This window comes from Mytilus galloprovincialis, chromosome 3 (genome assembly GCF_965363235.1).
Source record: "Mytilus galloprovincialis chromosome 3, xbMytGall1.hap1.1, whole genome shotgun sequence".
NCBI classification, from domain to species: Eukaryota; Metazoa; Mollusca; class Bivalvia; order Mytilida; family Mytilidae; genus Mytilus; species Mytilus galloprovincialis.
This window is the reverse complement of record NC_134840.1, coordinates 95,428,813-95,572,991: the sequence shown is the minus strand read 5'-3', so window position 1 is coordinate 95,572,991 and position 144,179 is coordinate 95,428,813. Positions and strand designations below refer to the sequence as shown.

At 32.8% G+C, this 144,179-nt stretch overlaps 2 protein-coding genes across 2 annotated transcripts; one reads left to right on the top strand and one right to left on the bottom strand.

The window, feature by feature from the left end:
- The first annotated feature begins 49,676 nt into the window (after window positions 1-49,676).
- On the top strand, window positions 49,677-65,571 carry LOC143069456 (uncharacterized). Its single transcript, XM_076244098.1, has 5 exons — window positions 49,677-50,155; window positions 52,789-53,179; window positions 54,284-54,504; window positions 55,099-55,372; window positions 59,568-65,571. Exon 5 carries the CDS (start codon window positions 61,367-61,369, stop codon window positions 64,058-64,060), a length of 2,694 nt encoding a protein of 897 aa, XP_076100213.1. The 5' UTR covers window positions 49,677-50,155; window positions 52,789-53,179; window positions 54,284-54,504; window positions 55,099-55,372; window positions 59,568-61,366; the 3' UTR covers window positions 64,061-65,571.
- A 24,500-nt stretch (window positions 65,572-90,071) lies between these two features.
- Window positions 90,072-140,845, bottom strand: LOC143069455 (uncharacterized). Its single transcript, XM_076244097.1, has 12 exons — window positions 140,823-140,845; window positions 137,075-137,308; window positions 133,446-133,646; window positions 110,951-111,202; window positions 108,680-108,907; window positions 104,043-104,320; window positions 101,781-101,997; window positions 100,775-101,034; window positions 97,718-97,916; window positions 94,857-94,982; window positions 92,837-92,916; window positions 90,072-91,732 (listed from the first exon to the last, which is right to left on the bottom strand). The coding sequence occupies exons 3-11, from the start codon at window positions 133,528-133,530 to the stop codon at window positions 92,849-92,851; spliced, it is 1,713 nt and encodes a 570-aa protein (XP_076100212.1). The 5' UTR covers window positions 133,531-133,646; window positions 137,075-137,308; window positions 140,823-140,845; the 3' UTR covers window positions 90,072-91,732; window positions 92,837-92,848.
- Window positions 140,846-144,179: the final 3,334 nt, after the last annotated feature.

Sequence of the window (144,179 nt, the reverse complement as noted above, 5' to 3'; positions counted from 1 at the left end):
CAAAGTTGTCAGTATTCACCTTAAAAACTAACAAAACCTCTGAATAGACTTATTAAGAAGGGATATAGTTACGATACTATTGTCCGGTCATTAAAGATTGCATATTTTGGCATTAATATTGATTCACTTATAGGCCTAGGGTCTTTGCATCGGAACTAAACACATTTATTCAAAAACCAGTTTTTGGCATGACACGGGTTATGTTCTTCTCATATATGTTATGATGGTATGATACTAAACCCCTAACGGGAAGGATTGTGCCTGATGTTCATATGATGAAATCATAATCTTTCAGTCAGTTTAATTGAAGTCTGGAGCTGGCATGTCAGTTAACTGCTAGTAGTCTGTTGTTATTTATGTATTATTGTCATTTTGTTTATTTTCTTTGGCTACATCTTCTGACATCAGACTCGTACTTCTCTTGAACTGAATTTTAATGTGCGTATTGTTATGCGTTTACTTTTCTACATTGGCTAGAGGTATAGGGGGAGGGTTGAGATCTCACAAACATGTTTAACCCCGCCGCATGTTTGCACCTGTCCTAAGTCAGGAGCTTCTGGCCTTTGTTAGTCTTGTATTATTTTAATTTTAGTTTCTTGTGTACAATTTGGAAATTAGTATGGCGTTCATTATCACTGAACTAGTATATATTTATTTAGGGGCCAGTTGAAGGACGCCTCCCAGAGTGGGAATTTCTCGCTACATTGAAGACCTGTTGGTGACCTTCTGCTGTTGTTTTTTTATTTTATATGGTCAGGTTGTTGTCTCTGGCACATTCCCCATTTCCATTCTCAATTTAATAAAGTAACTGTGTATGGTACGGGATTAAGTTCAGTTTCTTAATAATGTCTAAAATTCTCAATGAATTCCTTAAAACTATCCCAGTTGTCCTTCTTTTGACATCATGACCATTAAATGTTCAGTTATGTGAAAATAACAGTTTTCTATAGTTCAGTTCCTTTTAAAAAATTTGTAACACTGTCTCTTTTCTAATACACACATTACAAATAAATACAAGGAATTAAGTTGTCTTCATTTGGGAATAATATGTTGAAATTTAAACTCAGATATGAATACAAGTCTGTACATCTAATGAGTTAATTATATTTTAATCACTTCCTTATATAATGTTTAAACACTAAACACTAAAATACAATTATTATAATTTCTTCATTATTTTAATTTCTCAAAACCAATTTTTGATTGAGAGTGATTTGTGATGGCAAACTTATCCATTTGGTTTTTTTTTGTGTTGAGCCTGCAACTTTTGTCACAAAAGGGAGACATAGCAATCCTAAAATTCCTTATTTTATATGTAACCATCTATGCAAAATAAATAATATTTTATCTAAGTAGATTGTATCAGTGCAGATAAATTAAATCCCCCTAACAATTAAGGTATAACATGTGGAAAGGTTTATAGGGTGTTGTACATGCACCACCAAATTATAAAATGTCACATCTCAATTCATAGAAAAAAGGGTCAAGAAAAAATATCCTCTTGAATTTGACAGTTGGAAAGCTAACTCTACGATTTAATGCAAAATAATATATATATATATATATATGTGAGTCAAAACATATATTTTGAGTGTTTCAAAGCACCATTATGTTTTTATTTGGTGTTTCTATCAAATATTTTTGAAGCTTGAACATGGTTTCTAAAGCTTCTAAACAGTTGGGAGAAAATAATGAACATTTGATTGGTTAACTTGCAGTATGCAATGAAATGTAATGTACAATTATGTCTGTGCAGTTCAAAATTGGATGGCAAATAACGACAAAGCTAAAAATATCATAACTAAACTTTGAATTGTTTTACATTGTCTTATCAGGGCCTTTCATAGCTGACTATGCGATATGGGCTTTATTGAAGGCCGTACGGTGACGTATCTATAGTTGTTAATGTCTGTTTCATTTTGGTCTTTTGTGGATAGTTTTCTCATTGGCAATCATACCACATCTTCTTTTTTTTTATATAAATCCATTTTTCATATTAAATTTATCAATAAGTTTGTAAGATGATTCATTTACAGAATAAGGAAAAAGAAAGAAACCATTTGTACTTTCTTGCCTTTGTTGGTGAAACTATGGACTTATACCTGTAATCTTAAGATATGATTCTGATACATGTATTTTTGCTATACTCACATAAATGATAAAAAAGAATTGAATTATCTCCCTTTGTATGATTTGGAATTCAACTCTGATATCAATACAAAGTCTGCACTGAGTTATATTGAATAACTTCCATTAATTTCTGAATTCTTTTAATTTCTCAAAACCAAATTTTGATTAAAATAAATGATATGCATGATATGTGTCAGAAAACTTATCCATTTGTTTTATTTTTATGACAGATCAAGCTAAATAATTTAAATTTATAACAAAAGTCAGAAATGACAATTGGTGCATTAACTAAGGGAATTGAAGTTTCTGTCTGCAAGTATGGTCTTGAGAAATGATGATAGTCCGTCGAAATGGGACGATGAATAGCTGACCTGTGCTAAGAGGGAGCACTATCTCTTGCACGTAAAACCCTTGTAGATTTCAAAAAAGAGCAGCCTAGTGCCGCTACAAGACAACACTCACACCTGCAAAGTGGAAAGGAATTGATATAAGTTGTAATAACTTGTTTCCCAATCCACTATAAATAAACCTGTTTAAACTAAATGGTGAAGACCCCAACCCAAAATATATTTTATTGACTAATAGTAATGTAACACCAGTTATCCAACAACCATTGACATAAAATTTGCTTGATTTTATTTGATATGGAGGGTCAGCTTGTGTACTCAAGATTATCTCTATTTTACAATATAAGACAAGGGGCAGTTCAAGGGTAGTGGTTTACATATTTTAACATATTTTTTTAAATTCAATATTATTCAGTGCAAACGAGGTAAAAAAATATATATATCCAGCTCCAGTACCCAAGCACCTGTCATTCAGATACCAATATGCCTTAAATAAACAAGGCTAATCCAGGCTACATTTGAGTATCTGTCCCAAGTCTTGAGCCAAGGAAGTAGTAGTACTATGTTATACCTACATTTTTGGATTATTTTCATTTGATATGTCATATTGTATGAACAACTTTTTGCTGTTGAAGATTGTAGTTGATTTTTTCCCACTTCAAATAATTTTCTGAACTCGTCAAAAATTGATTTAAAAGTAAACCATTTTTAAATGATTATATGTATCTAGATGAGCTGCAATTAACGAAAATCATATAAAAAGACCATGTTAACAAATTTCTTAAAAAGAAAAATTATATTAATTAGTATGTTAAGAACTTTATAATGAAGGTTTTGAGACCACAACTCAATAGGTGGAACAACAGAAAGTCTAACATCAAGTCACCTCCACTGATGATGAATCAACTCATGAATATTTATTTATTTCCACTTGTTGCAATAATCAAAATAAGGTTCTATGAAATGACCTATTGAAACAGCAGTACTTAAAGTATTTTGTTAACACTTGCAAGAATTTTGATGGAGATGAATTTTAAAGTGTATTTTATAGTTCCTTGGCCATAATTTTGATGGAGATGGATTGATGTAATTCTTTTTTTATATATATCCCAAAACCTACCAATTTTCCCTACGTGTTTTACCAAGATTTTTAGTGTAAGTCTGCAGTATTTAATTTTCGTCACTATTTTTCCAGAGTACTCTCCCTTTATACACCAATATACACCGACATGTACGAGGATATTTAAGTATTTAATATGTGGAAGTATATGAAGATGAACGCCGGAAGATTAGTTTTTATGTGGACATGTCCAAGGACTTATATATATTGTTTGAGAAATTTTTGCAAAAACTTTTCTTCTATGTTACTTTGTTAGCTACACATGAACATGTATTCTGTCATGATGTTAGCTAAACATGAACATGTATTCTGTCATGATGTTAGCTACACATGAACATGTATTCTGTCATGATGTTAGCTACACATGAACATGTATTCTGTCATGATGTTAGCTACACATGAACATGTATTCTGTCATGATGTTAGCTACACATGAACATGTATTCTGTCATGATGTTAGCTACACATGAACATGTATTCTGTCATGATGTTAGCTACACATGAACATGTATTCTGTCATGATGTTAGCTACACATGAACATGTATTCTGTCATGATGTTAGCTACACATGAACATGTATTCTGTCATGATGTTAGCTAAACATGAACATGTATTCTGTCATGATGTTAGCTACACATGAACATGTATTCTGTCATGATGTTAGCTACACATGAACATGTATTCTGTCATGATGTTAGCTACACATGAACATGTATTCTGTCATGATGTTAGCTAAACATGAACATGTATTCTGTCATGATGTTAGCTAAACATGAACATGTATTCTGTTTAATTTCTGTCATGATGTTAGCTACACATGAACATGTATTCTGTCATGATGTTTATACTAAACTGATTCTAAATTAATATTTTTTTAAGTGTTTAATTAATAGAAAAAAAATATGAAAATTGTTTTCATTATATGTACAAAATGTTCTTTTAAATTGTTACAAAAACTCTCACTTTTTCAAAAAATGTTAAGTACTTCAAGTACATATATTAGTCATATCAAATTTATGTTAATAAATAACAAAATTAAACTGTTGAATCAATTATTTAAAATTAAAAAAAACAATTCTATTAAAGTGTCACAGATATTGGTCATTTTATAATTTCCCTGTGTACATCCCTTCCTGTCAAATGTTCATGGTAAGAACTTTCAATTAATTCAATTGCTCGTTTATTTTTATTACTAAAAATTCAAATTTTTTGGAAATCCTGGAAGGGTTTTAAGGGGAAAGGGTTGTGACTGGGCCAATAATTTCTTTGGATAAAATACATATCTTTTAACAAAAACTATATTTTTGTATGGTTGGCAAAATTTTACACAAGGATCAAAATGGAGCTGTGTTATATATATATACATGTATGTATATTTATGTCAATGACACATCATCCCAATAACACAAAAACACCAGATTTCATTTTTGTTTTCTGGGCATGGCATCATAGGCGGATCCAGGGGGCCTGGGGGGGCCCAGGGCCCCCCCTTTCGTGGGAAAAATTTGGTTGATTATATAGGGAATCATTGAAGCATGACTGGAGCGGGCCCCCCTTAGGTCAGTCAGCGGGCCCCCCCTTAAGAAAAGTATTGGATCCGCCACTGGGCATGATATCTTTGATAAAAATTTCTATCTAAATTATTATTTAAAAAGTTAGGGTCTTTCCAAAAAAACTTAATTTAAATAGTTTGGGGGACCCCCTCAAAATTGCTGCAAGTTTTGTTTAATTGACATCGATTTTATATATGTCGTGTACAAGTTGCAATTTTGTACAGGTTATAACATGTACAAAAATATTGTACACGTTAGAAATTGTACAATGCTAAAATACAAGTTATAACATTTACAAAAGTACCCCATACTTACATATATTTTAACATGTACAAATTACAGCTTAAAAATGGTTTTAACCTGTACAAAATTTTAGAAATAATAATAAAGCAGAATATACATGCACTATTGAAATTTAATAAATAATAAAGATCAATAATCGATTGCACAGAAGGTGCATTATTTACAGCATACATAAAATACTACATTTTCATACATTTTAGAAACATTTTTTTTATACTTATTGCTAAAAGAGAAACGGAAGGGTAAGCAGATCCTGCTACACATGTGGCACCTGTCATGTTGCTCATGTTTTAACAAATCCGGTAAATAGTCTAATTCGGTAGGTCACATTCATGAAAGGGAAGGGGGATTGTAGCTACGACGTAAGGAACATATCCGATATCATTTGTGAAACAGTTATTCCATAACGGTCAACCAACTCGTGATGACTTCCGTAAAAATTTACGAAGTGATGATTTCAACTTCACCATTTGGTAACTCTTGGTTTAATAGGTTCCTTGTGAGCAGCAACCCTCTATCAAGAAAATCATGATAAGAAATGCAAGCACGGGAATATCTTATCAATTGGGAGATATATACCCTGTATGCAGGTGCTGCTGGGATGTTGCTACTTAAAAATGGAAATTTCGCCATTGAAAAGCTGAAATCATACATTTTAAAAACATTTGTATGAGGCAGACTTAAATGTATCTGTTGTATCCTTTATCTCTAGTTCTATGAGATAGATGCGTTCAACATAGTCACCAAATTTTGAATTATTTAGTGAAAGAACATCATCTATATAGTGGAAAGTAGAGTTAAAGGATATTGATAACTTTAATTAACTTTCTTCTTAAGAAGTTCCTGTATGAAGTCAGCCTCATGATAAAAACAAGTGAGCAAGAAGAGGGGTACAATTGGTTCCCATTGGAATGCCAACAGTCTGTTGAAAAACACATCCTCCGAATTTAACAAAGTTGCATTTGCAAAAAATTAACCTAGTTCTCTTTATTTGTCCAACTTAAGTTCCGATATTAAAGCTGCCATATTCATTCACGTTCTTTATGGTCTTTCCCTGGAAAGGTGGAATGACCTAATAACTAGATTTCCTTTAGAAAACCCATTTTAAAATTAGTTTGAAGTGAAGTGGTTCAACATTTTCAGCAGATATCTTCCTTTCTTTTAATGCTAAAACATTTGACTATATATATATATATAAGCATGTCCCAGTTGTAGAAGTTTAAATTAGATATTTGGTGTATGATATATTGAATAGTTTATACCCTTTTGAAACAATGCATCACTTTTCCTTGTAAGATTTTTCTTCCCAAACAATGTTTTTACTTGTTATCTCTACTCCTTCCCAACCAAAAAGAAACTCATTTTTTCAAATTCCTCGTTATATCCCCAATTTAGGTGTCCCAAAAAAAATTGACAGAAGTGATCCAGAGTCTCCATATGAGAGTTATTTCCCTGTTATGTATTTGATATAATTGAAATATACTTGTAACTGGTAAACAATAAGGAATAGACACCTAGTCTTTTGATATGAGGTTCAGGGTACACCAAAGAAAATAAGGTCAAGGTCAACGTCATGTTTTAAATTTTGATTTTGGCTAATGATTGCTTCTCCTCAAAAACCATATATACTGTAAACAAACTAATTTTGGGGAGTGATTTATTTTCATGAGTAGAAAAATAAAGCAAATATAAATACAATGTAGTCCCGAATATTTAAAACTTGAATTTTTTCGTATTTACCTTCTCCAAGTAAATTTTAGATTTGCGTTATTTAATTGCCACAAAATGGGTTAGAAAGGGCAGAACGCGAAATAAAGCATCTGCGAACATTACTTGGAATTTACAGTATGAGAGTGACAAAATATTTTCACCAAATTTTTAGCTATGACATGTGGTAACATATATATGTAGGACTCTAAAGTGCGATGGTACTCTAAAGTGCGATGATCACGCTAAAGTGCGATGGTCTACGCTAAAGTACGATGGTGTCTCACGCTAAAGTGCGATGGCTGTTTGTTTGCTAAAGTACGATGGTATATCGCGCTAACGTGCGATGGACCAATATGATAAGGTCGACGGTTTAAAACATTTAAATACATGGATTTAAAAAAAAAAAATTAGTCTATTTGCAAAAGCTAGAATGCTAAGGTATAACATATGTGATAGGCTTTATGATTTATCGGTAAGCTTATATAGTGATAGTTTCTAAATTTATAAGACCGACAACATTGTCTGAATACATTAAGTAACATTTATTTGTACAAGGTGTTTAGCTTTATTCTTAAATGCGAGAAAACGCGATATTCGTCGAGCTTTCTCTTTTCCATAAAAAAAACATGTTATATTTTCCTGCACTGTACAAACTATGTTTTAGCAGACAATTTATAATTTCCGCTGAAAAACATGAACCTTTATTTTCCTGACGTTACTTTTCAATAAAATCGAGAATATTTTAACGGGGACCGCAATGTAAACTGAATTGTAAACAATAATTTTAGTGCATCCGTTCGCTGCCAATAGAAGCAGGATCTACGATACCTATGCGTATACTATTTTCAACCTATTTAGCATCTATAAAGTAAAATGGTCGACTGCAGGACACAAGTCCTTCTTCCAGCATCCGAAATAAATCTTCAGCCGACGAAGCACGGTTAGGTCTGAAATTAAATCATGGACATTTGGTTTAAAAGTTGTGAATCAAATGTTCTTAATTTATGTTCCGGCATATACATTTTTGGTTTGTATAAACGACTGTTAACGTCATAATCCAAGTACAATTCTCTCGCCTATACTATCGCGGACCATCGCACTTTAGCGTATAGAGGAATCGTACTTTAGCGTAGACCATCGCACTTTAGCGTGACCATCGTACTTTAGCGTCCCCATCGCACTTTAGAGTCCTACATATATATTGGTTAAATGGATGTGTGGACATTAAATAGGAGTTTCTTCCCCTCTTATTTTTTTTTTAATTACCTGTATTTGTTTATAAGTCATTAGCTATATATACAGAAGAGACTTAGGGTCATTTGATTTGAGGTACTTGCTTGATGACATTGTAAGTTGAGCTAAATTTGACTTTCTAGATCTTGACCTTTGCTATAAATACAAATTCATACCTGATAAAACTATGGGGTCCTTTGCATTGTTTGGTATATATATGACTTTAAATAGGTCACCTGGAAGTGAACTTTTGTCAACCGGGTGTTGCCATTATCATTGTACTATAGTATACATATTTTTTAGGGGTCAGTTGAAGGACACCTACTGGTGCGGGAATTCTCGCTACATTGAAGACCCATTGATGGCCTTTGGCTGTTGTCTGCTCTATGGTCAGGTTGTTGTCGTTTTGACACATTCCCCATTTCCATTCTCAAATTTATGTCCTGCACTGATTTCATTCCAAAGGACATAGAACCATATATTTTTGGAATGAGAGTGAAGAAACCTATCAGATGGTACTGGAAGTGAAATTTCAAAACCTGAAGCGATTTATCTCCCTTATTTCAAGCAAAAGTACATGTATATAGAAACCATATATTTTTGGAATCAGTGTGACTAAAGCTATCATATGAGACCAAAAGTGACATTTTCTAAACTGGAAATAGCAAATTAGCTACCTTTTTTTAGACAAAATACACATAACAACCATATATTTTTTGAATCAGTATAAAAAAACCTATGATTTAATTGACACCAAGATTTAGTTTGAGTAAACTGCAGGTAGCTTTAATGTTGAAAGACCTTCAATTGTTCTATGAATAATTTCATTTTAATTCATAACTGAATTGTGAATATGTAGCATGTAGTACTGTGTGACGGTGAGTGAGGGGTATATTTGTCATTACATATCAGGATATAAGGTTTCCATTTATAATACATACTAGAACACACCCGTATATCGTGGGTCCGTGACTGAATTAAAGTATATAACTATGCGCAAGCCTTATTTTAGTATTAGTATTGTCATCTGATAGTTAAAGTCATGCTGATTATAAGATACACAGTTTTCTCTGTTTTCAAATCTTTCTGTTTGAACCCGTCGAACTGGAACTTATCAATTATTGATCATATTAATTATTTGGAAAACAAAAGGTCCTGGAATGGAGTATTTTTTAATTCAACAGCATTGTCCTATATTAGTTATAAATATTGAATTCTTTGATTTGCTGTTTTACGTCATGCCCGCTAACAAATTGAAAACTGTACCTATACGCCTTATTTAAGTCCAGATTTTTAGTATTCGTATTGTTATCTTAGAAAGTCTAACTGATTAAAATACTACAATAGGTAACAATTTGACAATTAAGTAGTGTCAACCCTGTGATTATGACGTGTGTAATACTATATAGCATATTAATCCTGAATACACAATTTGGTGGTGCGCCTGTCAGATGCGGAACGTACAGATAAGGTAATCGGTAACAGGTGAATATACTATTGGTATCGGTATCGGACTCGACGCGGAACTTCTTAATTATTGGCAATATTAATATAGGTATCGGACTCGACCTGGAACTTCTTAATTATTGGCAATTTTAATTACGTGGAAAACAAAAGGGCCTGGAGTGGTGTAATTTTTAACCTACACCTTTGTACAATATTAGTTATATATAAAGTTGAATTTTTTTATTCGTCGTTTTTACGTGATGACGGCTGACAAATTGGACCTCGTAATTTTAGTATTATAGATTACTTTCTACAGAAGTATTTGGGGCAAACTGTTTTATATATAACCATATAATTCATGTCAGATATTTTTTTTAACATTATTTCAGACATAAAAAGGAAAAAGTAATGGCCTCATCAGTCAAGCAACTTTGTACAATTTGCCATGATGATGGAATCTCCAACTCAGCAGTCACATGGTGCACAGAATGTGAAGTTTTCTTTTGTGGAGATGGTGAAAAACCTCACAGAAAGTCAAGACTGTCTAAGAACCATAAAACCATGTCAGCTGAAGATTACAAAATGTTACCTACATTCATGCAAGAAATAAGTAGTCAGTGCAGAGACCACAAGAAGAAGTTTGAACTTTACTGTTCGTTCCATGCCTGTCCCTGCTGTGTCCAGTGCATCACTGATAAACACAAGAAATGTCAAGACATGAAACCCTTATCTGATATCATACAGCAAGTCAAATCATCTGCCTCAGTGCAACTTTTTGAAAAAGATTTGATGAATGTGAGGGAAAACTTAGATACAGCCATAAAGTATCTGAAAACCAGGGTCAGTACCATCAATACTCAGAAAACAAAAGCTGTTGAGGATATTAGAAATGTGAGAAAGTATCAATGATTACTTAAACAAATTAGAGCAGGACATACTGAATGATTTAGAGTCTAAACATTCAAAGCTAAAATCAAACATGGCCACTCTCGTGCATCAAATGGATCAGCAAGCCAGTCAAATAGACCAAATGCATAGTCTGATTACCAAAATGACGCAATATGCTACAGCACTACAAATGTATGTTAGTCTGAGAGAAATTGAGAAAACTACATTACAAACAGCAAAATATGTAGAAGATTTAGAAAATGGAGACCACTTCAGTGAAAAGAATCTAGAGGTTAATAACATTTTATCAGCTCTACAATCAATTTTACAAGATGTCAAATCATTTGGAGATATTAATATTAATACCATATGCATCTCTTCTACACTTCGACTAAAGACCAGCAGAAAAGATCAAGCCCAGTACTTGGTTCCAAAAGTTCCTGTAATTGAACAAATAAAGCCATCCTTACTGACAAGACTAACAAGCACAAATGAAGTTGAATATATGGGCCTAGCTGTCTTATCTTACCTGATGGTAAATCTATAACACTTGATCGCAATAAAAAAACAACTACTGCTGTTCAGTAATGATGGCATATTTATCAGAAAAATAATTACATTCACAAAGTATCCATGGGATGCTTGCTTTGTCAGAAATTATACAGTGGCTGTCACATTAAGATCAGCAAACCAGATAGCTTTGGCGGATATAGAAAAGGATAAAATTATTCAAACAATTAAACTTTCTCATGATTGTTTTGGAGTAGCAAGTGATGGTCAAACTTTGGTCATCACCAGTGGTGGTGATCAATGTACTACAGTGAATCTGAGTGACATGTCTCGTACCATCTTAGAAGGAATGGGAGTTGGACCTATTGCATTATTCCAAAGAAATATATATGGTATCAATTTCCATGAAAACAAAGTACGCTGTTATAAAATTACTGGAGAACCTAAAAAATGTGGACATATCAAAACCCAGACATTGCCAAACCAAGAGTACTTTCATTAGACAAGAATGGCTTTGTTTATATAGCTTCCAATGGAAACAACAGTATCATGTCATGATGGTAGTATCACCAGATGGTAAAACCTGTAAGACAATACTATCAGAGGCTGATGGAATCAAAGATCCATGGCAAATAGATATCAACAGAGAAACAGGAATGATGATAGTGTCAAGTAGAATGAGTGATGATGACAGTGTTAGACTATGAAACAGCTTTTGTGTATACAATTTAAAATGGTATTTTTTTTTAAATAAAAATATATCTGTGCATAGTGTTAAATGATATTAAAGGCATTATATCTTCCTTATTAAGGTGTCCACATAATTTATTATCTAAATACATGTTTGTTTACTTTTCATAATTATTTTTTTTACCTTTTTTTCAATCAAATAGCATAAAGTATTAAAAAGAAAGCAGTAATTAAAAAATGAAAATAACATGCATCGGAAGCAATTTTAGTTTTCACCTTCATTAGAACCAAACAATTTGAATGTCAAAGATATAAATCAACACTTAGCTATATGACCAAAGGACCCATAAAAGGCATAGCCAAATAAACCTCAAGTCAACTGTGCATTGAGTGGCGAAACTTATAAAGTTTCTTAATAATTCATCAGTTAATCAATGAAAACCTTAACAAGATCGAGGCTCCTGAAATATCCTACATTGTCACCGGGATTTTTTTGTCTACACCTCACATAGATGAATATTTTGCGTATATATATACATTTGTAATTTGTAAATTTATCAGATCAGTTCTGTCAAATATTATTTGATTATGAAATTTAACATTTTAAATTGAATCTTGTATAATGTCAGAATTTGGCACATTAGGCCACACCAATTTAATTCCTTGTTCTAGGCCCCACCCACACCTATTTCTTTTAAAACAGAATTTTTTTATTTTGTATATATTCCCGCTTCCCGCATCCGGAAATGTAATCATGTCCATTTCCCGCACTGATTTTTTGTAAATATTATAAAAAAATATTTGCACTTGTTTTTATAATCACAGTCTAATCTGTATTTATAACGATTTTAAACATATAGCACCCAAGTACACTGTGTCAATGTCTGTGATAATATTTGATTCAGCATGAAACCCATTTATCCCAAATGGGAGTGCTCCGATATAAATATATAACAGAGGAAAATACCTGTACAGAACAAAACATTGGTTTCCTTCACCCTTACTTATATTCCCTATCAAAATATGTTCTTTGTTAGTAATAAACTTCAAAGAACTTCGGAAAGAAATGCCTTCAACTGCAATTATATTGTATGCTGGTGATACAAAACTATCCATACCCTCTACATGTTTATGCACCTATCCTGATTGATTCAGGGACCTGTCGTTCAGCAGTTAGATATCGTTTGTTGATGTTCATAAATATCATTTTGTATTTTCCCGTTTGTATATATGAATTAGATCGTTGGTTTTCCTGTTCGAATTGTGTACACTTATAATTTTGGGGTCCCTTATAGCTTGCTGTTTGGTCTGGGTCAAAGCCCTGTCGTACGTACTATGACCTGTATTTGTTATTATAAGGTTGGGAACAGTATATCTAACTATATACAAAAAATGTATATATATATATGTTCCTGCTCAGACAGGGCACATATGGGGTCATTTTACTGTTGTAAAAAAGAAAAAAAAGAAATACCAAGGATTTGCATAGTGTTACTATACAAATCCTTTGAAAAACTTTACTTAAAAAGAGGAGAAATACATCATATTTTAAACAACATTACTATTCTTAAAGAGGGGACTGAGGGGTCCACTTATTTTGAATAATATTAAAGTAAATGTGTTAACATGGCCAAGTCCATGTTTTGACCATTTAATTCCAGATAGGTATTAAGTTCTTTGGGAAAATATAAGCTCTTTTGTACTAAAAATTTTTATTTACAAAAAAATATATTGTAACTTATATTGACCCGGCCCTCATAAAAAGGATATTTATAAAATTGAGGGGTTGTTCCCAACCTGATTATGACTTGGATGGAGAATTGTCTCATTAATTGGCACACATACATCTACCAAATCTAATTATTCAATTATTTATTGGTGAACAGGGAAAAATACTTAACCACCAACCTTTGCATTAAGTGAATTTTAAGGATATTTGGTAAAATTCAAACACTTTTCATATTCTAATACAAAGGGAGCTAAGTCAATTCATCATGATCATACAAGGAAAAGTTGATTTTGTTTTAGCAATCCTGTGACATTTTATAATGATGCTTGCCACGTTTCAATTTAATCTAATATGTGGCATAATAAGAATCTGAATGGAGATAACTGTGCCTATAGTTGCTAGGTAACAGTAAAATCCTTGTAAGAAAGGCTTAGAGCTTCTGAAATACTAATTTTTAACCTGTTTTAGCTGAACCAAATAACTATTTTTTTTTGAAATTCATGACCCAATTTTTTTTCCAGTTTAAATTCTATTAATTTGCTATTTGAGGCATCAAACATGAAGAAATAAATTTGAAAGGGGTATAAAAAAAAATGGCACATATATATATGCAGCACACTGCACACTGTCAACACAATTTTTTTTTTATGAATGAGTTGCACCAGTTTACTGCACTTCAGATGACAACCTCAAACAATATGTTAACACTGTGAAATTAAATAACACAAGCATACTGACAAGGGGAATTTATGAAAAAAATGCACCATATATATACATGATATCTATAGATATCATATAATATGTATGAAAACTTAGTCCAAATAATGATGATGTCTTTCAAAGCCACAGTGTTACTACAAATGTATACAAATCCTTTGAAAAACTTTACTTAAAAAGAGGAGAAATACATCATATTTTAAACAACATTACTATTCTTAAAGAGGGGTCCACTTATTTCGAATAATATTAAAGTAAATGTGTTAACATGGCCCAAGTCCAGGAATATTACAAAATTCTTGGGCATGTTTTGACCATTTAATTCCAGATAGATATTAAGTATATATATTTGTTTAGGGGCCAGCTGAAGGATGCCCCCGGGTGCGGGAATTTCTCGCTACATTGAAGACCTGTTGGTGACCTTCTGCTGTTGTTTTTTTCTATGGTCGGGTTGTTGTTTCTTTGGCACATTCCCCATTTCCATTCTCAATTTTATGGTAATATAAAAGGTCTTATTTTCGTGTTATATATGTATTAACTGATTAATGGAATGTACAAAATGTATATACACATTCCAAAAAAAATTATAAGGAACTGTTGTAATGTTCCAACTAAATTTGCGATCAAGATTTAACAAAATAATGATACTTATAAATATAATTCACGTAGAATGATTGTTTGACAGTACAAGTAAATATATAACATGTACATGTATAATATTTTTTTAATTTTTTTTATATATTCTATGTTTTCTATTCTATAAGTTTTACACTCCTACCTAGGAGTCTACTCCCGTATTCGGAAGAAGAAGAAGAAGATAAGATAGGCATCCGACCTACCTGTAATTTTAAAATTGAAGTGAAGTAGTCTTGTCCCAGTATAATATTTCAAAACCTAATAAGAAACTTTTGTAAAAAAAATTTTTTGCATTTTATAGACTTTAATGATTTGCAATTTGCTAAAAAAAAGTCGATCTCCTTTTCGGTCCATTTCGGTTCTTTTTTGGATTTTTCGGTTCTTTTCTGTAAATCGTCACTCTTTTCTGTAAGTCGTCAAACCCCTTACAAAGCTATTTAAATTTGGGAAGGCGTCACATAAAAGAATTAATATAGCCTTGCAAGTCGTCATAAATTATTTGGTCTTGGACTAACATTACTAATGCACTAAATTACTAATGGACTATAAAAAAAAATAGCTAACTATAACATTTCCCGCATTTTTTTAAACTGCCTACTAGTAACCCCTTTTTCGTTTGTTTATTGTTATTAAAAGTCCGACTCTCCGAGTCTCTGATGAACTTAACTTTTAGTACCATTTTTGTGTTAAGAGAAATTTTATTTCCCGATAGAATACCGGATAAAAAAAATTAATTCAATAAATAAACGATTTTCTGACGGTAACTGGTCGACCAGTAATGTTTGCGGCTATGAAAATAAACTTTTGAATTTCAATTGATGCTTTTCCATTTTATACACTGCCATGATTTGTGTTTACTTTATCGCAACTTTTTAACATGAAAATAAAGTTTTACCTGTTGATGAAATTTCTCACCTGCAATTTTTCTCCTTTCTAGCCTTCTCGACAGAAGAGTGGGCTATACTAAAACTCTGTTCAAAAAACGGTTTTCAGTTCCGGTCGATTCTGCAAAACAGAACTTTCCTTAGAAATATTTTTTTAAAGGGAAGGATATGAATTGTTTCTTTGGATAAGCTTTTGTCAGTTCACACATTGCTTCCATTTTTAATTTCTTTGGTGCATGTCCTTCATTTGATCCAACAGATCATGAATATCGTGACCCTTCTGAAAATGGTTGGGTTGTTTAACTCCGGCTAGATCATCCTACTGTGCTAAATGAAGGACAATCTTACAACTCATTAATACATTATTTTACAAATGCTGAAAAATGGGAATAAATAAAAGCATTAATGATACCCTTGTACCCTGAGTTTTTATATTATGTAGGTAAAATTGGCATGCCATGAAATATTCAAGTTTTTTCTTCACCTACATAATTTATGATCCAGACGAAAGTTTCCATTCTGGGTTTATTTTGTAGATTAATCCTTATATATAGTTCCACCAATTTAATTTAGAATCCATATTTAACCATAGAAAAACGGGTTTGAATCGACCTCGAAACGATGATTCTGTAATGAGGAGTACTCAGTCAAATTGCACATACATGCTTAAATTCACATCCCGTTCATTGTCCGTTTATAAATACGTACATTTTATAATTATTAAGGTTTCAACTCTCGTAAGATTTTTATGATAGGGCATTACGTTTACCATTGTCCGTCCGTCCGTATGTCACAAAGTTGGTTTCCGTTCTATGTATACGTTACTCTAGAGCTAGCTCAGAGTACGTTGATTTTGTTGAACGAGGAATACTGCTTTCTCAAAAGTTGCTATTAAAGACAGGGCTATGAATCAATCAAATTAAGGTTATCACTCAAGAAATGTTACGGTCGCCATCATGAGCTTATTGCCATTATCACAAAAGTGTGTCAGAAATCATTTCTGGTATTCTTCCTCAGTTATAATAACCTTCCGTCATTACCGAACTGAACAAAGAATTAACACGACGGGTGCCGTATACGGTGCAGAAAATGCTTACCCTTCCGGAGCACCTGATTTCACTCCCGGTTTTTAGTGGAGTTCGTGTTGTTTCTTATTTATTATTTGTAACTGTTGATGTAAATGTCTTTTGGTTTTATGAGTCTTTGTTTACTCCTTTGTTTTGATTGTTATTGTCTATAACTTAAGTTAGCCGCAACCAAATGTTATAAAACTTGTACAAAATACTTATTACCACAAAACACAGATCAAGTTTGATTTCTATACGACCCCAAAAAAATTTGGGATCGTATAATGGTATGATGTTGTCGTCTGCGTCGTCTGCGTCGTCGTCGTCCGAATTAAAGACACATTGGTTTCCGGATAATAACTTTAGTTTAAGTTAATTGTTCTTCATGAAATTTTTTCAGAAGGTTCAATACCACAGAAGGAAGGTTGGGATTGATTTTGGGATGATGGTCCCAACCGATTAGGAATTAGGGCCCGAAAGGTGCCCAAAACAAGCATTTTTCTAGTTTCAGGATAATTTAACTTGTGTAGAAGTATTTCATTTGCTCTGAAATCATACTGCAATGTTTAAAACCACAAGAAGAAGGTTTTGATTCATTTTAGGGGTTATGGGGTCAAAGTTCAGGAATTAAGGGCCAAAAAGGGGTCAAAACAAGCATTTTTCTAGTTTCAAGACAATAACTTATGTGTAATTGTATGGATATCTCTGAAATTGTACCACAATGTACCATATAACAAAGGAGAGGCTGGGATTAAGTTTTGGGTTAATTGCCCAAAATATGTAGGAATTAGGGGCCAAAAAAGGGCTAAAAAGAAGCATGTTTCTAGTTTGCAAACAATCATGACAATAACTTGTGTTTAAGTGTATGGATCTCTCTGAAATCGTACTACAAAGTTCAATACTGCAATGGAAAGCATGGGATTGAATTTAAGGGTTATTGCTCCAAGGGGGTTTCAAAAAGTTTGGGAGGGATTTTTTGTTTACCATTTTTTGAATTTTTCAAATTTCGAATTTTGAAAAGTTTCAAGAGGAAATCTCCAATTGCACAGTATTGTGCAATAGATTTGTTAGATCTTTGAACACATTAATTTTGTGACAAAAACCTATATTATGTCAAAAATTTTATCACAATCCAAATTCAGACAGAATCAAGCTTGAATATTGTGACCAAATTTGCTCCAACTGTTCAGGGATCAACCACTGAGGTCGTATAAAGCTGCGCCCTGCGGAGCACCTGGTTGCATGATGGCGTCACTCTTACCGTTCTAGAGTTATACTCTTTTACAAATAGAAAACTAAACATGCCAAGAAATCTTAGCTAAAAATTCCGGCAGACCTCCTACGGCACTCATTAGTATTTAAAGATTTGATTCCATTCAACAAATTAATTTATGACCTTTATGTACGTGTCGCTTAGAACACGGCCATATACCAAATGGTCAGTATTAATCAGCATCCATGTAATTTGCTCTATGGGATATTTGCAGTATTTTTAAATGGAGACAATTTCTTGGCATGTTGTTGAATTTTTCGTGTCTGTTCGCTTCTTTAAGTTTGCCTCAACCAAATATTATAAAACTTGTATGCAATGCTTATTACCACAAAACACAGATCAAGTTTGAATTTTGGTGGCGTCATTCTAACCGTTCTGGAGTTATGCCCCGTTACAAATCGAAACTTGCTGATTTTTTCGTTTCTGTTTTCTAGCTTAAGTTTGCCTCAACCAACTGTCATAAAACTTATACACATACTTATTAAAACAACATACTGATCATATTTGAATTTTGGTGGTGTCACTTTATCTGTTCCGGCATACTTTTGTTCCTTCACAAAAGGAAAAAAATGCTGGATTTTCCGTTTCTGTTCTCTAATATTTAAGTTTGCCTCAACAAAATGTTATGCAAAATATACACCGTGAACAAGACTTATTATTACAAAACTCCTATCAAATACAAATTTGGGCAGGGTCACTTTTATCGATCGTCAGTTATGTCCCTTTATAAATTTAAATGATATCATACAAGCGGGGACATCATTTCTGTCCCATGGACACATTCGACATTTATTTTTCTCTCATTTTTATCCATTAAATTTATTTTGTATATCTGTTATCTACCTTTAATATTAAAAACGTATTAATTTAAGCGTTTCATGTAGTCGAAATATGCATATACTGTTGCGATTTCAATCAATACTAAAATGTATTTTTATCTTATACAGATTATGTAAGACACAAACCAGTCAACTTCCTCTTTAAAAGGGGGTATAATAGTGATACATTTTGTTGAAAATAAATAATTTGATTCTAAATATTTAAAAAAAAAAATATTTATTCTAAAAATATTTAGTATTGAAAGTAGTAAAAACTAAAATCTTTTTAAGATTTTATTTTGTTCATGTATGAATTTTCCATACATTTTATGGACACCATTACGAATTGATAGATTTATACAATGTGTCTGTGTCTAAACTAGCTAAGAAAAGTTTTACAACGTCTTAGAATATGTTTAACCATTTACCTTGTCTGGGTTTTTATAAAGTACCGAACATAACCTATTCCAGAATATCACTCATTTGCTGAGTGTGAATTCCCATTGTTATAAGACGTGTCAATAAACTCATCATAGATACCAGGACTAAATTTTGTGAATACGCCAGACGCGCGTTTCGTCTACAAAAGACTCATCAGTGACGCTCGAATCCAAAAAAGTTAAAAAGGCCAAATAAAGTGCGAAGTTGAAGAGCATTATAGGACCAAAATTCCTAAAAGTTTTGCCAAATCCAGCTAAGGTAATCTATGCCTCGAGGTAGAAAAGCCTTAGTATTTCAAAAAGTGATTTGTTGATCCAACATTCATGTATTTAGTTATGATATTGTTTTTGTAATTCTGATTGGATATTGTTAAATGTCTTATCGTTTGTAGTTATTGTAATTCTCCTTTTTTATTTTCTATTCGTATGTAAAAGTAAAGATAATTAATCACCCAGTTCATTAATAAGAGTTTAGTTTAAAGAACAATATGTACACGATTTATTTGTTATACATTTTTGATTTAGAAGAAATACCGAAATAGCTAGATGATACAATTAATTATCTATGGTAACTACTAACACATTTCTACATTAATATTCTTGTAATTGTTATAAAATACATCAAATAACTTAATTACAAACTATTCTGGATTTATATCCAATTTTTAGAAATTTACATGTGACGTCACTTTTGTGGCGTTGATCCAGTCGTGTGACGGTTCTGTTGTGCTGTTTTTATGTGTAGTTCGAGGTTTTTTTATGTGTTCGTTATTTTTTTCTGTGGTTAACATGTCGAAAAGTAACAATTCTATTGTTTATTTGTGTATTTCTCTGTTCTGAATGTTCTTGCATTTATTTGTACATGTAATGTTGTCATTTTAGTGTTATATTTAACATTTCCATAAAAGCGCAAGGTTTGGCTATCTACAAAGCCAGGTTCAACCTACCATCTTTTCTTAAAATGTTCTGTACCAAGTCAGGAAAATGGCAATTGTTATCTTATAGTTCGTTTATGTGTGTGTTGCATTGTCATTTTATTTGTTGCACTTCTGTGTTTCTGTTGTTTCGTTGTTTTCAACTTATAGTTGATGTATTCCCTAGGTTTTAGTTTGAAACCCGGATTTGTTTTCTCCAAATCGATTTATGACTTTCGAAAAGCAGTATATACTACTGTTGCCTTTATTCAAATTAAAGTTGAATTTGTTTCTGGTCTCTAGATAAAACATTTGCCACTATAACAATAAATGGTATGAGCCGCTTATCCTACCAATTTTCAAAATCTTTGTATCTTAATTTCAACTTCAGATAATCTTGCAAACACTTCACTGTTCAAGCAGTAATGCTAGAAGGCACATACTATCTAATAAGATGAGGGAAAGAGAGTCTTTAAAACAATATGTTTACCTGAATTATCGGATTTTTTCTAATGCTTAGCTCGTTTCCGCGTGTGTTACATTTTAATGTTGTGTCGTTGTTCTCCTCTTATACTTAATGCGTTTCCCTGAGTTTCAGTTTGTAACCCGGATTTGTTTTTTTCTATCGATTTATGCGGTATACTTCTGTTGCCTTTATTTATTTGCCCTTAACATATGTCAATTCCTTCAAAGTTATCTAAAGGAGGAGCGAAAGGTGCCAAAGGGACAGTCAAACTTATAAATCGACAATGCCATGGCTAAAAATAAAAAGATAAACAGACAAATATTAATTTTATGTGCTTTTTATACAAATCTTCAACTATTATGAAAGAATTCAATCAGTAAAGTTTCGGATAAGAAAAGAGATAAATGCAATATTTTTTTCGACTTTCTGTTGGGTTTCAGCAAGCCAAGGATGTATGCAAAATTTAAGCAAACTCTGTGATATAGCCCATTTACTGTTCCTTGAACTTAAATTTTATAAACAAAAGCTGTTTCATAGTCTTTAACACTGTCATCATCACTCTTTCTACTTGACACTATCATCATTCCTGTTTCTCTGTTGATATCTATTTGCCATGGATCTTTGATTCCATCAGATCCTGAAAATATTCTCTTACATGTTCTGCCATCTGGTGATACTACCATGATACTGTTGTTTCCATTGGAAGCTATATAAACAAAGCCGTTCTTGTCTAATGAAAGTCCTCTTGGTTTGGCAAGGTCTGGGTTCTGATATGTCCACAAATGTTCTCCTGTAATTCTATAACAACTGACTTTGTTTTCATGATAATTGATACCATAGATATTTCCTTGGAATAATGCAATAGGTCCCACTCCTTGCATACCTTCTAAGATTGTATGAGACATGTCATTCAAATTCACTGAAGTACACTGACTGCCACCACTGGTGATGACCAAAGTTTTACCATCACTTGATACTCCATAACATTCATGAGAAAGTTTAATTGTTTGAATAATTTTATTCTTTTCAACATCAACCAAAGCTATCTGGTTTGCTGCTCTTAGTGTGACAGCCACTGTATAATTTCTAACAAAGCAAACATCACAAGGATTCTTTGTAAATGTAACTACATTTCTAATGAAGATGCCATCGTTACTGAATAGCACTAGTTGTTTTTTGTTGTTATCAAGTATCACAATTCTGCTATCAGGTAATATATGACAGGCCCATATATTTAACTTCATATCTTTTGGACTTGTTAGTCTTGTCAACAAGGATGGCTTTATTTGTTCAATTCCAGGAACTTCTGTAACCCAATGCTGGGCTTGATCTTTTCTTTCGGTCTTAAGTCGAAGTGTAGAAGATGTGGTATTGATATGAATATCTCCAAATGATTTGACATCTTGTAAAAATGATTGAAGGGCAGACGAAATGTTGACCTCTAGATTCTTTTCAATGAAGTGTTCTGTTCTCTCTAAATCTCCTATATATTTTGCAGTTTTCTCAATTTCCTTTAGACCAATATACATCTGTAGCTCTGTTGCATGTTGTACCAGATTTGTAAACTGACTCTGCATTTGGTCTATCTGACTGGATCCCTGTTCCATTTGTTGCAGGATAGTGGCCATGTTTGATTGTAGCTTTGAATGTTTAGACTCTAAGTCATTAAGTATGTTTTGCTCTAATTTGTTTAAGTTGTCATTGATTGACTTCCTCATATAACTGATTTCCTCAATGGCTTTGGTTTTCTGAATATTGATGGTGCTGATTCTGGTTTTCAGGTACATAATGGTTGTATCTAAGTTTTCCTTTACATTTTTCAAATCTTTTTCAAAAAGTTGAACAGAGGCAGATGATTTTACTTGGTGTAGGGTATCAGACAAGGGTTTCATGTCTTGGCATTTTTTATGTTTATCAGTGACACACTGAACACAACAGGGACACGCATGGAAAGAACAGTAAAATTCAATCATTGTATTGTGGTCTCTGCACTGATTTCTTATTTCTTGCATGAATGTAGGTAATCTTTTGTAATTGTCAGCTGACATGGTTTTATGATGTTTAGACAGTCCTGACTTGCTGTGAGTTTTTTCACAGTCTCCACAAAAGAAAACTTCACATTCTGTGCACCAAGTGACTGCTGTATTAGAGATTCCATCATATTCACAAATTGTACAAAAGTGCTTGACTGATGAGGCCATTACTTTTTCTCTTAAAATCTGAAATAAAAAAAAAAAATATCAGAAATAAATTATTCAGTTATATATATAAAACTGTATATAACTATAGAACGTAGTGTGTACATAAATGGAAGACTTTTGGCCTGATATGTTATGATAAGTATACCACTAGTACAACATGATACATATTACCATTGTTATTTCCACTGATCTGGCGGAGCTTATGTTTAAATTTGCATCAGGACAGTCTATTTATCATTGATATTGTCATTTTAATCATTTCCCTTTTTACAAAACTTTTTAATTTTAAAATACTAAGGCTTTTCTACCTCAGGAATAGAATAAATTAGCTGTATTTGGCAAAACTTTTAGGAATTTTGGTCCTCAATGCTCTTCATCTTCGGTCTTTATTTGGCCTTCTTAACTTTTTTGGATTCGAGTGTAACTGATGAGTCTTTTGTAGACGAAACGCACGTCTAGCAAAATTTAATCCTGGTATCGTTAATGATTAATTCATAACCACTGGGTCGATGCCACTGCTGTTGGAGTTTAATAGGTGTTACTGCTTTTGAATTGTTAAGTATCGGCTATTGTATTATTCTATTTCTAAATATTTTTTTTTGTCATTTTGTGACCTTTTATATACCTGACTATGCAGTATGGGATTTGCTCACTGTTGAAGGCCGTACGGTGACAATAGGTGTTAACTTCTATGTCGTTTGGTTGAGAGTTGTCTTATTTAAGAAATCATTCCTTCATGTCATGCTCTATGCTCATTTTAAGATGGATAGGCAGTATATGTGTCGATGTTTTACATTGAGCGTTAGCGAGGTGTAAAATATGACCAATTATAAAGACTTCCCATATTAAAATGAGCATAGAGCAAGATATGAAGGAATAGGTCGAAACGTACAAAAATACCATTGGAATAATTAGCTATTCCCGCTTCCTCCCCATGAATTATTCACATTACATTTCTATATCTAATAAGTTTAGAAACTAGGAACAAGGTAAAACTATGATGTGTTAAGAACAATATATAATAATATTTCATATATGCAGCTTACATATATATATAGTTTATTAAGATACACATAGAAATCAATTGAATGCAAACAGTAAATTCTCCCACAACCACCTCCCTAATAATAAAAATCATTCGGAAAAAAAGGAAGAAAAATATCCGAAACTTTATAGAATTATGACATGTGTTTGTTTTGCACCTGTCGTCGTCACATTTGTTCGTTCATATCCACAATTTCAAAAATGTGACACTCATTGCATGTTGTCGTCCATGTACTTTTACAAAAAAATCCTTTTATTAAAACATTTAGGGGGGGGGGGGGCTAGGTATAAACAATTTTGTCCTACATATTTTATTTTTTATTTTCCACCAGATTCGGTCATGTCTGATCTTTTTTCACTTTAATTGTTATTCTCCTTTTTTTGGCAAGTTGCTTATCCTGCATTTTCTTTTTTACTCATAAATCCTGTCCTATATTGTCCGTAGTCATGTGATATCAGTACTTTAAGGTTACAACCAAAATCTGTCAAGTGTTGACAAAATACTTAAGTAACATCAGTCTAACTAGAAATTTTCACCTTAATTTGAATATTGCTACATATGGAAATACATATTCATGAATTGATACAGTATCGGCTGAGGTCACCTTACACCTGATGAGATGTGGTACCACCACCTTCTTTATACAGTTACTGTACTTGATAGAATATAATTTACATTTTAGAGAAATTTGCTACCTTAGAATTGAGAAAGAAAATGTGGAATGTGTCAAATCGACAACTACCCGACCATAGAGTAGACAACAGCCTAATTGGATGTTTTTTATACTATTAAAATAAATATGATAAAATAGTTTTATTTATGATTTCATGAAATGCACCTCAGCTAGTTAAAAATGGTACATTTTTAATTCAATATATTTTAAGAAACAAGTTTTGATGAGTTCAGAAAATTATTAAGTCTGTGTGAAATACAGCTTCAATCTGCGACAATTAAAGGTGCTAATACAATATGTCAGTCGAAATAATCAAAAGCTTTAGGTAGGGCATTGCCATAGGACAACTATTGACATGGTTCCCGACTTGGGACAGGCACACAAATGTAACCCTTTTAGGATATATTTATCTGAATTCAATCCAATCACAGGTGCTTGTGTTTTCGAATTGAATATTTTATGCCACCACCATTGCAGGGAGAGCATTACGTTTAACCTTTGTCTGTGTGTAAGTCCGTACTTCCGAAAAATGATTTCCGTTATCTAACTTTAGTTTAATTATGCAAAATCGTTGTTACCACAAAACACAGACGATCAAACTTGAACTTCTGTGGCGTTACTAACTTTTACTATTCCATTATTTTGCCCCTTTACAAATTGAAAAAATGCTGAACGTTTGTTTCTATTCTCTTACTTTAGTTTGCCTCAAATAAACATTATGCATTTTATACACGATGCTTATTACCACAATACACAGATCTAGTTAAGATATTGGAGGCGTCGTCTTTTATCGTTCAAGAGATAGGCCCCTTCACAAATAACAAAATCGCTGAACTTTCCTTTCCGTTCTTTTACTTAAGTTTGCAACCACCAAATGTTATAAAACTTATATATACTGCTTATAATCACAAAACTCAGATCAAGTACAAATTGAGTAGCGTTACTTTCTTGAGTTATATCCCTTTCTAATGTTATATGCATGCATCATCATCTATGTTCCCTGGACATTTGTTATCTGTTGTTTGCACTGAATTATATTCAATTTTCTGTTTATAACCATTAATTGTCTACGTTTGTCTTAAACTGTCAGACAATCCCTTATTTGTTCTACTTATTCTCAAAAACAAAATTGAGAATGGAAATGGGGAATGTGCCAAAGAGACAACAACCCAACCATAGAAAAAAACAACAGCAGAAGGTCATCAATAGGTCTTCAATGTAGCGAGAAATTCCCGCACCCGGAGGCGTCCTTCAGCTGGCCCCTAAACAAATATATACTAGTTCAGTGATAATGAACGCCATACTAATTTCCAAATTGTACACAAGAAACTAAAATTAAAATAATACAAGACTAACCAAGGCCAGAGGCTCCTGACTTGGGACAGGCGCAAAAATGCGAAGGGGTTAAACATGTTTGTGAGATCTCAACCCTCCCCCTATACCTCTAGCCAATGTAGAAAAGTAAACGCATAACAATACGCACATTAAAATTCAGTTCAAGAGAAGTAAAAAACAATGTTTATTAAGTACGGATGGTTTTTGACTATAAAAGGGATATATGCGCGATTGCACATAAATAAATGGAATGTAGAAAGGAAGATCTGAATATCCATGATGGTTATCAATCAGATCTTTTTATGATTATACAACCCCTTATACCTTTGAGGAAGACAGTTAATACAATAGAAATGAAAAGTTTATAAATTATATGAGATGATTTAAAGGATAGAAAAGCCTTTAATGGAAAGGGCAGTGAAAAGTAACAAGAAAAACCTTAAATCCCTTAAATCATAAATTGAAATATGTGACATTTAATTTAATTTTAATTTAACATGTTACTTACATTTTTGTTGTTTATGCTGTGTATTTAGAAAACAGATTTCCAATAAAATTCAATTATACAAGTAAGACTATTTGAATCAAGTCAGATGTAAATACTGTGCCCCTTCCTGTCCTGGAAAAGGGACAGCATGATCAACTTCTTTGAATTAAACATTTGTTATGAAAGAATTTAGTATGCCAATTTATATCATACATATTTGAGTATGCTGCTTTCTTGTGATCAATTCTGATTGGATTACCAATACATGTAGCATCAACTGTGCTGTGCTTGAAGGATTTGTTTGCTTTGATTGAAGGGTTTTTGTCACTCTGTGTTTATTTTTCGTAGTACATTTGTCATTGTTTATCTTGATTGATGTCATGGTGATGTGTTGCCTTCTTTGAATTATTATTTTGAATCCGTCTTCCGATATTCTAACTAAAATTCGAACAGATAAATAGTTATTAACCTTAGGTTGTACGACATGCAGTAAGGCTCCAAACTCTTTCTCTGCAATGACTTGAGAAATGTCAATCAATCTTCCCCATTACAAAAGATAAGTCAAATTAGATTTATTTCTTTTCAAAATTGACCATGCCTTGATGTTCAGGAGTCCTTGAATGATAGATCAATAATCACCAGTAATGTCTTTTATGTGTAAAAATATTAACAGTTTAACCAGTCCTTTTACAAATTATGAACATAGGTAAAGGTTTTACATCATAGATTTAAGATGATTTTCACTTTAGTAATTCATATAAAGTTATTGTATTTTTTTTAAGACAAAGGAGTAGGTACAGTAAGACCTCTTTTTGGCCCCAACATCTAGCAGTTTTACAAAATTGTTAAAACGTAATCTTTTAGTTATCTATTGGAAAGTAGAATACTTCTGCTCCATAAGTATGGACTGTAAATGCACCTATATCGGGTACTAGCATCATTAAGTCCTGTAAAATTACTGAAATCTTCACAATTTTAGCTTTTTAGTTAAATTTTAGACGGTTTCCGTCTTAAACATGACTAATGAATGTGGCCGCATTCGTGTTCATTCTTAATATTGAAATGTAAGTTGTATTTTAGGATAATACATAACAAGCCGGCCACTTTCATTTTTGACAAAAACCATCTGAAAAGTGAGGTTTTTTGGCATATTTGATAGATTTTTCATATTTAAGCTTAAATCGGAGCGTTTTAATGACTAAATCAGTTAAAATCTTTCATATAAACTACTTGAATCAACTGAAATAGACACTAAAGTGTCCAAAATCTTTCGTCGGATGGACCTGAAATTTGAGGCCAAAATCGGCCCTTATATTTAACCGGACTTACTCCTTTAGAACATGTGTATTAACTTAAAACATTGAAAAACCTTTTTCAGTTAGATTTAAATGCAGAAGTCCCAACTTTACACTATTTTTTTTGTCCCCATGACTCCTTTTTTTTTTATTAAATGTCAGTCATATGTTTGGGGCTGATAAATTTCTTTGTAGGCGGCTCGGTTGGTTTTGTAAAGTCTTCAGTGATCCATAACACTGTGTCAGGTAACAATTGACAGTTTCTGTCTCATTAAGAGAGATTTATTAAGTATTCTAGTGTGCAGGTTGAACTTGTTTTAAATAATTCTTTGATGTCAAAATCCATGTCTTCATCTTGAAATTGATGGCTCTGGATTTGAAAGATACAAAGACTTTCCTAATCAATATTTTCTACCAAATGCTATTTAAATATTAATCATAAAAGGAAAAGTGATGGGCATTAAAAGAACTAGCACGACAGTTTCTCTCTCTAATTTTTATCCATTTATAATTATTCTTTTTATTTATTATTTCCCATTAATATGGAAAAAAGTATTAGGTGTTTCATGCAGTTAAAATATACATAAATATTGAGATTTCAAATAAATAATACAGATGAAGTAAAAGATAAACAATTCTCTCATATGTCCTTTCGTCTTTCTGTCCTTCTGTCTTTTTGTTCAACCTTCCCAGTTTTGTCTCGCCTGTGGCGGCATTAACTGTTTGTTCAAAGATTAATATTTCAGAAGAATGGAAATCTAAATAAACTGTATGCAGATACCTTTTGTTACGAAGTTTCGGCCTGTCATATGTCCAATGTCCTTAACCTCATTTTCAAAGTTCAGCGACTGCTGAAATTTTTTTTTTGTCATGTGAATTTTTCCCTTGTTATGAGTAACAGGATAAACATATTTGGTATATGTAGTTCTTTGAAACATTTATCTGTTTGTCAGACAATGTTCACCCGACCTCTATCTAATTTCATGGATTAGTGATCAAGGTTAAGGTTATGTGATTAGGTCTGTTTCTCAAAAACTGTTGTATGGAATGACTGTAAGGGGTACTTGACAGTCTGGTAGGATATTATCTGACTTTGACCTCATTTTCATGGTTCATTGGTCAATGTTAAGTTTTTGTGTTCTTGTCTGTTTTTCAACTTTCAACAATTTTAAGCAAGTACTGATTGTAAGGTGTACATGTCTATCAGGCTAGGTTCATTTAATCTTGGCCTCATTTTCATGGTTCATGTATCATTGTTAATTTTTCCTGATTAAGTTTGTTTCTTAGATGTGCAATAGTCCAACTATATCTTACGTAGGCATATTTAGTGTATGAAATGAATGTAAGGTGTATGTTTATTTCCAGTTTGGTTTATCTGACCTTGACTTCATTTTCCTGGATCATGTTAAGTTTATGCGATAGTTGAAGTAAAGCTTTATATTTAGGACTACCAACATAATAATAATGGTAAGTAAAGTTTATATATTTTGTGTATAAAAAAATGTAATATGTAAGGTGTATATGTCTGTCAGACGGCATTTATCGGATCTGAGTTTCTGTGATGTTTTTATTTTAACCTTCATCTTTGAGACTTTCAACATAATCTATGGCCAGTTATGCAGCCGAGACATTTCAGTGTGTGCACTGTTTTTATTGCAAAGCTCAGCAGGGGTCTCTTTTAGTTCTAATTCAGTTAATTATTGATATTCGACTTTTTAACAGACAAAAGATCTTATTGTAGAATATGAATAAACAACAATAGCAGTAGTGCCTGTAATTATGTGGTATTATTTTTTTCAGTTTACAACCAAAAATATCAAAGTGTTAATTGTTAAATTACTTAAATATTGTATGTTCATTTACAAATGTTCATACGAGTTCATTTTGAATAATGCTTAATTTGGAAATAAATTTGTGTGAGCAGTTGGGGTGACTTTATGATAGATTTTCTATAGTTCCACTTGATGAGATGTGATTTCAACTCTTTCTTTATACAGAACTTGACAAAATACAATTTTCTTTCGAGAAATGTGTTAAGTGTGTGTGTTTAATGCTTTATTGTCCACTGTGTAACGCATTATGTAGAACATGGAAATACGGGGCGTCTGTCCGGTCTTGTAAGCCCTTCCACAGGTACACTTATCGCCAGATTTTTATAAAACTTATATTATAGGTTGATATCAGCAATATCTCGCACAAGTTATATAATAGTGGCCGATCGACTTTTTCAAAGAGTTATGCACCTTTGAAATATTAAATTTATGAAACCTGGCATTGTTAGCGCTCTCACAGGTACAATTCTTATAGAACTTTCCATAGATCAATATCAGCAATATATAGGACAATTCTATAATGGTGAAGGATTGATTTTTTTTAAAGAGTTATGATCTTTGGAAATATAAAATTTATCGTTGGTACATATTTTTTTTTATAAAACTTATAGTTTGAGGTCTGTTTGAAATACTAAGTATACAATAAGAAAAACTGTTTTGTCCTCGGCACACCCTTTTCATTTGTGATTTGTTTAAAGAACAACAAACAATGCTATTTTTTTTATTGACCATGGATAGATTGAATATATGCATATATATAGTGTTGACAAATAAATTTACCAGGATTGATGATCAAATTTCCATCTCGTCTGCATTAATCATAGGAAAATAACACAAAATATGACTCTACGATGTAAAACATCACTAATGTACCCCTTTGTCTTCATTGTAAGGTCCCGGTTGATCCATTTATACCTCTCATTTCCTTTAAATTAGGCTAATTAATCAGAATTTTGTTGCAACTATGACACATTTATGTAAGAAATGTGTAATTAAATGAGAATTGATTTTTTCTTCAAGCTGAATGAACTATATATGGTTTCAGTCAGTCGTGATGTAAAACTTCAATTTGCACTATGTTCCTGAGAGGGACATACAATGGTTCCAAATTAATAAATAGTTTGATGTTTTTACATTAATACTTTTCATTTATGTAATACATAAAATTGAGAATGGAAATGGGGAATGTGTCAAAGAGACAACAACCCGACCATAGTGTTATGATATTGTAATTATTGTATTTATTTATGTTGGCCTGATTTGTGTTGTTTGGCCTGATAGTTGTTTACAGAATAATCTTAGAACTGTGCAGTTTAGAAATCACTGGAACAATTACAGAATGATTGGAACTTTCTAGAATGATCCTTATAAAAGATGCGTAATTTAAACTTCTACGTTATTCCAGAAACTTCCGTTGTAACTTTCCAGGATTTTCCACAATGTTCCATTATAGAGTGTTCTAGAATTTTCCATGACAACACTATATATACAGACACTAAAGTTAAACTCTTTCACTTGGACTTAGACATCGATAGACATTAATATTCATAGCATTTGGATTGACACTTTTATTCTACAAACAACATCATACTGGATTGTGACATTAGTAGTGAACGTAATATTCAAATTGGATTCCGAAAGATATCCGGATACAGATAAAGATAAAAGATTGGACTCATATTTTGACAGTTAAGTTAACAGTAATATTTGTGTAATACTTCTTGTAAACTTTTGTATAATAAATATTGTTAAATTTTACTATTGATTTGTGTCTTTTGTTGGCTACAATTTAAAGGCGATTTCTGGCCGTAACAATAGACAAAACAACAGCAGAAGGTCACCAACAGGTCTTCAATGTAGCGAGAAATTCCCGCACCCGGAGGCGTCCTTCAGCTGGCCCCTAAATAGTTATCAAAAGTACCAGGATTATAATTTTATACGCCAGACGCGCGTTTCGTCTACATAAGACTCACCAGTGACGCTCAGATCAAAATAGTTAAAAAGCCAAACAAATACAAAGTTGAAGCTAAACAAATATATACTAGTTCAGTGATAATGAACGCCATACTAAACTCCAAATTGTACACAAGAATATTTCTTAAATAATACTGAGCAAAAGTTTTCTTTTAATAGCCAATTGTAGGACATAAGGATAAAGTCAATAAAGCTTTCAAAACACATGAGTCTGGTTGGTCTACATACTTATATTCAAGGTATAGCCCTAATTAAAGGACAAAGTATGATTTTTAGACTCAATATACTCAGAATATTTCACGTTTGCAATCTTTTAGTTAAATAGCATGAACTGTTTATAAATGGAAGTGAATACAAGTTCAATGGTGAATGTGCAGATTCCTATTTAGGAGTTATACCACCATTGTGCTGTTTATATTTTTCCATTTGTGCCTTTTTATATTGTACTTGCTTTTATGTTTCTATTGTGTCGTTGTCCTCATCTTATATTTGATGCGTTACCCTCAGTTTTAGTTTGTAACTCGGATTTGTTTTTTCTCTCAATCGCTTTATCAGTTTCGAACAGCGGTATACTACTGTTGCCTTTATTTAAGGTATTTATTGAGAAATATAGATACCATTAAGAAACAAAAAACATGCTCAGTTGATTTAAAGTTGATTTGACTATTATTTCTTTGAGTCAGTCGGTCATAAAGCTTAAGTTTTGTGCTAATGATATATCGTTACCTTTAAAATTGTTTGGCTGTAATGATGGTTGAAACTGAAATGCTTCCAACACACGCTATTTTACTTTTTTTACTTTTTTGTTTCTTTTTTACATTTGAATTTGATTTTTATATGAAACGTAAATAAACATGTATTTTAATGATAAAGGATGTACTACTAGATGCCTTTATGAGCAAGCTATATTGCCCTTGATTATCACTATGCACAGATATCCTTCAATTAAAAATAAAATGAAATAATATAATATTTAAATTTTATATACAAAAGCGGTATATTTGTTATCATCACTTGTTTTACTTGACACTATCATCATTCCTGTTTCTCTATTGATGTATATTGCCCATGGATCTTTGATTCCATCAGCCTCTGATAGTATTGTCTTACAAGTTGTTCTATCTGGTGATATTACCACGATACTGTTGTTTCTATTGGAAGCTATATAAACAATGCCATTTTTGTCCAAAGAAAGGTCCTTTGGTTCGGTAATGTCTTGGCTCTGATATATCCAGAGAGGTTCTCCGGAACTTTTATAGCAGCAGACAATGTTTTCAGAGTAATATAAGCCATAGATATTTCCTTGAAAAAATGCAATAGGTCCCAGTCCTCCCATTTCTCCTAAGACGGTATGAGACATGTCATTCAGATTGACTCTAGTACTCTGGCGTTGACCACCATTGATGACCAAAGTTTTACCATCATTTGTCACTCCATTACAACAATGAGAAAGTTTAAATGTTTGAAGAATTTTATTCTCTTTTACCTCAACCATTACTGTCTGGTATTCGAATTCTAGTGTGGCAGCCACTGTATTTTTTCTGAAAATCCATTGGATATCCTGTGAATGTAACTACCTTTCTTATGAAGATGCCATCACTTTTGAACAGCACTAGTTGTTTTTGAAATAGTCAAGTATTATAAAAGTACCACCTGGTAGAATTAGACATGCAAATATTTATAAATGCTTAATATCTTCTGGAAGTGTAATTATTGTCAACAAGTTTGGCTTTATTTGTTCATTACCAGGAACTTTTGGAACCAAGTGCTGAGCTTGATCTTTTCTTCCAGCATTTATTTTTAGTGTAGAAGAGGTGGTATTGATATTAATATCTCCAAATGATTTGACATTTTGAAATATTGATTGAAGAGCAAATGAAATGTTCACTTCTAGATTCTTTTCTTCAGCACTTTCGAAATTATCAAAATATTTTGTCGCTTGTAATGTAATTTTTTCAATTTCTCTCAGACCAACTACATCTGTAGCTCGGTAGCATATTGCGTCATTTTGGTAAACTGGCTCTGCATTTGATTTATCCGACTGGCTTGGTGTTCCATTTGTAGATCAAGAGTGTCCATGTTTGATTTAAGCTTTGAATGTTTAGACTCTTAGTCATAAAGTATGTCTTGTTCCAATTTGTTTAAATAATCATTGATTAACTTCCTCATGCTATACTGAAATGGTTAAAATGCTGTTGAATTACAAAGCAGACTATTTAAAATGTAACAATAAAGGACAGTCTCTTCTAAGGTATGGTAGTAAATATGGTCGTACAGAAATAGTAAGAATCTTATAAGATAAAGGGGTAGACTATAATAACTGCGACAAAATAGGTATGTCACTTCTAATGTATGCATGTGAACATTGTCAAACAGATGTAGTAAAGATACTGTTAGATATCAGCAGACTTGAATAAATATAATGATGGTTTGTCACTTCTCATGAGGGCTTGTAAGCATGGTCATTTTAATTTAGTAAAGATGTTGTTAGAAAAAGAAGCAGACTTGAATAAAGGTTATCCAAATGGTTCTTCACTTATAATGAATGCTTGTGAAAACAATCATACAGACATAGTAAATATATTGGTATACAAAGGGGCAGACTTAAATGAATGAGACTGTGTTGGGCGGTCTCTGCTATTGAATGCTTGTGAAGAAAATAACATTGAAACAACAAGTTTGTTATTAGAAAAAGGGGCGGACTTAAAACAATGTGACAGATCGGGTCAGTCAACTATCATGAAAACTTATGAAAATGGTCATAAAACAGTGGTACGTTTGTTGTTAGACAAAGGAGCAGATTTTGATAAATTTGATAGAAATGGTCAGTCATCCGTTATGAAAGCTTGTGAACATGGACACACAGAAATTGTTAGAATACTAATAGAAAAAGGAGCAGACTTTAATAAATTGGACAGATCGGGACAATCACCTATCATGAAGACTTGTGAGCATGGTCATGAACAAGTTGTAAGTTTTTTGTTAGATAAAGGAGCAGAATATGATGGATTTGACAGGTCCGGTCAATCTTCATTAATGAAGGCTTGTAAACAAAATCATGACAAAATTGTAAAACAATTGATAGCCAGGGGAGCAGACTATGACAGATGTGATATAATGGTCAGTCCTCTGTCATGGTAGTTTGTTAAGATGGTCACACAAATATAGTAAGGACATTATTAGAGAAAGGAACAGACTTTAAAAAATGTGATAGATCAGGTCAGTCACCTGTTATGAAGGCGTGTGAAAATGGTTATCCAGATATAGTATGGATGTTGATAGATAGAGGAGCGAACTGTAATGAATTTAATGATAATGGAAGCTCACCTTTAACGACAGCTTGTGAAATGGGACATACACAAATAGTAAATTTGCTGCTAGACAAAGGTGCAGACTTAAATAAATGTGATTTTGATGTAATATCACCAGTAATGATAGCTTGTCAACTTGGTTCTACAGGAATAGACTATTGTTAGTAGATAAAGGAGCAGAATATGTCGAATGTAACATTTTTGGTCAGTCACCTGTTATGAATGTTGTTGTAGTGGTGAAATAGAGGCCATGAAGCTGTTATTAGATAGAAGGGCAGACCGTAATTTTAGTGACAATAAAAGTGCATCACTTTTACTTAGTGTATGTGAAAATGGACTAAGCGATATTGTAAAGTTGTTGTAAGAAAGAGGTGCAGACAATAATAAATTGGATGAAAATGATCAGTCACCGATTATGGCAGCATGTGCATATGGTCATACAGAAATTGTAAATATACTGTTACACAGCGGAGCAGACTTTAATAAAGTGGACTGTAATGGTCAGTCACCTTTAATAAAGGCTTGTGAACATGGTCATACAAAAATAGTGAATTTACTATCAGAAAAAAGAGCAGTCTGTAAGACATTGGACAGTAATGATAAGTCAGCTCTTATGAGGGCATGTGAACATGGTCATACAGAAATAGTAAGTATTATGTTAGACAGAGGTGCAGACTGTAATAAAATGGACTGGAGGGATCGGTCACCATTAATGATGGCTTGTAAACATGGTCATGAGAAATAGTTAGAATGCTGATAGAAAGAGGAGCAGACTGTGACAAATGTGACTATGAGGACAAATCACCTGTTATTTTGGCTTGTAAAGATAGGCATATTGAAATAGTTAAGATGTTGTTAGACAGAGGAGTAGATATCAACCGTTGTCATTATATTGGACAGGCACCTGTTATAAAGGCTTGTAGAAATGGTCATACAAAAGTAGTCAGAATGCTGCTTGATAAGGGAGAACACTTAGATAAATGTGATTTATATGTTCACACACCTTTAATGATGGCTTGTATACATATTCATAAAACAATAATTAAAATGTTGCTAGATACATTTTGTAGAGGAGTAGATTATAATACATGTGACAATAATGGCAGGTCACCCTTGCAAATTGCCTCACTGAATTGTCATTATGATATAGTTAGTGTGATTAATAAACATGCTTTAAAGGAGAATAAAAAATAACTTCACTTCACAGGTCTGTATGGACTTGGACACAAAAGAACAAACATACTTCATTTTTTTACATAAATAAGGCCGTTAGTTTTCTCGTTTGAATTGTTTTACATTGTCTTATCGGGGCCTTTTATAGCTCACTATGCGGTATGGGCTTTGCTCATTGTTGAAGGCCGTACGGTGACCTATAGTTGTTAATGTCTGTGTCATTTTGGTCTTTTGTGGATAGTTGTCTCATTGGCAATCATACCACATCTTCTTTTTTATAAAGTCTTTCATCAGATTTGTTTTATTTCTTAAATGGTAAGTTATATAGACTTGATATTTAAAAGCTGTTACAATATATAATACTGTTAAAAATGCTTTTTTTTTAAAGTTTTATGCGGACACTATTCAATGGTACACTTTTGGCAGTTTTGCTTTAACTCTATAACAATGTAACATTCTTGTTATGAAACATACATGTACTGTAAAATCACTGCATGGCGTTTTTTACACATATATATTTATTAAATGATGATTTTTATACTTTGCAAACGTTAATGTGGGTCGAGAGGTATTGTGTTTTTGATCCGCCCGTTTGTCCATCTTTTTGTCCAATGTTCCATCATAGTTTTGAATTTTCCTCGGAGTTCAGTATTTTCGTGATTTAACTTTTTATATAGTCTACCATGAAGGTTTGGTAAAATCGGCCAGAAAGTTACTCTATATCTTTATTATTAGGTGCAGTTAGTGAATTATATGCCTTATTACACTGAATTTACTGTTTATTGAATATTATCTTAGAACAGTGCAGCGGACCATGGTGTCTTATGGACATACGGTTCTTCCTGATGCCACATCAAATATCATTATGACTAGTTAGATATTTGCTGATAAATGTGACAATTGTGTAATGATAGTAATACTTATGAAAACAGATCTTAGTATTAGATTAAAGAACACACTTCTAACATTGTGCTTTTGTAAAGAGGCTAATAATGTAATTTAATATACATTGGAAATAGTTTGGTAAGCAGTGGTATTGTAACTTTTTTATATGTTCCTCACAGACGGGACGTATTGGGATTTACCAATGCCCGTCCGTCCGTCCGTTTGTCCCATTGTCTGTCATTTTGTCCTGTTCTTCGTCCATCAACATTTCGTACGATTTCCTTTGACAAATTCTCAAGTTATTTTTAACAAAACAATAGAATTGACGGAGGAAAACTCATATCACACAATTACTTCAAGCCTGGGTTGATTTTATCAAAACTTTGTTTTATTTAAGGGTTTGATAAAACCAAGATCTCTAATGATTTACAACTTTTCCGTGTTACCGTTCAAGGGTTACGGGACTTTAAATATCAGAGTTTAGTACAGGGTTTCACATGTTATGCCATGTTTTGAGTAACGTTGGATTGATTTACTAACAATATAATTGCTGGCATGGATATCATGTTACACCGTTCGAGTAAACATTAAACAAAAATCAAATATGTCATTTATGCCTATATGCATGGAGATATGCTATATTAAACATAACACCAATATAACAAATTGAAATTAATGACGTTAATCAGAAAGGTTTAATAATTTCATCAGCTTTCACTGTCAGTAATGTATTTTGGACAGATTTGCATTTTTCTAGCTTATGAAAATCTGGCTTTTTATCATTTGATGATTAATTATTTACGAGTAAGAAACTGACTTATTGTGTTATAGATGAAAAATGATATAAACTAAATTATTTTTGTAGTTTCTAAATTTTGTACGTCAATTATGGGGTTTATGGACAACAACAGCTCAGAAGTTAGTTCGCTTTCTTATCGTATTGACTTATAACATTCTAGGCTAAATTTCGAAATTATTAAGAAAGAATGATTAGAACGCCCTCAGAAAAAGCTGACCTGTTACATTTGTTGTTTTTAATAAATATAAAAAGATGTGGTATGAGTGCCAATCAGACAACTCTTCATCCAAGTCACAATTTGTTAAAGTAAACCATTATAGGTCAAAGCACGACCTTCAATACGGAGCCTTGGCTCACAATGAACAGCGAGCTATAAAGGGAAAAACAATACTAGTGTAAAACCATTGAAACAGGAAAACCAACAGAATAATTTATATAAAATCGAGGAATGAGCTCAACCTAAGCCCACAAAAACGACAACCGCTGAACATCTGGTTTCTGACTTATGACACGGGCAAACAAATGCAGCGGGTTTAAATAAAGGCAACAGTAGTATACCACTGTTCAAAAGTCATTAAATGATTGAGAGAAAACAAATCCGGGTTACAAGCCAAATCCGAGAGAAACACAGCAACTATGAAAGGAAAACAACGAAACAACAGAAACACTAACGCGCAACAAAAAAACAAAACAAACAAACAAACGGCAATGAAACACACACAGAAACGAATTTTAAGATAACAACTGTCATTTTCCTGACATGGGACAAGACATTTTAAGACCAAAAATGGTGAGTTGAGCCTGGTTGTGTGCATAGCCAAACCTCGCACGTTTATGGCAATGTTAAATATAACATTAAAAGAAACACATAACCTGACAGGACTACAGTACAAATAAATGCAAGATGTTTTAGGACAGAGAAAAACACAAATAAACAGACAGTAGTTGTCATTTGTTTATGTAATTTATACGTGTTTCTCGTTTCTCGTTTTTTTAAATTTTTTTACATAGATTAGACTGTTGGTTTCCCAATTTGAATGGTTTTACACTAGTAATTTTGACGGCCGAACATTGACCTATAATGGTTTACTTTTTTAAAATTGTTATTTGGATAGAGAGTTGTCTCATTGGCACTCACAACACATCTTCCAAGACGCGCGTTTTATCTACATAAGACTCACCAGTGTCGCCCAAACTGAAACAGTTAGAAAGCCAAACAGGTATAAAGTTGATGAGCATTGATGACCTAAAATTCCAAATAGCTGGGCCAATTACAGCTAAGGTTATTGATGCCTGGGATAAGAAAATCCCTAGAATTTAGAATAATTAATACTTAATTGTGCATATTGTTAATTTCTAAAACAAATGATCATACGATTGATATTCATGTCAACACCGAATTCTTGACTTACCACGGCATAAAAACTAACACGTAAAACAACCTAGGGCAAGGTATTATTAATAGAGAATTTTAAGTTTCCAACGAAACTTACGTACCTTAACGCACAGACCATTCAATTTTCGGGGGAGGGGCTTGTGAATTTAAAATGAAGATATTCCTGGCCCTGATTTTGACTGAATGAAATAGATTTCACAGTTGGCCAGCACCTTGAGTTAAAAAAAGGTCTACATTGTACCCATTTGATAATTTTTAAAAACAAATACTCCGCATCAACCCCCCCCCCCCCCCAATAAGACTCAATTGAAATTTTGCTAAAAAAGTTAGAAACAAATTTATCCGTGCACCCCCTTCCCTAATAATCCGTCTTCCGTCTTCTCGGGACTGAGGGAATTTATCGACCTCACTATACCAGAATAAAGGCAAATAGATCAGCATGGTCGGCGTTCTATCGAACTGATAGAAAGGAGTTCAACTACCTGACTATACTATACTTCTTAAGGTCGGGTCAAGTAAGATAACTGTAGTTCCATTGGAAAACGGAGGAGTAAATCAGTTTAACTTAAGAAGTAAATCGGTTTATTTGTACATATTATATTAAGTTGACAGAGTACCAGGTTGACACTAGAAAGGTTTACAGATTGGCAGCAGAAAGGTCTACAACGTTGACAAGTGTTAAGGTCGACAGGTTGACAAGAGTAAAGTTTAACAGGTTGGCAGGTCGACATGTTAAAAAGGCGATAAACGCATAGGTCGACAGGTTTACAAGTGTATAGATTAACTCTCATGTATAGTTGAGTTATCTGTTGGACTTTCAAAGAGAAGGACTGAATTTAAAAATGATCTGTAATTGCTTTACAAAACCATTTCGGGGCCTTTTATAGCTGATTGTGCGGTATTGGCCTTGCTCGTTGTTGAAAACCGTACAGTGACCAATAGTTGTTAGTTGTTAGTTTCTGTGTCATTTTGGTCTATTATGGATAGTTATCTCATTGACAATTATACCATATCTTCTTTTTTTTTAATATTGATTAAGTACAGTTCCAGAATAAGGCGATGCAAGATACATTTTTTTCCTCGTTCTTATAAGATAAAATTATCAAGATTTAAAAACCTTTTCAGTCCATTTTCCAGTCCTTGCGGTCAATTAAGATTGGATGAGTTCTTTTCATTTTATCATACCAAGTCGTGTTGGTGATTGAGACTTTTAAAAACAAACTCAACTGATATACATTACAGCAAGGACTGTGATCTGAAAATTTTACTGTAAAAACTGAAAAATCAAAACATTTTTTCTCAGTCATTTAAAATTAACTTTTTAGTTCGATTTGGCCGTTTCAGTCTGATTATTGATAACTAGTGACAAGTGTTACGTCGTCACTACGAAAACATTTTTCTCATCAAGTTTAATTTAAAAAAAAAATTAAATAACCTAAACGTTTGTCTCATGATTATATGATTTGAAACACAATAATTTTCAAATATATCGAGTAAAAGAGATACACTGAACAATAATGCTATATTATTTATTAAAAAACACAGAGGACTCGGAAAATAAAATGAACTTTATACAAACAAATTAAAATTTATGTCAAATGTCAGGTCATCATTTATTGAATTCTGCGCATCAATTTCAGTTGATCACATGCAAGTCCAGTATCGTTGCAATTGGTAATATTCGATGTTTCCCTGCAGACCATGCAAGCTTACCATGTACTACAGTGAAAAGTTACAAATAATTTACTCAGTAGTTGTACCAGGGGTGGGGTCTGTGATTGGATCCTACCTTTTTTTTCTCGGAAAATTAGAAAATTACGTGAATATTACGGAACAGGAGACAACAATTGTTTTTTTTCTTTTATTCTAGAACCACTCTCTTTGAAATGTCTTGATCCGCCCCTGTTACTACTCTACCACTTTAGAACCACGGGTTTGCTATATATGCGAGTTTGTTGTAGTCTTGATTATCATGAAGCAGATATAGTCTGGTAACTACCCGAATTAAACAATATAAATTGAATTCTCACTATAGGAAACGTTAGAAATTTATGTCGTAAATGGATAAATCTTTTTAAAAGTTATTTTACATACTTTAAATATTGATTTCTTGCTATTGATGTATTACTCTTGATTTAAAAATACTATCATATGTTTTCCTTTGATTGATAGAAATACAAATGCATTTGTCAGAAATCAATACAAAAAGTAATTTCAGAGATTGGTATACATAAGTCTTTACTATAGGACCTCCTTTGAGCATATACACGAATTTTAAACAAATCAAATATGCTGCTTTATCAGCTTTGATTGTCGCTTATGCCAAATTTGGCTGCAATATTTAAGGCAATGCAACAGGGAAAAAAAAAGCATTATTTTCCGAAAAACCCTAGTCGGCATGGCTCACCTGTTATGGTAATGTTTTGGTTTGATTGACAGCTTATCTACATTTTTTAGAACAACATAGCCATGTGACAGTCAATTTCTAAAATTAATACGCTGATCGTGGTACAAGTGTCCAATAATCTTAGAATCAAATCATGTTTCGTTGACATCAATGGTTAAGATATTATTTCCCATTCTGCGTACCGTATCTCGCCTTGGATAACTTACATGTCGCCTTGGAGTTTTTTGTCGACATGCCGAAATTTTTTCTCCCCGTGACAGCATTTTTTTCAGAGTAATTACCTTTCCCCAGCGATGATTCGAAGGGTAATAGTAACACAATAGTACCGTCAATCCCTTTGCCTGTCCGTCGGACCGTCCGTTCGTATAAGACCTCTGTTGACACTCTTGAATCTGCATCAAGGGATTCTATACATGGAAAATTTATCAAACCGCGATATCTTTTTTTTCACTTGCCATAATGAATTTTCCAGATAAAAGTTTTCAAACTGCTTTTCTTGATAGATCATTGAACACACGACACGGATCACTCATTTAAAAAAAAGAAAAGTTGAGTTATCAATAAGATATGGTAATCTGACATATATTAACAAAAGGCCTTACTTATGTTAAAGCCAATAAAATAAAAGAACTCCTAAATAATCTAGGTATTTTGATATGCCTAAATATTAGAAAAACATTAAAACCTTCATGTATATATTTACCTAGATTACTAAACTTGTACAAGGTCCTTAATCTTCGATGGACTTTACCCTATTAGATTTTATATAGATTTCAAAAACTCATTATCCCGTATACTCTTTGAACTCGGCACGCATATTTACATATTAGTTTAAAAGAAACTCTTTTTGTATGAAAATAGGAAAAATGTTAACTGTACATGGATATAATTCAAAATATATCTGTGTTCATTGCGAACAATATTTGCCTTTTCGTATGTTCAGATATAAGACAAGTGTAAACTCTCGCTCTTGGAATACGCTATTTCAAATAGATTTGAACTAAATGGAGAAAGGGAGACAAACACAATTTCACAACGACCAAGTTAAGGTGTACTTCATACGTTAAAATATACGATTTGTTTTTAATTCACAAGTTAAATGGTCAACGGGAGATAACAATGACCATTTTTTGTTGAAATGTTAAGGTGTGTTACGTCTAAGTACGTCAAAAACCTAAAATATTACAACATAGAAAGATACACTATAACATATCTATTTAAGACCGTTTTGGTGGTACACGACGAAAGTACTAAAATACTCATTATACAACGTTAGCTTTGCAATCATTTGGTTTGAGTGTTCTTGATGAAGGTTAATGTAGAAAATCGCCCCACTTGCACCAGATTGTTATTTGTTTTGCATATTTGAGATTTATATGTGATTTAAATAGGTAATAAAATAGGTTTTATCTAAGTCATTTAATAGCAAGATCCAAAGAAAGGGTTCCCATTTTTGTTAAAGATATCTTTTGGTCTACATATAGTTTTCAACAACCGACACATGTATATTTAATGCTCCAAACTCCAAATCGGTCTTCGTTCGAAAAAATTTTCGAGAAATTAAAAGGTGAATATTAACAAATTTAAATTTGTAGCTGAAATAAAATATGAGTTCATTGAATCATTAATATATTATTTTATATTGCATAATTTTAATCCTCGTGAAATATAGTAATATTAGAAAAGAGATTTGTTTTTGACACTTTAAAAAACTTGGTTTGAACGAGTGTTGTATGCAGTAATATATACACATGACTTCATTTAATCCAAAAAAAGTAAGCAACATTCGACGCATAGTTTTGATGAATAAAACTCATTTACTGAAAGGAAATACCCTGATTCCTGTGGCCTCAAACAACAATTGTGTTAAAATAAATTGTGTGAAGTTGTTGTCGATGACGTTGCATCAAAAGAAATTGAGAAATCGTAGGATAAATCATAAGATGTGCTAATTAGTTTCCAAAAAAGAAATCTGCCATAAATCTGGAACCAACAATAGATGATAGTCAGACGGACAAATATACTAGGTCTTAGAAACTTGTTCACCACACTCACGTTTCATCTACAAAAAACTCATCATTGACGCTCGAATCAAAAGCCAAAAAGTTAAGAGACAATATATTGTATGAAGTTAAATAGCACTGAGCAACCAAATTCCGAAAGATTCTGCCAAATGCAGCTACATGAAAGGAAGTCTATTCTTAGGGTAGAAAATATGCAGTTTTTAGAATTATTTAAAATGTTGTAAACAATTATTTCACAAGTATGACCATATCAATACTAATTCATTTCAACACCAATAGTGCCGACTACTGGGCTGCTGACCACTTACCAGTGCCACCTAATTTCAAAAAATTATGAAAAACGTAGTTATTTTGATGTAGAATTTGTTAATAAGGGTTTGGATAACGTTAATATATGCAATTGTTTCCCAATAAAAGTCTTCAGAAAACAATATCGGAATAATTGAAAATGAAAGACAAAGCTACATTTGTCATTTCATATAAATTTGAGAATGGAAATGCAGCGAGAAACTCCCACACCTACATCTAACCAATTGTTGCATATTTTTAAAAGTGCAAGAGGGTATAAAGAGACCTTAACCACAGGGAATGTAAAATACAAACCTCCTGATTAATCATGTGCTACTGCAATTATAGTCCTGTTGGTCGTGTTATAACTGGAGACCTTGAAATCGTAAACAATGAAAAACTTAGAGAGTTGTAAGTCAAAGGGCCGATGCTATTAAAGGCGCAATAAAAGTGCAACACACTCAAGTTTATTTTACCCTTTCAAGAAGTCCCAGATTATGGATGAATATTTCTTATAGAACTTTTTACTAAAGATCTACGGAGTAAACCCCGGAAATCTTCAGGAAACAATTTTCTTTAAGAAATAAATGAGCCCTTTTTTCCTTTAAAGCGGTATTAACTGAGAAACTCAGGTTCATCGATTTGATTCAAATTCTTCTATTTGATTTCTATCATACTGAAATGTTTTTCCAAATTACAGTTAAGTCTAAAAATCCATGGACTCAATAATATACATTTGGTGTATATTAATGTGTAGACATCACATGTCCAAATATAGTGATCCATGCATACGGATTCACATTAAGTGTTTTTAAACTTAAATTGAAATTATATGGATTATAACGAGGGAAAAACTAGAATCTGTGTAGTACTCAACTATAAATCCATATTTTAATGAAAACAATCAAGAAAGACAGTTTTATGCAGAAGATACACACAGTCCTACATTTTAAATATATCAAGGACCTAATAAGCAATCTTGAATGAACTGTAAACTCACGTCGAAATTTTATACATCATTATATCCAGTGAACAGCAGAACATGTTTGAAATAAAATCAAATGATAGCTGATATAGTTAGGTCTTATCTTATTAACCATCGAGATGACATCCGAAGACTGCCGACGACCACATAATCAACTAACTAAACATCGAGATGACATCCGAAGACAGCCGATGATCATATAATCAGATATAAACATAAACATAACTATGAATATATAGCGACATCATGCAATTAAAATAACCTAGGTCTGTTTGATTTTATGTTACAGGTTACAAACTAAAGTTGTATGTCCTTTTCTATAACACACACAGAAACGAAATATAATATAACAATGGCCATTTCCTGTGTTGGTACAGGACATTTTAAAGAAAAAAAAAATACTACTAAAGTAGAAGTTCTGATTTAAATCTTTATTTTTACTCTTCTGTGAATTTATAAATATTCATTGGATACCAATTTTCGTGGGTTTTGTGCTTACAGGTAGTCAACGGTTTCAAATGTTCAACGAAATTTCCATAGGCTATGTATGCGGAGATTGACAAAACCATGAAATCAAATATTCACAAAAATGCAAAATTTCCTCAATCCACGAAAATTGATACACACGAAAATAAATGAAACCACAGTATATTGACATAGATGGACGACTTCAAACTAGAAACGATGACAAACGTGATGAATTCGACTTTCTTACTCTCTATTTCTTAGCAGAAACAAACCCTCGGCTCCTTCGTATGGCGGTTTATACAACTCGTCTAAACACCAACTCAACAATGTTAGATCTGTATATTTGCTTTCGCAATTTGTTTTGTTCTTCCCTCGCCGGGATTCGAACCCATGCTACTAAGATATCGTGACACCAAATCGCCTGCACAGTATCAGGTCCGCTACACCACACGACCACCTTGGCTTCACAATAACAAAGCTTTCGGTGGCAGGGTGTTACCTTTCCTCGTCAGTTTTAATCTAGCGTCGTAATACAGTTCATGATATATAAGGCATGGAGATGTTATTGTTACAGATCAGCTCAATTATCTATAGTAAAGGATCCTACAAATTTATGCATGATATAGTCACAGAAAATAATCATATTTATAAGTACGTCTGAGTCAGTGACAACTCTACAACAGATTTCTCCATCGGATCACTAGCAATGATCGTGATACATGGTTGTGTACAATATGTATAAACTGGTCTAAACATCAACCCAACAATGTTAGATCTGAAAATTTGCTTTCGCATATCAGTAAGTACGTTACGCTTGTGAATGTTCACATTTTACGGACTTCATAAACAGGGTTGTTCTTCTTACACAACGACTACTCAAACAAAGATATAAGGAAAAAAGATTGAAACCGACACTACATCAGACTTATACATTTGTTGACCGTTTGATAAATCAGTGTCCCAACTCACTACGGAATGTTTTCGCTGTCTTAGATCTATAGACAATAACGTAGTTGTAGAATGTGTACTTTTATCGGTTGTGTCCTATTCCCGATAGGGACAGTTATCAAGAAAGTAACTATGAATATAGAGGAAGCTTAAAACATTCTGTCAACGAAGCCCTCCTCTCGCGATTAGATTGTTTGCTCAACATCGAGTCTGATAAAAATGGCTTTCTGATTAGAAGTTTGCTGATTATATATTATTACTTTTATTATTATTATAGGCGAATGGAAACCTTGGATATTTATTTTAATAAAGCCATACATTTAGTTTTTATCCTATTCATCCATCTGATCTGATTATCAATAGAACAATAAAAAAGAAGAAATTTATCCGGAAATCAAACGGAAAAACTGAAATGTTAAAAAATCGATGCCAGCTTTCCAAGTATACTTTTTGTTTTATCTTATCACGATAAACATGCTGTTCTATGTATTATTGGTTAATAATGAAATTATTTTTGTATATAGTATTTAATATATCAATTTCTTTTTTGTCGTTGTAGTATATTTGGAGTAAATAATTTATGAAAACACTTTGCAATTGTTAGATTTTAATGAGACAAGCTGGAAGGAGTGACTTATTTTAAAGGAGCAAGAAATTACGGAAGCTTTAATGGTAGAGAGGTCGACTTGCAGTTATTCACTATGACACATATCAATCTGCCACAAAATTACGGCGAACTTGTTTTACATGTATTTTTATAATAACCTCACAGCATTCACAAAACATTCACGAAATCAATATACATTTCCCTCAAATTTATATCTATAAAGCATACGATTATTCCGCAATTTTGTTTACCTGTGAATCGATTTGAATTGGAACTCTAATATAAAAGGTCACAGTTTATTTCTTAAATCCATGTTTCTATTTTAAGAAAATTTTTAATGTTTATGTACGGTATGTAAACCTATGTGTATCTTTTCAAAAGTGTACATTTTACAATCCACAGTCTGCACATGTTATGTCTAATGTGCATTATTTAGTCTTGAAAGCCTGTTGCAAGAAACTACGATCCAAAATGTCCTGCAACTCAAAGCTTAAAGGTGATATTGAATCTCTAGCACAAACTCTAGATCAGGGATTGGGGTTGGGGGGGGGGGGGGGGGGCAAAGTAGTTCATGTTAAAAAAATGGTTGTAAATCAGGGAAAAAATTAACCGGAACCGACTGTATCATGTTTACAACTCAAAAATTTGAAATGTATACAGGTAAATAAACTCATAGATACCAGGTTTAAAATTTAGAACGCAATCAGAATCATCACGTAATAGACAATAGACAATAGACAATATTTTATTCGCACAAACACATTTACATTAAATGGTTATGGCATACAAAATTAAAACAATAAACTGACAATAGTTAAATTGATTATAACTATATTAGAGTGACAGTGGTATTCACAGCGAAGAAGAAAAAGGCTATAAATATCAACAGTTTACACATTGTTAATGTTCATGAACAATTATAAAAAAGAACACAAACAAAAATTAGGTTGCATATTAAACAAAGTTACACAGATGTTCTTAATAAAAGACAATCATTAATATACTTTATGGTGATTTTTATAATGACTGGTAGACTGCTATTTAAAAGTACAGTCAAATGATTTAATGTTATAGTGGACTGCAATTTAATAAAATTGAAATTAAGATTTTTATTAATATTTTGTATATAGGTATCCCTTAATGATTTATAGCATGGACAGATTAAGAAGAAATGGTATTCATCCTCAATTTCTTGTCTGTTACAGGATAAGCAAATGCGTTTATTTCTTTCAATGTTGGTATAACGCCCTCTTTCAATTGCTAGGGAATGCGCACTTAGTTTAAATTTACTGAAAACTGATCGGTCGGTTTTGAATTTACATATATCAATATATGGGGGCCTTTTTCTAATTCTTTTAGTATGACAAAAGAAATTTAATTTTTCACATTTATTGATAGAACAATTCATAATTTGATAAGCCTGGTCATAGATTCTTTGTTGGATACTATTTATGTGATATTTTAAATTAAAAGTATTAAAAGTGAGATGACCAAAACCTAATTTATTTAACCAGTCTTTTACAATGTTAACCCATTTACTTGTTTTCTCTACATTATTATATATTTTATGGACTAAAGTGTTAGGAGAGTTTACAATGTGGTTTAGAAATTTTATAGCTGAAAGGTGAATTTTAAAGTACAAAGGGATTCTGTTTGTCTCAGTTAAACAGGCTACATTTGTTGTTTTGCACTGTACTCCTAAAATTTCTTTAATAAATTTAATATGTAAATGTTCAAATGGATCTGAATCTTTGAACACTTGGCTTACACCCCAAACTTCACTTCCATAAAGAGTTATTGGAACAACTAAAGTATCAAATAATTTTTCAAGCATACTGCAGGAATTATCTAAAGAGACTGTTTTTTTAATTTTAAACCAAGCTTTTCTTCCTTTTTCCATAAGATTTTTTTTTGAATGATTTAAACTTCCTGAACAATTTATAGTTATTCCAAGGTAACAAATAGATTTAACAGTCTCAAGATGTTCTTTTTCTACTTTAAAATAATTACAATGAGATTTTCCATTAGAATTGAATATTATAATTTTTGATTTTTGTTTGTTAACATCAAGTTTCCATAGGGAACAAGATTTAGTTAACTCATTTAGTGCATTTTGTAGCCCTTCTTGGGTTTCAGACAATAAAATAATGTCATCTGCATATAATAATGATGTTAGTTTAACATCTCCTATAATAATTGGTTGAGTGTTTGCATGATCAAGGTCATTTACAAGGCCATTTATATAAATATTAAACAAAGTGGGGCTAAGTACATCCCCTTGTTTTACTCCGCAATTTGATATAAATTCATGGCTAATACCATTTTGAAATTTAATTCTGCATTTGTTGTCATTATACATTGATTGGATGACGTTAAAAAGTTTGCCTGGAAGTCTGTATTGGAGTAGAATGTAGAATAAACCCTCCCTCCAGACAGTATCAAAGGCTTTTCGCAGATCTATAAATGCTGCAAAAATTTTCTTTTTTTTAGTTTTATATTTGTCTACAATAGACTTTAATGAGAATATATGTAATATCAACTCACCATATACAGTAAACAAGTTTCAACAATACAATCGAACTCTAATGTAAATTCAAAAAGTAAATAATATCTGACATAATTAAACGCACTGTTGTTGTACTATGATTAACAATGGAAACCATAAATTCTTCAGTGCTGGTTGATATTCTATTTCTGGATTAATGTTTTTTCTGAAATAGTGGTGTAAGCTGAAAACAATTATATTCATAAACCGGAGTTATTATCAATGTAACATGTGTAACAGATAGTGTTCCATCCAAGGAGAAATTTATATGCATATAGATACACAAACAATATTTAGGGCGACAATTTAAGTCGGACATATTTCCGTCACAGTAAATACACATATTACAGAACTAAGTCATATATATAATATTTAACTTTCCTATTGATTTTAGTATGTACCAACATTCACTTGGTAAAGCGTGTGTACTCCAACTATTGGGGGAATATATAGAGGAAAGAAGATACTTACATAGGAAAACCTGATGTGTGAAAAGGAAATGTGTTACAAGTGTCTGAACAGGAACCTATAGATTTTAATCAGTTCTAAGTCAAACAAAACTTGCAATCATGAATATAATGATGAAGGATACAGAAATATGTGGTAAGAGAAGAATATCCCCTTTAAAGTTTGATATCGTTATATTAATTTTCGAAATGTAAAGCTTTCAATTTTGATTAACCATTTTTCCGATTCATATTTTTTATACACCATTTTATTAGCTCACCTGGCCCACTTGGCAAAGGGAGCATTTCTAATCACTTAGCGTCCCTCGTCCGTCGTCTGTTAAATTTTACATAAATCTTTTCCTTTGAAACCACTGTGCTAAATCTAACCCAACTTGGCCACGATCATCATTTAGGTATCTAGTTTAGAAAATGTGTACGATACGGCCATTCAACCATGATGTCCGCGATGGCTAAAAATAGAACATAGAAAAAAAAAGTAGATTTATGCTCGTATCTCTGAAAAAAAGCATTTAGTGATCAGTTTATTTTAAATCTATGAGTTTGACAGTCCCTCTGGTATCTTTCGTCCCTCTTTTTAGGAGGTTTTTGGTTATTATGTTGAATATTATCATAGATAGAGATAAACTGTAAACAACAATAATGTTCAACAAAGTAAGATCTATGAATAAGAAATCATGATCAAAATGGTCAATTGACCCCACAAGGAGTTAAGTCCTTTAAAGATAAATTTTATAAAAATTTCGTCAGTTTTTTTAATCTTACACAAATTTTCTCCTTTTTACTTTAGATTGAACCAAACTTGGCAAAATCAGCATTAGGGTATCTAATAAATGTGTCCAATGAACATGTCTGCCAACCAAAATGGCATACATGGCTAAAAATAGAACATAGGGAATACTCAGTTTTTGACGTATATCTCTGAAACAAAAGCAAACGTATATCGGTTGCATTATTTCATACATCGATTGTAAATAAAAATATCAGGTGAGCGACACAGTCTCCTTGGAACCTCTTGTTTATTTCTTCCACGTACCAGCATGGCATGTTTTAAACGAGTTATCAAACTAGGAATTCATATCAATACATTTAGTATGTTAGAGTAGAGGTGGAGAAATGAAAGTAAATAAAATAAAAGATGTGGTATGACTACCAATGAGCCAACTCTCCACAAGAGACAAAATGTCACATAAATTAACAACTATTGCTTATCGAACGGCCTTCAACTTAATCTATGTTCCTGCAGTGCTTACGTACAAACATGTACTCCTTGCTTCATTTAAACATAATTACTTGACCAGAGTTTAACCAAATTAATAAAAAAAACATATACAGTAACAAATAGTTTAAGAAATAACAGATACAGCATATTGTTTTTTACGGTCGATGATCTTTTTTTGAGAAAGAGAAATATAAAATTGTCAAAGTTCAATTATATCAAATTGTTTGAAATAGGGGTTGAAGAGATCAGAGGAACATTCAAACGCATAACTGACAACGTCATGGCTCAAATATAAACAGACAAACATAAATAATAGTACACACGACATAACATAGAAAACTAAAAACTAGGCAACACGACCCACCAAGAATAATTTCAGGTGCTCCGAAATGGTAGGCAGATCCTACTCCACATGTGGCACCCGTCGTGTGGCTTATGTTATTACAAACCCGGTCAATAGTCTAATTCGGCAGGACACATTCGTGAAAAAGGGAACTGGATTGTAGTTACTATATATGAAACATATCTGATATCATCTGTGAAACGGATATTCCATAACGGTCAACCAACTCGTGATTGCATCTGTAAAATTAACAAAAGGAGGATTTCAACTTCAGCATTTAGAACTATTGGTTTAATAGCTTTCTAGTAAGCAGCAACCCTCTATCAAGGAAATCATGATAGGAAATACAAGCCCGGAAATATCGTACAATTGTGAGATATATACTACGTATGCACGCTCTGCAGGAATGTTGCTACATAGAAATGTCACAATAGGGAAGCTGAAATCATCTCTTTTGCTATCTTAAAGTGTTTTTTTTTTCTTCAATCGAACCTCATTTTCAATTTCTAGATGTAAATCAAGATATGAGGCAGACTTAACTATGTCTTTAAAAAGTTTTAAAAATATTGTGAGTTGTTCCACGAAAAAATCATATGGATTTTTTTATTTATAATAAATAGATTGCACTTTATTTCAATATTTGTATATACACATAATGATTCTTAATAGTTATAACATATCATAAATGTTTTTCATAATAATCATAAAAACTGTACACATTTATAAGTTAAACCGGAAAAATTTTCATCAAAATCGGAACTTAATAAAAGTTTGACAATGTTTAAAAACAATGTGATTTAATTTGAAATATATTAAGAGGAATTTCCGAGATAGAAAACACTTATAACTATTTATATATATTTATTAAAATTTTGTCCCGAATATATGCTGAAATCAATTAGATGAGTATAATAAACACTTTTAAATAAATGTTCATGTCGTACAAAATAACCCATAGGAACTATCAGGTTCACCCACCATTTTCTACAGAAGAAAACGCCTATACTTAGTCAAGATTATAACAGAAGGCATCACTTCGTTTGATGTGTTTGAGCTTTTGATTTTTGCAATTTCAATTTAGAATTGTCCTCGTAGATTGGTATTTTTTTTTTACATTTAACAATTTTATAATTTTATTAAAATGAAGCTTAATTGTACCTTGTTCCTTCATTGTCATAAAAATATATGTGTTACTCTTTTCCAGGAAATAATGGACATTTGATTTGAGATATCAACGTCAGATTTTATTCATATCAACAATAATAAAAAAGAAGGCAAGCTATAACCATCTACAACGTTGTTTTATGACGGTCCTTTGTCATTTCTGTGTAATACAAACAGTCTGAACTTTTGTTTAAAGAATTAACTATTCAAAAAGATGGCTTCTCTTTCTCCAGAGGAAGAAAACTATGTTAGAATGAGTTTATTGCTGACAGGGATTTCGCCACGTGCAGCTAGAGCCTTGTTTGATCGTGAATTCCACCCATCATGTTTGGACTCTACTTTGAAAAAGTCATACAACAAACTGTTTGATTTGAAAAAGAAACATGTTATAAATGCGACTCAGTGGAACCTTCTGTTCACGTGTTCACCTGGTAAGTTCAATGCCTTGTTATTGATTGGGCAGTCAAATCTCAATCTGTAGCCACCAAGTCATGAGTAAACTTAAGTTTTTGTAAACTAAAATCTTCATACAAAATGGAATTAGTTTTTTTTACAGGTTTCACTGTATGCCATGCTAGTCACAATTATCTTTTCTTTCTGACCTACAGTGCACAAAGGGTCATGTTAGCTGTTGTACTCACTTTGTGTCTGTCAACCGTTTGGTTGTACCTTATTTGTTTATCATCTGTCTGTTGTCCGTTAATTTATTCAAAATTTTCTTTCAAACTGATTTAACTAATTTGAACCAAAATGTGTCTCTGCTTCATCTCATGTCTACTATAAAAGAGAGGGGAACAATATCCAAACGGAAATTCAAACTAAAGCGTAAAATGGCATAAATTGAAAAATAACAACAGACAAACAACAGCGTTAACGTTCTGATTTTCAGTTCATCAACCAACAAACCAACATAGATATCGATTCTAAATTATCCAACAGCAGTCAAACAGTCGTTTTTGATAATATCTTACAGTTATAGTAAGAAAAGAAAACTTAGAAGCCTAAAAGTAGTCATCATGCCAAGCTCCATATACCTTGTAAATTTCAGTAAAACCTGTTGACCTGTTTTACAGTTATCGCTTTGGTTAATGATTTTGTTTTCTTTTAAAGGTGTATAAATGATATAATTGGTTCATACTTTGCAAAAGTGTAGTAAATAAAGGGATATGTGCAATACATAACATATGATATCTTGTGTAGATAGAGTTCCACGCTTTCTGCACGTTACGAACTCTCGAAAAAAAGTGGTTTTAGGGGTATGTTTGGTGGCATCTTTCAAAGCTTATCATTTTGGTATCTAAAATACATCAATTGGCTGTCCAAAGTGCTCGCTCTTTATCCAGATCAATATTATTACAGAATATACCTATTGTTCTTATCCTGCATATGTATGAGATATAAATCACCGAATGGAAAGTAAATATAAAAATCAATCTCTCATTGTTTCTTGCTTGTGTTTCTATAGTTTTAGAATTTTTATTCTTTATATTTACCATTTGCAAGCTTATCATGTTTAATTTTTGTAAATCTTCCAGATTCCAAAACATTTGATGTCATTTTAATGATAACATTACTGAGAAATCTGACAACAGTTTCGCCTCCTGCTCGTGGATTTGACGATTTACCATATGTCACGGAAACAACGCCAGGTGCAGATTTAGCCCGAATCAAACACTACAGGAATTATATGGCTCACCAGGGCCATGGAAAAATAGACACTCCATTTTTCAATACTGCTTGGAATGATATAACTAGTGTATGTACTAGTGCTATTTGATAATAATTTTAGACACCTTAAGGTTTTGTTTTATCTCTATTTATTTATAAAACACAGGGTATATGGACTAATTTTCCAACTAAATACTGCTTCATTTTCATGCTAGAACTTGATTTATATGTTGAGTGATACTACAACAGATACTTGATTTTTGCAATCATATCCTGTCAGGTTTGTTTTTTGGGAATTTTGAATTTTGAATGTCCATATTCAAAAATGGTTTATTCTATCATCTTAGGTTTGTCCTTACATAAAAACCTTTTTCTTTTGAAAGCCGCACGGTGACCTATAGTTGTTATTTCTGTGTTATTTGGTCTCTTGTGGAGAGTTGTCTCATTGGCAATCATACCATATCTTATTTTTTCATATTTCATATTTTTACCAAATACTTCTAACTTATGAAAAGGTAAAAGTCTGCAAAAAGACAGTTTGTCCTTCCAGGCCACATTACAGACATCTATCCCATCCGTTATTGCTTGTATCATAGTTTAAGATTAAAATAAGCAGTATACAACGCTTGCCTTTATTTGCTCTTAATCAGCAAATACCTAATTTTCAACCAATATTTTACAGGCCATTGATAGATTGGGTGGACAGCAGATGCAGCAAGAGTGTGATCATCTGAAAATCAGACCTTTAGATCAGACAAACCAAGAAATAATGTTAGAAATCAAACGGTCTAATGATGAAATCAGGGATCTAAAAGCATCATTTGAAAGACTAGAAATGTCACATACTGAAATAAAGAAATCCCACGAAGTATTACAAGAAGATCATGCTGATGTTTCAAGAAAACTTCAAAAGCTAGAAACGTCTCAGAAGGACACAGTACCATGGAATGTTAGAGGTAATCATTAGTACGCTTTTTTTTAACATATATAGTAATTAGTATCGGTTACGAATTATTCTTCTATTAACTAGAAGTTACGCGAAATTGTCAGATTTTATCATAGACTATGATTTGTATATAAAAAAAAAACACTTCTGTGGGAAAAGATAGAAAACTAAAGGTAAAATTTACAAAGTATAACTAAAGACCGAACTCCAAAGGAATTTAAAGATTTGATCCGCCATATCTACATTGGAAAATGTCTTTATCAATTCAGAAATATTACAGCTGTTATCCATTCGTTGGTTGTGTTTGATTTTTTGACTTTGCAATCTGAATAGGAACTTTCCGTTTTGAATTTTCCTGGAGTTTAGTATTTTGGTGATTTTACTTTATATTCTACACCGAAGAAGTTGTCTTCAGATGCCAAATCAAATACTACATACTACTGTGATAAATATGGTCACAGATGATTTTAGGAGATTCATGTTGATAATAAGGTCCCTAGTTCCGAGACCAAGGTTATAGTTACTAAAACAAAATAATTGTTGAACATATAACAAATAAAACCAAATTTTCAACTAAACAAGTTTTTTTAAAGATGGAGGTATAGTTTACCATCACCAGTGTCCTTTTATTTGAATACAATTATTTTGATTTACTAAATTTAGTAATTCAGCCAAGGAACTTTCATTTTATAAAACAAATGTTGTGATAATTAATTTTGGCTATAGCGAATTTCACAGTTTAAAAATTTAAAAATCCAATAAAAAAAAATAATTCTAGCATAACTGAGGGGAAAAATGTCCAGCAAGTGATGGTTTAATCCTAAGAATTCTCTGAAGAATTTCATAAAATTGGACAACCTATCAAAGAAGTAATGCTCATTCGATGTCAATTGTTAGGAAATTTACTTTCTTCAAAACTATCGAAGAATGAGAGAATCTTAAACATATATCAATTACAAGAACGATAAGAACTAAAATAAGTTAAGATGGCCAAACTCACAAATTGACCACACCTAAAATCAGGAAGTGTGTTTTTTGTAATATTGTTAATTTGAATGTCATTTAAAGACAAATTATCTATAAAAAAAAATTAAAATAAAAAAAATTGTCAACATTAAAAATGTGAATCAAAAGCAGATCTACAAAAAGTGTCAATTGATCACTTATCTTTGACTGTTTTCTGCCCTAAGTCAGATTGTTGTCTCTTTAACAAATCATTTCGATTCTCAATTTTATTTAAGCAAGCTACGATCTATAGGTAAGTTATCACGGCAGAAATTGTCAAGCGGAATCTTTTTAAAGATATTTGCCGAGATAAAAACCCGCGTATTATTGAGTCACCAGTAACAGAGAGAAATTAATAACACGAAAAATCAAAATACTAATGAAATCAAAATCGTTAATTTTTAGTTTTTTTCTTACATTCAAGCTTCATGAGCTTGGTCGTTAATCTGTTCATGTTCTCTCATGTTGTGAGTAATACGATTTCAAGTAAACAATAGCGAAAACTATTGTGAATTAATTCTGTTTGTTTTCGTAATAAATGAGTCAAGGGCTAATTCAGCAGACGATTAAATAGAAAATAAATGAGTTTTCTAAGAAAATTTATCTAAAATAAATAAGGCAGATACAACAATCAGTAATAAGCCGACTTTACATATTCGTTGTTTATATATATTTATATATTTTTTTTAACTTAGAATATTCTTTAAAACGAAAGGGAATACAAATGCTACCTATAAATAACATTTTGATGTTAACATTGGGAATGACATTACATTATTTAAATATGTTGTTTACAGGATATTTAAGTATTAAAGAAAGTTTTGCAGACTTTAATAAAGCACAAACCATTCGATTAAAGCTTTTCAAATAATATGTAGGTATTTATGACAAAATGGAGGTCAAGTTTAATATTTTCAATTTTCAATTTCTGGTCCTTTATCTATTGAAGAAAATACAAGTTAACGCTGTTTCCTTTCACTTACTTATGATCTGTTCAATCTATATCTTTTATGTATTTTGTTTCTGATGCCAGATGCAGGTCATGTCTATAATCACAACTTACATTTTCGTTTTCAGGTACTTGATAAATTGAAATATAGGCATCGATGGTGACAGATAAAACAAACATGAAATTCTTTAAAAATACAAAAAACTCTTTTTAATGGCAGTTTAACAACTTGTTTCTTGTTGATTTTCCGACAAAATAAGTAGATTAAAATAAACTGTAAAAATGCAGAAAAATAAAGCAAAGATCTACAAATCACAAAAAACTCTGTTTACTGGCAGTTTAGCAACTTATTTCTTGTTGATTTCCGACTAAATAAGGTAGATTAAAATAAAATGTAAAAAAGCAGAAAAATATAGCAAAGATCTACAAATCAGTAAAAAAGCCAGAGTCCTAAATTGAAAAAAGAATATATAAAGACAAAAAAAACCTACACTACTTTATCATGTTTATAAATGTCTGAAGCCGAATATTTCCAAGCAAATCATGTGACAAACCAAAACAGCTAATAAGCTATATGACAAAAACAAAGACGTAAAAATGTTAGCCAAATCCATTTCAAGTCAACTTTGCATAAGGAAGATTTGATTCTTAATAATGTATAAATTTATAAACAAACAATATAGAAAGGTTTGTTATAAATTTTATCAGTACGACGTACTACTGAGCTGATGAAATCCCTGGGTACTGAAAGTCAACCAGCAGTAATTATATATATTTGGTAGGCATGGGGTATTGCAAATTTGTACTACCATGCATTACATTTTTCCAAGTAATTGCATGCAATGTGAAATGCAGCAATTTCTTTCATTAAATGATATTGTAATATAATGCATTACTTTAACAAAAAGTTGTGTAATTCAATGCATTACTTTTTTCACATACTACATCTTTAAAATATTGTTGGAGATTTAACTATAGCAGAATTTCAGATTTTTTGAATAACTTAGACTATATTAATCATTTGAATATGTTCTTTATTTCATTTCATTTCATACATTTACCTTGTCTTGATTAAATAAAAGATTATAATATATTGTTATAAAACACAAACTAGTTTGTTTTACAATCAATATTTTCACCATTTTAACAATTGTTCATTAGTTAAGCTCAATGTTAATTATATAATTGGGAAAGAATTTCTCAGTAATAAATTTATTGATCGAAATTAAAAAAAACAAAAAGTACATTTATAGAAAAAAAAGCTTACATTAAGTTTAAATAATAAAAAAAGAATTAAATTATCTGTTTTTAAAATGTTTGACTTTTCTATTCACCTAATAAAATTCACGAATGTAATATGTAATTAAATGCATTACTTTACAAAAGTAATTTTATTGTAATGCATTATTTCGATGAATGAATGTAGAAAGTAATTATAATATAATGCATTACATTGCAATTTAATTCGCCCCATACCTGATATATGGCATATACCTATTGCTTTAAAAAAAAATGTAAATACTACTTTATCAATATGCGTCCGAAACGCCTTTCTGGTTTTAACGATCAAGTGTATTCATAGCCGAATATTTTCAAGCCGAGAATGTATAAGAACAAAAACTGTTGAAGATCTGTATAACTTAAAAGAACCTTATAATTAATAGCCAAATCCTTGTTAGGCAAACTTTGCCCGAAAGAGTTTAAAACTCAGTAATGTAGAAGTGCTTGAATAGCAAAGACGTAAAATCTAGGGTTCATCTGAGCTTATTTTCAAGGTTTATGAATAAAATTGATTGTTTTTAGTTAAGACGTTTCTCAGATACTATCACCATTTGTGAACTATATTTGATGTATGGAATGAATGCGTAGTATACCTATCGTATGGATTAGTTCATATGACCTTTGCTTCATTTTCATGGTTCATTGGTCAATGTTAATTATAAATGACTAGGACTGATATTATATTGTTACAAGTAATAGGCTACCTATATTTGGAGTATATAATGATTGTAAGGTGTACATGTATGTCTGTTACAGTTTATCGGACTATGACCTCATTAACATGGACAATTAATTGATTTAAAGTTATGTAAACTTGTAGTAAAACCTCCATATTACCGAAAATGAAATCAATGTATGACATTCTTTCTGTATACACTTTTGCTTAAATATATAATGCTGCTACAATTTCGAACTAACCACAAGTTGAAGAAAGACAATCGACAATAATTTACATTTTTTTTTATTTCAGAACAAATTAACAAAATACTTGTAGACTGGGGGAACGATGTAAAGATGTTTATAAAAACAAGGGCTGCCCAGCAAGTACTAAAATGTTTACAGGAGAATAGTTGTGTTACTATAACTGCAGGTTCTGGTGCAGGGAAGACAGCAACTCTACAATATGTTGCTTTACAAATGTCAATTGAAGAATATGATGTTATTATTGTGTCTGATCCAGTTGACATTATTAAGTTTCACAATCCGAATAATAAAGCATTGTTTGTTATTGATGATTTGTGTGGAAACTTTTCCATTGACCAAAGTGATATCAAAAAGTGGAATCCACTAATTGAGCGTATAAAAAAAATTCTGGAAAACAAACGAACAAAAATAATTGCAGCATGTCGATTACAAGTTTTTCAGGATGATAAATTCAATATTTTATCAATTTTTAAGTCATGTGTATGTAACATGTTATCAAACGAAATATGTTTGTCAAAAGCTGAAAAACAATCAATAGCAGAGCTGTATTTAAAAGCAAAAACCTCAGAGATTGCCGACCTTTATGATTTATACGATTGTTTTCCTCTTCTTTGTAAAATGTGGCATGATAATCCTACCTTTGATGTTGTAGATTTATTTCAGAAACCATTTTCAGTTTATGAATCAGAAATTGACAAGCTTTTTCAGATGGGACATTATACTAAATACTGTGCTTTAGCTTTATGTGTCATATTTAACAATGAATTGAAGGAGGAAATATTGACAGAAGATATTGATCCCGCAACCAAAATTGTTATTGAGAACACATGTCAGGCATGTAAACTGAACCGAGGCGTATCCTTACTTGTTATAAAGGATGAACTTGACTCACTTACAAATACATATGTTTGTAAGAAGTTAAAGAACTTTTGTGGAAACGAATATTTTTACACAACTTTACATGATAAAATATTTGACTTTTTAGCCTTCTACTTTGGACAAAAAATAACAAATTGCTTGATAAAGAATGCAGATAGCTGTCTGATCAATAAGCGATTCTTATTAGAAAAAGCGGAGGACATGGATCAATTTATTACCGTTGTTCCTCAAAAATATCACCAAAATTATATACAGAGATTAATTGATGAATGGTCAAAGGGAAATGTTAACAATATTTTTGATAATATTAATATGAGGAAACCTCAGTTCAGATTAAAACTATTGGTACATTTGAAAAAACTTGATAAATCATGTCAAAAACAACTGGCACAGACCTTCGATAACGAAACCAATCAAATGGATTTTCATTATTCTTGGCCTTGTAAGGATATAAGATATTGTACAGCCTTGTTACATTTTTGTTCAATTGGAGATATCTCTTTGATCGATTGGTGTTTACACAATGAAATAGATATTAACCAGTGTACACATGGTAATCAGTCATCTGTTATGATTGCTTCTGAACATGGTCATAAAGAAATTGTAAGGATGTTGTTGGACAGAGGAGCAGACTTAAAAACAATTGACAGATATGGTCGGTCACCTTTAATGAAGGCTTGTACACACGGTCATATAGGAATAGTTAAGATATTGTTAGACAGAGGAGCAGACTGTAATAAATGTGACAGTTCTGGTCAGTCACCTGTAATGATTGCATGTTAACATGGCTATACAGAAATAGTTAAGTTCCTTTTAGACAAAAGAGCAGACTTTAATGATTTCGACAATCGTAGTCAGTCCTCTATATTAAAGGCTTGTGAACATGGTCATATAGGAATAGTTAAGATATTGTTAGACAGAGGAGCAGACTGTAATAAATGTGACAGTTCTGGTCAGTCACCTGTAATGATTGCATGTGAACATGGCTATACAGAAATAGTTAAGTTCCTTTTAGACAAAAGAGCAGACTTTAATGATTTCGACAATCGTAGTCAGTCCTCTATATTAAAGGCTTGTGAACATGGTCATATAGGAATAGTTAAGATATTGTTAGACAGAGGAGCAGACTGTAATAAATGTGACAGTTCTGGTCAGTCACCTGTAATGATTGCATGTGAACATGGCTATACAGAAATAGTTAAGTTCCTTTTAGACAAAAGAGCAGACTTTAATGATTTCGACAATCGTAGTCAGTCCTCTATATTAAAGGCTTGTGAACATGGTCATACAGAAATAGTTAAAATACTGATAGATAGAGGTGCAAATTTGAATAAATCTGATAATGTTGGTACGTCACCTCTACTTATGGCTTGTAAACAAGGTAAAACAGAAATAGTACGAATGTTATTAGACAGAAAGATATATCATAATAAATCTAATGATAATGGTTTAACACCTTTACTTACGGCTTGTGAACATGGTTACACAGAAATTGTAGAGATGTTGTTGGATAGAGGGGCAGACTTTGATCAATCTGATAATAAAGGGTGGACACCTATTATGTTTTCTTGTAGATATAATCGTTTAAAAATATTGAAGATGTTGGTAGGAAGAGGGGCACTTAGTGAAAAATGTGACAGCTGGGGTCAGTCACCTGTTATGAGGGCATGTGCACATGGTAAAACAAAGATAGTGCGATGGTTATTATACAGAGATCTTAACTATAATACATGTGACGAACTTGGTATGTCACCGATAATGAAGGCAAGTAACGGAGATAACCTATGGGACCGGTCACATGTAATAAATGAGTGTGATAATACAGAAATGGTTGGAAATTGGAAAGACAAGAGGGTAAACTATGATAAAGTTGACATTGATGGTCAGTCAGCATTAATGTATGCTTGTGAATTTGGACATAAAGGAATAGTACAGTTGTTATTAAACAAAGGGGTAGACTTGGAAAAATGTGACAATGTTGGTAAATCAGCTTTAATGTATGCTTGTGAATTTGGACATAAAGGAATAGTACAGTTGTTATTAAAAAAAGGGGTAGACTTGGATAAATGTGACAATGTTGGTAAATCAGCTTTAATGTATTCTTGTGAAATGGGTTTTATCGAAATAGTCAATATGCTGTTAGACAGAGGCGTAGATTATAATAAATGTGACAAATCCAATCGATCACCACTTTTGGTTGTTTGTCGAAATGGTTTTTCCGATATTTTTCAAACACTATCAGACAAAGGAGCAGACTGTAATACATTTGATAATCGTTACAATACGCCATTAATACAGGCTTGTAGATTTGGACATACAGTCATTGTACAAAAGTTGATAGAAAAGGGAGTAGACTCCAATAAATCTGACATTAACGGTTGGACATCTATTGCATTTGCTTGTAGTAAAGGTCATACAGAAATAGTAAAGATGTTGTTGGATAAAAAGGTAGACTGTTATAAGTTGAACACATTGGGTCAGTCACCCATAATGCATGGTGTTGTGTATGGAGACATTGAAATAGTAAAGCTGTTGTTCAACAGAGGAGTAGACTGTAACCAATGTGACAGAAAAGGAAGGTCACTTTTTATGGCGGTTTGTGCAAGAGGGCTAACAGAATTTGCCAAAATATTGTTAGATAAAAATGTTGACTATAATAAGTGTAATAAAAAGGGCTGGTCACCATTAATGTGTGCTTGTAGAAATGGACATGAAGAAATAGTAAAGATGTTGTTAGAACGGAGAGTTGACTTAAATAAGTGTAACAAATGGCGATGGTCAGCTACACTGTATTCTTGTAAACATGGCCATCAAGAGGTCTTAAGGATGTTGATATTCAGCGGAGCAAACATTGATCAATGTGATAACAATGGTTGTTCACCTATTATGATCGCTTGTAAACGTGGCCATACAGAAATCGTTGAGATGTTGTTAAATACTAATGCAGACGTTATAAAATGCAATAATAACGGACAATCACTTCTTATGTATGCTTGTAAATATAGCCAAACAGAAATAGTTAGGATCTTGGTAGATAAAGGGATAGACTATAGTAACTGCGACAAAAAAGGAAGGTCACCTCTAATGTATGCATGTAAATATGGTAACACTGATGCAGTAAGGATTTTGTTGGAAAATAAAGGAGACTTTAATTCCAATTATGCTGATGGTTCTCTCCTCTTAATGCATGCTTTAAAAAATAGTCATAGAGAAATTGTAAATATACTAGTGCATAAAGGAATAGGGTTAAATGAATGTGACAGCAGCGGTCGATCTCTTCTTATGAAGGCTTGTGAACATAATGATATTGAAATAACCTGTTTGTTATTAGACAGAGGAGCTGAGTTGAATAAGTGTGACATATTTGGAGAGACACCTCTCATGAAGGCTTGCGAACATGATGATGAACAAATTGTAAGTTTGTTGTTAGCAAAAGGAGCAGATTATGATGGATTTGATATAACTGGTCAGTCACCTATAATGAAGGCTTGCGAACATGGATCCACAGAAATCGTTAGAATACTGTTAGATAAAGGAGCAGACTTTAAAAAAATGGACAAATCCGGTCAATCACCTGTTATGAAAGCTTGTAAACAAGGTCATGAAAAGGTTGCAAGTTTGTTGTTTGATAAAGGAGCAGAATTTGACAATTTTACATAATTGGTCAGTCACCAATCATGACAGCTTGTGAATATGGTCACACAGAAATAGTAAGGACATTGTTGGATAAAGGAGCAGACTTTAATAAATGTGACAGCTCAGGTCAGTCATCTATTATGAAGGCTTGTGAAAATGGTCACCCAGAAATTGTATGGATCTTGTTAGATAGAGAAGCAAACTGTAATAAATCTGATGATAAGGGAAGCACACCTTTAACAATTGCTTGTAGAATTGGCCATACAGAAATAGTTAAATTACTGTTAGACAGAGGAGCAGACTATGATTACCGTGATTTTGATGATAAATCACCAGTAATGATAGCTTGTGAACATAATTATACAGAAATAGTAAAGGTTTTATTAGACAGAAGAGCAGAATACATTAAAGTCAATATGTCTGATAAGTCACCTGTCATGGTAGCTCATTGCAGTGGTAAAATAGAAGCAATCGAAATATTTTACGATAGAAGTACATACTATAATACAAAATGACAGTGAAGGCGTGTCAAATGGAAATACAAAAGTAGTTAAACTGTTACTACACGGAGTCATGTATTCAAAGCATGTGAACAGGAGTATACAGATCTATAAATAGTAAATAGCAAATAAAAAGGAGGAGACTTTGATAAAATTGACTGGACTGATCATACACCTTAAATGACAGCTTGTGAAAATGGTCATACAGAAAAAGTGAATTTGTTATTAGAAAAAAGACTGAAATGATCAGTCAGCTCTTATGAAAGTTTGTGAACATGGTCAAACATAAATACTAAAGTTTTAGACGGAGAAAAGACTGTAATAAAATCATTTAAAATTGAACAGGTTTGATCGATCATCATTAATGATGGCCCATTAGCATGGATAATCATTAATGATGGCCTGTAAATATGGTCATACACAAGTAGTAAGTATGTTGATAGAAAGAGAACAGAAAGGGATAAATGTTACTCCGAGAATCAGTCACCTGTATTGACTTTTGAACGTGGGCACGCAGAAATATTGAAAATCAACCGATGTGATTATATTGACCAGGCATCTGTTATTAAAGCCTGTGATCATGTTCATAGAAAAAAAAGTTGAAATGCTAACACATGTAGAAAGTTGAGCAGACTTTGATAAATGGGATTTGAACGGTCACACACTTTAAATGATGGCTTGTATGAATGTTCATTAAATATGTAAAAATGTGAAACTCATACCACATATTCCTATATCTAGATATAAAAGCAAACAATAATGTATGTTGTAATAATAGTAGTTTCACACTACAAATTGCTTGTCTGAATTGTCAGTATGATATAGTAACTATGATTAATAAACATGCAATAACATATAAAAAAGTCAATGTTGCACTTTTCAGAAAGGACTAAGACAACAAGAGCAAATGTATTTTAAAGTATTTAGCTATATCTTTGTTAATTGTTTATTTTAGAGATTTCTTCACAGGGAATTGATATTGATTTTATATTTCAATTGATATTGATACATATTGTATTATTGTAAAAATATGATCTTCTATTTTGGTAACGTTTTTTGCTAAATACATATACGAAGATGTGGTGTGAGTGCCAATGAGACAACTCTGACAAATTATCTACAATCTCTAACATGAACCTATTTTTTGACAGTTTTGCTTTAAAAAAAATGTAAAATAGCTACTCTATAAAAAATAAGTATGAATTATGAATCACCTAACAGCCTTAAACAATGAGCAAAACTCACATTATTAGGTTAGGCATTAAACATGGCAAAGGAGGGGCGAAATTTACCAGTTTGACAGTCAAACTCAAAGATCGAAACTGACAACGCAATGGCTGAAAAAAAACAAAGGGATAAATAATAGTACACAAGACGCATCATAGAAAACTGAAATAACATTAACGGTACCAATTTTCCTGCACCAGATGCGCATTTCGACAATACATGTCTCTTCAGTGATGCTCGTGGCCAAAATATTTGAAATCCAAAGCTATGACATGTATATCAATAATGTGGTCATTTTTATAAATTTCCTGTTTTACAAAATTTAGAATTTTAAAAAAAATAAGGATTTTCTGATTCCAGGCATAGATTACCTTAGACGTATTTGGCATAACTTTTTGGAATTTTGGATCCTCAATGCTCTTCAACTTTGTACTTGTTTGGCTTATACATATTTTGATATGAGCGTCACTGATGAGTCTTATGTAGACGAAACGCGCGTCTGGCGTACTAAATTACAATCCTGGTACCTATGATAACTATTTACACCACTGGGTCGATGCCACTGCTGGTGGACGTTTCGTCCCCGAGGGTATCACAAACCCAGTAGTCAACACTTCGGTGTTGAAATGAATATCAATAATGTGGTCATTTTTATAAATTTCCTGTTTTACAAAATTTAGAATTTAAAAAAAAATAAGGATTTTCCGATCCCAGGCATAGATTACCTTAGACGTATTTGGCATAACTTTTTGGAATTTTGGATCCTCAATGCTCTTCAACTTTGTACTTGTTTGGCTTATAAATATTTTGATATGAGCGTCACTGATGGGTCTTATGTAGACAAAACGCGCGTCTGGCGTACTAAATTACAATCCTGGTACCTTTGATAACTATTTACACCACTGGGTCGATGCCACTGCTGGTGGACGTTTCGTCCCCGAGGGTATCACCAGCCCAGTAGTCAACACTTCGGTGTTCACATGAATATCAATAATGTGGTCATTTTTATAAATTTCCTGTTTTACAAAATTTAGAATTTAAAAAAAAAAATAAGGATTTTCTGATCCTAGGCATATATTACCTTAGACGTATTTGGCATAACTTTTTGGAATTTTGGATCCTCAATGCTCTGCAACTTTGTACTTGTTTGGCTTATAAATATTTTGATATGAGCGTCAATGATGAGTCTTATGTAGACAAAACGCGCGTCTGGCGTACTAAATTACAATCCTGGTACCTTTGATAACTATTTACACCACTGGGTCGATGCCACTGCTGGTGGACGTTTCGTCCCCGAGGGTATCACCAGCTCAGTAGTCAACACTTCGGTGTTGACATGAATATCAATAATGTGGTCATTTTTATAAATTTCCTGTTTAACAAAATTTAGAATTTTAAAAAAAAATAAGGATTTTCTGATCCCAGGCATAGATTACTTTAGACGTATTTGGCATAACTTTTTGGAATTTGGATCCTCAATGCTCTTCAACTTTGTACTTGTTTGGCTTATAAATATTTTGATATGAGCGTCACTGATGAGTCTTATGTAGACGAAACGCGCGTCTGGCGTACTAAATTACAATCCTGGTACCTTTGATAACTATTTACACCACTGGGTCGATGCCACTGCTGGTAGACGTTTCGTCCCCGAGGGTATCACCAGCCCAGTAGTCAACACTTCGGTGTTGACATGAATATCAATAATGTGGTCATTTTTATAAATTTCCTGTTTTACAAAATTTAGAATTTAAAAAAAAATAAGGATTTTCCGATCCCAGGCATAGATTACCTTAGACGTATTTGGCATAACTTTTTGGAATTTGGATCCTCAATGCTCTTCAACTTTGTACTTGTTTGGCCTATAAATATTTTGATATGAGCGTCACTGATGAGTCTTATGTAGACGAAACGCGCGTCTGGCGTACTAAATTACAATCCTGGTACCTTTGATAACTATTTACACCACTGGGTCGATGCCACTGCTGGTGGACGTTTCGTCCCCAAGGGTATCACCAGCTCAGTAGTCAACACTTCGGTGTTGACATGAATATCAATAATGGGGTCATTTTTATAAATTTCCTGTTTAACAAAATTTAGAATTTTCAAAAAAATAAGGCTTTTCTGATCCCAGGCATATATTACCTTAGACGTATTTGGCATAACTTTTTGGAATTTGGATCCTCAATGCTCTTCAACTTTGTACTTGTTTGGCCTATAAATATTTTGATATGAGCGTCACTGATGAGTCTTATGTAGACGAAACGCGCGTCTGGCGTACTAAATTACAATCCTGGTACCTTTGATAACTATTTACACCACTGGGTCGATGCCACTGCTGGTAGACGTTTCGTCCCCGAGGGTATCACCAGCCCAGTAGTCAACACTTCGGTGTTGACATGAATATCAATAATGTGGTCATTTTTATAAATTTCCTGTTTAACAAAATTTAGAATTTTAAAAAAAAAATAAGGATTTTCTGATCCCAGGCATAGATTACCTTAGACGTATTTGGCATAACTTTTTGGAATTTTGGATCCTCAATGCTCTGCAACTTTGTACTTGTTTAGCTTATAAATATTTTGATATGAGCGTCACTGATGAGTCTTATGTAGACGAAACGCGCGTCTGGCGTATACTAAATTACAATCCTGGTACCTTTGATAACTATTTACACCACTGGGTCGATGCCACTGCTGGTGGACGTTTCATCCCCGAGGGTATCACCAACACAGTAGTCAACACTTCGGTGTTGACATGAATATCAATAATGTGATCATTTTTATAAATTTCCTGTTTTATAGATTTAGAATTTTAAAAAAAATAAGGATTTTCTGATCCCAGGCATAGATTACCTTAGACGTATTTGGCATAACTTTTTGGAATTTTGGATCCTCAATGCTCTTCAACTTTGTACTTGTTTACCTTTGATAACTAATTATAAAAACGATGAAGAGCTATAATCCAAAGGTCCAGAAAGTATAGCCAAATCCGTGAAAGGAATCAGAGCTTTGCTTGAGGGAGATACATTCCTTAATTTATAATTATTTCTAACATTTTGTAATAGCAAATTTTAATAACACAAAAAAAATCCGTATTTTCAACTAGACAACCTTTACCCCAAATTGAGAAACAAATGTCAGATTTATGACAAAAAAAAACAACCAAAACAAATACTACAGCTAATAGCTAATAGCTATCACTTGTTCTGGACGTCTGACAGGAAACTACTGTGGAGGTTAAAATTGTTGTGAATGATGAACCCTCTACTTACATTGGACAGTGATGGAACAGAAAAATATAATACGAAACTAAACATTAGTAAAAGAATGCATATTCAGAATGTTAATTTCTAACTATATATGCTATGCTATCTCCTTTCAAAACAGACAGACATAACTAGCCACATTGTTATCTTGCTTACTATGAATGAAAAACAAAAAATGAGACAAAGGTATTACTATACGTCTTTAGGGCAACAACGTAAACTATTTATTTGATTTGTAGCTTAAGTAGCACAGTGTAGACGATCTGGATGTTTCATACCTAAGTCGAAAAGTTCTGTCTGTCATGCCCATTGTCCTTGTTCTCTTTTTGGTGGTTCTGCGAGTGCTTTTTTGCCATAAAAACTCACTCACCAGTTAAAGGATGACTATTTTTTATATTGGATCCTTGCAAGTTCTACAGTGTCCACCGGACAGTGTTCACTTAGCTCGACTTCATTTCATGGATCAGCCATCAAGGTTAATTTTATGTGCTTTTTTCTATTTCTCAGATACTATAAGTAATGGGGACACTTTATTTGGTGTATGAAATGATTGTAAGCTGTACATGACTGTTTGTATATAAAAAATAGATGTGGTATTGTTTGGCAGGTTTCATGACGTACATATATTTACAAGGGTTCAGTTTCCATGAACTTCTTTTTTATGTGTCAGTGGTCAATGTTCAATTTTAAATTAGATCTGTTACGCAGTTACTTTCAACATTAGGCTGACTATATTTAGTTTTCATGTGTGTCTGGCATGTTTCATATGGCCTAGTTTTCATGTACATGAAACTTTTATAATTTTAAGATTCTATACAAAGCACAAAAATGTCAGCAACTCATACTAAACGGGAAGGATTGTGTTTGATTTTCATATGATGAAGACATAATCTTTCAATCAGTATAATTGATTGAGGTCTGGAGCCGTCATGTAATTATAAATTACTAATAGTTCTTTGTTATTTTAAGTAGCATTTTCGTTTTGCTTTGTTTCTTTTGTTACATATTCTTACATCGGATTCGGGCTTTTTTTTAACTGCGTTTTACTTTGCGTATTGCTGTGTGTTTGTTTTTACTACATTTGCTAGATGTATAGGGGACGATTGAGATCTCACAAAACATGTTTAACACCGCGCATTTTTGTTCCTATCCCATGTCAGGGGCCTCTGGCCTTTGTTTGTCATGTCTAATTTTTTAATTTTAGTTCTTTATTTAATATGTTTTTGAGTTGACTAAACTAGTACGCATTTTAGGGACTAGCTGAAGCTCACCTCTGGGTGATGGATTTTTCTCTCTAGGTTAAATACCTTTTGGTGAACTTCGAGTGTATTTTGCCCTTTGTTGGGATTGTCTTTGTAAAACATTACCCATCTTTATTCCCAATTAAGAGCCATCAGCAGCAAATACAAATCTTAAAGCCTAGTTTGATTAGGTCATGAATTAAACAAATTCTCTTTTACACTAGAGAAAGGAATACTACGGGGCGATTGTATTTTATAAGAAACTGTAATGATTTAATTTTTTATTTTCCTGTTTGGTATAATAGTAATTATATACACTTGATATGATAATTAAGGCAAGAAGCTTTTAACATTAGAATAAAATAGCACATATTATGTAAACAAAAATAATCATAATGTGACCGTAGAACGTAGTACTAGTAGTATATAAAGTGGTAACAATAAATAAAAATGGTAGAAGGTTAAGTCGGAATATTGTGCTTAATAATCCTACGGCGTATCTTAGTTGGCATATTCTTTTATCTACATATCATATGTAAGAAATATTTTATTGATATACTTTGATTTTAACTATAAGAAATAGTAGATGTGGTATGTTTTCCAATAAGACAAATGACAGAGAAATTAACTATAGGTGACCAAACGGCCCTCAACAATGAGCAAAGCCCATGCGGCGTAGTCAGCTATAAAAGGCTTCGAAATGACAATGCAAAACAATTCAAACGAGAAAAACTACGGGCCTAATTTATGTACCAAAAAAATGAACTAAAAACAAATATGTAACACATAAACAAGAGAGAACCACAGAATTACAGACTCCTAACTAGGGACAGGCACATACAAACAGAATGTGGCGGGGTTATCCACATTAGCGGTATCCCAACCCTCCCCATAACCTGAGATAGTGGTGCGACAGTGCAACATAAGAACTGAGTTGAAAAATAAGTTGAAAAAGGGAAAACTCATCAGATAAATACCAAACAAATATATAGATTGGACGTGACAGGGTACTTCGATGTATCTCCCAACAACAAAAATGCAGATCTGAGAGTACTCGCATTTTCTAACAGCTAGTACAAAGCCACTAACAACTAATAAAAAAATGCATGCATCTAAGACTAAGTTATCAATCAGTACACATTGAACATCCAATGGATCTAGTATACAAAATTTAGTGTATGTTTATTTGAGTTCAAACAAAAAAGTATAAAACAATCAGATGTTTAATTATTCATTAAACAAATTAAGTCTTTTTAATTTTCAAACAAGAAATTGTGATACTTTTTCACTCTATTTGAAATCAAAGCAAGTGCCATTTCGAATAGAGTGTTGTCCAATAAACAATTACAATATTTGAATAAAAGTGCAATTTCTGTATAAAAATGCCAAAATAAAATGATTCGTATACAGTTTCCAATTAAGTAAGTTTTTAAAAAATGTCCTGTTCAGGTACCATGTTAATTGATCTTTCTTGAATATCACTATGTCTAAGTATTCACTGGTCAATATGATCACACAGTAGTTCAAGTAAATTTCTTTTAGTGTCTATCACTTAGTGCCAATGTTATGTGTTTTGAATTCACCAATATAGACAATTGAAGAGGTTTGAAGCAGCATGTTTTGTTCAATTTTTAAGATGAACATTGGCAGAACCAATGTTTAAGTTTGTACTATAAAATTGAGAATGGAAATGGGAATGTGTCAAAGAGACAACAACCCGCCCAAATAAAAAACAACAGCAGAGGGTCACCAACAGGTCTTCAATGTAGCGAGAAATTCCCGCACCCGGAGGCGTCCTTCAGCTGGCCCCTAAACAAATATATACTAGTCCAGTGATAATGAACGCCATACTAATTTCCAAATTGTACACAAGTAACTAAAATTAAAATAATACAAGACTAACAAAGGCCAGAGGCTCCTGACTTGGGACAGGCGCAAAAATGCGGCGGGGTTAAACATGTTTGTGAGATCTCAACCCTCCCCCTATACCTCTAACCAATGTAGTAAAGTAAACGCATAACAATACGCACAATAAAATTCAGTTCAAGAGAAATCCGAGTCTGATGTCAGAAGATGTAACCAAAGAAAATAAACAAAATGACAATAATACATAAATAACAACAGACTACTAGCAGTTAACTGACATGCCAGCTCCAGACTTCAACTAAACTGACTGAAAGATTATGATTTCATCATATGAACATCAGGCACAATCCTTCCCGTTAGGGGTTTAGTATCATACCATCATAACATATATGAGAAGAACATAACCCGTGTCATGCCAACAACTGTTTTTAGAATAAATGTGTTTAGTTCCGATGCAAAGACCTTATCAATGACTCAATATTAACGCCAAAATATGCAATCTTTAATGACTTGACAACAGTATCGTAATTATATCCCTTCTTAATAAGTCTATTCAAAGGTTTTGTAAGTTTCTGAGGTGAATACTGACACCTTTGTGCTTTATAAAGAATATTACCATAAAAAATTGGATGTGAAATACCTGAACGTATTAAAAGTCTGCATGTTGAGCTATATTTACGAATAATGTCTATATACCGATGATAAAATTTAGTAAATGTTTTGACTAGTTTGTGATATCGAAAACCCTGGTGTAATAATTTTTCAGTAATACATAAATTTCTCTCGTTAAAATCTAAAACATTGTTACATACACGAGCGAATCGTACAAGTTGAGATATATAAACACCGTAAGATGGTGACAAGGGAACGTCACCATCTAAAAACGGATAATTAACGATAGGAAATGAAAAATCATCCCTTTTATCATAAATTTTAGTATTCAGCTTTCCATTAGTGATATAGATATCAAGATCGAGAAAAGGGCAGTGGTCATTGTTAGTATTAGCTTTATTTAAAGTAAGTTCAAAGTGTGCTGGTAAGAAGAATATACAATTTAGTAGTTGAACAATGGCTTGAAGACGAAATAAATCTATATTTGTAAGGGGTTTTGTGTAGCTTCGGAAGCCAATACATAGTTGGGACTTTCATTGTATTTGGCTCTGCTTGTAAAGCGGTGCCTAAAAGTTTATGTTTGTTACAGATTTCGTTTTCTGAAAATGGAGTCAGTTGGAATGTTGGTGAATTGGTGATTTCCTTTTTCAGAACCTCAATGTAAAATTTACGTCAAACAATAATAATATTATTAGCAGCTTTATCTGCCGGGACAAAAACAAATTCCTTGGCTAGTTCTTTTAGTTTATGTTTGATACGAGAAATAGGTTTATTGTTGTAAGGGTTTATAGTAAAATGTTCTTTAAAATGTTGAATACGTATATCAACTATCTTCATTACTGAATTAAAAAAAGAGTCCAAAGATTTTTTGTCAGCTTTTTCCCGTTTTATCCATTTCATACAGTAAGTATGGAGTGAGTCGTGGATGATATTACGACACTCATTCCAATTAATAATTGACGGGGGACGATATTTAGGTCCTTTACTGAGGAATGATTTTAACTCTCGGTCTTGAACGATGTTAAGATCTCCTGTTATAACATGGGAAATGGGGCCATAAATATATTCGGAATTACTGCAATTACATGAAGTAGGTGTATTTTCACTGATATTAACATCTTTACACAATTGACTATAATTAAACACAAATTTCCGGGTAGATTTCTTGTAAATATAACAAATAAGAGGTAGCTCAGTATTGTCAAAATATCCAGGAATTTGTTCTTTAACAGAATGGTCGTTAAATATACCGGCAATATTTACAAAATCAAAGCCTTTATTGACATACTTAATTTTAATAAAATGTTTTTTATGATCTTCAGGGCGATCAATTTTGGGAAACTATACTCATTGAACATTGAATTATTCCTATACATTAATCTGACACATTTTATTTTCAAAAGCTTCCTTAAATTCCGTACAAACAACGGTATATTGCCGGCACATCTTCATCTTCCTCTAAAGAATTGTCCATTAGATTGACTAAAAGTCTGTCCGCAGTGAAAGATTCTTCAGAAATACTGTGAAACTGTTTACTCGCGTAGTGGTATTAGCCATATGTGGATTCTTAAAAATTCTAAAGAACTTCTAGATAATTTTAAATTTTGTTTTTTTCTGAAATCAGTTCTATCAAAACTTTAGATTTTTCAACCTTGTACACCACAATTCCCCATTTGAAATTGAAAAATCTCCGGAAGGAAATAATCCCCAATGCCTTCCAACATTAAAATGGTAGCATACTCTATAAATTTATTACTTTGAGATATCATAAGGTATATTTTGTTAATAGTGAGAAACAAAAGAGTAAAATTCGGTATAATTAAGTACATGTACAGTGTATACATATGGCATATTACAAACAATATAAACAATATGCATAATAAACAATAGGTGACGTCAGAAGTTTCATCAATACAAAATATCTTTTATTACAATAATTTGTTTCTTAATTTAAAAGAGAAATGTATATACTTTCCCACGTTACAAAGCTGTTTTGTGTTTTACCAGACAATAATTCTATTAATTAAAAAGTTTATGGCCTAGACCAGTAATATTTTTTTTATATATTTTTGTCGCAAAACAGTATATCCTCTACATTGAAGGATAAAATGAAATTTATCCTGTATTACTCCTAAATCACAAAATACAATTTCTTTTATTTCTATTAGTACCAACATAACGCCCAGTTTCAATACAATTTGAAAGGTTATGTGAAGACAAATGAATCCTTGTCATACATTTACGAAAAAGTACAGGAATGCATTTCTGTAAATAAAATTGCAAAACTACATTTGATACCACATACTTATATAATCTATACTTTGAAAAAGAATCTAATAAAAATTGTAACTCTTAATTAGCTTGATCAATCAAACGCATAAATATGAGCTGTCAACATTTAACAACCACAGATTATCCCACAAATTATTCATACCAAGACTTTATATCAATCTTTTTACATATGTTACCAAATTCATACATTTTAAACAATTTAACACAAGTTCTTTATAACAAGAAATTAATATACAATTGTCACTTGTCTAATTAAAATTTTGAACCAAAATTTAAGTATTCTATAATAACGCTCATACTGCAATCTACCTAATTGAAAATAGACCATTACATTTGAGGTCGTTTTTTTTACACTTAATAACATTTTGCAATAGTCCAAATGGACCTTTTCTATCATAGGAGATTTGTTTACTCCCCAGATTTCACACCCGTACATTAATATGCTACTAATATAAGTATCAAAAAGACTTAGCATTGTAAATACATTTAAACATAATGATAATGTAGTTCTTCTCATACTGAACATAGATTTTCTACCTTGTTCTGCACAATGTTTCTGTGTATTAAGAAATTTTCAATTATACGGTATTTTATCTAAATAACAAAATTGTTTTACAATATCCATTGTTTGACCGTTATAGACCCATGTCTCATTAGAGATGACCAGGATATTGCCGAACGAACCTATCTCGACGAACGAACGTAAACCTGGCAAAATTTCTTTTACTTTAGGGGTCCCAACCCATAAAGAGCTCTACTAAACTATTCTTAACCTCAAACCTTACCCTAACCCATACCTAAACCTAACACTAGCCTTACCCTAACCTAAAACATCCCCGTACCTAATCATAACCATGAATGCTCCATAACTCTAAAGTATAGGGACCCTTAAAGTAAAAGAAGGCAAATAGTAACAAACCCCTCTGCATCATTTGGGCAATAAAATTATAAAAGAAAAATACGTGCAAATAATTGAGAAAGAGGAAATTTTGTAAACATAAGAGAAATAATCCTAACCCTGCCTTGCAGCTACAGTGTGCATCTTCTAGTTTACGTGTTGTTTCATTCACGTCCAGGTTAATAGTATGTGGATCTTCACTCTTCCTCTGGCTGCGGTAAACATTGGATTTTATCGCAATACGTTCATTTCCTGCTCTAAATATTGACACCGATTTAACATAACTGTCCTTTACAAAAGCAGTTGCCCTTTGTTTTTGTCGAAGGGTTGGCAAATAAACAAGAAATGATGCTGAAAAGTCGTCTGGGACATCCTGTAGTTGCAAGATGTCGGCCATACTTGTTTACAAAGTTGACGGGCATACGCTTCTTGACTACCGTTGTTAAGCAGTAGGCGTGGCTAACCGATATTCGGCGAACCGGCAATTGTATGTTTAGGGAGCTACCATTTGATTTTTATGGGGGGGGCTAGGATGAAATTTGAAAAAAAAGGCAGGACAGGATTTTGAGTAAAAAAAAAGGCAGGATGAGTAACTTGGCAAAAAAAAAGGCAGGATGACAATTGTTGTAAAAAAAGTCAGGATAAGCTAAGAAAAAAAAAGGCAGGACCGAATAGACTGAAAAATAAAAAGGCAAGACAGAGATTACAAATAAAAAAAAAGGCAGGACACAATTTTTCATCCTAGCCCCCCATAAAAATCAAATGGTAGTTCCCTTACAAACGTATTTAAAACCAAAACTTAAAGGTGTTGTTATGTAATGGTTAATATGTATGAATTGTATTCGGATGCAATCACGATAATAGAGAGAAACGTATTAAATATAAAATTGAGAATGGAAATGGGGCATGTGTCAAAGAGACAACAACCCGACCAAATAAAAAACAACAGCAGAGGGTCACCAACAGGTCTTCAATGTAGCGAGAAATTCCCGCACCCGGAGGCGTCCTTCAGCTGGCCCCTAAACAAATATATACTAGTCCAGTGATAATGAACGCCATACTAATTTCCAAATTGTACACAATATACCAATTTTAAATGGTTTTCATGATTTATCGATAAAAGACGTATAAAAGTGTTACGTATGTTACGATATCATATAGTTGTTTATTATTGTTGAATATTCGAGTGCACCGACAACTTTTACTTTACTCATACAGTTATGAATGCATAATTTAGATGCTCTGAAACAATATGTAAATGTTATGTTGTGGGATCGTTTCTTTATGTCTTTTTAATTGGGTATTCAAGTTTATATGTAATCTCATCGGTCAGTTAAAAAAATATAGTTATATCGTTTTTTTAAAAGGAGGAGGGACTTGTATGTTAAATGTTGTCCTGCATTTTTTTAAGTGTAATCTCTGTCCTTTTTATTTTTCACTCTATTCGGTCCTACCTTTTTATATAAGTTTGTCCTGACTTTTTTTTTACATAAATTGTCATCCGCCTCTCTTTACTCCACACTCTAGTCCTGCCTTTTTCAAATTTCATCCTACCCCCTCTAAACATCATATGGTACTCTTTTATCATACCTGTCAACCACTGACAAAGCAATCTGTTTAGTGTTAAACTGGTCTTCAGCTTTCATACAAGGCTTACTTGGTCCATTAACAATGCAAATGACGACATTAAAGATCACTTCCAAACCTCACAACAAATTTATTAGACAAATGCAGATACTAATATATATAAAATGACCAATAGCGTTTGTGAGGTAGAACCCCCCACCCCCCTCCTTTGTTCTTTTCATTGATTTTTTTTGTAATTCTTATTGATTTAAATATCAGATTTTCCAAGGTTTTTACAAATTACCTATCACTACTTCGTATGTTACGCTTAACTACTAGTGCTAAAGAAAAGGACATCAGACTTGACAAGGGAGGCGTACATGCAGTATGTAGATAGCATTGAAAGATCTAAGAAGCTAGAAGAAAAGCTTGATCGCTGTGTGGACAACGGGTTTTGTCAGATTAAAAAAAAATGTACAAAAAAATGAAATACCCATAGAAACTGTATTTTAGTTTTTCTTTCACAAGTACAAATAAAGTAAGTCCGTTAGCGCTACAATATTTAAAAATGTCCTTTAAAATGTGTGCTTGTTTAAAGTGCACACCAGCCGATGTCACCACTGGGCGTCTTTCGTCTGTAAGTTTGTTCGTTGGTGTCTGTCTGTTAATTTTTCACATTTTAATCAAATCCTATGAAGCAATTTAGTCAATCGAGTTCAAACGTTGGTGGAATGGTTCTTGAGGTTTTCCTATAAATTTTCCAAATGTTGAATGACCCTGGTCTAGATCTTATATTACAGTCGATTGCATTGAGATAATATGTTTGGTTAGCTTGCTTGCTAGCTGAACTGTCAAGTCATTACTAGGTTAGGTAAACTCCAAAGTAGACCAGTCCGACAGATAACAAATCTATATGTCTGTAGGACTAGGCTACTTCGAAAAAAGGGTAGTATACCTTACATAATAATGACTTCATTGTTTAGCTAACAAGCAAGCTAACCAAAGATTCTACATTTACCTACACACTCAATGCAATCGGCTGTAATTATGTTAAATTATCACAAAATAACAATACAAGAAATAATCAAAATGATCCCTTGAAATTGCAAGCCTTATTGTGATTTCCTTACATATTCTCTTTTCACCATTAGGCAACAACCTGGATCGCTGTTACAAAATAACAGCAAACATTATTTCTAAATAAAATTCAGATTGGAAATGGTGAATTTGTCAAAAAGACAACAACCCGACCAAAGAGCAGATAGGTCACCAAAGGTCTTCAACTCCGCGAAAAATCCCGCATTCGGAGATGGGCATCAGCTGGCCTCTCAATAAAATCATGACTAGTTCAGTGAAAATGGACGTCATACTAGACTCCAACACATTTATATAAATGAACCAAATTAAAAAAATACATACAATACTAACAAAGGCCTGTGACTTGGGACAGGCGCAAACATGTGGCTAGGTTAAACATGTTTTGTGAGATCTCAACCCTACCTTATACCTCTAGCCAAAGTTTTGTTGAAATGGTCCTCGTGGAAGGAAATTTCTTTTAAGAATTTTAGTTATGATCCTTGACACCAATGGTAGAACTAACGGAAATACAATAAACGATTCAAAATCAGAAAGTGCAGTTGAGGCATGGAGTTCAAGTGTATGTCATTCGTAAATTGTAAACCCCTCCCGCCGTGCAAACGAAGTTTTGTGTGTATATAGGATAGAAATCGCCCCGCCCCGTATGTTTGTCGGTTTGTGTATTTGTTTGACCCTTCCAACTGCCTGTGTATTTTGTCTAAACTTTATACAGCTCCTGACAATGATGTGAAACTTCAATGTAGATATGATGCTCCGGTTCATTGAGCTCTCTTAGAGTCCCTTTCTTTGGAATTAAAATAAATGAATGTATATATTATGCACCTTGTCACAGATACTCCAAAGTTCCAAAGACCAGTAACTTTGGGAAAATATTTTATAAGTGCTAGTGCACTTCGGAATTTTACTCTTCCCAATATAAACCTTAGCATCGCAACTCCTTAAAATTGATTTCAGATGTACACGTGAAAGTTGGTGGGTCGGTAGATCCTCGTTTACACACCTACACGAAGGAATTATATTGCAGTCCATCAATTTTCCCAAAGTAACTGGTCTTCACTTTGGAGTTTTGGCGAGAAAACAATGTATTTTGGTTCTTCCCAATAATAAGCCTTTCAAGTCCATAGGTCATTATTTTTGACGTTTAAAATGTTGAAGGATTTCGTTTAGTAATATACCCATTGATTTAGTGTAGAAAAATAGGTACAATATAACTTAATTTCCGGTAATTACATATCAACTATAATAATAAAAAAAATTGTGCTTTGTCCTAAATTGCCGATTTTCACATAAAGCCATAGCAGTTGGACGAATGTCACAAAATGAAATTGTCTCAGGAATGTCTAAACCAACATTTCAAAATGATGTTTTATTTATATTGTCTGATTTTTTGATTTTTTGATGCCAGAATATGGTACTCAGCCAGTTGAAACGTACTTTAGGTCCATTTATTAAATGAGCGTAAAATGTAATAACCATAAGAGATGCAACTGCAATTTGATTATCAAAAGTATCAATACACTAGTAATAAACTTCAATATCTAGTTTTGTAGCATTCCCTTTTTACGACATACAAAATATTAGAAAAAAAAGAAATATTTAGGAACTTATTTCTTTAATTTTATCAGGGTTTCTTGTAATCAGCCAAATCTGTCTTGTCTGGGGGCATAAGCCAACGAAGATAGATAAATTTCGGAAAGGAAAACAAGATTTAAAATTGAAAATGAATTATATCAATGAGTCCTCAATATGGTAAACTTTGATATCTATGCTTTCACCCTTTTATACCCCAAAACACTTTTGGGACCTCAAATTTTAAAACAAAGTCTTGAATATCGAGTGCACCTTTTTCATTGTAGCAAACATTAAATTATTAATGCTTGGAGTAGGCTAATAAACAGGTAATATTTCTTTAAACTACATGCAGAACCATATAATTTCTTTCACTTCGACGATTTTATGTTAAAAATTGTTCATTAAAATGTATAAACTGCCGCTCCCGCTTCGTACGATTCGTCAAGTTACGATTTCGTACGTTCGTTCGTCAATATCCTGGTCATCTCTATTAGGCCGTACAATTCCACCCTTCCTGAAAACAACAATTTTTTTTTGTATTAACAGACAAGCCCTATTTTTCTGTGTAAATTGACAAAGTATTCAACCTTCTACTGTTTCAGACATCACAATCATGTCATCAGCATACATTAACATAAATAATGTTATATCTTGAAACTCTAAGGCACAATTGCCATTAGCAATAAATTCATTTTCAAAATCATTCACATAGAAAGAAAATAAAATTGAAGAAAGAAATTCCCCTTGCATTAAACCAAAGTTGTTACAAAAGTAATCACAGTTTAGCCCATTGAATCGAATACATGTTCATATGGTGAAATCATAATATTTCAGTCAGTTTAATTGAAGTCTGGAGCTGGCATGTCAGTTAACTGCTCAGTAGTCTGTTGTTATTTATGTATTATTGTCATTTTGTTTATTTTCTTTGGTTACATCTTCTGACATCAGACTCCGACTTCTCTTGAACTGAATTTTAATGTGCGTATTGGTATGCGTTTACTTTTCTACATTGGCTAGAGGTATAGGGGGAGGATTGAGATCTCACAAACATGTTTAACCCCGCCGCATTTTTGCGCCTGTCCCAAGTCAGGAGCCTCTGGCCTTTGTTAGTCTTGTATTATTTTAATTTTAGTTTCTTGTGTACAATTTGGAAATTAGTATGGCGTTCATTATCACTGAACTAGTATATATTTGTTTAGGGGCCAGTTGAAGGACGCCTCCGGGTGCGGGAATTTCTCGCTACATTGAAGACCTGTTGGTGACCTTCTGCTGTTGTTTTTTTTTCTATGGTCGGGTTGTTGTCTCTTTGGCACATTCCCCATTTCCATTCTCAATTTTATCTAACATTATCATACATAGATTTTAAAACAATTTTGTATCATAAACATAAGCGATCAATTGAATCAAAAGCTTCCAAGTAGTCTACAAAGCAACAATATAATCTTTTATTTTTACAGAGTATTTTGAATAACAGAGTATAAACAAAAAACAGAATCAACTGTACTATAACTGTTTCGAAAACCAAACTGTGCATCAGATTATATATCATTAACAGTTGCCCAATTTAACAATTTTTTATTGAGTATTGTGGTGAAAAGTTTACCTAGGTTGCTGACCAGGCTGATGCCACGATAGTTTGTTGCATCATTAGCATCACCAGATTTGAAAATTGGTACCAGGATGGCAGCTGACCATGATGACGAGAAATATCAACTATTCAATACAGCGTTAAAAAAAGTACATAAATGTGGTATAATAAAATCCTTGTATTCAATGAAAAATTCATTCAGCAAACAGTCTGTACCATGGCTTTTGTCCGTTTTAAGTTCATAAATTGCCTTTATAATCTCATCAGCAGTAATATCTGCATCTAGTTCATCAAAAACACATTCATTATGAATCACTTCGGGTCTCTTATTGCTATTCGTAACACTTGATACAATTTCTTTGAAATATTAAAAAAAGTCAGTAATGTTTAAATCGCATTTCCTCTGATTTTTTTCCTAAATAACAAGACAGACAATTTAAAACAGACATTAGAACTGTTAAATATGTCCTATCCTTACACTGATAGTAAGATGTTGAAGACATACTTCAAAGAATTATCTCAACGTAAAGTCATTCTTCCTGTTATACGACAGACTTCATATTCGGGTAAGTTCTTATATAATATGCTTGTTTAATTGAGGCATTTAATTTGATAGTTAAGATAGCTACTTCACAAATTTTTAACTGCACCTTGAAATATATAATAAATCTATTAAATGATATATTCACTAGAAAAATGTTTATTATATAAGACTAACATATAATTTATTTTGATTTTGCAAATGATTACAAATAATTTGCATTACTACATGTAGTTTAAGTTCTTCCAATTGCAGCATAACTGCTAAAAATGCTCTACATTATGAGATCTGATCATTTTATTTTATACGAGCAGAGGCGAATCTAAGGTTTTTCCCGGGGCCAGGCTCCCCTTTTTATGTTGATACTTAATAAAAGGAAATAATTACAAGCATATATGCATTGAAGAGTTAATGCCCCCCTCCCCTCCCCTTTGTCAAAATTTGTTGATTCCCATGGCCGCCACTGATCCGTAACAAAAAGAGAAATTTTGCTACCAGATGTGTTACTGAAAGAAGCTACAAAATGTATTTTTGATAAAGTAACTTTTTGGTATATTATTATATTAGATTATTAAGTCCAAATTGCTTATACTAGTTTTTTTATCAATATATATATACATTTGTTTCTAACATTCTAAATAGCTATTTTAGCTCAACTTAATCAATTTAATCATGATTATGACATCAAAGTGACACGTATGCATCACAAAATATATCAAATGGTAGCTCCCTAATGCAATTAATGTCTCTTCCTTGCCCGTCTTGAACATAAAAACTAAATAATAAATAAACAACACTCCTAATGCTCAGATTGTTTGTCATCGTGCAACACAACTAATAACACCATATAGGAAAAACATAGAACTCCTTTTGTCATAAGACACTGTCAAACATCGAAACATACTATCCACACTCATATGTGTCCACACTTGTTTCCTAAATAATGAATAAAATTTTCTTGGATTGTCTTTCTTTACACAACATATAGCCTTCCTGCCGTTTGTAACTACGTTTGAGCTTACACTCATACTTCTTGTACGCTTTCTTGGCACTGTTCAAATCTATATGACTATTAAATGTTTTTTGACCATTAAAGGTATGTATTTTTTTTTACAATAATCGGCATATAGCTCTTTACACTCTAGTCAAACCATGGTTTATCAGTATTTACTCTCTGATTTTGGGATTTTCGCTTTAATTTTGTTTTTACTTTTGGCATTTGTTTGATTTTCTTGATAGAGGGTTGTTGCTCACAAGGAAGCTATTAAATCAAGAGTTCCAAATGGTGAAGTTGAAATCATCTCTTCGTAAATTTTACGGACGCCATCACGAGTTGGTTGACCGTTATGGAATAACCGTTTCATTAATGATATCGGATATGTTCCTTACGTCGTACCTACAATCCCCTTCCTTTTGAAAACTGACATCAAAATCTCAGAAATGCAGGCATCAATGTCAACTTCAATAGACACAAATAACGAACAGATATTGCATTCCGCTGCAAGTATATTAAGGAAAGACATCGAAACTCTACAGATTTCCACAGACGAGTACCCAACTTCGGATGAATTGTCTCTTCCTTCTTTAATGCAGCCAATGCCTTCGTCTTTATTGAAATTCATTTCATGGTGACTTGATGATACTGTATACAACCAAGCATATTCACAAGAAGTGGCACCAGAGAAATTGCGTAAATGCTTCGCAATTGTTGAGTCTATTCTTTCTGTGGCCAAAAACAGTGTTACTCCTTTTCATTTAGGATTGGCCTTTTAAGTGTATCATGAGTTTGGTTCGAAACACCTTGTTGAAACATTGAACGTCAATGGATTTTGTGCTTCGTATAGTGAAGTTCGACGGTATCTAACAAGTGTTGCCAATCATGAAATTGAGCGAATCCAAGATGGTGTGTACGTTCCTTATAATGTTTCCCATGTTGCAAATGGTGGGGGTCTTGTTCAAGAAGGTGCCGATAACATTGATTTAAATACAGAAACAATAGATGGAAAAAAACATTTCATTCAATGGCACGGGCAGTTTTCAAAGTCAGTAATTCCAAAGAATCGTCCATTGAACCAGTTAAGATAAAACGTGGTAATGAGAGATCGTTGACACTGACCGAGGATGCCATGTCCATTATACCTATACATGAACTATTCAATTCTTTGAATTCCATCGTAAGTCAATGCTTACCTGCAGTACATGCAATTTCAGGATGTGACACCACATCGGCAATGTTTGGTATAGGTAAAAAAACGGTTTTCAAAGTTCTGAAGCAGGTGTGTTGTGATGTGTCCGATTTAGTAAACCTGGCAAACTGTGATGTTGAGGAATCTGTTTCAGTTGCAAGAAAGTTTGTTGCTATGCTGTATGATCAAAAGGGTAAATTCAAAAACCTTCACAGTGACCTCAATAAAATGCGTGGAAAACAAGCGACAACTAAAGATGCGTCTCTGGCCAAGCTTCCCCCCTGTGAATCAACATTTACACAACATTTGCTTCGAGCATCCTTGCAGACAAGCATATGGATATCATCGCACCTCCCAAAACCACCTATTAGATCTCCGTTAAATTTTGGATGGATTGATAAGGATGGTTTGAAGCCTGTGTTTTTCGAGGGACAAATGTCCTCGGACTTCCTACAAGACCTTGTTTGTACTTGTATAGGAAAATCTGTATGCTCAAAAGAATGTGTTTGCTTTGAGCAGAACCTTTCATGTACAGACCTGTGTCCATGCCAGGCAAGTGAAATGTGTAAAATCATTAATACACGTCTTGTGATTCTTGCTGAAAATGAAGATGACGGAGATAACGCGTAAATGTGTTGCTTGTTGCACTAGCTGGTACACAATGTTTCAAGTTCTGGGAGGGTTTGCGTGCCTCCAAAATAATTAATCCCCGCCACATTCTGTATGTGTCTGTCTCAAGTCCTGAGCTTGTTATGCAGTGGTTGTTGTTTCTTTCTATATGCTATATTTGTGTGTGTTTTCTTAATGTATTTTGTTCATTTATAAGGATGTTACATCATTCGTATACATTTGTTATTTTGGGAATTGAAGACCAAGCAGTATATGTTTTAATCATTGTTGAAGGCAGTACGGTGACACATAAGTATTAACTAATGTGTCAGATGGTAATTTTTGGAGAAAAGTCTCGTTAACATTCATACCAAATCTTATTTTTTATATAGAATACCTTTGAAGATTGTTGTACGTTTCCAAGGATAAAAGGGGGGTTACAGATACCAGAACGATCATGTAATAGACAAGAACAAGAGAATAATACACAACAGCAGATAATACTATGAAAGCCGCAATAATTTTGGAAGAACAGAAGCAACATTACAAGTATTCTTTTGAAAAATCAGAACCATCCGTAAAAATCAATTTGAGGTCATATTTGACTGTAGTGTATTATTGCTTCGTTTTGATACCACACCCAATATGATAGTTTTAAAAATAATTTGGAAGTACTGTCCTTCATGACTCTTGATTTTAATCTGAAATTGAGAATATTTATAAAGCTACGGTGCTCTAAACATTTTATGGGTTGAAAACTGGATTTTTGCAGTTTTGTATATAAAACGTCGTTTACGGACATTTTTTATAAAAAAAATTGTTATAATTAATGTTTGTGTATAATAACAAACATTTCTAAAGCTAAAACAGTATCGTTTGTATTGAGGTAGAGATTGGAAATAGAAATAAATGTCAAAATTGAAACCCTATAAAATTTTCACAGATTGGTACATATGACCTTTGACCTCAATTAAAAAAAATTGTGACCATATGAAGTATTGACGACAGGCATAATGTTATAGCACAAGGTTTCCTCTTTCGAATGATATATTATATAGGTGTGTGTTCGGTGGGGAGATTAAAGTAAAAAAAATCTTCCTTCAGTCACAGCACTATATGTGGTCCGTGTAAACTCATCGAACCTTTAAGCAAACTTATAAGTAAAGATCGTACCAATATTGTAATTATATCTCTGAATACAGTTTACATTGGCACTTATATCGATGTTGTCAATAGCAAATTAAAACATACCTAAATTGTATTTCTTTTGAGACGAGATGTATAGAGAAACAAACACGTAAATTTCTTATCTGTATAGAAGTCGCTCCTCGCTATCCTACTACCTGTCGATACATTTTTTCTTGGCATTGTACAAGTCATGTCTTCTCTGACTGTTCATGACGTTAAAATACTAAATCCCTGGGATTTGTTTTAGTTAATTTGAGTCTCTGATGCATGATTTTTTATTGTTGATTGGTTTTTTGGCGTTTAACTAGCTGTCAGTAACTGCGAGTACTATCAAATCGTATTTTCTTGTTAATTCGACCTGTTTCTACTGTTTATAAGGCTTTTTTGTTAGTTTATATTAATATGGATCTTGGCTATATACCAACTTTGATTATTTGGAATATCTTCAAATTTTCACTTCTTCGTACTACATTTGTATAAACTTCAAGATTATTCTCCTTAAATCCGTACAGGGAAGTTTTAGCTAGCTCTAATTGTATAGTTTTATTGTTGATATTCACCCCAATTTGTATCCAGTATTAAATTATGTATTTATATGACAGAACGTTTTTGGTATTCCTAAGTATTTGAAGAAATTTATACACATAAGTAGGATACCTAAAACGACAAAGTTATTTTTCATTTACCTGTATATATTATTAATAAATAAACTCATAATAGATACTAGGACTAAATTTGTAAAACCGTTTTTTTTTCAAAATTGATTTTTTTTTGCAGTGGTGTCTTGCCATGGCTTTGTTTGGACTTTTTTGTTTGCTTTTTGGCCTTGAATGTTTGTCCCTAATATTTTTTTTAACTGTGCATTTGCATTCAAATATCGCAGATCAAATTTATTCGTTCATAGTGTGTTAATTTAGTTTCTTGATTGAGTGAATCCTGCAAATTGATATTTATGCGTGTTTTTCTATGTTGTAATGTTATGCTATTGTTTCAGAAAAAGGGAGAAGGTTTGGTACCATTAAAATGTTTAATCCCGCAGCTAATGTTTGCACCTGTCCTAAGTCAGGAATCTGTTGTACAGTAGTTGTCGTTTGTTTATATAATTAAGGTCTTTCCCCTACGTGGGGAAAGACCTTACTGTTTTTCTAATGTTTTTTTTTTCCAACATTTTTTCTAAATGCCCTCCCCCCGTTTCTATTGATGTCATCAAGACCAAATATGGACCATCGATAGATCTCATCATGAGGTATTACCAGATGAGGCTGTGTAGGATTTCATCATCCCCTTTAGAAGTTATCTCCCTTTTATTGATTTTTTTCAACCTGCCCCCCCTCGTTGTTTTTAAAGATATTATGACCTTATTTGAACAAAAGTTAGATCTCATTATGATGTGTTACCATATGAGACTGCTAAGGATTTCATCATTCCCTTTGAGAGTTATGTCCCCTTGAAGCAATTTCTTTCTTTTGCATTTTTCTCAAAAAGTATTTAAGATAGAATCGATTTGAAAACGGCAACATGTACAAGACCAGATGGCAATGTTAATAAACATATACAATCATTGTGTTGTTAACCGTTATAAGGAGTTATTTCCCTTGAAAAAATATACACAATTTTTGAAAAATTGTATCTCCAGAACCAGAAGTCGTAAAGACTTGGGACCTACACCAATAATCTTAAGTTCATGTGACCTTTAATTTGCACCCAAGGTCAAAGGTCAAAGAGTGCAAAAAAAAATTTCGCTGCAATTTCAAGCTTACATATTAGGAAAACGATAAGACTTTGCTGCCGACACACAGCGTATAAAATGTTCCTCTCGACGAGCTCTACATTTTATATAATAAGCCCAAAAATGTCCAACCGTCTGTTCAAAAGTTACAACGGGATGATTCTTAAAAGTCTAGTATTGTGTGTATATCTTTTTAAAGGTAACAGATATCAACCTACTATAAACTGCAAAGATGATCAGTAATTCAAGACCTTCAATTTGAGGTCAATGTCAGGTCATGATGAAATTTCACCTTGACCTTCAAATTGTACTATGACCTTGACCTTGTGATATTTGAAAGGTCAATTGGTCTTGAGTTGAATTGTGATAGTCCCATGTCTCTACGACTTCCGGTTCTCAAGTTTGGTATTGCATCATATATTTGATAATTAATTGTGACCTTGGTGAACTTTGAAATTGTCCCAATTCTTATTTTATCATGTTGTCCTTTAACTGTAGTATATAGATCATTTACCATTTAACAGATTTGAGATATCTATTGTCGTTTTAGAGATAATGCAGTTTGAAATTTTGCGAGCGGCGGCATGTATTTTTGAATCAGCAACAGCTTACCACTTAAAATGTTTAAGAAATTGAAGAGGTTGACATAGTTATATGTTTGACCAAATACCAAAAACATTCTATGGAAAAAAAACACCAAAAAAAATCATTTTGAAATTTTCATGTTTTGCATTGACTTTGTAAGTTTCATAACATCTATTTATATACTTGATATTGCATCATTATTTGCACTTTGTCAAATGGGGTCATCTGATATATCAAATTGAAGGTCTTAATAAACTCTACTTAAAAATGAAAATTTTAAACCCCCTTTTTATCCCAGGGGGACGGGTTGGGTCATTTAGTGCTAACATTCAAATTCTCAGATGATAAGGTTGTCGCATATCAAATGAAAGAGCCTAAAGCGTACATTTCAAATTTCAAACTGACGTCTCCCCAAAATGGGTTGGATGGGGTCATTGAGTGCAAAAAAGCAATTTTCTTTTAAGATAGGGTTGTTGTATATCAAATGAAAGGTCATGATGTGTACATATAAAATATTAAATTCCCGACCTCCAAAAATTAGTTGGATAGGGTTATTAAGTGTAAAAATTAAACTTTCTAAAACATGGCGTTGTCGCATATCAAATGAAAGCACATCTACTCTATGTTACATATATCATAATTCCGATCTCACAAATGTAGGCGGATGAGGTCATTAAGTGTTAAAAGCGAAAAGTTTCAGAAGGTATGCTTGTCGTATATCAAACGAAAGGTCGTACAAAGTACATTACGAAAACATCACTTTTACAGGAAAGACCTTTCAATTGTTTTACAAACAATTGAGATACTAGTTTATACGTGTTTCTCGTTTCTCGTTTTTTTTTATAGATTAGTCCGTTGGTTTTCACGTTTGAATGGTTTTACACAAGTACTTTTGAGGCCCTTTATAGCTTGATGTTTGGTGTGAGCAAAGGCTCCGTGTTGAAGGCCGTACATTGACCTATAATGTGTTTTTTTTATATAAATTCAAATTTGGATGGAGAGTTGTCTCATTGGCACTCACACCACATCTTCCTATATCTATAAATTACTAGAAAGAAAGAAGCTCGTCTATATACAAAGCAATCAGATAACAATATAGTCTAAATTACTAGAAAAGATTAAAGCTCGTCTACATACAAATCAATCAGAAAACAATACAGCCTAAATCACTAGAAAAGATTAAAGCTCGTCTAAATACCAATCAATTACATAACAATATAGTCTAAAATTTTAGATCCTCAATGCTCTTCGACTTTGCACTTGTTTGGCTTTATAACTATTTTGATATGAGCGTCACTGATGAGTCTGATGTAGACGAAACGCGAGTCTGGCGTACTAAATTATAATACTGGTATTTTTTATAACTGTTTACAACCACTGGGTCGATGCCACTGCTGGTGGGAGTTTATTTCCCCGATGGTATCACAAACCCAGTAGTCAGCACTTTTTGTGTTGACATGTATTGTCATTGATAAGGTTATATTTATAAATTTACTGTTTACAATTTTTTTCAATTTTAACAAAATAACAATATAGTCTAAATTACTAGAAAAGATTAAAGCTCGTCAACATACAAATCAATCAGAAAACAGTATAGTCTAAATTAATAGAAAAGATTAAAGCTCGTCAACATACAAATATCAATCAGAAAATAATATAGTCTAAATTAATAGAAAAGACAAACGCTTGTCTGCATACAAATCAATCAGATAACAACATAGTCTAATTTACAAAAAAGATTATGGTTCGTCTACATACAAATCAATCAGAAAAAAATATCGTCTAAATTACTTGAAAATATTAAAGCTCGTCCACAAATACATCAATCAATTAACAATATAGTCTAAATTACTTGAAAATATTAAAGCTCGTCCACAAATACATCAATCAATTAACAATATAGTCTAAATTACTAGAAATGATAGTATAATTTGCTAGAAACGATCATGGTTCGTCCGCATACTAATCAATCAGATAGGAAAATTGTCTAAACTACTAGAAAAGATTAAAGCTTGTCTACATACAAATCAATCAGTTAATAGCATAGTCTAATTTTCTAGGAAAAGATTATGGTTCGTCTACATACAAATCAATCAGAAAACAATATAGTCCAAGTTACTAGAAAAGATTATAGTTCGTCTATATACAAATCAATCAGAAAACAATATAGTCTAAATTACTAGAAAAGATTAAAGCTCGTCTACAAATACACCAATCAGATAACAACATAGTCTTATTTACAACATCTAAAAAAAATAACACCAATCTAATTTCATTATGAAATAATAACGTAAAGTCTTAGTTATAAAAGACAATTATGGCACGTGTATAAATGCATCAATCACATAACAATATAGTCTTAATAATCAAAGACCATTATGCTATGTCTACAAAGGCATTACTCACATAACAGTATAGTCTTAATTATCAAAGACCATTATGTTATGTCTACAAAGACATCAATCACATAACAGTATAGTCTTAATTATCAAAGACCATTATGCTATGTCTACAAAGACATCAATCACATAACAGTATAGTCTTAATTATCAAAGACCATTATGCTATGTCTACAAAGTCATTAATCACATAACAGTATAGTCTTAATTATCAAAGACAATTATGATATGTCAACATAAACATCAATCAGATAACACCATAGTCTAAATTTCTAGAAATAAAAACAATAATGCCCAAGTCCATATAAGCATGTTAGCACCAAACTAATATCAATATGATATAAATTATTTAAGATGATAATGGCATGTCTACATACATATCAATCACATAACAATATAGTACAAATTACTAAATAAGAATAGTTGGAATATATCGTAATTGTCTCAGAATCAAGTATGAAAATATTTGAACGAGACATTGAATGAGGTAGATCATTTCTACACTGATGTGTGCATAGAAAGCACAATTGGTATCAAACACAAGCCATGATTATGTCAATTATACAGTAACACTAAAAAAAAATAAAAAATGGTAAATTCATATATAAATTCCTAACTATATATCTACAGACACATTTTATCAACTTCTCAAACAAGGTTTGGTATACAGTCAGTGACTGGTTATCACAGATGTTTATACAGTCAATATAATAGCTGTCATTTGTCTGTAAGTTCTGCAAGAAAATATTGGTAGCGATTGAATGGAAAGTTTGCAGTTCATAATGATATTCTACAGTGCCTGAATTACCAACAAAAATAGTTTATAGATTTTTGGAAACCATGACAAATTTCTGTTCATTATTTAAAAGTGACATTAGCAGCTTTGATCTTTGCATCTGTTACAGATTTTATTTTGTGAACATGATCTGTATGTATCAGCATAAATCTGTATGTAAATACTTTACAAATCTTGATCTTAAATTTATAATTCAGTAAAGTTTTACCCTTATGAGATGTCTATCGGAACCTTAATTGTGCTCATTTTTGTGTTTATATGTGCAATGAATTCACTATACAATATATGCGGGAAAGACAATGCATTTAATGGAAACAAAAACATTAATTTGGTATTGAATCGATGTTTCATTTGTTTATCCCTTGATAAATATGCAAATTAAACAAAAACCAGTATATGGATATTTCAAACATTTGAGCTAATGTTACACATATTCAGATAAGGACTTTGAAAATCACGAAATTAGCCCAAAGACGTATTTATGACAGTTCTTGTCCATTCGTTTTTGATGCGTTTTGTTATTTGATTCTGCCATGTGATTATGAGCTTTCCGAATTAATTTTCCTCTAAGTTCAGTATTTTTGTGATTTTACTTTTAACTGTTTACATTGCATAGTGTTTAATACTTGTTTAAATTTTATGCTGTATCTTAATCTGGTTGTTAATATTTTTTATTTTGAAGGGAAAGGAATTCAACATGTTTAACCCCGCCACATTATTTATGTATGTGCCTGTCACAAGTCAGTTATTCAGTGGTTGTCGTTTGTTTATGTGTTACATATTTTGTTTTCGTTCATTTTTTTACATAAATAAGGCCGTAAGTTTTCTCGTTTGAATTGTTTTACATTGTCTTATCAGGGCCTTTTATAGCTAACTATGCGGTATGGGCTTTGCTCATTGTTGAAAGCCGTGCAGTGACCTATAGTTGTTAATGTCTGTGTCATTTAAGTCTTTTGTGGATAGTTGTCTCATTGGCAATCATACCACATCTTCTTTTTTTATATTAAGAAGGTTCTATTCACGTACAAACTATTGCACTTACCCAAATATACTTTTAAAGTCTCTCGTCGTGTTTTTCCACCATAGACAAGCTGGCATCACCAGGAACAGCATCTGCTTTTGCTAATGAAGTCAATATAATTACATAGGTAATTTGTAAAATGACATTTTATCATGAAAACACACTTTTTTCTATTCAACCACAGGTGTAAACGTAACATAAAGCGATACAAGTATAGTATAAATAAATAAATTTCGATGTCTTCACATATTGCAGTATCAATAGCAATGTCGATTCTTATTATAAACTAAACGAGTGGGAGTTTTACAAATTGAACATTTAAGCTCGAATGCTAAACTGCAGAATAAAACAATAAACATACATTAAATATATTGTCAGCAGGCACACTGACGGCACGCTTCCCCTGATTTGTAACTAAGCAAACCAAATTTTACCAGATTCCTAAATTATAAGTCGCATAACTACTGATAAATTGTTTTGGAAATCCACATCTACATAATAACTATGTCCTCAGATTTCAAAAGCTTGTAAAGATAAATTGAACATTTCCCAAACCTGTACATATATCCTTTATCTAATTGCACAAGAAAGATTAACTACAGTATAAGCTTAGATAAAAATAATTGGAGGAAGACTTATTGATAAAAAAAAATTACATTTACACGCTGAATGAAAGTAAGAAAATTACTGTATCATTAATGGAATCATTGTCAATGTAACAAGAAGCTGTACATATTTTAAAGCTAGGTACAGTTCCCGGAGAGTCATACTATAAAACAAGCATCAGTTTATAATATGTACTCACAACCTGAATCATCTTGTTTAGGAAAACAGTAGTACAAAGTAAAATATTAATTTCAATTATATGAAAGTACATATTATGTATAAATGATTTTAGAAACTCTTCGTAAATGAGTCTTGATCGCTCTGAAGAATAAGACCGCCTTTTATATTCATAAATTTGTAATTTTTTTCTCTGTTTTAAGAACAAAAGATATTATTTCAACAGTTTTGTTATGAATGATTTAAAAATACATATGCAAGAAATCGAAAAAGTAAAAAGTGATATGGGATGTACACCTTCCTAGTAAAATCATTTGTTGTACCTCTCACCCATTTCCACTTGTATCACATGTTTTGGAAATAATTCCAGAACGATATTTCAACGAGACTGAAACGTCAGAGGAATTCATCCTTAAGTTGTCTTATGGATAAAAATGTAAAAGTCCAAAATTTCTTCAAAAAACATAAAGTATGTTGTCAAGGAATGACGAAAATTATGATGGCAACCAAATTCTATAGATATACGAAGATGTGGTATGAGTGCCAAATGAGACAATTTTCCACCCAAGTCGCAATTTGTAAAAGTAGACCACTATAGTTTAAAGTACGGTCTTCAACATGGAGCCTTGGCTCACTCCATGCATGGAAGCTTTAGGCAAAATGGTTTCTTGAGAAAGTTTTACCAAGATATTGAAGCCTACAATATATAATATGTTCGAAAAATTTAAATATCAATTGCAAAAAAAACTCTGAGTAATAGTATTGCTCTTTTTTACAAAACAAAGTTTCTGAAATATTTTTGCTTTTCTCGACAAGGTATTATAAAACAAAGATTATAATAACACGTTTGGAATTCTTATAATGACGTCATGCTAAATATAGATATTGATTAATATTGACTTTCAGTATCGTAAGGTAAACGCCAAAAAAATACCACAGGATTTTGAGGGGAAAATTAACGGATAGTTTGTTAAATCTTATAACTACAAATGTATGTTTGTTTATCTCTTTTAAAGAAAACAATCCGAAAATTCTGATTCCAAAATCCTTAATATGAAACATATAACAGTTAAAAGTCTTGGAAAGTTGAAATGAACACCAAGTCAACGGTGAAGGTCTTAAAATTGCTTAACAGCAATTTAATTCAAGAAAAAAAAGTTCATTAAAATGTGTCTTGCAACACAAAATGTCACTCGTTATGGACCAGAATATTATAAACTATGAGGGGAAGGGGTAAGAGGGGGAATCAGTAAACTACCTTTTGATGTCCTCTTCTTGAAGCAGCAATATCCTCCTGCACATGTTGAGCAGACAGCTGACAATACACCAAACACTATTCCAAGTATTCTTGCAGTTGTGCTATAATCCTTGGGAGTGACTTTTTCTATTTAAAAATACTAACTGTTTTATTTTAGAGCAGGTTTTCAAAGGGTAATACAATATGTCTACTTACGATAAAGATTTCTGCATATTTTGTGAATTTTATTAATCTCTATTCTTAGTGAACAACAAAAGTAATATGATATATTAACTTGTTCTGTTCATTCAATCGCGTAGTGGAATTTACTATTTGTGGATTCTCATAAATTCTGTATATAACTTTTGGACTATTTTCAATCTCGGTCTATTTCTGTAATTTATTCTAACATACTTTTGACTTTTTAAGCCTATATGCTAACATTGCCTATGTAAATTTTAAAATTGATTGTATGCACATTGAACAACAAATTTATGTGACGTATAAAATTTTCTGACGTCAGACACTCAAATCAATGAATGTGTTTGTAGATAGATGTTTTTGTTTTCTGTTAAATTGTTCCTTTTAAAATTGTTATACGATGAGGACTGATAGTAGAATTAACTATTCTATGGATTCTTATAAATTCTATATACAACTTTTGGACTATTTTCAATCTCGGTCTATTTCTGATATTTATTCTTACATACTTTAATATTGTTATACGATGATGACTGATGTACCCATATTTTGACTATTTTATTTATTGTGTCTGTTTAGTTTACGCATCAATGTTAATATAACGGAATTTGATGAGACTGTCATTAAAGTGAGAGGATTAGCGCTATAAAACCAGGTTAAATCCACCATTTTCTACATTTGAAAATGACTGTACCAAGTTAGGAATATGACAGTTCTTATCCATTCGTTTTTGGTGCGTTTTGTTATTTGATTTTGCCATGTGATTATGGACTTTCCAAATTGATTTTCCCCTAGTTTTTTTGTGATCTTACTTTTTTTTGTAGTATGAATGAATTTTCATCTGATTCTTTATTATTACAAAAACTGATATGATATATTACTTATGTCTGGTGAAGTGTTAACGAATTATAATTTACCTGGTGTCGATGTAGTGTAAATAAAGGCAACAGTAGTATAACGCTGTTCAAAACTCATAAATCCATGGACAAAAAAAAAAATCGGGGAAACAAACTAAAACTGAGGGAAACGCATTAAATATAAGAGAACAACACACAACATTAAAATGTAACACACAAAGAAACGGACTAAGCATTAGACAAAATCCTATGAGAATAACAAATATAACATCAAAACCAAATACATGAATTTGGGATAGATAAGTACCGTGACACGTCTTATAGTAATGTAAATTCACACTCAAAAATAAGAGAAGAAAAAAAAGGACACAACGTTAAAATGTACCACACACAAAAACGAACTATAATATAACAATGGCCCTATTCCTGACGTGGTACAGGACATTTTCAAAAGCAAAAATAGTGGGTTGAACCTGGTTTTATGGCATGCCAAACCTCCCTCTTTTATGGCCATGTGAAATATAGCATTAAAATGACAACACAACATTACAGGACTACAATATAAATTAAAAAGAGAACACAATTGACAAATAAACACACGAATAATAGCTAACAAAAGGCAACAAGTTTAAAATTTCCAATAAGCCAGAAGTGCATTTTGTCCACACAAGACTTACCAGTGACGCCCAAATACAAAAGTTATGTAAACGATACGTTGTGATCATGATTTAATGTAACCTTGTATTGGCCATGGTGTAGTGTAAATTATACATTGTGAGCATGATTGACTGTTATCAGGTGTTGGTGTAGTGAAAATGATAGGCTGTAAACTTGATTGACTGTTACCTGGTGTTGGTGTAGTGAAAATGATAGGCTGTGAGCATGATTGACTGTTACCTGGTGTTGTTGTATTGTAAAAGATAGTCTGCGAGCATGATTGACTGTTACCTGGTGTTGTTGTATTGTAAATGATAGTCTGCGAGCATGATTGACTGTTACCTGGTGTTGATGTATTGTAAAAGATAGTCTGCGAGCATGATTGACTGTTACCTGGTGTTGTTGTATTGTAAATGATAGTCTGCGAGCATGATTGACTGTTACCTGGTGTTGTTGTATTGTAAAAGATAGTCTGCGAGCATGATTGACTGTTACCTGGTGTTGTTGTATTGTAAATGATAGTCTGCGAGCATGATTGACTGTTACCTGGTGTTGTTGTATTGTAAAAGATAGTCTGCGAGCATGATTAACTGTTACCTGGTGTTGTTGTATTGTAAATGATAGTCTGTGAGCATGATTAACTGTTACCTGGTGTTGTTGTATTGTAAATGATAGTCTGCTAGCATGATTGACTGTTACCTGGTGTTGTTGTATTGTAAAAGATAGTCTGCGAGCATGATTGACTGTTACCTGGTGTTGTTGTATTGTAAAAGATAGTCTGCGAGCATGGTTGACTGTTACCTGGTGTTGTTGTATTGTAAATGATAGTCTGCGAGCATGATTGACTGTTACCTGGTGTTGTTGTATTGTAAAAGATAGGTTGTGAGCATGATTGACTGTTATCTGGTGTTAGTGTAGTGAAAATGATATGTTGTGAGCATGATTGACTGTTGTTTACAGAGGATATTTAAAATAATATATTACCTGGTGTTGGTATTGTGTAAATGATAGGCTGTGAGAATGATTGACTCTTACCTAATGTTTGTGTAGTGTAAATAATAGGCTGTGAGCATGATTGATAGTTAGCTGGTGTTTGTGTAGTGTAAATGATTGGTTGTGATCATGATTGACTGTTGTTTACAGATGATAATTAAAATAATATATTACCTGGTGTTGGTGTTGTGTAAATGATAGGCTGTGCGCATGATTGACTGTTATTTACAGAGGACACTGAGAGTATCCATAACTCTTCTGTAATGGAGCCATAGATACGTGTTTTGAAGTCCCATGTTATTGTCAGATTTTTAAATTTTGGTAAATCCTGCGGTAAACACCACCATCCCTGAAGGTCATCACATTTAATAACCTAGAAAATAAATTAGGAACCAGTGATTTTGACTGCTATGTTGATAGTTACTGAAGTCTTTATCTTATTCAGCAATCAGCCAACTTTTGTACAAAAATAATGGTACTTTATCTATACTTTACAATAACAAAGAGCAATGTCTCCAGTTATCATGCTTCCATCTTGAATGAATTGTTAACATCACTGTTCTCATAACCGTTCATTTTGGGCCTTTGAGTCCTTTCCATTAAACAAAACATGGACAGCAATGACGAATGAAAAAAAAAGTTCTATGATTAAATTAAAAAGTAATTCATGGCAGCTTGAATATATCGTGATTGACCACGGGTTGGTTGTTCCTTTATCGATTCAAATAGGACAAATACGGCAATTGCTTTGGATCGAAGCGCTCTACGTGAAAGCATTATTTGCCGCTCCCATAAATAAACGCACTGTCAAATTGACGCAAAAGAATGGAACAAACTGAATTAGTGACATGATTAAACTATTTACAATTACGTTTTTAGATAGGTTTAGATGAATTTAAATAATCAGTTTACTTAAACGTCTTGTATAAAACAAAATGACTTATAACACATTGTAGCATCGTTTGTTTACGTTTCCTTGTTTTGATGATTTTCGGTTTAATAAGCGTGTATTGTTACGTAAATGCTTATATTCTGACGTCAGCGTTCTATGACCTCGGGAAACTCATTCATAAACAAACACATGACTCGGGAATACAACTGGAACAGCCCAACCAATATTTTCATATTTTACCACGGGTGTGTACTCAAAGCGTTGGAAGGGCGCTATGTTAGAATAACAGGATATAAACTATATATTAACATTGTCATCAACATCAATTTTTTTCTATTTGCTTCTTGCTAGGAAACAGGATACGAGCTCTGTGAGCCTCGTTTTTTTGGTTTCTTAAGCTATGACGATTAAATGTGGAACTCTTAGATATACATAACATAAAGTATTGTATACCTTCAAAATACTAAAGTTATAACATATGACGATAAAAAAAAATAGGGACTCTTTCCAATTCGATGTTCACACAAATTTGTATACCATGAAAAATGATAAATCCAGAGTCATTAACAAAAAGAAGAGATAATCAAATATCCATCACGATAAAATATTTCACCAATTATGAAAGCTATCGCATATACAGAAGACACAAAAGCTAACTGTACAATATTTAATGATTTGAATATTTTACACATTTCTCCTAACATTCTATGACTAATTTACACAAACACGTTCTAACAATTAATTCTAACCAAAAGTCTATTTCCGACATTACTTTGGAACTATTCCTCTCTGTGTATCAATCATATTCAAAAGGTCTTTCGTTAATATATCATACCACATCTCATTATTTCTATAGTGTGCATGCAAATCGGATATCACTTGAGGAAATGGTCCCGAACTCTCTGCAGAGGGTCCAAAGGTGGTCTATTGTAAGCCAAATTTCTTTCTAATCTAATATACCCTCATTTCAATTATGTCAGTCAAGCTTTCTAAACATTCAATTTTTTCAGTATACTGTGCAAACACTGCATATTTCTTTAGTTAGGTTTTTCCACTTTTCTGTGGAAAGTCCTATGGTACTTCTTCTGAATTTTTTTTTTCTTCCACCCAGTTTTGTTCTTGCGATAAATAATTGTTTCGCAATATGTCACTTAGATATTTCTCATATTGTATCGTATAGGTTATGCGCTTTTAAATTTCACCCGGCTTAGACAAACAATATTCTTTGTAAGAGTTATCTCCCAAAACACTGTGTCCCTTGTACCTGCATCTCCTCCGTAACAGTAAAAGAAAGCGACAAATTTATTTGATAGAATTACTCGTTATATCCTTCCCATGATTTGTCCTATTTTGACGGAAGCAAAATGAACACTCCATATAATAGTTATTTCCCCTTATGCATTTGATATAAGTTATATGCATTTCTATCTTGTAAACCTTAAGTTAAAGAAACCCAAGATCTTTTGATTTGAGGTCCTTGATCCCAAAAAAAGAAAGAAAATCAGGTTAAGGTCAAAGGTCAAGGTCAAGTTCAAAATATTGACTTTTGCTAATTTTTGCATTTTCTCCTACACTTTTAAAGATATATATGAAAGAACACGTGCAAAATGTTTGCTTCATTGTAATAATGATATGTTACAATTGGTCTGAAACAATCCAATGTAATCTTATAGGAGTTACTGTTCCTGAAAGGTTTAATTCTAAGGTTAATTTATTATTTCTTCAACATGGTTCATTATTAATCAATATGACCTTTTAAAAAAGGTTGGGTGACATATGACCTTGAAAAATGGCAAACGGAAGTGACCTTGAATAAACCGGAATTAGCCTTTTTGCACTTTTTTCATGAAAAAGTACTCGGAATTCATATATTTTGTAAATTAGATACATTATCTTATCACTCAAGACTATCAATGACTTACGATCGACCGGAAACTACCAATTATCTCTTGATTTAAAGAGAAAAGTATAAAGGAACTATATATTTTCGGAATCCGTGTGAAAGAAGCTATTATATGAGACTGGAAAAGACATTAAAATTCACCGGATGTAGACTTTTATCTTCCTTATTTCAATCAAAAGCATATCAAAACCACTTATGTATCGCATCAGTATAAAGTAACCAGTTTCTTTTCAAAATTTCTTTGATGTGGAAAGACCTTCATTGTTCTCTGCACAATTGGTTTTTAATTGTTAATTTATTTTTCCTGAATATGTATGAAGCTTTTGCCGCTGGATGATAAGCAAATAATAATCAATCAATATGTATGTATATTTTATATTTCCTCAGTTGAAGGACCAATATAAAGTCCTTGTCGGAAATACTCCTTAAAACTTACCAAAGTGAAAAAAGAGTCCATTTGAATTAGAAGTTTCAGGTAGTTGTCTCTAGATTCCCTCCTACACTGAATGGTATTGCTTAAAAGGGCTAGGTAGAAACATATCTTCTTCGTACTGCTCTGTACATCTATGTTGGCACTGCATGTTTTATATGCTAAATCATTCCTTTCATGCCGGCTATTTGGAGCAAGCTTTAATTTAAACATTTGAAGGGAATCTTCCAAACAACCATCCATTCGACACGGAAAGGAAGAGTTAACTGAAATGGATAAATACAATTAATTTGTACTGTATTCCCTTCATGTAATGTTGCCATGTAAGCGGTATATTTAACATTGCCATCAAGTGCCATAAAAATGAGGTCAAGGTCCAATTGCAAGTTTGGATCACTTGTTTCTAAGAATAAAAAGGTTACAGATATATCGAGTTGATAAGAATATTTTTAAATACAGCTATTCACTGTCCACGTCATGCTTAATCTGTAAAGGGAAGTAACTAACAAAATTGCTAAGATATTTTGACTTAGCGCAGTTGATACTTTGGCAGTTCAGTGTATGATAACATTTATGGCATAAATCTGTGCGCAATTGCATTCGACAATTTGATTATCAGGTGACGTTGCGGACGTTAACATGTATCGCAAATGACATTGCATAATCAATTTCTTTTGACGTTACGTGATTTTTTTTTCAAGAAAAACAAGAAATAATGTTATAAGCTCTTCAAAGGCAAATGTTCAAATAATCTATATTTCAATATCTACACTCCCAACCAAAAAAAAATCATAAAAACAACCACAAGGATTTAAAAAAAAACATCATATGATCCCTATTCTTCACAAACACCGCTTAAAGAGGGACGAAACACACCAGAGGGACAGTCAAACTCACAAATCTTAAATAAAACTGATAACGCTAAACAAAAGTTCACATAACACAACACACAAAACTAAAGAAAAAGCAACACGAACCCCAACAAAACTATAATGACCAAGCTTATACTTACATTTGAAAGTTGGTATTTTAGATTGAATCACATCAACTCCAGTTATATCTGAGAGAGCACACTTAGAACATTCTTTCATTGAGAACAGTATTGTTCCATTTCCAGTCAAGCCTGTATGCTGATGGGACTTAAAACTGTCCAAAACTCTGAACACTAATATAAAATCTAGTGTCGGCCATCTCATTTTTACATATCCCTTAAGCGTGCAATCAAACTTCTGCAAACATAAAAAGACCAAATCATAATCAATGATATATCTTGCCTCATTGAATACAAATTTTAAGCTTTGCACAACGTTTATTTACAAATCATGCCACTTGTTATGTACATCTGACAATTAAATGAACCATCATATACAATTTATGTCCTATCTAATATCAGTTGTTTATAAGAAGGTAACTACAAATTTCCACTTTGTTTGTCAGTATGGACACCTGGTTGTTTTGTCTGCATTTTTTCTGAAATTCCTCCATCTATCGGTTTGATATTTCGTAAAGAGTCAAATCATAAGAAGTTTGAGTTTTTTTTTGCATTTCTTGCCCATGTCGTCGACAGAAAATTGCTTTAAATTATTAGTTGTCCCCATTTTTTTGGGGTGACTTATTCGTCATTTCCCGGATCTTTAAATAAACTTTCTGCCTTAAATAATTGATAAGATGACAAATCCTTTCTAAAAGAGGGGCGAAAGGTACCAGAGGGACAGTCAGACTCATTCATCAAAAATAAACTGACAACGCCATGGCTAAAATAATCTAAACTAATGATCCACGTAGTGCTTGTCCCAAGTAAGCATAAACATATTCAATGTAAACATTACAGTGTGTAGCAGACATTGTATTACAATGCTTGTTCATTTTACTTTTACAATATCATCAAAATACTTTTCATATTACATATACAATATTACCAGAGTAAGTGTTAATATAACATGTACAATATTATCAGAATACGTGTTTATATTATATATGCAATTTCCCCAGAATGCTTATTACATGACCAATTGCAATATTCTGTATTTATAATGTTTATATTTATCATTATTTAGACAATAACAATCAAAACCAAGGAGTAAACAAAGACTCACAAAACCAAGGGACATTAAGATCAACAGTTATAAATAAGAAACAAGAAACAACATGAACTCCACTAAAAACCGGGAGTGAAATCAGGTATGATTAAATTACTTTTTGATATCTTATTTTCATTGCAGAATTAAGAATTATTTAAGGAAACTGTTTGATCTCTTACTTTCATTAGATAACTAAGCAATGATTAAGTAAACTATTTAATCTCTTATCTTGTTATGGCTTTCAAACGTTTTATATCTGATAGATATAGCATGTATAGGAAGATGTGGTGTGAGTGCCAATGAGACAACTCTCCATACAAATAACAATTCAAAAAAGGTAAACCATTATAGGTCAATGTGCATAGTTTTGTGTGGACGTAGCACGCGTCTGGCGTCTAAAATATTGTTTACCCTGTTTCCTTTTGATGGCTATTATTTGTTTGTTTATTTGTCCTATATTTTCTCCCATTTATCTGTTTATTTATTGTAACCCTGTCGTGTAATGTTGTTATTTTAATGTTATAATCAACACTGCCATTAAAGCGGGAGGTTTGACATGCCACAAAACCAGGTTCAACCCATAATTTTTTTCCATAAAATGCCCTGTACCAAGTCGGGAAAATGGCCATTGTAGCATTACAGTTCGTTTTTGTGTGTCACGTTTCGGTGTTGTGTCTGTGTTGTGTCGTAGTTCTCTTAAAAGCCTATATTTGTTACGTTTCCCTCAGTTTTAGTTTGTAACCCGGATTTGTTTTTTCTCTATCGATTTATTAATTTTAAACAGCGGTATACTGCTGTTGCCTTTATTTACTGTCATAAGAGTACCTAACAATTATTAAGTGAACTTTAAAATCTCTTACTTTCATTGGAGTACCAAGCAATACTGACTGCTATACCCCAATTTTTGACAATTAATCTGTTTATTTTGCTCACACACTGTTGTCAATATAATGGAATTATATGCGACCGAAATGCAAGTGAGAAGTTAAGCTATCTATAAAACCATGTGTAATTTACAATTTTTTGCATGAGGAAATGCCTGTGCAAAGGCATTCGGTTGATGTGTTTGAGCTTTTGTGTTTACCATTTGATAAATGACCTACGTTTTGCTATTTTACTTTTTACTGAACTTTAAGATCTCTTACTTTAATCAGAGTGCCAAGTATATATTAACTTAATTATTTGTATCTTACTTTAATTGGGGAACCAAGTGAAGATTCACCAGCATACAATAAGACTTCAAAAAAACATTTATCAGCAGCTAGTGACGTAGATGTGTTTGTTTGGAATGTCATTTCCAGATCGTACATTGGGGGTTTATAAACGTCAACAACAGCACGAAATTTGCAAGAGGTTATATTCTGTTCAGCCAAGCTCTTCCATTCCATAAAATCATAGCTGAAATAGACAACTTCTGTTTTTTTGCCATCAAGTATTACCTCTCTTCCACAGATCTTAGGTATTTCATTTTCTAAAATGTACAACAAATTCAATTAGTTTTAAAATATTTGTTTATGGTATAACACCACTAATTCGAGCCCGGCCAGAGAGCACATACCAGAAAGAAGAACATATTTAACACAAAATAGTTTCTACGTATGAGTGTAACTTTCAAAATATGTAGGATATTTGTGTATTCTTGGCATCAAATGAAAGCTGAAGGACTTGGTGATCATTGTAGAACACTTTTGGACTTTAAATTTTGAATATTATAAAAAACTGCACCAAATTTTAACAAGAGGGTACATTTTTTCTGATTGTCAGATCTGAAGTACCTGTTTTGGAACATCCGAAGTTCCGGGATCCAGTTCTTTCTAATATGCCATTAAAGGTATGTTGATTTTTTCAGTACAAGACACCATAAAGTGTTACTTTGACATGCAATGGTTGCCACTTTATTTGAACTTAAAATGAGAGAGGTATGTCTGCTTGAAATGTAGGAATTTAACATAGAAAGCAATGGGACCATGGTTGATTGGTGTACTTCCTTATAGGGGATTTGGAAACAAGTAATTGCAACTAATTTTAATCCCTTGTGCAATTTGTAGCGGCATTAGCCTGCTCTTTTTCGAAATCAACAAGGGTGTCGTTCACATGCAAGACATATTGTTATCTGTTAACACGAGTCAGACATTTATGATCCACTTCCGACGGACTATCATGGATTCTCCAGACCATACTATTAGATTGTGTCAAGGAAGATCCGAAAATTCAGTCCCTAAAATTTTCTCTCCAGAATGCAGAACCAGGAACCTCTGTGTTGGTAGTCAGATGTGCTACCAACAACACAACGGTTTTCCTTTTCAATTATTGGAGTAAATAATATAAACATTGATCCTACGTACACTTTTAATATTTGTAAAAATGCAATATCCACAATACTAGTAAACTTAGATTGACGATCAGATTCTGCTCATTTTATTGAACAAACATTGACCATTAATATCTACTCATACTTATAGACAAACATAGACCATTAATATCTACTCATACTTATAGACAAACATAGACCATTAATATCTACTCATACTTATAGACAAACATTGACCATTAATATCTACTCATACTTATAGACAAACATTGACCATTAATATCTACTCATACTTATAGACAAACATAGACCATTCATATCTACTCATACTTATAGACAAACATAGACCATTCATATCTACTCATACTTATAGACAAACATAGACCATTCATATCTACTCATACTTATAGACAAACATTGACCATTAATATCTACTCATACCTATAGACAAACATTGACCATTCATATCTACTCATACTTATAGACAAACATAGACCATTCATATCTACTCATACTTATAGACAAACATAGACCATTCATATCTACTCATACTTATAGACAAACATAGACCATTAATATCTACTCATACTTATAGACAAACATAGACCATTAATATCTACTCATACTTATAGACAAACATTGACCATTAATATCTACTCATACTTATAGACAAACATAGACCATTCATATCTACTCATACTTATAGACAAACATAGACCATTCATATCTACTCATACTTATAGACAAACATAGACCATTAATATCTACTCATACTTATAGACAAACATTGACCATTAATATCTACTCATACTTATAGACAAACATAGACCATTAATATCTACTCATACTTATAGACAAACATAGACCATTCATATCTACTCATACTTATAGACAAACATAGACCATTAATATCTACTCATACTTATAGACAAACATTGACCATTAATATCTACTCATACCTATAGACAAACATTGACCATTAATATCTACTCATACCTATAGACAAACATTGACCATTCATATCTACTCATACTTATAGACAAACATAGACCATTCATATCTACTCATACTTATAGACAAACATAGACCATTCATATCTACTCATACTTATAGACAAACATAGACCATTAATATCTACTCATACTTATAGACAAACATTGACCATTCATATCTACTCATACTTATAGACAAACATAGACCATTCATATCTACTCATACTTATAGACAAACATAGACCATTCATATCTACTCATACTTATAGACAAACATAGACCATTAATATCTACTCATACTTATAGACAAACATTGACCATTAATATCTACTCATACCTATAGACAAACATTGACCATTAATATCTACTCATACTTATAGACAAACATTGACCATTAATATCTACTCATACTTATAGACAAACATAGACCATTAATATCTACTCATACTTATAGACAAACATAGACCATTCATATCTACTCATACTTATAGACAAACATAGACCATTAATATCTACTCATACTTATAGACAAACATTGACCATTAATATCTACTCATACTTATAGACAAACATTGACCATCAATAATTACCCATACGTGTAGTCACACATTAACCATCAATATTAACTTATACTGGAAGACACATATTTACCATCAATATCTACTAATATTGGTAGACACACATTGAACATCAGAATCTACTAATACTGGAAGACACACCGTCAACATAAATATCATACTGAAAGTTTCACCGTCAATATAAAACTCATACTGGAGGACACACATTTAGCATCAACATCTACTCATAATGATAGACACATTTTGATAATCAATATATACTCATACTGGTAGACAAACCTTGACCATCAACATATATTCATACTGGTAGACACACATTGACCATCAACATATATTCATACTGGTAGACACACATTGACCATCAATAACTACTCATACTGGTAGACACACATTGCCCAACAAAATCTACTCATACTGGTAAACACATATTGATTATCAATATCTACTCATACTGGTAAACAAATATTGATTATCAATATCTACTCATACTGGTAGACAAACCTTGACCATCAACATATATTCATACAGGTAGACAAACATTGACCAATATATACATACTGGTAGACACACATTGCCCATCAATATCTACTCATACTGGTAAACACGTATTGATTATCAATATCTACTCATACTGGTAGACACACATTGACCATCAACACAAACTCCTAATGGTAGACACACATTGACCATCAATAACAACTCATACTCGTACACACACATTGCCAATCAATATCTACTCATACTGTTAGACACACATTGACCATCAATATCTACTCATTCTGGTAGACACACATTGACCGTCAATATCTACTCATACTGGTAGACACACATTGACCATCAATATCTACTCATACTGTTAGAAAAACATTGACCATCAATATCTACTCATACTGGTAGACACACATTGACCAACAATATCTACTCATACTGTTAGAAAAACATTCACCATCAATATCTACTCATACTGGTAGACATACATTGACCATCAATATCTACTCATACTGGTAGACACACATTGACCATCAATATCTACTCATACCGGTAGACATACATTGACCATCAATATCTACTCATACTGGTAGACACCAATTGACCATTAGTATACACAAGGTATACCAATAATTAGACAAACATTGATCATCAATATCTAATTGTAATTGTAGACGCACATTGACCATCTATATCTCCTGATACTTAACACACATTGACCATCAATATAAACTCCTAATGGTAGACACACATTGACCATCAATAACTACTCATACTGGTAGAAAAACATTGACTATCAATATCTACTCATACTGGTAGACACACATTGACCACCAATATCAACTCACACTGGTAGACACCCATTGACCATTAGTATACACAAGGTATACCAATAATTAGACAAACATTGACCATCTATATCTCCTCTTACTTAACACACATTGACCATCAATATAAACTCCTAATGGTAGACACACATTGACCATCAATAACTACTCATACTGGTAGCCACACATTGCCAATCAATATCTACTCATACTGTTAGAAAAACATTGACTGTCAATATATACATACTGGTAGACACACATTGACCATCAATATCTACTCATACTGGTAGACACACATTGACCATCAATATCTACTCATACTGGTAGACACACATTGACCACCAATATCTATTGATACTGGTAGACACCCATTAACCATTAGTATACACAAGGTATACCAATAATTAGACAAACATTGATCATCAATATCTACTTGTAATTGTAGACGCATATTGACCATCTATATCTCCTCATACTTAACACACATTGACCATCAATATATAGTCAAAATTGTAGCCAAAAATTGACCATGACATTTTTTTCCTATGAGTGAACATATATTAGAAATGTCCAAAGTACCAAGTGGTAAGGTATGTCTTTCTAAAAAATTTTATCATCATAATATAATCTTACTTGTACAGTTCCGACTGTTCCAGTTTTTCCATTCTGGGTGACCAGGCGAAGTTTCCACACATTTCACTTCCACAAAATCCTTATTATTTTCATTTTGTTTCCAACCATATCCTTGTTTGCAGATCTTTTTCTCGTAGTCATAGGAGTAGATTGCAATGTGATATGTCTTGTTTGGTTTAGCCCTTTCTATAGTAGATTCATCCACCTGAGGAACTGTACATCCTAATACTTAAAATCGATATAATATATTAATATTTCTCCTATGATTGTGGTTTGTTATCGATTTAAGGGGGTACCTAACACTACAGGGAGATAACTCTGTAATATCAGCTAAACGTTTAAATTACGTTGTGTTGTAAAGGGAACATGAAGCTTCTCAATGATCAAAAGTAGTCTTTGTCAAACTGCTATGTAACCCGTGTAATTTTTCTGATAAAATGGTTGGTTCAAATTATTTGAATTTTTTACATTTTTGTCAAAGGGTCACAGGAAATACTTTGTCAAAATTTTATGAAAATTAAACGAGCCAAAATAATTTTAGTGAAGGTGTTGGGTACCACCTTAATGCATTAATAGATATGTTTTATATGACGCAGTGATACGAAAACCTGCTTTAATTTGATTAGTTCATTAGCATCAGAAGACGATATTACGGCATGTTCATTAGTTTCGTTAGGTTAATGATGACTTTCAAAGGTTAAAGTCATATGAAACTTCAAATTTAAAAATAATGCATACATTTTTATAACTTAATAGCTATTTTGATTATAAAACGTCTGTAAAATACTTTTTTCTTAAGAAAATTCTTAAATTTGTGCAAACTAAGAAGAAGTTTGCTTTTTTAATTGGTTGCTTCCAGAAAAAACAATTTACCGATATTTTTCCACATACAATGAACTTAGCGTTATCTTTCTCGTAAAAATCTGATGATCGCAATATGCATGAATTTGTCATTGAAATAAACTATTATGATCTTTGTGTACATGTTAAACACCTGCTAGATATCCATGTTTCTTTGTTGATTTAGTTTAGGTGGCAATTGGTAAAGTAGAGCTTCAAAACACGACTTTAATAAACTAATAAGTTACCATATTTTCACATCATAACAGACCGATAGATTGTTTTTGACGATTGTGCAAAATGGATGCGTAAACAATTATAAAATCGTGTACAGAAGACTAAGTTCTCTTATACATGCTCAGGAATTGGATAGACATTATTTTTCACCAGTCTCTAGTTTCATATGACTTTAAAACGATGTAAATTTCCTCGCCCATGGCAACGGACCTTCTTCAATAATATTCAAAACACTCAATCATTACCCCTAACAATCTTCTTTTTGTCAAATTATTTAACATTTTGAAGCGTATATTAAGTTTCCCATAACAGTTTAAAGAATGCATAAACTTTAAACGTCCACGAGTTTATGTATATTATACTAGAATACTGTTATAGGTATTTCTAGTACCTTATTGTACTACTCAATAACAAAACATTTGAAGCAGAGATCCGGATTTAGAGATGTCGCCCAAACATATAATTCCGTCAACACGACGAGCCAATTTAAGACGTTCTGTCGATAGACGACGATTTGTATTAAAAGAGTACCGACACTTTAAAAAGAGGAATGTCATGCAAACTGACCCAAAGGAAAATTGATATTCAATTAATTAGAACTGGGATTCCTCCTAAAATCCATGTAGAAAAATAGTTGATTAGGTACAAAGTTTTTTCAGACAGATTTGCTGTGAATGCTTTGGTTTTTGAGATATAAGCCAAAAACTGCATTTTAACCCTATGTTCTATTTTTAGCCTTGACGGCCATCTTGGTTGGTTGACCGGGTTACCAGACACATTTTTTTTAAACTAGATACCCCAATGATGATTGTAGACAAGTTTGGTTTAATTTGGCCCAGTAATTTCAGAGGAGAAGATTTTTGTAAAAAATAATAGACGACGTCGGACGACGACGACAAGGACAACGAACGACGGATGCAAAGTGATGAGAAAAGCTCACTTGGTCCTTTGCGTCAGGTGAGCTTAAGAAGGGATAGGTTTTAAGCAAAATTGTCCTGTCCCAAAGTACCTATGACATCTTTCGATTCTCTTTTAACAGTAGAAAAACAAAAAATCAGACTCCTAAAACGTCACATATATATATAAGAAGATGTGGTATGAGTACCAACGGACTATTTCAGTCGTTTGAACTTAAAAACATTACTTGTTAATTTGTACATTAACCAAACTCCTTATATTATAGTTAAAAATTACGTTTGATAATGAAGTCAAATTTGCAGGAGGAGATTTCCCCTGTTGAACTAGTTGCTGTCACTATGTTGGTATATGTGCCAATAAAATACTTTTTTTCCTCAGCAGTTTGGCTTTCAATTTTCCAAGGTTTTCCGTTACTATCCAGTGAAGTTGGAAAAGTCCACTCATCTAATGTGATGGGTGCCACAGCTAAATAAGACGAATCGGTGTAGATTGATATATCTTCGGGACATTTCAAAGCATAAGCTGAATCTGAAATAAAAAAAAGACAAATAATTCATGCAAGTTTGTTAAATAATAAATTTAAAGACGACACATAGATGTGCTATATTTCTACCTCAGGCGTAGATTACCTTAGCTGTATTTGGCAAAACTTTTAGGACTTTTGGTCTTTATTGCTCTTCAACATCGTACTTTATTTGCCCTTTTTAGCTCTTTTTGGTGAACTCGAGCGTCACTGATGATTCTTTAATAGACGAAACGAGCGTCTGGTGTATATACAAAATTTATTCCTCGTTTCTATGGTGAGTTAATTAACAACCACTGGGTCGATGCCACTGCTGGTGGAGATTTATTTCTCGCGAGTATCACCAGCCCAGTAGTCAGCACTTGTGCTGACATGAATTATCATTGATATGGTTATATTTATAAATTATCTGTTTACAAAATTTATAATTTTTGAAATACTGAGTCTTATCTACCTCAGGCTTAGATTACCTTAGCTGTATTTTGCAAAACTTCTAGGAATTTTGGTCCTTAATGCTCTTCAACTTTGTACTTTATTTGGCCTTTTCACTTTGTGGTGAATTCGAGCGTCACTGATGAGTCTCTTGTAGACGAAACGCGAATCTGGCGTATATACAAAATTTAGTCCTGGTATATATGGTGAGTTTATTTACAACTACTGGGTCAATGTCACTGCTGGTTGAGTTTATTTCCCCGAGGGTATTACCAGCCCAGTAGTCAGAATTATCATTGATATGGTTGTATTTATAAATTAAGTTTACCAAATCTTTAATTTTTGAAATACTTAGGCATTTCTACCGCAGGCATATATATTACCTTAGCTTTTCATGCTCATTGTCATTGTCACTTTAATGTATAAAAGCTCTCCAGTTTTGGTTTGTACCGGGTCTTTGGCGAGCTAATGCAAACATGCATAAGGTCAATAGCCATGTTAGTGTAGTAGACCCAAATAGGGACACGGTTGCAGCAAAGAAACAGAGAGAATACTTTAAATTATATATCAATAGCCCCGCTGGATCTGTACCGTGGCAGGAACGCATAGTAACATCACAGTAAATGTTTATATGCTTTCTCCTTCATTGTGTTTGTCATATTGATTTTTTATTTTGTATTGAAAAAATCTTGTAATAAAGTTTAAAAATATGAATAACTAAAAAAAGATGTTAATAAAAAAATATTTTAAAAAAAGTTGAATAAAAAATAGTAAAACAAGAATGTGTCCATAGTACACGAATGCCCCACTCGTACTATCATTTTCTATGTTCAGTGGACCATGAAATTGGGGTCAAAACTATAATTTGGTATTAAAATTAGAAAGATCATATCATGGGGAACAAGTGTACTAAGTTTCAAGTTGATTGGACTTCAACTTCTTCAAAAACTACCTTGACCAAAAACTTTCACCTGAAGCGGACGGACGAACGGAGGCACATACCAGAAAACATAATGCCTCTCTATTATCGTAGGTGGGGCATAATAATTAACAAATAAAAAAATAGTTACTAAAAGTATTTTGTTAAAATACGTAACCAAAAAGAAATGTTTTACACAACATATGTTATAAGCTTTAAAAAAAAATGATATCATTTTTGGATAACACATTTCACAGCTAAACAGACGGACGAACGGACAGACAGGTTTTTCAAACAGGAAAGAAAAATACCAGATGGACAGTCAAACTCATAGATGGGAAATAAACCGACAATGCAATGGCTAAGAAAGAAATGACAAATAGACACAATAGTACAAAAGACACAACATAAAAAACTAAAGACTAAGCAACACGAACCCCGCCAAAAACTGGGGATGATCTCATGTGTTCCTGAAGGGAAAACGGGTCCTACTCCTCATGTTGTACCGATGAATCAAATCATAGAATTTGTTTGAATATTCCTTAATTTATTTCTATCGTATAATATATATATCAGCGGATGTCCGAGTGCTGCATTAGGTCATGTATGCAAGATGTCTTCAAGATTATGTTGGGACTATAAAAAAAATGTAGTATGATTGCCAATGAGACGCTTATCTACAAAAGGGCTATACCACGTGATTTAGCTCAGTAATGACCGTACGAATCCAGTCAACAAATGCGTCTCGTTCCCTGTCGAAGCTGACTGGTCGCAATCTCTCAAGCACTTGTTGCTGCAGGACCATCATTTTATTGCTGCGGTCTTCAATGCCAGCCCAGAGAACATCCTCAGTTTCTGATGTATCATGCTTATATTTGTTAGCTTTTGATTTCAGTCCTGTCGTTTGCGAAATACTTGGCATGTCAGCTTGGATTTCATCGATTTCATCATCAGATGTGGCCGAGGAAGCACAATTTTCAGCTGCTAGTAATTTCCTCTTCATCTTGAAAGAAAAGAAAAAGATTAATAGACTCTTGAATTATTAGTTGAAACTTTAACAATAACAGAGTCCAATCGTATTGCTCTACGTATTTCTTTATATTTTTGTTGTCATATGGATTTGAAGACCGCATATAAATTCAAAATAGAAATAAAAAATCTAGGAAAATAACACGTTCATTAAAGTCCACTAACCTCAGACTGATTTCTCGAAAACAAAAATCGAAATTGCTCCCAAAGAGCTTCCTAAAGTCCAGTGGTACTTTATTTTATCTAATAGATATAACTTGACGGTAAACTCAAGATATCGTACAACGACAAAAATACTGACGGACAGACGGGCGAACGGACAAGGTGATTACTATTGGCTAGTACCCCACATGGCCATATATATCTATTATCATATTTTATGCCAATGCTTTAAAACCGCGCTGAAGTACGTCCATTATTCATAGTTCATTATTCATTATTCAATAATGAATAATGAAATAGTTCACTATTCACTATTCACTATTGAAAAATGAATAATGAATAATGAAATGGTTTATGTTTCATTATTCAAATTGAAGCGGTGAATAGTGAAAAAAATATAGAAAAAATTGGCCGTGACACAATAGCTATATTTTGATTCGAAATGACCATAAGACGGTTTACGGAGGACCTAAATGCCACAAAATGTATAAAAATGAGGAAATATAAAAAAGAAGATGTGGTAAGATTGCCAATGAGACAAATATCCAGAAAGACCACAATGACACAGACATTAACAACTATAGCTCACAGTACAGCCTTCAACAATGAGCAAAGCCTATACCGCATAGTCAGCTATTAAAGGTTCCGCAACGAATATTAGAAGTCCTAAATGCCGAAATACGCGTGAAAAGAAATAATTTTGAATAATGAAATGGATATTTTGAATAATGGAATGGAGTGCGGCGACCCTTTAGCCCCAAATTATAGATAAACCTTATACCTCATTCGAAAGCTGATTACAAGACGAACAAAATGTATATAGTCAATATGTTCCGCAACGAATATTTGCAGACCTAAATGCCGAAATACGCATGAAAATTAAGAAATAGCCACTTTTGAATAATGAAATGGATATTTCGAATAATGGAATGGACTGCAGCGACCTTTTAGCCCCTAATTATAGATAAATCTTAGACCTCATTCGAAAGCTGATTACAAGAGGAACAAAATGTATATAGTCAACATGTTCCGCAACGAATATTTGAAGACCTAAATGCCGAAATACGCGTGAAAATTAAGAAATAGCCAATTTTGAATAATGAAATGGATATTTTGAATAATGGAATGGACTGTGGCGACCCTTTAGCCCCTAATTATAGATAAACCTTATATCTCATTCGAAAACTGATTACATGACGAACAAAATGTATATAGTCAATATGTTCCTCAACGAATATTAGAAGACCTAAATGCCTTATTACCCGTGAAAATTAAGAAATAGTCAATTTTGAATAATGAAATGGATATTTTGAATAATGGAATGGAGTGCGGCGACCCTTTAGACCCTAATTATAGATAAACCTTATACATCATTCGAAAGGTGATAACAAGAGGAACAACATGCTTATAGTCAAGATGTTCCGCAACGAATATTAGAAGACTTAATTGCCAAAATACGCGTGAAAATTAAGAAATAGTCAATTTTGAATAATGAAATGGATATTTTGAATAATGGAATGGAGTGCGTCGACCCTTTAGACCCTAATTATAGATAAACCTTATACCTCATTCGAAAGGTGATTACAAGAGGAACAATATGCTTATAGTCAACATTTTCCACAACGAATATTAGAAGACTTAATTGCCAAAATACGCGTCAAGATTAAGAAGCAGCCAATTTTGAATAATGAAATGGATATTTGGAATAATGGAATGGACTGTGGCGACCCTTTAGCCCCTATTATAGATAAACCTTATACCTCATTCGAAAGCTGATTACAAGACGAACAAAATGTATATAGTCAATATGTTCCGCAACGAATATTAGAAGACCTAAATGCCTAATTACGCGTGAAAATTAAGAAATAGTCAATTTTGAATAATGAAATGGATATTTTGAATAATGGAATGTAGTGCGGCGACCCTTTAGACCCTAATTATAGATAAACCTTATATCTCATTCGAAAGCTGATTACATGACGAACAAAATGTATATAGTCAATATTTTCCGCAACGAATATTAGAAGACCTAAATGCCAAAATACGCGTGAAAATTAAGAAATAGCCAATTTTGAATAATGAAATGGATATTTTGAATAATGGAATTGACTGCGGCGACACTTTAGCCTCTAATTATAGATAAACCTTATACCTCATTCGAAAGCTGATTACAAGACGAACAAAATGTATATAGTCAATATGTTCTGCAACGAATATTAGAAGACCTAAATGCCAAAATACGCGTGAAAATTAAGAAATAGCCAATTTTGAATAATAAAATTGATATTTTGAATAATGGAATGGACTGGCAGGACCCTTTAGCCCCTATTATAGATAAACCTTATACCTCATTCGAAAGCTGATTACAAGAGGAACAACATGCTTATAGTCAACATTTTCCGCAAACGAATATTAGAAGACTTAATTGCCAAAATACGCGTCAAGATTAAGAAGCAGCCAATTTTGAATAATGAAATGGATATTTTGAATAATGGAATGGACTGTGGCGACCCTTTAGCCCCTATTTTAGATAAACCTTCTACCTCATTCGAAAGCTGATTACAAGAGAAACATCATGCTTATATTCAATAAGTTCCGCAACGAATATTAGAAGACCTAAATGCCAAAATACGTGTGAAAATTAAGAAATAGCCAATTTTGAATAATGAAATGGATATTTTGAATAATGGAATGGAGTGCGGCGACCCTTTAGCCCCTAATTGTAGATAAATCTGATACCTCATTCAAAAGCTGATTACAAGAGGAACAACATGCTTATAGTCAATATGTTCCGCAACGAATATTAGAAGACCTAATTGCCAAAATACGCGTGAAAATTAAGAAGTAGCCAATTTTGAATAATGAAATGGATATTTTGAATAATGGAATGGAGTGCTGCGACCCTTTAGCCCCTAATTATAGATAAACCTTATACCTCATTCGAAAGCTGATTACAAGAGGAACATCATGCTTATAGTCAATATGTTCTGCAACGAATATTAGAAGATCTAAATGCCGAAATACGCATGAAAATTAAGAAATAGCTAATTTTGAATAATGAAATGGATATTTTGAATAATGGAATGGAGTGCGTCGACCCTTTAGACCCTAATTATAGATAAACCTTATACCTCATTCGAAAGCTGATTACATGACGAACAAAATGTATATAGTCAATATTTTCCGCAACGAATATTAGAAGACCTAAATGCCAAAATACGCGTGAAAATTAAGAAATAGCCAATTTTGAATAATGAAATGGATATTTTGAATAATGGAATTGACTGCGGCGACACTTTAGCCCCTAATTATAGATAAACCTTATACCTCATTCGAAAGCTGATTACAAGACGAACAAAATGTATATAGTCAATATGTTCTGCAACGAATATTAGAAGACCTAAATGCCAAAATACGCGTGAAAATTAAGAAATAGCCAATTTTGAATAATAAAATTGATATTTTGAATAATGGAATGGACTGGCAGGACCCTTTAGCCCCTATTATAGATAAACCTTATACCTCATTCGAAAGCTGATTACAAGAGGAACAACATGCTTATAGTCAACATTTTCCGCAAACGAATATTAGAAGACTTAATTGCCAAAATACGCGTCAAGATTAAGAAGCAGCCAATTTTGAATAATGAAATGGATATTTTGAATAATGGAATGGACTGTGGCGACCCTTTAGCCCCTATTATAGATAAACCTTATACCTCATTCGAAAGCTGATTACAAGACGAACAAAATGTATATAGTCAATATGTTCTGCAACGAATATTAGAAGACCTAAATGCCAAAATACGCGTGAAAATTAAGAAATAGTCAATTTTGAATAATAAAATTGATATTTTGAATAATGGAATGGACTGAGTCGACCATTTAGCCCCTATTATAGATAAACCTTATACCTCATTCGAAAGCTGATTACAAGACGAACAAAATGTATATAGTCAATATGTTCCGCAACAAAAATTAGAAGAGCTAAATGCCAAAATACGCGTGAAAATGAAGAAATAGCCAATTTTGAATAATGAAATGGATATTTTGAATAATGGAATGGACTTTCAGCCCCTAATTACAGATATATATTATACCTCAATCGAAAGCTTATTCAGAGAGGAACAAAAGGTATATAGTCAATATGTTCCGCAACGCATATTAGAGGAGTGACGACGGACTTAAATATCGAAATACACCTGAACATTGAGAAATAGCCAATTTTGAATAATGAAATGGGTATTTTGAATATTGGAATGGACTGGCAGGACCCTTCAACCCCTAATTACAGATATATATTATACTTCAATCGAAAGCTTATTAAAAGAGGAACAAAAGGTTTATAGTCAATTTGTTCCGCAACGCATATTAGAGGAGTAACGAAGGACTTAAAGATCGAATTACGCGTGAACATTGAGAAATAGCCAATTTTGAATAATGAAATGGATATTTTGAATAAGTGAATGAACTGCTGCAACCCGTCACCTCTTATTCATGAATTTTTTTACACCAAATTAAAGCTGATTAATAGAAGAATAAACTGAGGATAAACATTATGTGCCGCAATGACCATTACAGGGATTACAGAGGACATAAATGCCAAATTACGCTTGAAAATTAAGAAATAGCAAATTTTGAATAATGATTAGGTATTTTGAATAATGGAATGGAATGCTGCAACCATTTATCCCCTAATTACAGATATACTTTATACCTCATTCGAAAGCTTATTACGAGAGGAACAAAAGGTATATAGTCAATATGTTTGGCAACGCATATTAGAGGAGTAACGACGGACTTAAATATCGAAATAACAGATGAATAAATTGAGAAAAAAAACGTACCGCAATGACCATATGAGGGGTTACGGGGGACTTAAATGCCAAAATTCGTGTGAAAAATAAGAAATAGTCAATTTTGAATAATGAAATGGATATTTTGAATAATGGAATGGAATACTGTGACCCTTCAGCTCTTTATTACAGATCTACCTTATAGCTCATTCGGAAGCTTATATAGAGAGGAACAAATGGTATATAGTCAATTTATTCCGCGGAGTAACGAAGGACCTAAATATTGAAATATGCGTGAACATTTTGAGGGGAATTTCTGCTGGGACCGGACCGAAAAATTCGAAAATCTTGCACGCTCGTTGACGAGGTTAAGACGGAAAAAGTGGGGGTTGGAGTCGTGGGAAAATGTATCTTTGTGGAAGAAAGAAAACACTCCAAGAAAAATCCACAGATAATAAACAGAATGGATTGTAAGATTACAAATATGTCTGATCAGAGAGAGAATATGGCGCAAGAGGTAGAAATCTTGGAAAATACTGCTGAGGAAACTCTCAAATGGCGAGAAGTTAGTCAGTACTCACCCTGGATTGCCAAAGACATTAAAGATGTTGACACGAAGTTGACACGAAATGTGGGTTCGCAAAAATCATAACCTTGTGCTGGAAAGGGTAAAATATCCGCACTTGGGGATGTGACAGACTAAACAAACAGCTGACCACCGTCGGGTTAAAGAGAGAGACCGATGGAGCAGTGCAAATCGTGAGCTATTGGATGAAAAAAAAAACAGGCGCACCGGCTATGATTACCACGGCTTTTATATTTTTGATAAGGACGGTATGATTGGAAGTGTTAGGATATGTTGTTTAAGCCTGAAAATCGGGTCTAAAACCATTGAATTGAGTTTTTGAGGCAGGTGACGACTTTCCCAAACTCGGCATCATAGTTCATCATTAGCTAAAGCAGAGCTAATACATTGCTCAACCAAGGATTTTTTGGACTGGGGCAATCGCAAGGTATCGTGGTGTTTCTTTTTTTTTGTTACATGCCTAGAAATTAGTGTGAGATCCATTAAGGTGGTAGCATTCAAGCAAGCTAGAAACCCCAGAGGAAGGGTGGCTATAAGACCTGTACCAGTCAAAGCTGAACCCAGGGTACTGCTGGTTAACACCAAACTAACCACAGAACAAGCACCCAGTGCTACAGATACAGCTTTTTCCAGACGTTTACAGGCATTCAAGGTAGTTTGATACCTTCAAATTTCTGCATCGAGTTGATTCGACACACATTGTCGGTACCAAGAATCTAAATCGTTCATTTATTTTATAGGAGCATACCGAGGAGGGGAATGTTTTTGAAGGGACTGTAAGCATCTAAATATAAGATCAGAACGGCTCCGTCGTGGAATTGCTGACCACGCTCCAAGTAGAGTCCATACCCATAGGTAATCCGGGCGTTTGGGGATTTGAGGTAGAGACCGTTGCCACACTGGGATTCACTGTGTAAACGCAAGAAGATGGAAACGGAGAGTGAAATGTTCACCTCTGAGATCGATGAGCCTACCGTCTTGATCGTTGAGATATGTTTGCATGTGATTGCTGGTTCGCAAGATCACTAGCAAGTATACTACCAAAAGGTAATATTCGTTGCGGAACATATTGATTATAAGCATGTTGTTCCTCTTGTAATCAGCTTTCGAATGAGGTATAAGGTTTATCTATAATAGGGGCTAAAGGGTCGCCGCAGTCCATTCCATTATTCAAAATATCCATTTCATTATTCAAAATTGACTTTTTCTTAATTTTCACGCGTATTTTGGCAATTAGGTCTTCTAATATTCGTTGCGGAACATATTGACTATATACAATATGTTCCTGTTGTAATCAGCTTTCGAATGAGGTATAAAATTTATCTATAATTATGGGCTAAAGGGTCGCCGCAGTCCATTCCATTATTCAAAATATCCATTTCATTATTCAAAATTGGCTATTTCTTAATTTTCACGCGTATTTTGGCATTTAGGTCTTCTAATATTCGTTGCGGAACATATTGATTTTAAGCATGTTGTTCCTCTTGTAATCAGCTTTCGAATGAGGTATAAGGTTTATCTATAATTAGTGCCTAAAGGGTCGCTGCACTCCATTCCATTATTCAAAATATCCATTTCATTATTCAAAATTGGCTATTTCATAATTTTCACGCGTATTTTGGCATTTAGATCTTCTAATATTCGTTGCGGAACATATTGACTATAAGCATGATGTTCCTCTTGTAAGCAGCTTTCGAATGAGGTATAAGGTTTATCAATGATTAGGGGCTGAAGGGTCGCCGCAGTCCATTCCATTATTCAAAATATCCATTTCATTATTCAAAATTGGCTATTTCTAAAATTTCACGCGTATTTTGGCATTTAGATCTTCTAATATTCGTTGCGGAACATATTGACTATAAGCATGATGTTCCTCTTGTAATCAGCTTTCGAATGAGGTATAAGGTTTATCTATAATCAGGGGCTAAAGGGTCGCCGCACTCCATTCCATTATTCAAAATATCCATTTCATTATTCAAAATTGGCTATTTCTTAATTTTCACACGTATTTTAGCATTTAGGTCTTCTAATATTCGTTGCAGAACATATTGACTGTATACATTTTGTTCCTGTTGTAATCAGCTTTCGAATGAGGTATAAGGTTTATCTAAAATAGGGGCTAAAGGGTCGCCGCACTCCATTCCATTATTCAAAATATCCATTTCATTATTCAAAATTGGCTACTTCTTAATTTTCACGCGTATTTTGGCAATTAGGTCTTCTAATATTCGTTGCGGAACATATTGACTAAATACATTTTGTTCCTCTTGTAATCAGCTTTTGAATGAGGTATCAGGTTTATCTACAATTAGGGGCTAAAGGGTCGCCGCACTGCATTCCATTATTCAAAATATCCATTTCATTATTCAAAATTGACTTTTTCTTGATTTTTACTCGTATTTTGGCATTTAGGTCTTCTAATATTCGTTGCGGAACATATTGATTATATACATGTTGTTCCTCTTGTAATCAGCTATCGAATGAGGTATAAGGTTTATCTATAATAGGGGCTAAAGGGTCGCCGCAGTCCATTCCATTATTCAAAATATCCATTTCATTATTCAAAATTGGCTATTTCTTAATTTTCACGCGTATTTTGGCATTTAGGTCTTCTAATATTCGTTGCGGAACATATTGATTATAAGCATGTTGTTCCTCTTGTAATCAGCTTTCGAATGAGGTATAAGGTTTATCTATAATTAGTGGCTAAAGGGTCGCTGCACTCCATTCCATTATCCAAAATATCCATTTCATTATTCAAAATTGGCTATTTCTTTATTTTCACGCGTATTTTGGCATTTAGATCTTCTAATATTCGTTGCGGAACATATTGACTATAAGCATGATGTTCCTCTTGTAAGCAGCTTTCGAATGAGGTATAAGGTTTATCAATGATTAGGGGTTGAAGGGTCGCCGCAGTCCATTCCATTATTCAAAATATCCATTTCATTATTCAAAATTGGCTATTTCTTAATTTTCACGCGTATTTTGGCATTTAGATCTTCTAATATTCGTTGCAGAACATATTGACTATAAGCATGATGTTCCTCTTGTAATCAGCTTTCGAATGAGGTATAAGGTTTATCTACAATTAGGGGATAAAGGGTCGCCGCACTCCATTCCATTATTCAAAATATCCATTTCATTATTCAAAATTGACTTTTTCTTGATTTTTACTCGTATTTTGGCATTTAGGTCTTCTAATATTCGTTGCGGAACATATTGATTATAAGCATGTTGTTCCTCTTGTAATCAGCTATCGAATGAGGTATAAGGTTTATCTATAATAGGGGCTAAAGGGTCGCCGCAGTCCATTCCATTATTCAAAATATCCATTTCATTATTCAAAATTGGCTATTTCTTAATTTTCACGCGTATTTTGGCATTTAGGTCTTCTAATATTCGTTGCGGAACATATTGACTAAATACATTTTGTTCCTCTTGTAATCAGCTTTTGAATGAGGTATCAGGTTTATCTACAATTAGGGGCTAAAGGGTCGCCGCACTCCATTCCATTATTCAAAATATCCATTTCATTATTCAAAATTGACTTTTTCTTGATTTTTACTCGTATTTTGGCATTTAGGTCTTCTAATATTCGTTGCGGAACATATTGATTATAAGCATGTTGTTCCTCTTGTAATCAGCTATCGAATGAGGTATAAGGTTTATCTATAATAGGGGCTAAAGGGTCGCCGCAGTCCATTCCATTATTCAAAATATCCATTTCATTATTCAAAATTGGCTATTTCTTAATTTTCACGCGTATTTTGGCATTTAGGTCTTCTAATATTCGTTGCGGAACATATTGATTATAAGCATGTTGTTCCTCTTGTAATCAGCTTTCGAATGAGGTATAAGGTTTATCTATAATTAGGGGCTAAAGGGTCGCCGCACTCCATTCCATTATTCAAAATATCCATTTCATTATTCAAAATTGGCTATTTCTTAATTTTCACGCGTATTTTGGCATTTAGGTCGTCTAATATTACTTGCGGAACATATTGACTATATACATTTTGTTCCTGTTGTAATCAGCTTTCGAATGAGGTATAAGGTTTATCTAAAATAGGGGCTAAAGGGTCGCCGCACTCCATTCCATTATTCAAAATATCCATTTCATTATTCAAAATTGACTTTTTCTTAATTTTCACGGGTATTTTGGCATTAAGGTCTTCTTAAATTCGTTGCTGAACATATTGATTATAAGCATGTTGTTCCTTTTGTAATCAGCTTTCGAATGAGGTATAAGGTTTATCTATAATAGGGGCTAAGGGTCGCTGCAGTCCTTTCCATTAATCAAAATATCCATTTCATTATTCAAAATTGACTTTTTCCTTAATTTTCACTCGTATTTTGGCATTTAGGTCTTCTAATATTCGTGCGGAACATATTGATTATAAGTATGTTGTTCCTCTTGTAATCAGCTTTCGAATGAGGTAAAAGGTTTATCTATAATAGGGGCTAAAGGGTCCTGCCAGTCCATTCCATTATTCAAAATATCCATTTCATTATTGAAAATTGGCTATTTCTTAATTTTCACGCGTATTTCGGCATTTAGGTCTTCTAATATTCGTTGCGGAACATATTGACTATATACATTTTGTTCGTGTTGTAATCAGCTTTCGAATGAGGTATAAGGTTTATCTATAATAGGGGCTAAAGGGTCGCCGCAGTCCATTCCATTATTCAAAATATCCATTTCATTATTCAAAATTGACTTTTTCTTAGTTTTCATGCGTATTTTGGCAATTAGGTCTTCTAATATTCGTTGCGGAACATATTGACTATATACATTTTGTTCCTCTTGTAATCAGCTTTCGAATGAGGTATAAGATTTATCTGTAATTAGGGGCTAAAGGGTCGCCGCAGTCCATTCCATTATTCAAAATATCCATTTCATTATTCAAAATTGACTTTTTCTTAATTTTCACGCGTATTTTGGCAATTAGGTCTTCTAATATTCGTTGCGGAACATATTGACTATATACAATATGTTCCTGTTGTAATCAGCTTTCGAATGAGGTATAAAATTTATCTATAATTATGGGCTAAAGGGTCGCCGCAGTCCATTCCATTATTCAAAATATCCATTTCATTATTCAAAATTGGCTATTTCTTAATTTTCACGCGTATTTTGGCATTTAGGTCTTCTAATATTCGTTGCGGAACATATTGATTTTAAGCATGTTGTTCCTCTTGTAATCAGCTTTCGAATGAGGTATAAGGTTTATCTATAATTAGTGCCTAAAGGGTCGCTGCACTCCATTCCATTATTCAAAATATCCATTTCATTATTCAAAATTGGCTATTTCTTAATTTTCACGCGTATTTTGGCATTTAGATCTTCTAATATTCGTTGCGGAACATATTGACTATAAGCATGATGTTCCTCTTGTAAGCAGCTTTCGAATGAGGTATAAGGTTTATCAATGATTAGGGGCTGAAGGGTCGCCGCAGTCCATTCCATTATTCAAAATATCCATTTCATTATTCAAAATTGGCTATTTCGAAAATTTCACACGTATTTTGGCATTTAGATCTTCTAATATTCGTTGCGGAACATATTGACTATAAGCATGATGTTCCTCTTGTAATCAGCTTTCGAATGAGGTATAAGGTTTATCTATAATCAGGGGCTAAAGGGTCGCCGCACTCCATTCCATTATTCAAAATATCCATTTCATTATTCAAAATTGGCTATTTCTTAATTTTCACACGTATTTTAGCATTTAGGTCTTCTAATATTCGTTGCAGAACATATTGACTGTATACATTTTGTTCCTGTTGTAATCAGCTTTCGAATGAGGTATAAGGTTTATCTAAAATAGGGGCTAAAGGGTCGCCGCACTCCATTCCATTATTCAAAATATCCATTTCATTATTCAAAATTGGCTACTTCTTAATTTTCACGCGTATTTTGGCAATTAGGTCTTCTAATATTCGTTGCGGAACATATTGACTAAATACATTTTGTTCCTCTTGTAATCAGCTTTTGAATGAGGTATCAGGTTTATCTACAATTAGGGGCTAAAGGGTCGCCGCACTGCATTCCATTATTCAAAATATCCATTTCATTATTCAAAATTGACTTTTTCTTGATTTTTACTCGTATTTTGGCATTTAGGTCTTCTAATATTCGTTGCGGAACATATTGATTATAAGCATGTTGTTCCTCTTGTAATCAGCTATCGAATGAGGTATAAGGTTTATCTATAATAGGGGCTAAAGGGTCGCCGCAGTCCATTCCATTATTCAAAATATCCATTTCATTATTCAAAATTGGCTATTTCTTAATTTTTACGCGTATTTTGGCATTTAGGTCTTCTAATATTCGTTGCGGAACATATTGATTATAAGCATGTTGTTCCTCTTGTAATCAGCTTTCGAATGAGGTATAAGGTTTATCTATAATTAGTGGCTAAAGGGTCGCTGCACTCCATTCCATTATCCAAAATATCCATTTCATTATTCAAAATTGGCTATTTCTTTATTTTCACGCGTATTTTGGCATTTAGATCTTCTAATATTCGTTGCGGAACATATTGACTATAAGCATGATGTTCCTCTTGTAAGCAGCTTTCGAATGAGGTATAAGGTTTATCAATGATTAGGGGTTGAAGGGTCGCCGCAGTCCATTCCATTATTCAAAATATCCATTTCATTATTCAAAATTGGCTATTTCTTAATTTTCACGCGTATTTTGGCATTTAGATCTTCTAATATTCGTTGCAGAACATATTGACTATAAGCATGATGTTCCTCTTGTAATCAGCTTTCGAATGAGGTATAAGGTTTATCTACAATTAGGGGATAAAGGGTCGCCGCACTCCATTCCATTATTCAAAATATCCATTTCATTATTCAAAATTGACTTTTTCTTGATTTTTACTCGTATTTTGGCATTTAGGTCTTCTAATATTCGTTGCGGAACATATTGATTATAAGCATGTTGTTCCTCTTGTAATCAGCTATCGAATGAGGTATAAGGTTTATCTATAATAGGGGCTAAAGGGTCGCCGCAGTCCATTCCATTATTCAAAATATCCATTTCATTATTCAAAATTGGCTATTTCTTAATTTTCACGCGTATTTTGGCATTTAGGTCTTCTAATATTCGTTGCGGAACATATTGACTAAATACATTTTGTTCCTCTTGTAATCAGCTTTTGAATGAGGTATCAGGTTTATCTACAATTAGGGGCTAAAGGGTCGCCGCACTCCATTCCATTATTCAAAATATCCATTTCATTATTCAAAATTGACTTTTTCTTGATTTTTACTCGTATTTTGGCATTTAGGTCTTCTAATATTCGTTGCGGAACATATTGATTATAAGCATGTTGTTCCTCTTGTAATCAGCTATCGAATGAGGTATAAGGTTTATCTATAATAGGGGCTAAAGGGTCGCCGCAGTCCATTCCATTATTCAAAATATCCATTTCATTATTCAAAATTGGCTATTTCTTAATTTTCACGCGTATTTTGGCATTTAGGTCTTCTAATATTCGTTGCGGAACATATTGATTATAAGCATGTTGTTCCTCTTGTAATCAGCTTTCGAATGAGGTATAAGGTTTATCTATAATTAGGGGCTAAAGGGTCGCCGCACTCCATTCCATTATTCAAAATATCCATTTCATTATTCAAAATTGGCTATTTCTTAATTTTCACGCGTATTTTGGCATTTAGGTCGTCTAATATTAGTTGCGGAACATATTGACTATATACATTTTGTTCCTGTTGTAATCAGCTTTCGAATGAGGTATAAGGTTTATCTAAAATAGGGGCTAAAGGGTCGCCGCACTCCATTCCATTATTCAAAATATCCATTTCATTATTCAAAATTGACTTTTTCTTAATTTTCACGGGTATTTTGGCATTAAGGTCTTCTTAAATTCGTTGCTGAACATATTGATTATAAGCATGTTGTTCCTTTTGTAATCAGCTTTCGAATGAGGTATAAGGTTTATCTATAATAGGGGCTAAGGGTCGCTGCAGTCCTTTCCATTAATCAAAATATCCATTTCATTATTCAAAATTGACTTTTTCCTTAATTTTCACTCGTATTTTGGCATTTAGGTCTTCTAATATTCGTGCGGAACATATTGATTATAAGTATGTTGTTCCTCTTGTAATCAGCTTTCGAATGAGGTAAAAGGTTTATCTATAATAGGGGCTAAAGGGTCCTGCCAGTCCATTCCATTATTCAAAATATCCATTTCATTATTGAAAATTGGCTATTTCTTAATTTTCACGCGTATTTCGGCATTTAGGTCTTCTAATATTCGTTGCGGAACATATTGACTATATACATTTTGTTCGTGTTGTAATCAGCTTTCGAATGAGGTATAAGGTTTATCTATAATAGGGGCTAAAGGGTCGCCGCAGTCCATTCCATTATTCAAAATATCCATTTCATTATTCAAAATTGACTTTTTCTTAGTTTTCATGCGTATTTTGGCAATTAGGTCTTCTAATATTCGTTGCGGAACATATTGACTATATACATTTTGTTCCTCTTGTAATCAGCTTTCGAATGAGGTATAAGATTTATCTGTAATTAGGGGCTAAAGGGTCGCCGCAGTCCATTCCATTATTCAAAATATCCATTTCATTATTCAAAATTGGCTATTTCTTAATTTTCTCGCGTATTTTGGCATTTAGGTCTTCTAATATTCGTTGCGGAACATATTGATTATAAGCATGTTGTTCCTCTTGTAATCAGCTTTCGAATGAGGTATAAGGTTTATCTATAATTAGGGGCTAAAGGGTCGCCGCACTCCATTCCATTATTCAAAATATCCATTTCATTATTCAAAATTGGCTATTTCTTAATTTTCACGCGTATTTTGGCATTTAGGTCGTCTAATATTCCTTGCGGAACATATTGACTATATACATTTTGTTCCTGTTGTAATCAGCTTTCGAATGAGGTATAAGGTTTATCTAAAATAGGGGCTAAAGGGTCGCCGCACTCCATTCCATTATTCAAAATATCCATTTCATTATTCAAAATTGACTTTTTCTTAATTTTCACGGGTATTTTGGCATTAAGGTCTTCTTAAATTCGTTGCTGAACATATTGATTATAAGCATGTTGTTCCTTTTGTAATCAGCTTTCGAATGAGGTATAAGGTTTATCTATAATAGGGGCTAAGGGTCGCTGCAGTCCTTTCCATTAATCAAAATATCCATTTCATTATTCAAAATTGACTTTTTCTTGATTTTCACTCGTATTTTGGCATTTAGGTCTTCTAATATTCGTTGCGGAACATATTGATTATAAGTATGTTGTTCCTCTTGTAATCAGCTTTCGAATGAGGTAAAAGGTTTATCTATAATAGGGGCTAAAGGGTCTTGCCAGTCCATTCCATTATTCAAAATATCCATTTCATTATTGAAAATTGGCTATTTCTTAATTTTCACGCGTATTTCGGCATTTAGGTCTTCTAATATTCGTTGCGGAACATATTGACTATATACATTTTGTTCGTGTTGTAATCAGCTTTCGAATGAGGTATAAGGTTTATCTATAATAGGGGCTAAAGGGTCGCCGCAGTCCATTCCATTATTCAAAATATCCATTTCATTATTCAAAATTGACTTTTTCTTAGTTTTCACGCGTATTTTGGCAATTAGGTCTTCTAATATTCGTTGCGGAACATATTGACTATATACATTTTGTTCCTCTTGTAATCAGCTTTCGAATGAGGTATAAGATTTATCTGTAATTAGGGGCTAAAGGGTCACCACAGTCCATTCCATTATTCAAAATATCCATTTCATTATTAAAAATTGACTTTTTCTTAATTTTCACGCGTATTTTGGCAATTAGATCTTCTAATATTCGTTGCGGAACATATTGACTATATACATTTTGTTCCTGTTGTAATCAGCTTTCGATTGAGGTATAAAATGTATCTATAATTAGGGGCTAAAGGGTCGACGCAGTCCATTCCATTATTCAAAATATCCATTTCATTATTCAAAATTGGCTATTTCTTAATTTTCACGCGTCTTTTGGCATTTAGGTCTTCTAATATTCGTTGCGGAACATATTTGATAATAAGCATGTTGTTCCTCTTGTAATCAGCTTTCGAATGAGGTATAAGGTTTATCTATAATTAGGGGCTAAAGGGTCACCGCACTCCATTCGATTATTCAAAATATCCATTTCATTATTCAAAATTGGCTATTTCTTAATTTTCACGCGTATTTTGGCATTTAGATCTTCTAATATTCGTTGCAGAACATATTGACTATAAGCATGATGTTCCTCTTGTAAGCAGCTTTCGAATGAGGTATAAGGTTTATCTATAATTAGGGCTAAAGGGTCGCCGCACTCCATTCCATTATTCAAAATATCCATTTCATTATTCAAAATTGGCTATTTCTTAATTTTCACGCGTATTTTGGCATTTAGGTCGTCTAATATTCGTTGCGGAACATATTGACTATATACATTTTGTTCCTGTTGTAATCAGCTTTCGAATGAGGTATAAGATTTATCTAAAACAGGGGCTAATGGGTCGCCGCACTCCATTCCATTATTCAAAATATCCATTTCATTATTCAAAATTGACTTTTTCTTAATTTTCACGCGTATTTCGGCATTTAGGTCTTCTAATATTCGTTGCGGAACATATTGACTATATACATGTTGTTCCTCTTGTAATCAGCTTTCGAATGAGGTATAAGGTTTATCTATAATTAGGGGCTAAAGGGTCGCCGCAGTCCATTCCATTATTCAAAATTGGCTATTTCTTAATTTTCACGCGTATTTCGGCATTTAAGTCTTCTAATATTCGTTGCGGAACATATTGACTATATACATTTTGTTCCTCTTGTAATCAGCTTTCGAATGAGGTATATGGTTTATCTATAATTAGGGGCTAAAGGGTCGCCGCACTCCATTCCATTATTCAAAATATCCATTTCATTATTTAAAATTGGCTATTTCTTAATTTTCACGCGTATTTTGGCATTTAGGTCTTCTAATATTCGTTGCGGAACATATTGACTATATACATTTTGTTCCTCTTGTAATCAGCTTTCGAATGAGGTATAAGGTTTATCTATAATAGGGGCTAAAGGGTCGCCGCACTCCATTCCATTATTCAAAATATCCATTTCATTATTCAAAATTGACTTTTTCTTAATTTTCACGCGTATTTTGGCAATCAGGTCTTCTAATATTCGTTGCGGAACATATTGACTATATACATTTTGTTCCTCTTGTAATCAGCTTTCGAATGAGGTATAAGATTTATCTATAATTAAGGGTTAAAGTGTCGCAGCAGTCCATTCCATTATTCAAAATATCCATTTCATTATTCAAAATTGGCTATTTCTTAATTTTCACGCGTATTTCGGCATTTAGGTCTTCTAATATTCGTTGCGGAACATATTGACTACATACATGTTGTTCCTCTTGTAATCAGCTTTCGAATGAAGTGTAAGGTTTATCTATAATTAGTTGCTAAAGGGTCACAGCAGTCCATTCCATTATTCAAAATATGCATTTCATTATTCAAAATTGGCTATTTCTTAATTTTCACGCGTATTTTGGCATTTAGGTCTTCTAATATTCGTTGCGGAACATATTGACTATATACATTTTGTTCCTCTTGTAATCAGCTTTCCAATGAAGTATAAAGTTTATCTACAATTAGGGGCTAAAGAGTCGCCGCAGTCCATTCCATTTTTCAAAATACCCATTTCATTATTCAAAATTGGATATTTCTTAATTTTCACGCGTATTTTGACATTTAGATATTCTTATATTCGTTGCGGAACATTTTGATTATATACATTTTGTTCCTCTTGTAATCATCTTTCGAATGAGGAATAAGGTTTATCTATAATTAGTGGCTAAAGGGTCGCAGCAGTCCATTCCATTATTCAAAATATCCATTTCATTATTCAAAATTGGCTATTCCTTTTTTTTCACGCGTATTTTGGCATTTAGGTGTTCTAATATTTGTTGCGGAACCTTTAATAGCTGACTATGCGGTATGGGCTTTGCTCATTGTTAAAGGTTCTACGGTGAGCTATAGTTGTTAATGTCTGTGTCATTGTGGTCTTTCTGGATATTTGTCTCATTGGCAATCATACCACATCTTCTTTTTTATATTTCCTCATTTTTATGCATATTGTGGCATTTAGGTCCTCCGTAAACCGTCTTATGGTCATTTCGAATCAAAATATAGCTATAGTGTCACAGTCATTTTTTTTTATATTTTTTTCACTATTCACCGCTTCAATTTGAATAATGAAACATAAACCATTTCATCATTCATTATTCATTTTTCAATATTGAATAGTGAATAGTGAACTATTTCATTATTCATTATTGAATAATGAATAATGAACTATGAATAATGAACGTACTTCAGCGCGGTATCTTAATCGATGGTTTGGAGTCTCGGTAAGTTGTGCATCGTGTTGAGCAACTGTTATTTTTGAAAAAAAAAGCATCTCTTAGATTTGTATTTTTTTTTCGATATTTGATTTGAAAAATATACATTTGAAAAATATTTTAATGTACCCATTATAGTTTGCTGTTCTGAATGAGCCAAGGCTCCGTGTTGAAGACTGTACTTTGACCTTTTACAAATTGTGAATTGGACGGAGAGTTGTCTCGTAGCACTAATACCACATCTACTTATATATATTCTTCTTTTTTTATCATTTCGATTTTTCCCTTCGAGTTACAATTCAAAAATCAATTTAAATCAATTAAGTCTTTATAGTATTATTTCTATACTTACACTCACTAATGTCTTCTTTTGTACCCCATGAACATGAGGATGGAGGAAATCGAAGTTCTTTATAACCCCATCCTCTCTCTCTTTATATTCTTTGTCACCATCGCCGGATTTTGTTTTTTCAAGCGTCCGTATCTAGTTCTCATACTGGAATACCAAGTTTTCAGCACCAAGACGGACTTGCCGAGTTCTTCTGCTTTTTCTACCCACATCCTTTCTTTCTTGCCGGTATCTTTATACGTTGCCATCTTCTTATTGTAGAAAATTGGATGCGCCTCCATCATTTCTACCATGTTTTGCTCTTCCGCTAAGGTCAGATCTGTGTGCAATTAATTTGAATCTTTTGTCCCTTTTTTCCAACTGATCGGCCATGCCTGACACATATGTGTCATTCCCACTTTCGTCCATTGAAACATTTTCATTTGTTTTTGATGGACCAGCAACAGCACTAGGTTGTTATGTAGTTTTGTTGGTTCGACACCTCTACGGAATCAAGATTAGTATCAGAGGCCCCTCTGCCTCTACCTCTACCTTTACCCCTTCCGCCACGCCCACGAGTTCTGGTGGATCTTGGTGGCATGTCTGTGTTGTTTCCGTAAAATATTCTTATCAATGAGAAATAGAAGGAATGAAACAGTATTTATATGGAGTTCGGTGCTGACATTATTGTTCAAAGCGTAGTAAGATCGCGGTATGAGCGTGGTATGATCGTAGTAAGGTCGTGGGTCGAGCGTGCTACAATCGCAGTAGAAGCGTGGTAAGATCATGTTATAATCGCATAAATCGTGGTATGGTCGTAGTGAGAACGTGAAGAGCGTAGAAAGGTCTTGATAAGCGTAGTGAGGTCGCAGAATACGCGTGGTGAGAACGTGGTATAATCGTAGCGGAATCGTTGTAGAAGCGTAATGAGAACGTAGTAGCATCGTGAAAGCAACGAAAATGTACATTTTCATGCCGCTCATACCGCGACCTCCCCCACAATCTGATTTTATTTTAGATCGTAGTGAACGTAGTGCGATCGTGGTCTAGGGGCTTAAAACTTCACCAAATTTAATAAAGTTGAAAATGAAGGTAAAATGACATACTTCATACACTAATCTACATATTCCTTCTGTTTGTAATGACTGATATATAAATCTTAGCATATTCCTCACCAAAACAAAGGAAGAAAATATATGTCACTTACTTACTTTTATGTGCATGCTAATCTACACTCCAGAATGGATCCATATAAACTTCATTACATTCTATTTTGATTGAGCTATTGGTGATACGATCAGTGATTTTCGTTTGTTTCTGTATATCACTTTTCGGTCATCATTTTGTGCATAAATCAGGCCGTATGTTTTCTCTTTTGATTTTTTTTACCACTGCCATTACCGGGCCTTTTATAGCTGACTTAGCTGTATGGGGTTTACTCATTGTGGAAACATTTACTTCTCTGTAGGATCCTTATAAACTTTGCAGCCAATGCAGGTATGGAATATCATACCTTAAAAAAGAACTGAGTTGGATGTGATATATTTTTGATACATATTTTAACAGATATACATACCTTGACATACAGTGTCGTTGTCTAATTGTAGATAAGTCATATTATAATTATCCATTTCGCACGTAAAAACAGCTGGTCCACCCATAGACACTTTACCATCGGAACAGGCAGCTTTACATGAGGTTCCCCATAGCAGATTAGAACAGTTAGCGCCACCTTCATAGTCACTTATATTGCTGACCTCCTGTTTACACCTTACAACTGTAGAAATAAATGAGATCAGATAGAAATCATTACTGTAATTATTTATCTATTTGTTTCATTTTGAAATATACTGGGGATTGATAATCAATTGATTCATTATTTTAAAGAGGGTGTCCATGGAAAAACCAGGCAGTGGATGGCACATGACATATATTTTATTTTCAAAATTTTTTCATCTATTTCATATCACAAATTCATTCTTTCTCAAAATTAAATTTTCTTTTTTTTATTAACTGCAACAAATAAAGAGAAAAAAATTCAAAGAAAGCACTAGAAATTCATTGAAAAGGGGAGATAACTCTTCATTTTGTACACAATTTTGTTGCGTTGTTAGTTAACTTTAAAATCATTTTCTGAGCCATCCACTGTTGATTCAAAAATATCTTTGAGATATATATCCTTTGTATGATATAAACATTGCATTGGAACCAAAAACCAGTGGGAAAAAACTTATATTGTGCCACCCATATCATAGGATTTGCCAGATATTTACTTGGACAGCCTCTTAATTGTGAGATGCCAATTATCGTGGATTTCATGAGTTCAGGTGAACTATGATTTACACAGTTCTATTAACTACTAATCTTCTTTAGACTTATTAACAAACTTTGGCAAAACCATGAATTCAAATATCCACACATTTATTTTCTCAATCCACAAAAATGTGTTACCATCAAAATATGCTATTCCACAGTAAAATAACAGTAAAACAAATAGATTCATTCTCGTGATTAGCTATAACTAACAAGATATTGTCCTAACAAAGGAATAAACACATTGTTTATTGCCGAGAAAACATCTCAAACTGCAAGATGTCGTCCATTTTACACAATGAACTGTGATGACATCAGTTTCCCTGATTACTGCCAATCTTGTGTCATTTGATCTCATCAATTTGAATCATTGAGTTCGAAAATATTCCGGGAAAAGACGTCAAGTTTTCTACCACAGTCCAACGACGACAATTTTGACGCCAATACAGATGGGTTTGTCTGAATTGTGTTATGCGCTTACAACAGATTTTTCACCAATTAAACTACTTTTACTAGTATAGAAAGTATAAATTCCGAATCGTTGGTGATCAAATATTCTACAGAAAATAAGTTGTCATCCAGGGGCCGTGTCAACGAAGCTGTCCTAGGACTATGACATGTCTTAGGATGGTCTTAGGACACGTCTTAGACCTAAGTCAGGTTAACGAAAGTCTCCTAAAATAAGATATGTCCTAAATTTGGTCCTAAAGTTAGGACATACAAATAGGTGTCTTAGGATAGTCCTAAAGGTTACAATGTCCTAAAACGTAATAAAAACAGCAAATATGGCATAAACTCAATACTAGAAATACTAATACAATATTAAACTATCAAACTGTTATAAGAATTAAATTAATAAAACTTTTTTTTTTCAATTTTTGTTAAAGATTTAATTGTATTAGTACATTAAATTATTTCGTGTTGCCTTTTTTGAAGCCTAAAAAATACTATCAGTAAAGCAACATTTTTGCGACTTACCAAAACGGTGCAATAAAAATTTAAATATGTGAAAAAAACTACTTCTTTTTTAACTAATCCTCATTCGATACATGTAATGGAATCGAGAGGACAAAACTAGTTTACGTACTAAAATTGCAGCACGAATATCACATTTAACAAAGTTTTGTGACTATTTACTTTAACGTTTTTGTATCAAAATCATTTATATCTTCCATCTTATTTTTAAATAACGTATTTATTAGTATTACGTTGAATCTTTAACTTTTATTTTGCGTTAATTGTTCCATATAAAAGTCATCCTCCCTCTCTTTACATATATAAATATTAAAATACAATCAAATCTATGTCATAGAAATCTCTATATATTTTTTCAATTAAATATATGTGTTAGGATGGTCCTAGGACCATCGTAGTTAGGACTGTCCTAAGACAGCTTTGTTTTACATTCTAAAACATGTCTCAGACACGTTCTAAGACCATCCTAAATAATGTCCTAAGACCTATCTTAGGACATATCCTAGGATACTTTCATTGACACGGCCCCAGTAACATAAACATGATATATAGATATGCACCATAACAAGGATTTGTAAAGCAAGGCTTATGGATGGCCTTTTTATACAAGAATTATCATCAAAATGTGATACTGAATGTATATTTTATGGTTTTAAAGTATACATAACATTATGACTAATCAGACTTTCTTTGTTCTTCATTGAAAGATTTTTGAGACTGGAAATATTTGTATTGCTGAAAATATCACTGTAATTACTTTCCCCTGTTGTATTATCCGAAGGACTTTTGTGATATGTTTGTGAGTGACTTGGTCCAGTTTATACACCATTAAATTCATTTAAAAATGCGTTTAATCCTTATAATTCTTTAAAATTGCAGATAGTAAAAATATTTTTCCACACTCGTTACCTCTATCACACGTAAATTGTATATTTATGTCATTGAATAGGCCTGGCGCATGAATATATATGTTGGTTAAAGCAAAAATATGCACTCTTGCTATCTGATAAAAAGTAAACTGCAAAAAATCTTAGTATCATTCAAACGAATATTTTAGTGTATTATTCTATTTAACGATTAACGTGCAGTGAAAAAAAATTTGGTAACGTCGGTGTTATTATCGCCGTCTGCATCTTGTTTACATTGGTTACGAAAAGAAGTTCGGTCAACGTCGTCTATCAAAAAAAACAACGTCAAGATCAACTACCGGAAGTTCTCTCGGCCAATCATATAATTGTTATCTGTAATGTGCAAATCATATAAGAATTATCAACATTTATTGGGCGCTGGATTGTTAAGTTATATAGAAATATCACGTCTACCAAAGCTGACCGGTTGAAAGAAAATAAAGGACCGGTAGTGTAATGTCGTAACTATAACCCTGTCCCCTTTTCAAGAATGAGACATAAGGAGGCTTAATACCGGCTTTGTGCTACATTTGTAACCTGAGCAACACGACTGGTGACACATGTGAAGCAGGATCAGCTTACCTTTCAAAAGCACCATGGGGTTATAAAACGTTGCTCAGTGCTCGGAGCACAAAAATCATGCTTGATTTATGAAATCTAACATTTCGATTTGATGATTTTGGAGTATGAGTACAACAAACTGACTTCAAGGAATGGGAGAGGTAGTGGTGTTTTGTAAAGTCATCTATCTGCAATATGCTGCCATGATGTTTTGTTGACCATTAGTGAATATATGTATTAACTAGTCTTTGTGTCACTTGTTGTAGCCTTTAGCAAAACAGTTTTTTTTTCACCCAACGTGACTGATCCCAACATGTTCCTCCCAATTATACTCTTTGAGTTGGTTTTGGTTTAGCTTTATTTGTGCACATTCCTCCAGATAATGAAAAAAAAATAATGAAAAAAAAAGTAAAAATATGAAAATACACATTGAAAATAAGTTTCTTACTTTTTACAACTACATTTAACCAACATACAGTATCATTTCCTACATAATATACAAAGAATTGTTTCCCAGGATCTTCATCTACTCGTGTTGGCAGTTCTGGAAAAAAGTTATAAGCTCCTGGAAATAATTCTGGATTCACTACAGCATAATCTTTCCCTTTTTCATTGTTCAGAGTTAGTAAGTCCTCGTAAGGACATTCTTCAGCATGTGTCACAATTAACTGAACCAAAATACCTGAAAAAGGAAAGTTTATGATGCTGAAGTATTCAATATTATAAGTAAAATATTAAGATCTGTTCAGCTTTTTCTTATCTCATGTGGTAAAATTTAAAAAGTCAAAGAAATGTTCAAAGGAAACTGTATGACTCACGTGCTTTTTTTCTTTGCAAACGGGACTTCAACACATAAAAGAAGAAAGGAGTAGGTTCAGTAAGACCCCTTTTTGGCCCCAAAATATAGCAGTTTTACAAAATTGTTAAAATGTAAACCTTTAGTTATTTATTTGACAGTAGTATGCTTCTGCTACATAAATATGGGCTGTTTTTGACAATACAATGCACATATATCCGGTACTAGTACTATTAAGTCATGCTAAATTACTGAAATCCTCATAATTCTAGCATTTTAGTTAAATTTTAGACGGTTTTCGTGTATAACGAAAGTGGCCGCATTCGTGTTCATCCTTAATATTGAAATGTAAGTTGTATTTTATGATAATACATAACATATATAAAGGTTGAGGATGAACACGGATGCGGCCACTTTCATTTTTACCAAAAACCATCTGAAAAATGACATTTTTCGGCATATTAGGTAGATTTTTCATATTTGAGCTTGAATCGGATAGTTTTTAATGACTAAATCTGTTATAATCTTTCACATAAACTAATTAATTCAAATAAAATAGACACTTAAGTGTTTAAAAAGTGGTCAAAATCTTTCGTCAGATGAACCTGAAATTTGAGACCAAAATCGGTCCTTACCGGACCTACTCCAAAGTCAATGAATAACATTTTTTTTTTTATAAAATTCCGAGGGAAAAAAAACATTTATCTTACTGTTTGTTTGAAAATATTTTTCAGCTCCTAAAATTGCTTCATCTGTTTTTATCATGGCGATGATTCTTTTTCGGTGTATGTCTCAACCGACTTGCTATATGTGAATTTCAATGAATTTAATATTTTTATCACTTATAAAACAACTATGGATTTATTATCATTCGTTGGATACCATTTGGGTAAAGGTTTCACACAAATTTAAATGGTCGACGAAATACAAATTTTAGTTTCGCATACATACAGATTTGCAAACAATGAAATATATGTGCACGAAAACATAACGTTCCCTTAATACACAAACAAATTGGAATCAAAGAAAAATAATGAATCTACATTTGTAACCGTGAATTTCGATCTGCTGGAGTTTCGTAAAATGAAATATTTCAAATTAAGTGTTTTATGGTTATAGTATTGACTCAGCTTACAAGTGAATTTCATCATCAAACAGTTTTTTAGAGCATGATATACGAATATAACACTTTTCTTTTTTCAAGGTGTTATGTATGTATTGACAATGTTGCTTGCATTTCCTATCATATTTTTTATTTTGATAGAGGGTTGTTGCGCACAAAGAAATCTATTAAATCAAGAGTTCCAAATGGTGAAGTTGAAATCATAACTTCGTAAATTTAACTGACGCCATCATCAGTTGGTTGACTGTTATGGAATTAACGTTTCACAAATGATATCGGATATGTTCCTTACGTCGTTACTAAAATCTCTTCCGACTTCATGAATATGACCAACCAAATAAGACTTTTTACCGGATATGTTATCACATAAGCAAAAGCAACATGACTGGTGTCACATGTGTAGCAGGATCTGCTTATCCTTCCGGAGCACCTAAGATCACCCATAGTTTTCGGTGAGGTTCGTGTTGTTTATTTTTTAGTTTTCAGCGTAGTATCATGTGTACTATTGTTTATCTGTTTGTCATTTTTCATTTTTAGCCATGGCGTTGTCCCTTAAATTCCGATTTTTGAGTTTGACTGTCCCTCTAGTATCCTTCGTCCCTCTTTTACAACTCATCGTCATCAAGCTCAGCTGATCAAACATGAATACAATTTATTAGGACAGTATAAGAAATTATTTGGTGAATGAACAGACGCATGGATAAGGTAATGGATACAACATTCTAATTTAGCCGACACTTTGAAAGATGTGGTTCAATATACTTACTTTAAAATAAACTAGAGGCTCTAAAGAGCCTGTGTCGCTCACCTTGATCTATGTGAATATAAACAAAGGAGGCAGATAGATTCATGGTGATGGTGATGTGTTTGTACATCTTACTTTACTAAACAGTCTTGCTGCTTACAACTATCTCTATCTATAATGAACTTGGCCCAGTAGTTTCAGTGGAAAATGTTAATAAAAATTTACAAATTTTATGAAAATTGTTAAAAATTGACTATAAAGGACAATAACTCATTAGGGGGTCAATTGACCATTTCGGTCATGTTAACATATTTGTAAATCTTACTTTGCTGAACATTATTACTGTTTACAGTTTATCTCTATCTATAATAATATTCAAGATAATAACCAAAAAACAGCAAAATTTCCTTAAAATTACCGATTCAGGGGCAGCAACCCAATAACAGGTTGTCCGATTCATCTGCAAATTTCAGGGCAGATAGATCCTGACCTAATAAACAATTTTACTGCAATCAGATTTGCTCTAAATGCTTTGGTTTTTGAGTTATAAGCCAAAAACTGCATTTTACCCCTATGTTCTATTTTTAGCCGTGGCGGCCATCTTGATTTGATGACCGGGTCACCGACACAGTTTTTAAACTAAATACCCCAAAGATGAATGTGGCCAAGTTTGGATTAATTTGGTCCAGTAGTTTCAGAGGAGAAGATTTTTGGAAAAAGATAACTAAGATTTACGAAAAATGGTTAAAATTGACTATAAAAGGCAATAACTCCTCAAGGGGTCAACTGACCATTTCGGTCTTGTTGACTTAATTGTAAATCTTACTTTACTGAACATTATTGCTGTTTACAGTTTATCTTTATCTATAATAATATTCAAGATAATAACCAAAAACAGCCAAATGTCCTTAAAATTACCAATTCAGGGGCAGCAACCCAACAACGGGTTGTCGGATTCATCTGAAAATTTCAGGGCAGATAGATCTTGACCTGATAAACAAATTTACCCCAGTCAGATTTGCTCTAAATGCTTTGGTTTTTGAGTTTTGAATTTTACCCCTATGTTCTATTTTTAGCCGTGGCGGCCATCTTGTTGGTGTGCTGGATCACCGGAAATATTTTTAAAATAAATACCCCAATGATGATTGTAGCCAAGTTTGGTTTAATTTGGACAAGTAGTTTCAGAGAAAAAGATTCTTGTAAAAGTTAACGACGACGGACGACGGACGACGACGGACGCAAAGTGATGGGAAAAGGTGAGATTAAAATAACCCATTTTCAATCTATTTTTGCTTTTATTAAAGTATTCATAGAAATATCACAACCTTCCAATGAGGGTGTGGACTCTTGCTACCTGTTGAATACAAAACTGTGATATTTAAATGAAGGACATCAATATCTGCGTTAATTAATTTATTTAATGGCGTTGCGTTTTTGTCAAGTGCTTGTAGAGCTTTTGTATCAGAATACATGAGATGGGTGTCCTGAACTTATATACTTTATTCCCACATCTACCTTATTTTAATACTTACAAATAGCAATTAGCACTTTAATATCCATTCTGTAAAACAAAACAAGTACAAATAACTCTAGGTGAAATACAGAAATATATACTCCTGATGATACTAATACTTTATAATTAATTATGGAATAACTCATCCAGGAATTGAAATGTTAAAATGTATCTACACATATTTGCTCTGTTTTTATTTTTCTTAGTTTTGTTTTGTGTACTGTTATTTTTCTGTTGGTCACCAGTTGTACACAAATAAGTGTGTTATGTCATCATGTGTAAATGAAGCAGATCAAGGAAGCATCAAAAAATCTATATGCATCAACTAAGAAAAGTCTTGAAAGCAAATTAGAGGCAAACTACTTACTGTATAACACAATAATCTTTACATGTAGCTAGCTATAAACCCGGGTTCCAACAACCATTTTCTACATAAGAAAATGCATGTACCAAGTTTGGAATATGACAGTTATTATCCATTTCTTTGATGTGTTTAAGCTTTTTGATTTTGCAATTTGATTAGGAACTTCCCGTTTTGAATTTTCCTCGGAGTTCAGTATTTTGTGATTTTACTTTTTGTTTACCTCGGGTTTTAACTTGAATGTCAAACAATTATGTTTTAATATCATCAATCTTATAACGGTTACGACATCAAATCATATGCAAATGTTTACTTAAAAGTTGTTTGATCATTTTGGGTAAAAAAAAAATTTGCCGTGGCTCGGAATTTATACATCCCGCCTTTGTATTATTGTTCTTTGTTTTTTCCCTTATCTTTCTTTTTCAATTTTGTTTATGTAATGCGTTTATAGAGTGTCTATTTGTGTTTGCAAATGAGTTTTATGGTCTATGTGCGATTTTGTTCCTCTCTGTTGAAATAGTTTGTTTTATAGTGATTAAGATTATAACACAGTGTTTACTGGTGTATCCTAATTTTAGAAATTTTTACCTTGAATATAGATATAGGAAGATGTGGTGTGAGTGCCAATGAGACAACTTTCCATCCAAATAACAATTTATAAAAGTAAACCATTATAGGTCAATGTACGTCCTTCAACACGGAGCTTTGGCTCACACCGAACAATAAGCTATAAAGGGCTCCAAATGTACTAGTGTAAAACCTTTCAAACGGGAAAACCAACGTTCTAATCTTTATAAAAAACGAAATAACAAAACGAGAAACACGTATAAATTACACAAACAAACGACAACTACTGTACATCAGATTCCTGACTTAGAACTGGTGAGCGGGATAAACCTTTAAATAGTACAAAACCTTCTCCCTTTTTCTGAAACAATAGTATAACATCACAACATAGAAATGTATGTTTTGCTCACACATTGACAACTGTTGTCAATATAATGGACGTTTAAGCGACTGTCATACAAGTGAGAAGTTTAGCCAGCTATTTAATCCAACATTTTCTACCTATAGTACGGCGGCTTTGTGAAAAATTGTGCACATCCTGCTACAAGCATGAAATTTGGCATAGACCTTCCTCAACTATTACTCTTTTATTTCAAATAGGGAGGCATTTGAAAAAAATGTCTCACTTCCGGTAAAATCAAAAATGGCGGACGTCGTACTTAAATCAGCTCAATATCGAAGGTTAGTGTGTAAAAATGTGTTATTATCATACTACTATCATAATATTTGGTACAAACATTTGTTTGTTACTACTTTTAGATAAATGAAATAGATTAGATGTCTTCAGAAACCCTACTTCCGGTTAAAATCCAACATGGCGGACATTGTACTTAAATAAGCTTATTTTTTAGGAAGGGTAATTGAAATGTTTTTAACGTATTGCTACTATCATTACATTGTGCAGGAACCTTTCTTTGGTGCTTCTAATGGATAAAATGTACAAGACATATGTCTTAAAAACCCTTACTTCCGGTAATATCCAAAATGGTGGACATAGAAAAATCAATTAATTATTCAATTTTTCAACTTTTTATAAAATGTAAAGAAAATGATTTTTTTTTATGCTGGTCATTAAACTTTTGTCTGTAAGTTATCCCCAAAACTACTAATGCTATCATGTTGTAAATGTTTAAATATAAAGTTGACACTTCCGGTAAAAATATGACGTAAATTTCAAAGAGGAGTTCTCAATCCATTTCTTCGATATAGAGTTTTGAATAGATTGGTTAAAACAAAATAAAATCACTATAGTACTAAAACATATTTAAAACTACTACAATTTTTTCGGACAAAAATAACGATCACCACGACGTCGACGTGCACAAATCGCAGTGCACGGGAGACCCGATTTTCCACATTAAAAATTACCTCGGCATCCTTTCTTACATCCACAATGTACAAGCTTCTGACAAAATGATGAGGCCTCAGAAAGAGTTTTTTTTAAAAGGGACCCTCTTTGTCCCTTCGCAATCCATTTGTGCCTGGACTGGGTAGCATAAGTGCCAATCCCAAGCTCGTCTCACTAAACACCTGCATTAGTATATTGCACGTTTTACATGCTTGGAAAGACTAGACCAAGTTGAGGGAATAGCCTCACTTATAATTAGCCTTCCCTTTTGTGCAAAAAATGATTTTCTTGCTTCGTTAATCGTGTTAGCTCCATTTGATAAGTTTGTGCGATCTTACAGTAAAACTCCGGAGATTTAGTCTGATCAATCATCATTCTTTATGTTAAAGTCACATCTTCAAATACCATCAATGTCTCCCACGCAGTCTTTTTTTCCTTTTCAAGCAAAGAGAGAACCGTATCACAACCGGTAAAGGTATGGGTCAGAAATAAGTGTGTGTGATCACTCATTGCCTTGTGCATTTGAAAGGTCATTGATAGATATTAATCCAAAGATTTTTGCCTTCCCAAACACAATCCATAGTTCGTCTGCCCCTATCTGACGGAATATCGAAATAGTATTGACAGCAACATCAGTGACTGTTAATCATGACTCGTTTAAGTTCGTGTTTCACTGCATCAGACACATGCACCATGATTTTGGTGTCTGTTTCTTTATGTGAACATGGTGCTACACTTGAAATACATCAAGTGGTGGATAAGATAGAATATCCTGAGCATTTGTTGCTACAAATACCATACTCATCAAAGACTTCATCCACTCTTGTTACAGTTTCAAGGTATTTTATTAAGGTAAGGACATAATACCCAATCATCATTCTCATTAGGAAACACCTTGAAACTGTAACAACAGTGGATGTAGTGTCGGATGCGAGCATAGACAATACTGGTAGTTTGAAAGCTGCGAAAAGAAGCAAGAGCAACATTTTGGGGAAAGGGAATACACAGATGAATCCAGGGTTAAAAACATCCTCAAAATTGGCAAAGTTTTCTGAGAGATGACGACAATAAAAAAGAACTTTTTAAGTTTTCATTCACAG

Excerpts from the sequence above, each read along its gene's own strand:
- LOC143069456 (XM_076244098.1), top strand. The coding sequence starts at position 61,367 with ATGATTGCATGTGAACATGGCTATACAGAAATAGTTAAGTTCCTTTTA.
- LOC143069455 (XM_076244097.1), bottom strand. The coding sequence starts at position 133,530 with ATGGGTGGACCAGCTGTTTTTACGTGCGAAATGGATAATTATAATATG. Across the intron at positions 111,203-133,445 it reads CAACGACACTGTATGTCAAG|ATTCAGCTTATGCTTTGAAA; the intron begins GTATGTATATCT and ends TTTTTATTTCAG. Across the intron at positions 92,917-94,856 it reads CAAGAAGAGGACATCAAAAG|CAAAAGCAGATGCTGTTCCT; the intron begins GTAGTTTACTGA and ends TGACTTCATTAG.